At 43.8% G+C, this 117,060-nt stretch overlaps 2 protein-coding genes across 2 annotated transcripts; both read left to right on the top strand.

Moving 5' to 3' along the window:
- Positions 1 to 21,985: 21,985 nt before the first annotated feature.
- LOC121007954 (serine protease 33-like) lies at positions 21,986 to 100,665 on the top strand. The gene is made up of 7 exons (XM_040440221.1): positions 21,986 to 22,457; positions 57,573 to 57,777; positions 93,727 to 93,904; positions 95,515 to 95,684; positions 98,175 to 98,289; positions 98,954 to 99,170; positions 100,556 to 100,665. The coding sequence occupies exons 1-7, from the start codon at positions 21,986 to 21,988 to the stop codon at positions 100,663 to 100,665; spliced, it is 1,467 nt and encodes a 488-aa protein (XP_040296155.1).
- Positions 100,666 to 101,466: 801 nt separating this feature from the next.
- LOC121007953 (serine protease 27-like) lies at positions 101,467 to 104,742 on the top strand. The gene is made up of 4 exons (XM_040440220.1): positions 101,467 to 101,648; positions 101,747 to 102,018; positions 103,152 to 103,321; positions 104,008 to 104,742. The coding sequence occupies exons 1-4, from the start codon at positions 101,500 to 101,502 to the stop codon at positions 104,740 to 104,742; spliced, it is 1,326 nt and encodes a 441-aa protein (XP_040296154.1). The 5' UTR covers positions 101,467 to 101,499.
- The last annotated feature ends 12,318 nt before the right edge of the window (positions 104,743 to 117,060 follow it).

Genomic DNA, 117,060 nt, shown 5'->3' with positions numbered 1-117,060 from the left:
TCGGTTCCTTTCTTCCAGGGATATTACTTATATATTTAGCATATTGGAGACTGGATTTATTAAAAAAAAAGGGAAAAAATTCCCAATATGTCGAATGGTTGACTTGGCTTGGGGAAAAATAAAAGGAATATTAGGAATCTTGAACACTGCACATTTTTCACCTCTGTGGTGCAACAGTAATATTAGAGAATTTCAATCAATCACAGAACACAAACACTGGGAAAAATACGGCATTATTTACGTATCACAGTTAATTAAGAATGGGAAATAAGATCACTATTAGAACTATGCCCTGGAACGAATTTAGATTTAATGAGTCGGTATCGATATCACCAACTGAAACACACATTTGAAGCTACACAAAATAGGGAATATTTTATTACCACAAAACATGAATTCACAGATTTTTGTTATCAACACATGACTACTAGGGTTTTCCACGTGTTAAGTGCAGAGTCCTTAATATCCCTTCCATATAAACCGGAAGTTGCCGTTCTAGGTAATATGCCAATACTGATTAGAGATAAAAAGAAAAAAAGAGTTTGGTTAAGAGGCCTTATGGTGGCAAGAGTGATTATTGCGAGAGAGTGGGGTTCAAAAAGAGCACCCAACATTATGGAGTGGAAAAACGTACTGGCAAGGATTGAGAGGTTTGAGGAATATTTAGCTGGCAGTGGATGAGTGTCGTCGTTGCCTGGGGGGGTTAGCGGGGGGGGGGGGGGAGAGAGATGAGAGCAACCGTCATTAGCAGCGTGCACCGAGAGGACCACCAAGGGGAGGGGATGTATGTCAATTCAGGTGACAAATAATCTGGATCAATTATGATACGAAATTGAAATAGAACAGACTATTTACTTGTTCTGTATTGTCTTTGTCTATTGTATTTTATCATATTGACTGTCTCAGCAGATTGTGTATTAAGGAATCCGGATTTTTGTCTTGCCAAATTATCTTTTCTTTTGCATTGTGTATTAAAGAAAAAAAAAAGAATATAGGGAAGGGTTTTTTACAGTCAGATCAGTCACACTATGGAGTGCCTAACCCTAGGAGGTAGTAATGGTGCTGAGGGGTATAAATGGCTTAGCACTGGATGATGGACTTCATGAGTCTCAACTGAAGTAACTATGTCATTCTTTGTAGCATTCGGTTACAGCTAAGCAATACAACCTTGATTTCTAAAATCTGAAACTTTGCCAACAAAGAGATCTAAGAAGAACATGTTACAATGGAGAAACTTCAGTGACCACCACTTTGTTAGGTCCATCTTTCTAATAGGAGGTGAGACTACTTTAACTATCAGAGACACTTGATTTCTTCAGGTCATAGTTTCTACCAGGTCTTGGGAAAACATTCTGGTCCATATTGATAGGATAAAATCATGAAGATGATGCAAGTTCAGCTCTATACTCATGCTTTATGGTTCCATAAAGATTCTGTACCAAATTGAGATGTTTGTGGGCAGCCATGGGTCACGTTTATGGAACCAGCAGTGGTGTGTGCTTTGTGACATGGAGCATTACAATACTGGAAATGGGCAATAGACAATGGGTGGACTGCTCCATAAAATGGACATCCATGATGGCCAGCAGAAAGTTGGGGCATAATATAGTGTGAAGGAATACCAAAGTATCCCTGCTTGTGCTATTACATTACCACCAGCACCAAACCATAGAGTACATGCTAGATGAATCCGGAGTTGTGGGGTCTACGTCATAGTCTCTTCTTTATACATTGAGACTAGTGTTGATCGAGCACCAAAGTGCTCGGATGCTCGGGTGCACTGGCCGAACACATTGGGTTGCTCGGGTGCTCTATGGAGCATCCGAGTATAATGGAAGTCAATTGGAGAACCCGAGCATTAAACCAGGCACCCCCTGCTCTGAAGAAGGGAGGGTGTCTGATTCACAGGAAAAGGTCAGAAATTGATGGAAACACAACCTAAATGATTCGGTAGCAGCATGGGGAGGATGTCTGGATCCATCTTGGGCTCCCAGGTCGCTGCTGGGAACTATGTTGTCCGAGTAGTACGCCACTTTTACAGACTGACAATAATACGTACAAAACCGAAGAGAAAATAGATTTTAGAGGAAATTTTTTTAGGAAACATTCCTTCCTGTATATTTACTTGTATATAAAGTGCAAGTGCTGCCAACCATTTTGTTGGTTCTCAGAACTGGGGCCATGATTAAGAGGGATGGCAAGGGGCATCTGTATTGCGCCGCTAGAGGTGAAATTCTTGGACCAGCGCAAGACGAACCACAGCAAATTTATTTGCCAAGAATGTTTTCATTAATCAAGAACAAAAGTCGCAGGTTCGAAGATGATCAGATACCGTCCTAGTTACGACCGTAAACGATGCCGACCGGCGATCCGGCGGCGTTATTTCCATGACCTGCCGAGCAGCTTCCGGGAAACCAAAGTCTTTTGGTTCCGGGGGGAGTATGGTTGCAAAACTGAAACTTAAGGGAATTGACAGACAAGGGGTGGAGCCTGTGGCTTAATTTGACTCAACACGGGAAACCTCACCCGGCCCGGACACGGAAAGGATTGACAGATTGATAGCTCTTTCTCAATTCTGTGGGTGGTGGTGAATGGCCGTTCTTAATTGGTGGAGCGATTTTGTCTAATTCCGATAACGAACAAGACTCCTCTGTGCTAATTAGTTACGTGACCCCCGGTGGTGAGGATTGTGTTGACCAGACTCTTGGATAGTGAGGCTGGACTTGTAGGTGAGGGCCTGCTGGTGAGCTGACCATGTTAAAGATTGTAGGTGAGGGCCTGCTGATGAGCTGACCCTCTAAAAAATTATATGCGAGGGCCTGCAGGTGAGCTGACCCTGTAAAACATTATATGCGAGGGCCTGCAGGTGAGCTGACCATCAAAAACATTATGGGCGAGGTCTGCTGCCACTTTGTTGACTCTAGATAACTTCTGGCTGATCGCACGTTCCTGTGACGTCGATGATCCATTTGGATGTCTGCCCTATCAACTTTCGATGTTAACTTTCTGTGCCTACCATGGTGAGCACGGGGAATCAGGGTTTGATTCCGGAGAGGGAGCTAGAGAAACGGCTACCACATCCAAGGAAAGCAGCAGGCGTGCCAATTACTGTCACGGAACCATGAACCAGACGTACAACAAGAGATAAGTGAAAATAAGAAGGCTTTATTGAAAATAAAGCTGTAAAGCAAAAGTCCAAACGGATGGTGAAACCGAGCAGAGTCTTTGCGAAGCCAGAGGTCAGGAACCAGAAGGGTAGTCAGACGAAGCCAGGATCAGGAACCAGCAGGGTAGTCAGACGAAGCCAGGATCAGGAACCAGCAGGGTAGTCAGACGAAGCCAGGATCAGGAACCAGAAGCAGCAGCAGTCTTAGAAGCATGTGAACACAAGAGGACCAAGCAAGGAACTGAAGCCACAGACCTCCTATATATATGAGCTAGGCATCCAGCTCCTCCCAGTGGGAAGGAGGAGCCACAGGGTGGAAGGCTACAAGAAACCCAGAAACCAAGATGGCCGCCAGCACATGTCAAACGAAGGAGAACAGCAAGAAGGTAAGACCATGACAGTACCTCCCCCTCAAGGGCCCCTCCTCCGCGGAGCACAAAACGGTTTCTGAGGGAAGCGTGCGTGGAAGGCTCGGAGCAAGGCAGGAGCATGGACATCTGCGGAGGGAACCCAGGAACGCTCCTCTGGACCATAACCACGCCAATGGACCAAAAACTGCAACCGACCGCGGACCAGGCGTGAGTCCAGGATATTGCTCACCTCATATTCCTCACGATTGCCCACTTGGACCGGACGAGGCCGAGGAACCGAGGAAGTGAAACGATTACACACCAGTGGCTTCAACAGGGAGACATGAAACACGTTGGAGATCCGCATGCCAGGAGGAAGCGCAAGGGCATAGGCTACCGGGTTTACCCTGCGAAGCACTCGGAAGGGACCAACAAAGCGAGGCGCCAGCTTGGGAGTGGGCACTCGAAGGTTGAGGTTGCGGGTGGACAACCATACACGGTCTCCGACCTGGTAGGAAGGAGCAGGCGCTCGTCTGCGATCAGCCTGGAGTCTCTGGCGCTGTGCAGAGACCTCAAGGGACTTCTGGATCTGTACCCAAGAAGCACGTAGGACGGAAAGGTGATCCTCCACAGCCGGAATATCCTGGGGAGAGAATACCTCCGGTAACACGGCAGGTTGGAACCCATAATTGGCCATGAAGGGAGACGTCCCAGAGGAAGAGTTCACTGCCGTGTTCCTGGCAAACTCAGCCCAAGGCAGGAGGTCAACCCAATTGTCTTGGTGATCGGAGACATAGCAACGAAGGAATTGCTCCAAGGCCTGATTGGATCGTTCTGCGGCCCCATTGGACTGAGGGTGGTAGGCCGAGGAGAAGGAGAGATGAATCCCCAACTGGGAGCAAAAGGCGCGCCAGAACCTGGACACAAACTGACTCCCCCGATCCGACACAATCTCCTTGGGCAAACCGTGCAACCGGAAGACCTCCCTGGCAAAAATCGTGGCCAACTCTTGTGCAGAGGGTAACTTCTTGAGAGGAACACAGTGGCACATTTTGGAAAACCGATCCACAATCATGAGAATGACCGTATGGCCTCGGGATGCAGGGAGGTCCACAATGAAATCCATCCCCAGGTGTGACCATGGGCGCTCCCCGGTGGCTATGGGTTGCAGAAGGCCCAACGGAAGGTGCAGAGGGGACTTACTCTGGGCACAAACGGAGCATGCCGCTACATATGCGGCGATGTCGGAACGTAGGGAAGGCCACCAGAACAGACGTGAAACAGCCCAGGACAGCTGATTCTTTCCAGGATGCCCCGCGATCTTGGAGTTATGGTAGGTTCGCAACAACCGAGTGCGCAACTCCTCAGGCACAAAACATCTGCCGTTGGGTCTCCCAGAGGGAGCACCAGATTGAGCCGCCAAAATCTGCTCACCCAGGGGAGAGGTCAGGCTGGTGCGAATGGCGGCCAGGATCTGATTCGGAGGTATGACCGAAGTCGGAATCGACTCCTCCCTGGACAGCTCGGAGTACTGCCGTGATAAGGCATCCGCCCTGATGTTCTTGGAACCGGGTAGGTAGGAGACCACGTAATTAAAAGGTGACAAGAACAGAGCCCATCTGGCCTGACGTGGTGTCAATCTCTTGGCCTCAGAAAGGTAGGTCAGATTCTTGTGGTCCGTCAGGATGAGAACCGGAACCACCGAACCCTCGAGCAAGTGCCTCCATTCTTTAAGGGCCTGCACGATGGCCAATAACTCCCTGTCACCAATCTGATAGTTGCACTCCGCAGAAGACAGTTTCCGGGAGTAAAACCCACAAGGAAGCAGAGGACCCTCTGGTGTTCTACGCTGAGACAGAAGGGCGCCTACTCCCGTCTCAGACGCGTCCACCTCGAGGACAAAGGGCAACCCAGGGTTGGGATGCGACAGAATCGGAGCCGACACAAAGGCGGACTTTAGGGCCTCAAAAGCTCGGATGGCCTCGAGCGGCCAGACCTGGGAATTACTGCCCTTCCTGGTCAGATCCGTGAGAGGCTTGGCCAGCATGGAAAAGTCCCTGATGAACTTCCGATAATAATTGGCGAAGCCCAAAAGCGCTGCAGGGAACGAAGACCACTGGGCTGGGGCCACTGTAAGACAGCCGAAACCTTCTCAGGATCCATGGAGAACCCCTCAGCGGAAATGATGTAACCTAAGAAGGTTACCTGGGATCGGTGAAATTCGCATTTCTCAAGCTTACCGAACAGCTTGTTCTCTCGTAACCGTTGCAACACTCGTCTGACATCCAGAATGTGGGCCTCCATGGATTCAGAATATACCAAGATGTCATCCAAATAGACCACCACACACTGCTGCAACAGGTCACGGAAAACATCGTTGATGAATTCCTGAAAGACTGCGGGCGCATTGCACAACCCAAAGGGCATAACCAAGGATTCGTAATGACCGGTCCTGGTGTTAAACGCGGTCTTCCACTCATCGCCCGCCTTGATCCTTACCAGGTTATATGCCGCCCTCAGGTCGAGTTTGGTAAAGACCGTGGCCCCTTTAAGGCGATCGAACAGCTCGGAAATCAAGGGTATCGGGTAAGCGTTCTTGATCGTGATGCGATTGAGACCCCTGTAATCGATGCAAGGCCTCAACTCACCGCCCTTCTTTTTCACAAAGAAAAATCCAGCCCCTGCCGGGGACGAAGATTTGCGAATGTGTCCGCGTGAAAGCGCCTCCCTCACGTACTCCTCCATGGCCTCATTCTCCGCTACCGACAGTGGATAGACTTTGCCACGAGGAGGAACGGCACCAGATTGTAACTCTATGGCACAATCGTATGGGCGGTGCGGAGGTAGGGCAACCGCGCGCACCTTATCAAATACATCCCGGTACTCCTCGTATTCAGGAGGCAACAGAGAGTCCGAGGAAGTACACAGCAACTTGACAGACCCATGGATGCAACTAGCCCCACACTGCGGTGACCACGAGAGGATCTCGACCGATCTCCAATCGAAAGTCGGATTATGCTTCTGGAGCCAGGGGTACCCCAAGACCACCGAGTAGTGTGGAGACGAAATAACCTGGAGGCAGACCGACTCTCTGTGAACGGCACCAATGGCTATCCCCACTGGAAGGGTCTCATGAGTCACGTGTGGCGGCAGAAGGGGTCTGCCGTCTATCGCCTCAAGAGCCAGTGGGGAACCTCGAGCCTGCAGAGGAATGGAATTGGCGGCAGCGAACACACTATCAATGAACAAACCACCAGCACCAGAGTCCACCAACGCCTGGGTCGTCACCGAGCCCCCGACCCAGGAGAGGACAACAGTGATCAGTGGTTTGTCAACACGGGAAACCGGGGACGAGGAGACTCCACCCAAGATCTGCCCCCGACAGGATCTCAGGTACGAGCGTTTTCCCGGACGGTTCGGACATGCCAACCGAAAATGCCCACCGAGACCACAGTACATGCATCGGCCCTCGCGTCTCCGGAGTGCCCTCTCCCCCTCGGACAGGCGAGCAAACCCCAGCTGCATGGGTTCACCCCCAGACAAGTCATCCCCAGGAGGCGTGGGAGGAGAGGGAGGCACGGGTGGGACAGCAAACGTAGGCACCAATCTGATAGAAGACCTCCGCAGGTTCTCCTTAAAGGAAGGTCTCTCCCTGAGTCTGGTGTCAATCAAAATCAGGAAAGAAATAAGAGACTCGAGCTCAACTGGTAGGTCCTTAGCTGCAACCTCATCCTTCAAGGCATCCGAGAGACCATGAGAGAAAGCAGCGACCAGAGCCTCATTATTCCAGCCCACCTCTGCTGCCAGGGTACGAAACTCAATGGCGTATTCAGCTACGGATCGTGAACCCTGTCTGATGGACATAAGGAGCTTCGCAGCAGAGGCAGCACGAGCCGGCACATCGAATACCTTCCGAAGAGAAGCAACAAAACCGGAAAACTCGGCAACCACCGGATTGTTGTTCTCCCATAAAGGGCTGGCCCAGGCCAAGGCCTTGTCCGAGAGCAGCGAGATCAAGAAGCCCACCTTTGATCTCTCAGTGGGAAAGGCATGTGGCAGCAACTCGAAATAAATGCCCACCTGGTTAAGGAAACCTCGGCACTGAGTTGGCTCTCCCCCAAAGCGCTGTGGAAGAGGGGCAGAACCGGTCATACCCCGAAACACCGCAGGCGCAACAACAGGTGTCGGGGTAGACTCTGGCGCAACAACCGGAGCGGCAGTAGGAGCGAGCCCAGGAGCGACAACCGACCCATCGGCAACGGGAGCGAAATGAGCCGTGCGTTCAAGCAGGGTTTGCAACGCCACAGCGAACCGATCCAACAGGTGATCCTGCTGATCAAGTCTGGCAACCAGCGTGGGTAGCGAGGATGGCCCTGTACCGTCAGAATTCATGGCTTGGTCCTAATGTCACGGAACCATGAACCAGACGTACAACAAGAGATAAGTGAAAATAGGAAGGCTTTATTGAAAATAAAGCTGTAAAGCAAAAGTCCAAACGGATGGTGAAACCGAGCAGAGTCTTTGCGAAGCCAGAGGTCAGGAACCAGAAGGGTAGTCAGACGAAGCCAGGATCAGGAACCAGCAGGGTAGTCAGACGAAGCCAGGATCAGGAACCAGCAGGGTAGTCAGACGAAGCCAGGATCAGGAACCAGAAGCAGCAGCAGTCTTAGAAGCATGTGAACACAAGAGGACCAAGCAAGGAACTGAAGCCACAGACCTCCTATATATATGAGCTAGGCATCCAGCTCCTCCCAGTGGGAAGGAGGAGCCGCAGGGTGGAAGGCTACAAGAAACCCAGAAACCAAGATGGCCGCCAGCACATGTCAAACGAAGGAGAACAGCAAGAAGGTAAGACCATGACAATTACCCACTCCCGACTCGGGGAGGTAGTGACGATAAATAACAATACAGGAATCTTAAGAGCCCATGTTATTGAAATAAGTACCCTATTAAAGGGTTTCTATCACTTTGTATGACATAATTAGCTGTCAGACACTAGCGATCTGCTAGTGTCTGCTCTGGCCAACCATCCTACTATAATCGCTTGTGGGGCAGCGGTTTTGCTAAAAAACAAACTTTTATAAATATGCTAATGAGCCTCTAGGTGCTATGTGGGCGTCATTAGCACCTAGAGGCTCCGTCTACCTTCATAAACAGTCGCCGCCCAGCGCGTCCCTCCAGCCTGCCCATGTCCTGCTGAATGCGATCCTCCGTGTGACGCAGCGGACAAATTCTCGCGCATGCGTCGTGCGCGGCTGTATTCGGCCCATTTGAGATGTCTGAGCTAGCGGACGAATTCTCGCGCATGCGCCGTGCGCGGCTGTATTCGGCGCATTTGAGACGTCTGAGCTGGGAGCAGACATTCAATGCGCATGCGCCGAATACAGCCGCGCACGGCGCATGCGCGAGAATTCGTCCGCTGCGTCACACGGAGGATCGCATTCAGCAGGACATGGGCGGGCTGGAGGGACGCGCTGGGCGGTGGCTGTGTATGAAGGTAGACGGAGCCTCTAGGTGCTAATGACGCCCACATAGCACCTAGAGGCTCATTAGCATATTTATAAAAGTTCGTTTTTTAGCAAAACCGCTGCCCCACAAGCGATTATAGTAGGATGGTTGGCCAGAGCAGACACTAGCAGATCGCTAGTGTCTGACAGCTAAATATGTGATACAAAGTGATAGAAACCCTTTAAATCCTTTAACTGCGCTGGTCAGGGCACGTGTGATGTTATGGGACAGATGTTGGTGTAAGGCAGGCACAAGTTACACTGGAGATGTGGCACTGGTAATGTCACTGTCAATAGGGGACACCGTCTATTTCTGCAGCGGACACCGTCTACGAAAAAAGTACACTAGATGTCACTGATATTTTTTAGATGCGCACAATTTACACTGGAGATTTGGCACAGCTAATGTAATTTTCTTTAGCGGACATAGTCTACGTAAAAAGTAAACTGGATGTCACTGATATTTTAGGGATGCGCACACTTTAAACAGGAGATGTGGCGCAGAAATTTTAACTGTCCACAGCGGCCTATTACACGGTATTTAGCGCAGGATGCGCTAAAAATTTACTGTATATTGCTGCTGTCACACACAATAGTCCTTACAAGGACTTTTTGGTCTCTGAAAAGTTTTTTTTATAAAATCTTCCTATTACACTCCCTACACTGTCTGTCCCTTCCTATGCACAGCTCTCCCCAACACTGAGCAATTTAGTGCAGGTTGCGCTACAAACATATATTGCTGCTGTCACACACAATAGTCCTTACAAGGACTTTTGGGTCTCTGAAATGTTTTTGTACAAAAAAAAATATTCAATTACACTCCCTACACTGTCTGTCCCTTCCTATGCTCAGCTCTCCCTCACTACGAATGAGCCGAACATGTTTTATTGGGTGCTATATAGGTGCTCGGCCGAGCATGCTCAATCATCACTAATTGAGACTCATCATCTTTAGTCTTCAAACCAATTCTGGAATTATTTGCTCCGCACATTCTCACTTTTTGGTTATCGGTTCACAAGGGTTGAACCCAACATAGTCTTCTGCTGCCACAACACCTGCTGTGTTAGAAGGTCAGAGCTGCTCCTCTGTTAGCTATAGGGGGTATTGTCACCTCCTGCTTAGCTTCAACCAGTCCCACCATTCTCTCACCTCTCTTGATAGTAAGTCAACTTTTGCAGAGTAAAAATACAGTGAAACTGTAGATTTCATATTATAACAACTTAGTTTGTCGTCTTTAAATCCTCCCTCTGCTGTGTGTCACCAAATACGTCCAGTCCAATCAATCCTAGTGTTCTCAGTAGAGATTAGTGAATCTATTCACCGATTCTAAAATTTGTTTTGAATTTCCGATTTTTAGGCACCGAAACAAACCAGAATTTTTTCTGGTTTTATTTAGATGAATCCAGTAAAACAGCACTCAGCGCCATTTTCCTGAGGTTTTGACAGTGGGCAAAAGCACCAGGTAGGAAGAAGAAGCCCTGTCCCATGACGCAGACAAGAACTGGGGGGAGGGCTTGCCCTGATTGGCTCACAAGCATCCTCTATGAGCCAATCAGTGTGGACTACAGATGTGAGGAGCCTGTAAACAGCTACAGGATTTTCCTTGTGTGGTTAGTCTTTTAAGCAGTGAGGACCATCTCTGCAGGAGGACAACTAACAATCATTTATGGAGCCATTATCTAGTGCTGGGGGATAGATTAGGGAGAGTTTAGGGCTAGTAGTGGTAAGGAGAAGCATTGGGTAGTGGGTATTTTAGCAGGGAGGGAAAGCTCAGGAATAACTAAGGAGACAAGGGATAACTTAGGGACAGGAGCTGCCTAGCTGGGCGGTGAAGAAGTGGGGCTGACTGGCCCTTGTAGTGCATCCCATAGTAGTCACAGTTTATATAAGTGAGTGCACGTTTGCGGAAAAAGTAGAAAGTTACACCTGACGCTGTATTGGACCTTTTTTTTTTTTAATTACCAAAGTTTGACAGTTATTTGGGGGGTGGATGCAGCCAGTCAGTTAATTATAACTAAGTGAGTGCAGTAAGTACCACAGATATGCCTGGAGTAAATAATCCATACATTTCAATTGTTGGGGAAATTATTTTGACGTCTGGTTGAACAATTTTTTTTTGCAGTTGTGTTTTTTTCTGATTCTTTGTATTTGAATGCAGATATAAGTCAGATTAGACGAAAATCTGTAACAGGTGCCAAGTTCCAACTTCATTCACCAAGTAAATTCTCAAAAGCATTGTCTTCTTAAGTGTATTCTGTAGAAAGGGATTAGAACTTTTTTTTAACTCTTTGTAGTTTAGTAGAAAGGGATTAGAACAATAAAAAATAAAAAAACACTTTGTTTTTTAGTTGCATAGAATCCAAACAGTTCCATAGGTTGTCTGACTGTTTGTGTACAGTAAGCCGCCCACCACCACAACTTAGAATTGTTTGGAAGCGGAAGGGTCCCACTTCCAAACATAAGACCCAGACCTTATCCTCCAAAAGTAAGAATGTGGCTAGTAGCAGTGGCGCAGGTCATGTAGGCGGTACCAGTAGTAGTAGTAGTAGTAGTAGTAGTAAGCCACAGTTCTCCCTGGCTCCTGAAAGGAACAACATTATCCTAGAGGAGAAAGTGTCTTCTGAGTCTGACACTGTACATTGGAGCCGGGGGTTAGAGCGGCCCTCCTGCTCCTCATCCTTTCTGACCCAACAAAGCCTTTCATTTGGGTTTTCTGTGTCTACACTGCACCCTCCTAGTTGTGCGCCTTCTTTTATTTACCTAAGAAGAGCTACTGAACCCCACCGCACAATCAGGCAGATAGTCTTGAGAGTTTCCCTGTTGACTTTTTAGAGAGAAGTCAGCTTTTGGAAGTGGAGGCGAAGGATCCCATGGGCAGCTGTGCTGGTGGTAGTATTAGTAGCTAGGGTGGAGGTAGTGGCAGTGGTGGCCCATTCAGAGCGGGGAATCTAGAGGTGGGCCAAGGAGCTGAACATGAGCTATCACAGTCTGATAAAAGTAACAGGGAGGTTGAGAAGTCCGGTAATGATGATTGTGTGTTAGACAGGACTTGGGAGCCGGATTGGGATGGTGAGTGGAACCCAGGTGTACATATGTATGTGGTATGTTGCGGTCTAAAATATATCTTTATGTGTGTCACAGTGCTCCTACCTGGATACGGCTGGACCCCAGGCTTTGGCGCCATAGCAATAAATAGGGGGAATAATTGAGGGATTGTAAAGAACTTGAGACCAGACCTTGAGGTGAAGTTCAAGAGCAGCTTTACTTTGAATAAACGTTTCTTCCCACAGTTACAGGCTTTGTCTTGGTCCCAGCAGGCTTTAGCATTAAACTGCTAGGCAAACTCAACTCTGCTATATCTGTTCCTCTCCGACTCTGCTGTACTGACAGGCTGCCTGTATAACTCAGCTTCTTCTGTAGGCTGCACTTCTTCTCTGTAGTCTGACTCTAGGTTATGCCAGGGAACTTTTCTCCTGGCTCCTGAGGCTTTAAGCTTAAGGTGCTCTGGCTGGCATGGGCACGTCCAGAAAAGATGCGCCCCTGCACACCCTTCCCCAGTCTAGGGAAAACTTAAACTGGAACTAACTGGTCCCCACCCTTCCTGCAGGAAGTAGGACTAGCCCACTTCTCTCCAGAGTGGGGTTAGAATGGAATGGAAAGTTCCACTCTATCTTAATACAGCTCTGCCATGTTTGCTGCCACCTGCTGGTGAACCAGGCACATTACATATGAACAGTTGCATAACAAGATTAGGAATGCAGATTGTGGAGGACCTGGACAAAAATACATAAGAAGACATTGTGTTAGCCCATTAAAGACAGTAGCAGGGTGCAGGAGTGGTAACACCACTCTGGGGTGTTACACAAGCAGCCCGCCTTCGTAGAGGAACCGTCCTTACAGCAGGGGTAACTAAAGTGCTGAGTTCAAGTTCCCAGGGGGACAAAGAAACCAATTATACCCTACAGGAAGTAAAAGCAGCAGCCATCTTGGAGAAGGGAAAATCCAGTTCCAGCTTCACTGGACCTGAAGAATCAATGTCCAGAAGGTCTGAGTGAGCACTGCTGAGGAAACTAACCTTGCTAGAGACTGTCTGGGGCCATCCTTACAAAGCACCATATTCCCCTATATTGGGCAGCTGCTGCAACTCTTAAAGAGGACACGCGCCTATTATTTTGCCATTGCCCATAGCAACATGCTCCCAAATTGATATATTACCTTCCGCGGACTTAACTATTTGGGAGGAGCCTCAGCAATATGGCGGAAAAGCTGGCCTTACAGGCTTTCATTGTATAGTGACGGGATTACTGAGTAATGACACCCCCACACTTCCAGTGGTACTGAGGCTTGGTATACACAAAAGGAAGTTCATCATTGTATAGTGGCCGGATTACTGAGTAGTTACACTCCCACGCTTTCTGTGGTACTAGAGCTTGGTATACACAAAGAGAGTTAAGAATGATCGCCTTGTGCAGTTGTTGTCCTCTGGGTTCACCGAGAGGGAAATGGTGCCATAGACACCCTACTCAGCAAAGCAGAGAGGTACCTAATATGTGTAGGGAGCCATCGCTATTACAGCTTATATGTATTGTCAATGTAGTGTGAGGGTTGCAGCATCTGAACATGGGATGGTAACAGTAAGTAGTATAAAGCAGCACTTAAGGGGAACCCTTGCACTTAACCCTAAGTACAAGCCGAGAACGGCTTGGTTTTAAATACGGGAATGTGTAGTACCCCAGATGGGGCACTACCATTCCTACACCCTGCTACTGTCTCTAATGTCTAACAAATAATGTAATCTGTGTATTTGATTCCAAGTCCTTTGATACTGTTCCTCTATAATATTGCTATGTAACTTATGTATTGTATTTTATGCACTGTGCCAGGTTGTCTAGCAGGTGGAAGTGGATCTGGCGGAGGGAGCTCTTAGAACAAACCATTCCATTCTCCCACCCTTTTGGGCAGAAGTGGGCTAGTCCTGATTTCTACTAAGGGAGGGGGTTTCAGAAAGCTAGATTTGAGTTTGGAGTTGAAAGGAGAGCAGACATGGTGCAGTGAGGGGAGCTCCCTCCTCCTGCAGCAGGAGTCCTCCAGGGGAAGCAGCTCATAGAGCACCAAAACTCCAGGAAGGTCATAGACTGAGTATTACGAGGGGGTCAACAACCAAAGGCACCCCTCTCAAAGGTACCAGAGCTGCTAGAAAGTCCAGTAACCAGACTGAAGCCAGAGATTAGTGCAGCAGAGAAAGATAAAGCACCTGCCGGTTTACCCTTAGCCTGCTGGAGCCAATAGAAAGATCAAGTATTGTTAGATGCAAGTTTATTCAAGCAAAACCATGGAACTTTACCAAGTCTGGACTTGACTTATTCTACCAACTCCCTTTGACTGCTGTGGAGTCTAGCCCTGGGGAGTGACAGTACCCAGGTAGAAGCACTGTGATACAAAGATATCAGGCCTCAGCATACCACTCGGCATTCCTAAAAACTGGGACCACAATCGTACCATATAACAGCTGCTGTTGTTTTTGCCACCCACCACCAACACCACCACCATCGTAGCTACCACTCTGTACTTCTGATCCCCTACTGCCAGCACTATTAACACTTTGCATCCACCTCTACTACTACTACTACTACCACCCATAAACAGCTGATCTACTGCAACGCCAGGTTGCGACCACTGCTACTAATTTTGCACCCTCATGCCACTAATACCATACCCAGCCTTAACCCTTTCACTACCAGTGCCATACATGTACGGTACTTGAGCAATGTGTAAACAGCAGAGGCCCGCAGGTAATGACTGCGACCGGCAATGATGCCAATCCAGGTTATTAAAGCTGCTGTTAGATGCTGTTATCAAGTGTGAAAAACCCAGAAGCATATTAGACCCCCATATTAGAGCTGCAATTTTTATGTTGTCCAGCAGGTGGCAGGCCAACATAAGAAATGAGCAATTCACATATTACCATGCTCCTGTATGCATGAGTGTGATAATATTGGATAAACAAAAAAAAAATACTGAATGTTGTAGCCTCCTAAACTGGCTACAAAAACAGAAAAATATATAAAAAATAAAATAAAAAATAAAAATTTTTAATCACCCTCCTTTCTGTAGAATAAAAAAATAATACAGAAAAAATAAAAATATCATATTTTTGTTAAGCAGGTTGGGGGCGGATCTGGTGCTATGGCGGAGATATATTGACGATGTCCTGTTCATATGGAAGGGTACAAGGGAGTCCCTAGATTAATTTCTGGCGGAAATTAACAACAATTTAGAGAAACCTGACATTTACCCCGAAGATTAGTGATAAGGAAGTGGAATTTCTGGAGATCAACATAGAGATAGAAGGATGTATGATCAAGTGTAGCACTTTTGTCAAGGAGGTAGCTAGGAATAGCTTTATACGTTTTTCAAGTTGCCATTTGCCAAGATGGCTATTAAATATACCGGTCAGCCAATTTAGGCGACTGAAACGTAATTGTACCGACCAACGACAATTCTAAGAAGAAGAAGCTGTGTCTTTAAGTCAACAGTTTGTGGATAGAGAATATCCAGTACAGACTGTTGAGAAAGCCCTAGAAAAAGTCAGGGATATGAATAGGGAGGAGTTTTTTACCCCGAAATGTAAACCCCCACAGGAGGAGGTGATAAGGATGATTTTACCTTATCATTCACAATATCGACAGGTAGAAAAAATCATCAGGAAATATTGGTATCTCCTTCTTGATGACAAGATTATAGGGTCCTCCCTTACTAAAGACCCTAGGATTACCTATACAAGAGCAGTGAATCTGGCGGCAAAAGTAGCACCCACCTTGAAAGTGGATAGGAAGAGTTTATCCAAAGGTCAAAATTGGTTAGCGACTGGAGGTTTCCATAGATGTGGACGGTGTGGCAACTGCAAAGTTACTAACTTTGCAAGGAAAATAACTAGTGTCACCTCCACTCAGAATGCGTTCAGGTTAGACATTAATGAATGTCTGACCTGTGATTCAACTGACGTTATCTATCTACTACAATGTGGATGTCAAAAACAATATATAGGGAGGACAAAAAGGACGCTAAAGAAGAGGGTGGCAGAGCACATGGGTAATATCAGGAAGGGCTATGTGCTACACTCTCTTTCTAGGCATTTTAAAGATGTACATAGCTGTGATCCTTCCTCCCTGACATTCATTGCATTAGAGAGGGTGAAGAAACCTTGGAGAGGTGGGAACCATATAGCCTCTATGTCCAGACAGGAGTCCCGTCGCATCTTCGAGTTTGAGTCCCTGATTCCTAGGGGCCTCAATGGGAACTATTTGGATTTCTTTGAGGGATGGGGGGTGAGCCGGGTGGTGACGCAGGTCCAGAGTCTGGCTGTTTATCAGCACTCTGCTCCTTCCTCCCTGTCCGGCTCTCCTCCCTTTCACACTCTCAATGAAGCCCTGTGTAGAATTATGATGGGGCAGAATCCCTCTATTTGATGTCAAGACCTCCCAGGTGTGGTCTGCAGTATTACTGTGAAAAACGCATTGAAAACGCGGTGAAAACGCACCAAACCGCATATGCATTTTTTGTGCGTTTTTGCATTTATATATGTTCTTATATGTTTTGATATTAGAGTGATGCGCCTGTTATGTAAGAGCCGTATATTTTATGTATATTTTATATATATTTTATGGAGGTTTTATAAAGTGTCTTTTATATTATATACTGTAGTATATTTGTTGTGATGGTTAGTTAGGGAGTGATATAGAACCCCTTTTTTATAAGACCATCTGATGTAAGTATTAGAGGTGGATCAATAATATGTGGGGTATTAGTCTGGCTCTCATGGAATTAAAAATGGGAATAGGACTCCAGATCGGACGTTTCGAATGTTCTAATTAGACCAGTCCCACCCAAAGTTTACCTTTGGAGAGGTATAAAAGGTTGTGAAGTGTTCACTGTCACCACCACTGAGGAAGGGGTGTATACCCTGAAACGCGTCTGGGTCTGTTGGGACAGTGAGCCGTTCCCCGTTAAACTAGGATCTGAGGAAGGATACAGTCGCGAGGATTCTCTTATATGAACTATTCATATTGTCTCGAATAAGAGGCAGGATCGTAAGGAGTATCCGATACTATACAGCTGCCAAGCCGAGGAGTCACGTGAGACGTCACGTTTAAGACTCCATACCACGTGGGACGCCGCGTAGGGTAAGATCGGCAGAAAACTTTGAGTGAAAGATCGAGCTGTTGACGATATATGGTAAGAGATATCCTTCACGATTATTATATCTGACGATCCGATTAAGCTAGCGGGACAGTATCTGGACAGTGCGTGGTTGTTTCTGCCTTGATATTTAACGCTCCCTATGCGAGTCAGTTGGAGCCTCCATTAGGTTGGAGACAAGAACTTATGCTCTAGGATTGCAAACATCTCCTGCGACTATTTATAAGTGGAGTCGCCTAACGGACACTTTTGGCGATTGTTGGAAAATATATCTTATGAACATTTGCGATTGCCCTGCGATATTTGAGGTCCTTATTTATTGTATACATTGTTTTATTCTATGGATGTTTTTATTTTATGTATTGGCTCTGTATATTAAATATGTGTGATTATTGACATACGCACGAGTACTTGCTGCTTTGTTTTCCCAAATTGGAGTGCCCCTCATTTTTCATTGTTTAATTATTTTGTCCAGACGGTTTGGGTGGACCGAGAGATGTGCACCCTGATTCATTCGGTTGAGAGGTAGAGCCGCTGTGTTCAATTTTTTGCTAATTTCAGGAGTAAAGAACCTCATCTGGTTTTTCTGGTTCATCTGGACCACATTGCAGGTTTCTATGTGTTCAGGGAAGTCATGTAAGAAGAGAAATGACAATGAAGGAAGGGGGGGTGGTGGTCATGGAAGAATGGTGATGAGAGGTCACTGCAACAACAAAGTCTTCACACAATGCAGCAGAACCGCTTCACAGTCTTCACCAGGAAAGGCGCCCTTCTTCTTGAGTGCAGATTCAGGTGCAGTTTCACATGGCTCGGATGGGTGGTAGATGAGGCTATGGTCACTCTCCCTCCAGATTTGGTTCATTATGTGATCATATTTTCTCCCTTAGCCCTGGGTCTACACACAGTCTCTACGGTCAGGTTTTCCTCTGCTCTCAGCCTCCTGCACCAGGGGGCACAATTTTCAGTAGTCTACAGCACTATATATTGATTTATGTTGCAGATCACACGCTGCACCACAATGCAGGTCAAATGACACACGGCTGAAGATCACTGCATCGGGACATGACTGTCCATCACAACCTACTAAAAAGTGAATAGGGTCGCTTTGCGACTCGCAATTTGTTTCATGTGCAAACTGACAGTTGTAAGAAATCGTGAAGGTTTATTTTCTTGAGACTGAGGGGTCTCAGCACCGCAGTCCTGTCTGCTGTCATTATGCTCCAGTGTGCAGTCACATCCCGATGCTGAGATCTTTGGTCATACAATACATGCTGGGGCCCGAGTCACTGGTGGCCCCAGCCTTACACAGAGTACTTGCTCCCTTCTATACTCTGCTCCAGTTGGTTAGACGTGTAGCCCCATTTAAAGGGGTTCTCCGAGAATGGTTTAAAGTGGCCGCCAGCAACCTGTCATAGAATGTGAGCAGGACTGATTGCCTCCACATAGACCTTATAGAGCTCACTACCAGTGATGGCCAGTTCACATTGTTCGCCCGCGAACATATGCGGGCTGCCATCTTTTTTCACAAGTCCGGTGAGGCACAGGTAAGCCCTTACCTGTACCTGTGCGCGAGCCGGTCTGAAAACAAGTGCGATCACCGGGAGCAGGCAGTTCCGAGAACAGCCCGATGAAGGCCCCCGGTGGCTGTTTTCGGAACTGCCTTCTCCCGCTGATCGCACTTGTTTTCAGACCGGCTCGCGCACAGGCAAAGGTAAGGACTTACCTGTGCCTCGCCGGACTTGTGAAAAAAGATGGCAGCCTTCATATGTTCGCGGGCGAGCAATGCAAACTGGCCATCACTGCTCCCTACACACTACGCTCTTGCACATACCTCCCAACCGTCCCAGATCCAGTGGGACAGTACTGGTTTTTGTTGGCTGTCCCATGGTCCTGGGATAGCTGCGGTATGTTTCATAGGTCGCAGACACAGCCGTCCGCTCCCCACATTTAACTCAGCTGCCGACGCACCCCAGTATAACTGCAAGAAAAAGGGGGTCAGTCAGCACATCCCAATGCGCAGGTGCACGCCGCAATGGCTAAAAACACGAAGAAAAACAACACAATGCAGCAGCACTCTGCAAACACATAAAGTACAATAATACGGCCATAGTTATAGAAGATATTTTGGTGCTAATGCTGCGCTTATTTTATAAATTTCTGATTCTCGGCAAATACATTTTGTCCAAAAATCTTTGTGCCCAACTGCCAGCGTCAAGGTGATCTCTATAGGACATGAACCTGACACTAATCAATACCTGTTATGTGCCATAATAGACTCCATTGAATACAGGGAACGCAGGTACCAACATGTATGCTGAGCCCACTCTATACCTCTCCTGGTGCCAGACAGCTTCCAATGAGTTATATAACTATGGCATTATTGTACTTTGTGTGTTTGCAGAGTGCTGCTGCATTGTGTTTTTTTCTTCGTGTTTCTAGCCATGGTGGCGTGCACCTGCGCATTGGGATGTGCTGACTGACCCCCTTTTTCTTGCAGTTGTACTGCGCTGGAGGTGCGGCTGAACCCTGGAGGTGTGGCTGACTCCAGGAGGTGTGGCTGACTACTGGAGACGTGGCTGACTCCAGGAGGTGTGGCTGACTCTAGGAGGTGTGGCTGACTCTAGGAGGTGTGGCTGACTCCTGGAGGTGTGGCTGACTCCAGGAGGTGTGGCTGACTCATGGAGGTGCGGCTGACTCCAGGAGGTGTGGCTGACTCATGGAGGTGCGCTGACTCCAGGAGGTGTGGCTCACTCCAGTTTTATAGAGATCACCTTGACGCCGGCAGTCGGGCACAAAGATTTTTGGACAAAATGTATTTGCCAAGAATCTCAAATTTACAAAATAAGCGCAGCATTAGCACCAGAATATTTTCTATGACTGTGGCATTATTGTACGTTGTGTGTTTGCAGAGTGCTGCTGCATTGTGTTTTTTTTCTTTGTGACGCACCCCAGTAGGCACAATCACACATCACGATAGCAGAGTGTGCCGGCCCATGAATTAGCGCGTGAGTCTCCTACACAGACCAGCAGATGTGTGACCGCACCGTGCAGCATTCCACTACGTGATCGTGGGCACCTAAAACTAGTTTGATTGTGTTTTATTGTCATATCTTATGCCTGTATGCTGTACTTCATCTCATGTCATATTCTCCCATGTCACTATGTGATTCTATGTGTAAGATCCTTTACACAGGCCTAGTCAGGGTGCACTACACCAGTTTCTCCACAAGATGGTGCAGTGTTACAGTGTATATATAGCTTAGCTCAGGCCTAGTTAGGGCAGTCTTTCCCTGACGTTTAGTCAGAGAGCAGCCATGATGTAGCTGCTTGCTGGAGAGAGGCCTCCTGCCTCTCTGCACTCTCCCTGTTGGCTCCACAGTCCAGGGTTAAAGCCTACAAGATTCAGCCTAGAGGTGAGAAATCTACCTCTACAGCTTGCTCCTCCAGGGTGACCAGTGATAAGCTACAAACAGCAAGTATTCAAGGGGATTAGTATATTTTATTCAAGTCAAAGGAAAGCACACGGCCATACTTAAAGGCTTCCCAGGCACCTTTGCAATTAGGTGTAGGACACAGTTACGGCATCCACACCTCCAGTTTAAACCCTGAGGACAGTTAGGCCAACTGTCAGAAAACCACTGGAAACAGAGGTTCAAGGATTCTGAAAACCACCTTCAATACAGGTTAGAGTAAGGCGAGAGTTAATACCAGCCTAAGACTTTTATACTTCAAAAGCCTAGTCTGAAGCAGTAGCTTTCATATATATAAAAGACAAAGAGCCTGTTTTATCTGAGGACTTACAATATCCTACCCCCGTATGCATGAGAGACTGTATTTCATATCTGGATGTACTAGAGACTGTACTATACTTGGATGTTACTGTTACCAGGAGCAACATTTAGTAAAAGTTATAAGTTGGATTGCACCATCCTTGTCTCAGTCTCCAATTCCTCAGTTAACACTACAGTAAATGGTTGTACCACCATAAAAGGTACTGGCATCATGACTATAAGGGACCTTGCCATCGGCACATTAATACAGACCATCAAGGGCACCTCGAACCACCATCTGGCCTGTGTCCCTAACACCAGAGTGTGCCCCAGAGAATCCTTGTGCCGTTCTCCTCATCACTTATGCAAGCCTGCCCAGGGACGACATAACCGGCCCACCTATTGCTCACACCGTGACCTCACATATAATTCCCCTGTCGGTCTGGCTCACTGCATCAAATAAATCTTGGCGTCACGAACAGGATTAATTTCCTTTGTGCCTTTAATGAACTGTGTGAACAGGATCTGCAACCCCTGCGCCCATATAGCCTGCCTATTGTGAATGAGCCCCAACTGTTTGATAGCTTTTATTGGTCCAAAGGATTGTTTGGGCTGATTAGAGACTGTCTGCATGTATTGCGCTACACTTCTACTACAAAACCACATTTTTAAAACTGCAAAATTGTGGATTTTTCAAAAGTTAATAGCGCTGCTTGCTTTATTTGAATGGCCTGCTTTGCACTTAAAATGGCCACCTAAAGGACTTGTAATTGTTTGCTGCGCCATCACAGAGCAGCCAGGCGGGAAAAACTAAGTTACACCCCCTCTCAAAGTGGGAAAATATTGGCGCCACTGTGTTGAGAAGCGGGAATCGTATTTCTGCCACGCCATAAACCTCATTTGCATGGACAATATATGTGCTGCATCCCCTATACTGGAGTACCTAGGGGGCGTGCAAGAGATGACAAGTTGAAGGAAACTGCGTAACCAAAGATGACAGAGAGCGGAGCAACCAGAGAGACTCCAGCATCCAGAGAGCCAAAGTCCGGGACAGGACAAGAAATGGGTGAGCCACCTGCATACTTTCCGGGATCGAGGATGCCGCCCTACCCCTGCCGGCAGCCATGTGACATCTTTCCCAGGCCGAGTCCTTTGTGGCCTGCTCTGATGGAAGAGATACGCACCACTGAGGTGCGCAAAATGACTCAAACTAAAATTTACTTTGAAGAAGTTGCAAAAGCCATCCATGAAAACCCTAGAGACTGTCAGCCCCGCCTGGAACGGAGGTCGGGCACTGTCATTACTTTTGACAAGGACCGGGGTTTTGGATTCATAAAAGACCTCACTACTGGCCGGGACCTATATGTGAACAGAAGGTCCGTCAAGCGGAGTTACTTACCCGGGTACATGCATAACCTCCGGGAGGGGGAACAAGTGGAATTCACCCTTGCTGAGGGCCTGAGGGGTCAGTATGCCACAGGGATGACTCGCCCGTGGCCTAATGCAGCGTACTCAAGTTATGTTTAGAAATGTTCCTGGGTGTTGTAGTGCAATAGTCACTAACCTGGTACGGCTGACTCTCTGCAAGGGCAGATGATGATGAGAAATGTTCGTGACGCCAGTGCCAATTAAACGGTGGCACGCCGTTGCTGATAGCAGGGATAACTGAGGGACCACGTGATGTTAAAGCAGAACTTAAACTTTAGTAGGTATCATATAGGGACATTAACGGAAGCGCAGTTCCTTTGCATACAGTCGATTTTTCAATACAGTTGATGCAGGCAATGTATATGTAAATAGCAAGGTGACTTCAGAGTGTTAAACACAGGACTTGCAGTACAGGCGGCTTGCACTCTATTCCTGTCTGATCCTGGAACATAGAAAATCTTCTCCAAGGCCCAATGCCCTAGCTCTGGCGTATATCCTTGGTTTTATCTTTATAAAGTACCTTCTCTGTTGTCTTGAGTACCTCTTGCTTTTCTTGGCTTGCCTCTGTCTCTCTCAGCTTCCTCAGGCTCTAGAAACTTCTGAACTCCCAGGCTGTTTAACAGTGGTCTTCCTGCTTCTGCATATATAAATTCAGGAGGGGAACCTTCTCCTTGGATTTGGAACCCGGTTACAGGGACCGCAATACCCTATCCTGGTCCGCAGGCTTCAGGCCTGGACTTGTCTCTGACATAGTCTAAACTCCAACTGCTGTAGACTGACTTTAGACTAGACTTCCTTCCTTACCCTGACTGGGCCTTATATAAACTAGGGCTCCCTAGCTCCCTCTAATGACTAAGAGCTGGAATGACACCCCTAGCAGGCCTGTACATGCAAGTTTCACAGTAACAGGGAAATACATAGCATCACATTCAATTACAAGTTATAACCAACCTCCCCATAAATAAGGGGACACGACAGCACACAAAGTGACCCTTTTGTAGTGGCGGGCATTACCGTCCCCGTACACTACACTAAGCCAGAAAATTGTGAGGACTCAGATGATATTTCTCTCCCAGAAACTGAGCCAGAGGTCCAACTTGAGCCTACCCGGACCACTTACCATGAGAGAGCTGCATTCATCAAGCTTAACATCTTCTAGCAACCCACAGTATTGGAGAAGCCAGCCAGCCTGTATCCATCGCCAGAGCTTGACATCCTATATTATGTTTAAGTAACAGCTAATCCACAGCAAATCTAGTTACTAGCACTGCTCCTCTTACGCCTTGTAGATCTAGAAGCACGTCTGATAAGGCGATAGAGGTGTGATTCAGAGACTTAGCCAAGTCACATGCAATAGAATTTATAGTACGAGTATTATATATAGCCAGTCCATGCACTCCAAATATAGAGGCACCCAAAGTTGTATATTCTGCACGGCTGAGAAGGGGTAAAGTAGTCACAGTTTTCTGATAAAGTCTTGGTAACAGATCTGTAAGCTCTCCTGATAGGGGGTTGACTGGGAAGGGCCAAAGTCAGCCTGGATAAAGCACAGGGACCTCCAATAACATTAGCAGGAATGTAATTGTAAGTGCTGTTACCACAAGACAAAAACCATCCCTTAGGGAGAATTATATTATAGATAAAACTGGGAGTCACAATGGTCTTATTACAACTCATGGAATTATTCAGGGAGCTAACCAGCCTACTATTCTTTTTACAGGTGTCATCAATATAATCATATACACTATTCTTAGGTAATCCACTTTTTATGTCTCTACTATCACAATATAAAGTCATATCCTGGGAAAAGGTAAAACAAGTCTCTGCTGCAGTCACATTAATAGTAATTATTCTAATATTATCCCTGCTATTTCCTAATTTCTGACACCCCCACAAAAGTCATACAAGGGAATAAAAGATTGTGTATTGTTAGCCATCGACCAGACTTCAAGGAGGGATTCATCGGGTGTAGGCTCAGCAATAACACATGTTTGTATAAGATCCCGTGGGCTCTGTAAGTCTTTAAGGCACAATGAACTAACATTTAGGGCATTTGCCATCCTGACTATACTATTCTGTTCAGAATAAAAGGGGACGGGAGCCAAGGGATCTTGCTCCTGAGCTCTTTTATATACTGACTGATTATTTGGTGCACCGCAGAAGAAACTCATCTCCTCTGGGTGATAAATACATGTAGTAATAAGCCAGACTGGTAAGATCACACAAAGATTAATCATTATCAGCAGACAAACAAATCTCCCAGAATATTGTGGGGTCATCATCTTCAGCCTGTGGCAAGGCACTTTTCAGGGAAACTTCTTCTGAGCTCCCCTCTTTGTTCAGGGATTTCACACCTGCTTCACCCTCTTTGTCTTTGTCTGTCACCGGAGAAGAAACCTCAGGGACCCTTTTCACTCTGCTAGCGTGAATCCAGATTGGAGCCTCTTCTGTGAGAATCGTTGTTCTGTTGACTGCTGCCACTCGGGTGGGTGGTCCAAACGGGAACTCAGTCTGTTTCCGTCCTTTTGCCAGGCGCTGGACTATTACCACGTCTCCTGGTTGGAAAGGATGCGTAGGTTCCTGTGGAGAGAAAGGAGAGGCACGAGCAATATCTCGTTCAATTTGATCTAAAGTTTCTACAAGTTTCCTCACATATTCTGCCTGTACTACTTCTAGATCCCCTTTTTCTATCACAGGGGCCTTTGGACCCCAAGGGGTGGGGAAGGGTCTTCCCATTAGGACCTCAAATGGTGAGTAACCAGTATTCTTATTAGGCTGCATCATAATTTCTGCTAGGGCTATAGGTAAGAACTTTTTCCAATTAGTGAACGGCACTCAAGTAATTTTCCTTATTTTTTCTTTAATTGTTCTATTCATCCTTTCTACTACCCCGGAACTCTGTGGGTGATAAGGGAGGTGGAACTTCCAGTCAATCCTTACATACCCTGGACGCAAAAGCTGGGCCATTATCTGAGTTAATTTGAACAGGATACCCCCATCTGGGGATGATCTCTTGTAACAAAATTTTTACCACAATTTGTGTGGTTTCATTGGTAGTAGGAAAAACCTCCGGCCATCTAGAGAACATATCCACAATTACAATTGCATACTCCTGCTTTCTTCCTGTCTTTGGGATATGGGTGAAGTCAATTTGTAAGTGAGTGAATGGCGAAGTCGGGTAATTCAGATGCTGGTGTTGGGCCTTCTTTGAATTATTTGGGTTGTTTCTGAGACATATAATACACCGTGAAACATAAGATTGTACCTTTGATCTAAGACTTGGTATAAAAAAATCTGAATGAGGTCAGTAGTTGCCTGTGCTCCCCTATGGCCAAGACCATGATACTGTGCAATTAAAATCAGGGCGCTTGCAACTGGAATACATGGTTTCCCCTCTTTGCAGATAAGACCCGTATCAGGGTCTTGTACTGCACCTACCGACTGCGATTCTATTTTGTCACTACTGGTAGCCAAATCCTGGAGGCTTAGCAATAGATTGTCAGTAAGGGTAATGTCTGGAACTAGGGAGGGCATTTGAACTGTTGCTGCTGTTCTAATAGCAGCCTCTTTTGCTGCCTGATCAGCTAGGGCATTCCCTTTAGCTATGTGCGTTTGGAGACCAGTATGTGCCTTACAATGGATAATAGCAACTTTTCTTTGTAATTGGATGGCGGCCAGGAGATCATGTACTAGGGTGGAATGTGAGATTTGCTTCCCATCAGCAGCTATGAAGCTTCTCTTCTGCCAGATTACCCCATGATCATGTACAACCCCAAAGGCATACTTGGAATCGGTGTATACATTTACATCTCTCCCCTCAAAAAGACAACAAGCTCTAGTGAGGGCAATCAGTTCAGCCGCTTGGGCTGACTGAAAAGGTATAGGATTCGATTCTAGAATAACATCAGGGAGTTGAACCACAGCATATCCTGCATGATAAGTGTTGTCATTAGGGCGGGAACAGGATCCATCCACAAAAATATCAGGTGCTCCTTCAATGGGTGAGTCCAGTCAGGCCTAGGTGAGGTATGTTCATGTATAAGTTCAGTACATGCATGGGAAGGAGGCAAATCATCCTGCACTCCCTTGTAGCCAAGTAGGGCATTCAGTATAGCCATTGGACCAAATGTGGGTGCTGAGTATTTGATATGAAGTTGAGGATTAGATAGCAACAAAACTTCATATCCACTCAGTCTTTGTGCTGACATATGTTGTGTATGTATGTTCTTCAATAGGGCCTGAACATTGTGTGAGGTATGCAGAGTGGTGGGATGACCTAGGGTGATAGGCGTGGCCATCTCAGCGACCATATCACAGGCTGCCAAACTCCTGAGACATGCAGGCATGCCCTGAACCTATACGGGAACCAGTTTTGAGAAAAAAGCAACAGCGCAGATTTTGCCTCCATGATCTTGCACCAGGACTCCCGCCATGTTTTACAATTGTCCCTGGCAAATAAGTGAAACATCACGCCATAGTCGGGTAGGCCCAAACCAGGACTTGAAACCATTGCACATTTCAAATGACTAAAAGCTTGTAACATTTCATCAGACCGTTTAATGAAGTCAGGCATATCAGTATTAGTGGCTTGTCTCAGAATATTATCATAGTAGGAGCAATCAGCAATCCATTGGCGGCAGTAACCAATCATGCCAAGAAAGGTTAACATGTCTTTCTTGGTTTGTGGGCGGGGCAGACCCAGTATGGCGGTAATTCTGGCATGGCTGATTTTTCTCTCACCTTTACCGAGAACAAAGCCCAAATACTCAACACTTTCCATACACCATTGTAATTTCTTCCTAGAAACTTTGTGACCACATTCACATAGCCACCGTAATAATCTAACACAGTCTGCCTGGCAGGCCTCCCGAGTAGAACTACATATGAGGAGATCGTCCACATATTGTAGAAGGACAGAACCATGAGGGGCAGTCCAAGGGTGCAGTGTAGCTTGGAGGACAATGGAGTAGACTACTGGGGAGTCTACATAACCCTGACGCATTCTACACCAAGTATACTGGAGGAATTTAAATGTGAAGGCAAAGAGTGGCCGTGTCTCTTTGTCCACTGAGACAGAAAAAAATGCATTCTTTAAATCAATAACAGAGAAAAACTCTGCATGGGCAGAAATAGCTGATAGCAGAGATGGTACGTCTGGAACCACAGGGGCTATGGGTATGATCTGTGCATTTACCGCTCTAAGATCCTGGACAAACCTAAAGGTATTATCAGCCTTTCTCACTAGGTTGATAGGTGTATTATAGGGGGAAATAAGTTCCTCAATAACCCCTGCCTCTAGGAATTCCGTCAACATAGACTCAATCCCCTTTTTTTTTTCTGGGGAAAGGGGGTATTGTTTATTATAAACAGGTGCAGCGCCGGGCTTAAGCATTGCCTTATATGGTGTACAAGAGATAAGGCCAACATCTTGGTCAGTATTTGCCCAAACCTCAGGAGGAACCGGATCAAGTAGCGGATCCTGAGGTTGGCATTCCAAATATAAAAATCAATTACCCTTTGGTACATGAATGGGCATAACTGAGAATGTGACATGTAGGTGTCCCGTCTTGCTAATCCCCAACTGCAACCTTAACAGAACAAACAAATCTCTCCCTAATAAATTCACAGGACAATTTGGAATGATCCTAAAACTGTGTGTGAACATTGACTGGTGCTTGTATGGAAGTTGGATCGAGAGGGGAGGAGTTTTATAAGATCTGGTCAGTATCCCATTAATTCCCACAGAGGGCTCAGCATTCTCTCTTGGACCACTATAATAATCCTCACATATAGTAGTACTACTAGTAGCACCAGAATCCACAAGAAAAGGGAGAGGACGTCCCTCTATGGTTAACACAATCTGTGGTGATTCCTTATAGTGGTTTGTGATGAGAGTGAATGCTGGGATACTGTCCCCCGGGCATCCTCATTGAGATGTCTGCTGCCCCCAGGCTACGGGAAAACGAGGGGTATTATTCTGGGGCTGGGGAAGGGGGGGGGGGGGGAAGATCTCGGATCTGAGCTTGTGGATATGGTTGGGTGCCTTGAGCTTGGGTATCATTTAGGGCATGTTGCCTGAGTGGGTAAGGGCATCGACTGATCCAGTGGTCAGTCTTACCACAAATAAAGCAACCTGCAGGACGATTTCTATTATTCTCCCCTCTCCCAGAGCATGGCCCTCTACCCCTTCTTCTGCCACTTCCCCTATTGGGCTGATTCGAGGGACAATTGCTATCCTGAGTTTGGTAATGGGCCTCTTTAGGTCTTACCATTTCAAAACAACCCGCCGCATCTTTCTCCATTAACTTATTTTGGAATTGATCTTTATTAAGACTAGGCCATTCGGAGATCATTTGTTTAACAGTAACCTGGAGATGTGGCTGTAGATTGATAAGGAAAGTCTGAATGAGCATAGAATGCATATTATCCTGAATACTCATTCCTGCCTCCAGAGTCCAAACTTCATTAAACCTCTTCCTAAAGTCTATAACAGACTCTCCTGATTTTTGTTTACAGGCTACAGCAGTCGGCAATGAGGACCTAGTCTGAAAACAGCTCTCCATTTCACACTTAATTTCTTCCCACATGGTGTCTATGCCTGCCTCAGTATTTAATTTATAATTTCCAGCCGGCGTATTCGGGGGCTCTACAGTGCTTATAGAGGGGACCTTACTCCAATCCCAGGGGGAATTGTGTCCAACTATCCCATCTATTATTAGGCGCATATCCTCCTGAGTCAGACATCTCCCTTTACAAACTCTCTTCAAATAATGAAATGTCCCAGATGAAGATTAAGAGGGTTTAGGGCAGTGTTTAACAATCTTATGAATATCATCTACTTCAATAGGTTTCTTTAACAAGGTGTCCCCTACAGTCATAAAAGGGAACTGTTCCTCAAGGTTACTGTCCTCATCAGGATGAGGTATATGTTCAGGTTTGGGAAAATACTTTTGTGATCTAAGGCACATGGGAGGTATGACATCTCCATCACCAACAGCACCAGCCGCTGGATCCTGACCACTCTGATCAGGCATAGGTTGGGGAAACTGCGGAGGTGGCTGTGGGAGCTGGGGAGCTGTAGGTGGTTGGATGTTGGTAGCAGTATATCCAGCCAGTAAATCTAAGTCACCTTTTGAAACGGATGGTTATATCTGTGAGATATTTCATAAATAGGGAGGAGGGGGCTTCTGAAGCGAACCCCTTGTCAATTCTTTTTCTAACTCATGTTTCTTTTTATATGCCTCCTGGTTCTCTGCCTTCTGTTTCTTAACCTTTTTATTTGGTCTGTCATACCAATATGGTGCATAAGTAAGCCAATTTTCCGCTCCATATACTGCATGTCCCACTGGGGGTCTGGACCATAATATGGGTAAGCTTCAGTGTCACCCAAACATAACCTTTTTACCATGTCCATATAGAAGGTGTCGTTACCCCCTTCCCGAGGGAACGAATTTATACTCTTCATCCCCTCTGTCCATCCTGCCATATTATCCACCCAGGGAGTAACTAAATAATAATCAGTCCCACAGACCTGGGCTACATAATCCTTACATGTTTCTCCTACATACGGAGGGGGTGGAGAGACCTTTCCTTGCTTAGCACCCATTTCTTATAACTTAATTGAGACGGAGGCAGAGCAGAACTCTCCCTAGGACTGGCTGTACTGAACCGTAAAGGCTCCGACAATTCCTGTCAACTGGGTAGAGAGGACTTATGTCTATGCTCAACTTCCTTCTCAACTGTCTGTTAGTATTATCCCTTAAAACCATCACTTGCATTCATCAGTTTCTGGGTTAGCGGGTTTCCCCTCGCCAGAGTGGTGGGGCGTCTTACTGTTCTCCAGGACACACACAATAAAGTTAGTACAGTTTTCACAGTATCATTTGCTGCTTACCTTCAGCATAAAATAAAATTACTTAATGCTTCATAACATCATAACATAACAGAAAGCATAAGAAAGCGACAGATAAGAAGCAATAGAAATTGGCTGACAAGAGAAACCAGGGTGCAGACAATATTTGAATTCTTCCCAAAAGAATTGCTCTTTTAAATCCTTCCCTAAAGAATTTATCTTTTAGACTTGGCCAGTAGTCTATTTAAAGTCTATCTTGCCTAAAGATAGATACTGTTCCTTTCAGTGTGTCTGAAGTGGATTCAAGATAGAAACCACAGAGAGTTTTCGGAAAGCACCGGAATCTTCCCAGTCCTAAAGGCAGGGAGTTTCCGTACTTACCAAATTCCTGTGTGTTCTATCCCGGACGAGCCCCCAGCTGAAGGGGTTCTTCTTCAGTATGCACCCTGATTCCGCCTTCATCCCCAATGACAGGCGCCTGGAGAGCTGTCAATGACACACACACAGTATGGTCCTAGAAACAGCTCTGATTTTATCTTGAGAATACAGCTTCTTTATACATACATCCATACAGGAAACAGATGTGGTTCACATATACAATTGTGCTGAATAGAAACAATTCCTTATATGGAAATAAGGCTAATGTAAATACATTCACCCTCTAGTATGATGTCACCCAACACCCTGTCATTCATACAGATTATATAGCTTATTCTATTTAACCCTTCAACAGCTGTGACCCAGACTCAACCAATGAGCCGCAACAGAAAAAGACACAGACCTATCCACTAACTCTGCTGCATCAGAGCCTACTACTACTACTCTCATGGTTCCAGTATCTACCATCGCTGTTCCCAAGATTGCTGCATCTGTGAAGGGTCTTTCATATGCCGCCTGCCGGGTCCGTGCACATAAAATATCTGCACCAAAACCTGTAGAGCCAGCACAATGGGTGGGTCCCTTTCCAGTTTATTTACCTGCAAGTACAGTTGTGTGGGTTAATCCCATATATGACCCAAACTACTGGCCTCAGTTAAAAGCAGAGCCTGGATTCACCATCCATGATGACCAGGGTGGAATGGACACCTACTTGTTAGTGGGCCTGCTAGGCCAACACCTGCACCTGTGTATCTTAATAACTGTTCCCGTAGAGGCGTTCCTTTGTTGCAACAATGTGAGCTGCTGCCAGTTCCCCACGGCCCAGTGGCAGTTCCTTAAGTCACTCTGGATACCAATGCCCGCATTGTGCCTTTTTCAGGATTCCCTGTCGGACAATATTTTCTTTATCGCATTTGTGCCTGTTTTTGCACATGTTTTCCCTTTAACTCATTTTTCAGGTTAATTTGGGATTTTGCTATGGACTTGTTTTATAATGTTTTAAGCCATATGCCCAGAAGGACATTTTCTGTGATCATTGCACTGACTTATCTCTTAAAAGTTTTATATGCTAAAATATATTATATTTGCACTTTGATATATGCCAATACTTATTGGGACTCTTTATTACTTGCCATGGACATTTTTGCCCTTACTTATGATCGTCGCCCATGTTTCCCCGTCAAGCACCGAAAATTGTCAACGCCCATTATTTACCCAGACCAGTGTATATATATTATATGTGACGCATTTGCCTACAATGTCTTTATGGTACATTGCAAAGTCCACATTTAAATTTGCTCTTTTTGGAGGTGATTGTATATGGCGTATGTTTTGGTGTCTTGCAGGTGACCAGATTCCTGTCCTGGATGTGTCAGGGGCGACACATGTTATACAAGAGGGTATGCAGTGTCCCACTACGTGATCGTGGGCACTGCAAACTAGTTTAATTGTGTTTTACTGTCATATATTATGCCTGTATGCTGTACTTCATCTCATGTCATATTCTCCCATGTCACTATATGATTCTATGTGTAAGATCCTTTACACAGGCCTAGTTAGGGTGCAGTACACTAGTTTCTCCACAAGATAGGGCAGTGTAACAGTGTATATACAGGGAGTGCAGAATTATTAGACAAGTTGTATTTTTGAGGATTAATTTTATTATTGAACAACAACCATGTTCTCAATGAACCCAAAAAACTCATTAATATCAAAGCTGAATATTTTTGGAAGTAGTTTTTAGTTTGTTTTTAGTTTTAGCTATTTTAGGGGGAAATCTGTGTGTGCAGGTGACTATTACTGTGCATAATTATTAGGCAACTTAACAAAAAACAAATATATACCCATTTCAATTATTTATTTTTACCAGTGAAACCAATATAACATCTAAACATTCACAAATATACATTTCTGACATTCAAAAACAAAACAAAAACAAATCAGTGACCAATATAGCCAAATTTCTTTGCAAGGACACTCAAAAGCCTGCCATCCATGGATTCTGTCAGTGTTTTGATCTGTTCACCATCAACATTGCGTGCAGCAGCAACCACAGCCTCCCAGACATTGTTCAGAGAGGTGTACTGTTTTCCCTCCTTGTAAATCTCACATTTGATGATGGACCACAGGTTCTCAAAGGGGTTCAGATCAGGTGAACAAGGAGGCCATGTCATTAGATTTTCTTCTTTTATACCCTTTCTTGCCAGCCACGCTGTGGAGTACTTGGACGCGTGTGATGGAGCATTGTCCTGCATGAAAATCATGTTTTTCTTGAAGGATGCAGACTTCTTCCTGTACCACTGCTTGAAGAAGGTGTCTTCCAGAAACTGGCAGTAGGACTGGGAGTTGAGCTTGACTCCATCCTCAACCCGAAAAGGCCCCACAAGCTCATCTTTGATGATACCAGCCCAAACCAGTACTCCACCTCCACCTTGCTGGCGTCTGAGTCGGACTGGAGCTCTCTGCCCTTTACCAATCCAGCCACGGGCCCATCCATCTGGCCCATCAAGACTCACTCTCATTTCATCAGTCCATAAAACCTTAGAAAAATCAGTCTTGAGATATTTCTTGGCCCAGTCTTGACGTTTCAGCTTGTGTGTCTTGTTCAGTGGTGGTCGTCTTTCAGCCTTTCTTACCTTGGCCATGTCTCTGAGTATTGCACACCTTGTGCTTTTGGGCACTCCAGTGATGTTGCAGCTCTGAAATATGGCCAAACTGGTGGCAAGTGGCATCTTGGCAGCTGCACGCTTGACTTTTCTCAGTTCATGGGCAGTTATTTTGCGCCTTGGTTTTTCCACACGCTTCTTGCGACCCTGTTGACTATTTTGAATGAAACGCTTGATTGTTCGATGATCACGCTTCAGAAGCTTTGCAATTTTAAGAGTGCTGCATCCCTCTGCAAGATATCTCACTATTTTTGACTTTTCTGAGCCTGTCAAGTCCTTCTTTTGACCCATTTTGCCAAAGGAAAGGAAGTTGCCTAATAATTATGCACACCTAATATAGGGTGTTGATGTCATTAGACCACACCCCTTCTCATTACAGAGATGCACATCACCTAATATGCTTAATTGGTAGTAGGCTTTCGAGCCTATACAGCTTGGAGTAAGACAACATGCATAAAGAGGATGATGTGGTCAAAATACTCCTTTGCCTAAAAATTCTGCACTCCCTGTATAGCTTAGCTCAGGCCCAGTTAGGCCAGTCTGGACTAGTTTAGTCAGTGAGCAGCCATGATGTAGCTGCCTGCTGGAGGGAGGCCTCCTGCCTCTCTGCTCTCTCCCTGTTGGCTCCACAGTCCAGGGTTAAAGCCTACAAGATTCCGCCCAGAGGTGAGAAATCTACCTCTACAGCTCGCTCGACCGGGGTGACCAGTGATAAGCTACAAACAGCAAGTATTCAAGGGGATTAGTATATTTTATTCAAGTCAAAGGATTACAAACGGCCATACTTAAGGGCTTCCCAGGCACCTTTGCAATTAGGTGTAGGACACAGCTTCCGGCATCCACACCTCCAGTTTAAACCGTGAGGACAGTTAGGCCAACTGTCAGAAAAGCACTGGAAACAGAGGTTCAAGGATTCTGAAAACCACCTTCAATACAGGTTAGAATAAGGCGAGAGTTAATACCAGCCTAAGACTTTTATAAGCATAGTCTGAAGCAGTAGCTTTCATATATATATAAAAGACAAAGAGCCTGTTTTGCCTGAGGACTTACAATATCCTACCCCCGTTTGCATGAGAGACTGTATTTCATATCTGGATGCACTAAAGACTGTATTTCATATCTGGATGCACTAAAGACTGTTTTCATATCTGAATGTACTAGAGACTGTTCAATACTTGGATGTAACCGTTACCAGGAGCAACGTTCAGTAAAAGTTATAAGCTGGATTGCACCATCCCTGTCTCAGTCTCCAATTCCTCAGTTAACACTACAGTAAATGGTTGTACCACCATAAAAGGTACTGGCGTCACGACTACAAGGGACCTTGCCATAGGCACATTAATACAGACCATCAAGGGCACCTCGAACCACCATCTGGCCTGTGTCCCTTACACCGGTGTGTGCCCCAGAGAATTCCTGTGCCGTTCTCCTCATCACTTGTGCGAGCCGCCCAGGGATGACATAACCGTGAGTAACCAGAACTGTATTACCCTCGGCCCACCTACTGCTCACACCGTGACCTCACATATAATTCCCCTGTCGGTCTGGCTCACTGCACACCGTACCTGCACTCAGGATGTGATCTGATCACTGGGGGAACAGATAAGTGACTATTTAATGATTTTTATTATTATCAGAGGTGGCCCTAATAAAAGGTTGCACAATGTGGGCAAAACTACTTAAAGGAGGGCACAATGTGGTCATTACTCCTGTGAGTGGGCGCAATCTGGGCATAACTTCTGTGAGGGGGCACTAAAGGGATCAGGTGTGTAAAGATATGCATTAGGCAGAGTCAGACGCATGGCTTAGTATTATAAAATTTGCTGCAGCGTGCATAACCGCTGCTGTTATCCCTTCTTGTCATTTCCAAAAGTTGGAAGGTATGCTTACATATACTGCGTATTGACGAGGGTTCCTGTCGGGCTGCTCAGCCATGAAGCCATATGATAGGCAGGACCGTATCATTACCATCCATTGTACCTTTGCTTGCACTGCCCCATCACCATCCAACTTGGGCACATAGCGAATCACAGCTATTTCCAGAGAGCCTCCATCACAGGTGCAATAAGAATATGAACAGCATCTTGCTTGCCTAATGCTCACAACCTGGGGCGAGCTGTCGTAGTCCAACAGCATAAAACTGCAGGAACAATGGAGGAAATGATGATAACCCCGAATTCCAGCAGAAGCATGCTCCACCATCTTACAGCCTCCAGGCTATTATGTGTCGTCTTAATACAGGAAGCACTCACTCACCAGGAATGCAGGTGCAGGAATCCGGGAGGGTGGTGCCTGCTTCTCTGTAACAGGGCCTGGATTTTACTGTTTTACTTATCATTTTAGTTTTTTTTTGCAATTTTGACAGAGGGCTGCAGCTAAAATGTCTGTTTGCATGTGAGGAAACACTATGACCAGGCCACTCAACAACACAGTAGAATGCCCCTGTAGTGCCCTCATACAGTAGTTATGCCCTGTTAATGCCCCCACACAGTAGTTATGTCTTGTTAGTTCCCCCCGCACAGTAGTTATGTCTTGTTAGTGCCCCCGCACAGTAGTTATGTCTTGTTAGTGCCCCCGCACAGTAGTTATGTCTTGTTAGTGCCCCCCGCACAGTAGTTATGACTTGTTAGTGCCCCCACATAGTAGTTATGCCTCGTAAGTGCTCCCACACACTACTTATACCCACTTAATGCCCAGCACAGTAGTTATGCCCCTTAGGCCCTAGACACTAGATCTCGGTGTCCTGACAGAATGAGTATAATCCCACTCAGAGATCCCGGCCCACATCCTTCTGCACATGAATCAGTTCCTCTATGAGGGGCGTAACTAGAAAAGGTCGGGCTCCAAAGCAAAAATGTCCCCTACCCCGCAAGCAACTTCCCCATAACCCTCCTCCCATGGCTAATCAAGACCGCCCACACTTGCCTACGCCCCCCGCCCGCTCAGTAGTTATGCCTTTTCAGTGCCCCCTTACTCCATCCTCAAAGTTGTGCTCCCTGCAACATAAGTGAAGGCCCCCAGTGGTGTAAATAACTAAAAAAATCTGTAAAACTCACCTAGCCCTGTTCTCCCAGTGATCGAAGCACATCCTGCTCTTCCCAGCAGGTGCCATGCAGTGAGGTAATGAGGACAGGTCGGAGGATGATCCTCGGCCTGTGGGCTCTTCTACTCAGTCCAGTAGGAATGTTTCTGCATCCCTGGAGAATGAGGCCCGGACCGTACTGGATGACAGACACCTGTTATGGCCTGGGCCTCGCCTGGGCGTACACCATACCTCTCAACCGTTCGGGACCCAGCGGGACAGTCCCGGATTACAGTGGCTGTCCCGATACGGGGGAGGTATATCTCACTTTCTGGCAGCTGTCCCTGCATCCATAGGAAGCACAGACAGTTGCCATAATAAAGCAGAGAGCCGTCGCCGGCATCAGCTCCCTGCTTCATCATCCTTCCCCCCTGCCGGCTCTCCACTCCTCTGGTCTGTGCGGGGGGCAGGGCCGGGTGGCAGTCAGCCTCGGCTCCGCCTCCCGCACAGACTAGAGCAGCCGATGTCCTGCTGCTGCTAGGAAGAAGGTAAGTATGTTGTTGTTGTTTTTTTTTTCTGAGGGGCTCAATGTGGGCATATTACTGGGGGGCACAGCTGGGCATATTACTGGGGGGCACAATGTGGGCATGTTACTGGGGGCACAATGTGGGCATATTACTGGGGGGACAATGTGGGCATTAGAGGTGGCCTTGCAGTTAGTTTTGCGGCGAAATTTGCTCGTTCGTGATTCGCCGTACATGTGAACATATGGCGATATTCGCGCCCGCCATATTCTTTTACATTGTGAAGAACTTTGACCCATGACACATCCATCAGGTGGTACAGGACAGCCAATGGAGACGTTTCAGCACATGGACACACCCCCTACCTTATAAATAAACCTGATCTGGCGGCCATTTTACATTCAGTGTTTTGCCAGTGTAGAGAGAGGTTGCTGTGTGGAGCAGGGACAGACTGTTAGGGACACCAAACGCTGGCTAATAGGGCCACAAAAGTCCTTCTAAGGACTGGTATAGGTGTGCTATCGATAGGTGTGATACACAGAGGGGTGCGATATACTTATAATATACTTTCTATATAAAGTAAAAGCAAAAAAAGGAGGAGACCACTGTGGTACTCAGCAGAAGTGGCCCAAATCATTAAAAATAAAAAGCTAGCATTTTGTAATTATAAAAAAACCCAGAGCAATGAAGATAAGGAAATCTACAAGATTAGGCAGAGAGAGGCCAAGCAAGTTATAAGAACTTCTAAAGCGCAGGCAGAAGAAAAACTAGCTCAGTCTATGAAAAAAGGGGATAAGACATTCTTCAGATATATAAATGAAAAAAGGAAATTAAAACAAGGAATAACTAAATTAAAAACAAAGGACGGAAGGTATGTAGAAGAGAATAAAGGGCTAGCCGACTGCCTTAATGAATACTTCTGTTCAGTTTTTACAAAAGAAAAAGGAGAAGGACCTCCACTAGAAAGAATGACTAATAAATCGTTTGATGCATGTATCTTTACAGAGGAAGATGTTCTAAGTTTGCTGTCTAAGGTGAAGACAAATAAGTCACAGGGGCCTGATGAGATACACCCAAAATTATTAAAAGAGCTTAGTGGTGAGCTGGCAAAACCGCTAACAGATTTATTTAACCAATCATTAGTAACAGGAGTCGTCCCGGAAGATTGGAAATTGGCAAATGTCGTGCCCATTCACAAGAAAGGTAGTAGGGAGGAATCGAGCAACTATAGACCAGTGAGTCTGACATCAATAGTGGGGAAATTAATGGAAACCCTATTAAAGGATAGGATTGTGGAACATCTAAAATCCCATGGATTGCAAGATGAAAAACAACATGGGTTTACTTCAGGGAGATCATGTCAAACAAATCTTATAGATTTTTTTGACTGGGTGAATAAAATAATAGACGGTGGAGGTGCAGTAGACATCGCATATCTAGATTTTAGTAAGGCTTTTGACACTGTCCCACATAAAAGACTTATCAATAAACTGCAGTCATTGAGCATGGACTCCCATATTGTTGAGTGGATTAGGCAGTGGCTGAGTGACAGACAACAGAGGGTTGTAGTCAATGGAGAACATTCAAAACAAGGTCATGTTACCAGTGGGGTTCCACAGGGATCTGTACTGGGACCGATTTTGTTTAATATCTTCATAAGTGATATTGCAAAAGGCCTCGCTGGTAAGGTTTGTCTTTTTGCTGATGACACAAAGATATGTAACAGGGTTGATGTTCCTGGAGGGAAACGCCAAATGGAAAAGGATTTAGGAAAACTAGAAGAATGGTCAGAACTCTGGAAACTGAAATTTAATGTGGATAAGTGCAAGATAATGCACCTGGGGCGTAAAAACCCAAGGGCAGAATATAGAATATTTGACACAGTCCTGACCTCAGTATCTGAGGAAAGGGATTTAGGAGTAATTATTTCAGAAGACTTAAAGGTGGGAAGACAATGTAATAGAGCAGCACGAAATGCCAGCAGAATGCTTGGATGTATAGGGAGAGGTATAAGCAGTAGAAAGAGTGAAGTGCTTATGCCGCTGTACAGAACACTGGTGAGACCTCACTTGGAGTATTGTGCGCAGTACTGGAGGCCATATCTCCAGAAGGATATAGATACTCTAGAGAGAGTTCAGAGAAGAGCTACTAAACTAGTACATGGATTGCAGGATAAAACTTACCAGGAAAGGTTAAAGGACCTTAATATGTATAGCTTGGAAGAAAGAAGAGACAGAGGGGATATGATAGAAACTTTTAAATACATAAAGGGAATCAACTCGGTAAAGGAGGAGAGCATATTTAAAAGAAGAAAAACTACCACAAGAGGACACAGTTTTAAATTAGAGGGGCAAAGGTTTAAAAGTAATATAAGGAAGTTTTACTTTACTGAGAGAGTAGTGGATGCATGGAATAGCCTTCCTGCAGAAGTGGTAGCTGCAAATACAGTGAAGGGGTTTAAGCATGCATGGGATAGGCATAAGGCCATCCTTCATATAAGATAGGGCCGGGGGCTATCCATAGTATTCAGTATATTGGGCAGACTAGATGGGCCAAATGGTTCTTATCTGCCGACACATTCTATGTTTCTATGTATATGGTGCATTTGTATTGTGCAGCAGTTGTGTGCGGTTCTGCTGAGATACCGCATCTATACAGAGGGACAAACACTATTGGAACAAATAATTTCTACTGGTCTGATTTACCAGTTGCCCCCCAAAAAACTGATTGAAGCAGGGGTATTATATAACTATAATATACTTTCTATATAGAGCATTTAGGTAGTGCAGCATTTGTTTGCGGTTTAGCTGCGTTACCCCCGCTACAGATAGTGACAAACGCTATTGGAACAAATAATTTCTATTGGAACAAATAATTTCTACTAGTGTGAAATACCAGTTGCCTCCCCAAAAAATTGATTGAAGCAGGGGTGTTATTTACGCTAAAATCATTTGCAGTCATTTCTTGTGAAAGAGCATAGGGCGGTATTTCAGTAATACACAAAACATTTAAACGCACTGCACGGTTGCATTCATTTCTGGTGAAAGAGTGGCTTATTTCATAAAAAAAATAAAAATACATCCGCACTGCTGGTGAAAGCGTATAGTGGCCTATTTCAGTCCAACAAGAAATCTATATTCTCAGGTCACTTCTGCAGTTATTTCTGGTGAAAGCGTATAGGGGCTATACAAAAAATATATATTCTCAGTTCACTGTTGCAGTTATATCTGGGAAAGCCTTTACTGGTGTATTGCAGTATAAACAGAAATATACATTCGCCATTCGCTGCTGCACTTATATCTTGAAAAAATTTATTGATGTATATCGTAGAAAAATATATATATTCAGCGTTCACTGTTGCAGTTATATGAGGTAAAGCCTTTAGTGGCGTATTTCTGTAAAAAAATCAAGATATATTCAGCTTTCAGCGCTGCAGTTATATGTGGGAAAGTCCTTTTTGCAGTATGGAACGAATTACGTTGTGTTAAAATTTTGTATTTACGTTTCACACACTGCGCACTTACGTGATGACGTCCATAAGAGCGGCGCACCAATACAGGTGAATACACTATGCACTAACCCTGCACAAAAATGCGAAATAATTAACACCATGGTATTGCTTACTGGACACTATTGGGACTTTTGTGCAGCACAGAAACCGCACGAGTTCTGCGATTCGCTCTTCCAGCGCGGACCTACTTCCTCCGCTACGTCCTGTTCACTTCAGAAAAAATCTTGTATTCAGCGTTAAGTGCTGCACTGATATGCGCTAAAATTTCTTTTGGAATATTTGGGTGAAAAAAAAAATTGTATTCAACATTAAGCGCTGCACTGATATGCGCTAAAATCTTTTGTGAATTATTTTGGTGGAAATAAAAATTTCCACCTCCTCCATTAACTTCCTCATCTCTTCATTAACATCGGACACACTAACTTTACACCCCCTGTCTGTGTAGCAGCTGTAAGGCCTGTATGTTCCCATCAGAATTGGCTTATGATTTGGTGGCCAAAAGCAGGAGTGGGTACAAAACACGGAAGACATGGACATATTCCATTCACGTGTCATCTCTGTTTTGGATTCACTCCTGTTTTTATTAGCAATACTGATGGATTACTGACCAAATGCTGACTGAGTGAAGGCGAGGCGGAACAGACAGGATCTGTTTTTTGGGCGTTATTGTTCTGACGGATCAGAGGAAGGGCAAAATAATCAGTGACGTCAACACAAACTTACTGCTGACCCCCTCTCCACTCTGTCGGGGGCTCTACTTGTATAAACATTTATCCTCTTTAGGACACATGACGTACCGGTACGTCATGTGTATTTCCGATCACTGCCGCCCGGCGGGCGGGCGGTGATCGGAACAAGTTGCCTGCTCAAATCGTTGAGCAGGCACCTTGGCTAAATGCGCGGAGGGGGTCCTGTGACCCCCCCGTGTCGGCGATCGCTGCAAACCGCAGGTCAATTCAGACCTGCGGTTTGCGGCTTTTTATGTTGCGGGCGGCAGTGGTGCCATCGGGTCCCCATGGGGCTGTAGGGGGGACCCGATGGCATGGAAGGCAGCGCGATGCCTTCCTGAGGCATCGCCGCTGCCTTCCGGTGACAAGCCTGTGAGATCCAGCCCCCTGGTTCCCACAGGCGGGAAGCTGTATGAGTAATACTCACTGTATTACTCATACAGTCAATGCATTCCAATACAGAAGTATTGGAATGCATTGTAAAGGATTAGACCCCCAAAAGTTGAAGTCCCAAAGTGGTACAAAAAATAAAGTTGAAAAAATAAAGTTTTCCCCCCAAAAAATTAAAAGTTTCAAGTAAAAATAAACAAAAACGTAATTTTTCCCAAATAATGTAAAAAACAATTGGTAAAAAATAGGGAAAAAAACAACGTTGACATATTAGGTATCGCCGCTTCCGTATCGACCGGCTCTATAAACATATCACATGACCTAACCCTTCAGATGAACACCGTAAAAAAAAAAAAAAAAAAAACTGTGCTAAATAAACAATTTTTTTGTCACCTTAAATAACAAAAAGTAAAACAGCAAGTGATCAAAAAGGCGTATGCCCACCAAAATAGTACCAATCTAACTGTAACTTCATCCCTCAAAAAATTAGCCCCTACCAGAGACAATCGCCCAAAAAATAAAAAAACTTTAAAAAAAGCTGTTATTGTGTAAAACTTAAATAATTAAAAAAAGTATACATATTAGGTATCGCCGCGTCCGTATCGACCGGCTCTATAAAAATATCACATGACCTAACCCCTCATATGAACACCGTAAAAAATAAAAAATAAAAACTGTGCTAAATAAACAATTTTTTGTCACCTTACATCACAAAAAGTGTAATAGCAAGCGATCAAAAAGTCATATGCACCTCAAAATAGTGCCAATCAAACCGTCATCTCATCCCACAAAAATCATACCCTACCCAAGATAATCGCCCAAAAACTGAAAAAACTATGGCTCTCAGACAATGGAAACACTAAAACATGATTTTTTTTTGTTTCAAAAATGAAATCATTGTGTAAAACTTACATAAATAAAAAAAAGTATACATATTAGGTATCGTCGCATCCGAAATAACTTGCTCTATAAAAATATCACATGACCTGACCCCTCAAAAATCCATTTTTTGTCACCTTACATCACAAAAAGTGTAATAGCAAGCGATCAAAAAGTCACACGCACCCCAAAATAGTGGCAATCAAACCGTCATCTCATGACACAAAAATCATACCCTACCTAAGATAATCGCCCAAAAACTGTCGCCGCGTCCGTGACAACCTGTTATATAAAAATACCACATGATATAACCTGTCAGATGAATGTTGTAAATAACAAAAAAAAAATGCTATTTCTTGTTACCTTGCCTCACAAAAAGTGTAATATAGAGCAACCAAAAACCATATGTACCCTAAAATAGTACCAACAAAACTTCCACCCTATCCCATAATTTATAAAATGGAGTTTCTACTCTAGGGGTGCATCAGGGGGGCTTCAAATGGGACATGGTGTCAAAAAACCAGTCCAGCAAAATCTGCCTTCCAGAAACCGTACGGCATTCCTTTCCTTCTGCGCCCTGCCGTGTGCCCGTACAGCGGTTTACGACCACATATGGGGTGTTTCTGTAAACTACAGAATCAGAGCCATAAATATTGAGTTTTGTTTGGCTGTTAACCCTTGCTTTGTAACTGGAAAAAAATTATTAAAATGGAAAATCTGCCAAAAAAGTGAAATTTTTAAATTGTATCTCTATATTCCATTAATTCTTGCGGAACACCTAAAGGGTTAACAAAGCTTATAAAATCTGTTTTGAATACCTTGAGGGGTGTAGTTTCTAGAATGGGGTCACTTTTTTGGAGTTTCTACTCTAGGGGTGCATCAGGGGGGCTTCAAATGAGACATGGTGTCAATAAAATAGTCCAGCAAAACCTGCCTTCCAAAAACCGTATGGCATTCCTTTTCTTCTGCGCCCTGCCGTGTGCCCGTACAGCGGTTTACGACCACATATGGGGTGTTTCTGTAAACTACAGAATCAGAGCCATAAATATTGAGTTTTGTTTGGCTGTTAACCCTTGCTTTGTAACTGGAAAAAAAAAATTAAAATGGAAAATCTGCCAAAATAGTGAAATTTTGAAATTGTATCTCTATTTACCATTAATTCTTGTGGAACACCTAAATGGTTAACAAAGTTTGTAAAATCAGTTTTAAATACCTTGAGGGGTGTAGTTTCTAGAATGGGGTCATTTTTGGGTGGTTTCTATTAAGTAAACCTTACATAGTGACTTCAGACCTGAACTGATCCTTGAAAAGTGGGTTTTTGAAAATTTCTGAAAAATTTCAAGATTTGCTTCTAAACTTCTAAGCCTTGTAACATCCCCAAAAAATTAAATATCATTCCCAAAATTATCCAAACATGAAGTAGACATATGGGGAATGTAAATTAATAACTATTTTTGTAGGTATTACTATGTATTATAGAAGTAGAGAAATTGAAACTTGGAAATTTGCAATTTTTTACAAATATTCTGTAAATTTGGTATTTTTTTATAAATAAAAATGTTTTTTTTTTTACTTCATTTTACCAGTGTCATGAAGTACAATATGTGACGAAAAATCAATCTCAGAATGGCCTGGATAAGTCAAAGCGTTTTAAAGTTATCACCACTTAAAGTGACACTGGTCAGATTTGCAAAAAATGGCCTGGTCCTTAAAGGGAAAATGAGCCCGGTCCCTAAGGGGTTAATAGAACAGGTTCTGTAGACATCTATGTGGAATCAGCTGACAACGGTGTAAGAGGAGTGCGATTCTTCTTGACACTAACATCGACCAGTAAGGCTGAGTTAAGTTATTAGGCCAGTTTTGGCAAATTTAAATATACTTTCTTATAATTTTAATCAAGTTTTGGTTTAATAAAATGAATGTTAAAATATTTAATACATTTAATAATAAAAATTAAATGTTGCGTAAGACAGGAGAGAATCGGACAGTCTTCTGTTTATTCAACGACGTGGTGTTGAGATGGAGAAAGCATTCCCAAAAAAAATTACTCTACACCTGGAGCCGAATCCTGTCAAGATTGATGCAAGTGCGGTATTGGCTGCTCATCCAGCAAGATACTTCTGGGGGAACCTGCCTGCCATGCTTAGGCCTCTACTAGCGACAGACAATGAGAAGAATACAAAGCTTCAAGATTGCTTGGAGCCCGGAAGAGTTGCGAATTTAATCACGATTTAAACCAACCAGACTCCAGTCTCTTCGTCAGGGGTTCCCAGTCATCATGGAATGGAAAGGAGGGCATCCTTATTATATTTAATAAATTTAAAGGTTAACTGTCGTATTTTTATTTTTTTTGGAGTATTGGATTGTGGTGATTAATTATACCTTGTTGGCCCTATTTCAACTTTTCACTGTGTATTCAATTACCCCTTAAATCCACAGTTTTGTTCCCTGTACTGTATATAAAGTGAATGGGCACTCTGATAGATGGAGTCACATATAGAATCAATACCAAATTGGACCAATTTATTAACACAATATAAAACACTATAAGTATAAAAATCCTAGCATGGATTACCATATGGCATAAAATAAAAAATTAAAATATTATAATATTATAATATTGGCACTGTATGATACAGTAATACAATAATTAATATTGACTGATGTTAATCCGACAATGTCACAATTGTTCAATAGGCTATAAAATGTTCATGTAGAAAAAAAGGAAGAAAAAAAGAGAGTCCAAAGTTCCTCAACGTGAATATAAATTGTTGTGCAGACTCACATTAATCTGGCAGAAAATGATGATGGTAGTAGTTGATATTGTTATTCTCAATATACGATGGTATATGTTGGTGATGCCGCACACAGACGGTTTCTATATTAAATCTTACCAAGAGTAAATTTTTGATAGATAACAGCAAGCAGTGATTGCACAGATTTTACTCAGCTCTCGGTAGCTATTACTCACAGTTAGCAGCTTCGATTCGTGGCGTCCCACGAGCTGTCCTTATGTAGTGAGGTTGCTTCTTTGTTAAAGATTTTTCGTACGGTTGGTATACCGAATCTTTGATCTTTCTGTTAGAACACGGCTGTGTGGAGCTGTAACACACGCGGTCCCAATATTCGAGCTGATTTCTTTTGGCGTTCCACGTGTCTCCAAATGTGCGGAGCTTCAGTGTTTGTTGAAATACCTGCTTTGAACCGGTTATTTGCAGGCTGTGGATTCCGCCGGTGGATTTCTTTAGTGAAGCGCTTCACTTATGGGCCATCTAGTCGATGTTATCCAACATATGCCCGGCTGTTTAAGTCTGATGACCGAAGGTTACCGCCAGACGCGTTTCGGGGACTATACTCGTCTCCTTCCTCAGTGGCTGTGTTCGGTCTCTGTATGTTGCCGGATTTTATACGTTTCCTCTCTGGATTGTCTGGAAAAAGTGGACTAAAAATCCATGGTGAGTCAATGTTAGAATATCTTTATAATTGGCTCGCCCTGTCAATGCGGTATATGTGCGTCTTTCTGTGATTTCAGAGGAGTCTGCGTCTCTTATTTCTCCAGTTTCTGTGAGTTATTTGCAATCAATGTATGACATTTATACAGCTCATTAAAATAGTAGAGTGTTCGAACAATATTCGACATTATAAGAAGTTGCCAATTCGTGTAAAATACAGTCTAGGATAGGTATCGATATAAAATCAATATAAAAAGTGCGATAAATATCTGAGATCATTACAATATATATTTATAAAATGTTTATACACAGTAATTCTCAAAGTTTTTAAGCAATATTTCCAAAAGATACATCATGCACGTCTTAGTTCATAAACGGTTTTGAATTATATGTTAATTGTCTATTATTCCATTTGGTTCTTTTTCAATTGGGGGCGAACTGCATGGACATTGTGAACATGTCATTTTCCCATATAGTACAATCTGTTTATCTGGTAATCTCCTATTTCCTCCTAGATTCCTACCGCTGCGATTGTCTTGCGGTATGTATGCGTTTTAAATACATAAACCTTTATCCAAAATCATTCTTTGTTTCTCCGAGCTGGAATTGCTAGATATTATCTAGCGCTACATATATCGTATAGGATATCTATTTAATCTGGATGTTTTTCAGTGACTAATTTAATACAAAATTAAGCACAGGTTTAGTAATACTCTAACAATTCTTGGCAATATAGATCTATTTCTGATAAGTATTTTTAGTGCATCAATTCTATACCTATTGTAGTGAGCCTCCAATATTCCTTTTAATCAAGATTCTAACACATTTGTGTCGTATAATCCAAGTGTATAGTTTTTGAAAGAGGTATCAGTTAGTGCATGTGTAGGGAATAAGAGAGAGATATTCTTTTATATATTTGATTACATTCCATTACATTATGTGACAACTCGTAGTATGGTCGTGATACTACATATTAATGCATGCAATAATTACATTGTGTCTATTTATGTTTTTATGTCCCAGTGGGAATGCGAGACCATTGAGCCTAGGCTGGGGACGGATCTGGTGCTTTGGAGCAGATATATAGATGATGTCGTGTTTATCTGGCAAAAGGGAGAGCCCGAATTAAATATCTTCCTGGAAGAAATCAACAATAATTCTTATAATCTCATCTTTTCCTCCAATATTAATAAAGAAAATACAGAATTTCTAGATTTACAAATTACAAAAGATAAAGATAAATATGTGTGCAATACCTATAACAAGCCAGTAGCAATAAATAGTTTTATACCCTACTCTAGCTGCCATTTGCCAACATGGTTGCTAAATATACCGTACGGACAGTTCCGAAGAATCAAAAGGAATTGTACTGATAGGGATAAATTTGAAGAAGAAGCCATTAAGATGAGGTCAGAATTCCAACTTAAAAATTATCCTGAAAAACTGTTGGATGACGCATTAAACAAAGCAAGAAATTTAGACAGGAACACATTCTTTTCTCCCGATCCAGGAAAAATAAAAAATAAACGAGATGAAGATACACTTCGTATAATACTCCCTTATAATGCCCAACATAAATCCATTGAGAAAATTATAAGGAAACATTGGCACCATATTAAGAAAGATAAGGTGATAGGTGTTCTCATCCCTATGGCCCCTGAGATAGTTTATACCAAAGCTCCAAATTTAGGACTCAAAATAGCTCCCTCAATCAAACATCATAAAAAAGAAAATCAATCGATTAATACATGGCTGAACATGAGTGGCTTCCATAGATGTGGAAGCTGCATCAACTGCAAAAATACATTGTTTCCTAGAAAAACTACCAAAGTGCAATCAACGCAAAACTCATTTGTATGGGAAATAAAAAACTTTATGACATGTAGTACTTCCAATGTGATTTATCTAATACAATGCACTTGCTCCAAACAATACATTGGAAGAACAAAAAGACCATTGAAAGTCAGAATAGCCGAACACATCAATAACATAAAAAAAGGCTATGAGAAACATACATTATCTAAGCACTTTAAATTGGTGCACAATCAAGATCCCAAACATCTGAGTTTTGTGGCATTGGAACAAATAACATGCCATTGGAGAGGAGGAGACCATGTAGCAAGAATGTCGAGAGCAGAGTCCAGAAGGATTTTTGACTTTGGCAGCCTGGTGCCAGACGGTTTAAACGCCGAACTAGAGATATTCGGCTTCCTATGAAGAGATGGATGCCCTGGTGTGACGGGGGATCACAGTCAGGCTGCTTTTATCCCAGCACTGTGACCCTCTCTCGGACCCGGGCCCCATCACATAATTATCACTATTATTATCATAAATGCATGACTAATTGTAAAAGAATAAAAATACATCTATTTAGGATCTTATATATATACACCTAACAATTGTATAGTAATATAGTCACCTATAGAGACTCACATAATTTTTAGGATCTTATAAATATATATATATACACCTAACAATTGTATAGTAATATAGTCACCTATAGAGATTCACATAATTTTTGGGACACTTTGTCAATAGATAATTCACAGGTATTCACCAAATAATAAAAATAATAAAATTAAAATAAAAATAAATTTATAAAAACATAAAAACATAAATAGACACAATGTAATTATTGCATGCATTAATATGTAGTATCACGACCATACTACGAGTTGTCACATAATGTAATGGAATGTAATCAAATATATAAAAGAATATCTCTCTCTTATTCCCTACACATGCACTAACTGATACCTCTTTCAAAAACTATACACTTGGATTATACGACACAAATGTGTTAGAATCTTGATTAAAAGGAATATTGGAGGCTCACTACAATAGGTATAGAATTGATGCACTAAAAATACTTATCAGAAATAGATCTATATTGCCAAGAATTGTTAGAGTATTACTAAACCTGTGCTTAATTTTGTATTAAATTAGTCACTGAAAAACATCCAGATTAAATAGATATCCTATACGATATATGTAGCGCTAGATAATATCTAGCAATTCCAGCTCGGAGAAACAAAGAATGATTTTGGATAAAGGTTTATGTATTTAAAACGCATACATACCGCAAGACAATCGCAGCGGTAGGAATCTAGGAGGAAATAGGAGATTACCAGATAAACAGATTGTACTATATGGGAAAATGACATGTTCACAATGTCCATGCAGTTCGCCCCCAATTGAAAAAGAACCAAATGGAATAATAGACAATTAACATATAATTCAAAACCGTTTATGAACTAAGACGTGCATGATGTATCTTTTGGAAATATTGCTTAAAAACTTTGAGAATTACTGTGTATAAACATTTTATAAATATATATTGTAATGATCTCAGATATTTATCGCACTTTTTATATTGATTTTATATCGATACCTATCCTAGACTGTATTTTACACGAATTGGCAACTTCTTATAATGTCGAATATTGTTCGAACACTCTACTATTTTAATGAGCTGTATAAATGTCATACATTGATTGCAAATAACTCACAGAAACTGGAGAAATAAGAGACGCAGACTCCTCTGAAATCACAGAAAGACGCACATATACCGCATTGACAGGGCGAGCCAATTATAAAGATATTCTAACATTGACTCACCATGGATTTTTAGTCCACTTTTTCCAGACAATCCAGAGAGGAAACGTATAAAATCCGGCAACATACAGAGACCGAACACAGCCACTGAGGAAGGAGACGAGTATAGTCCCCGAAACGCGTCTGGCGGTAACCTTCGGTCATCAGACTTAAACAGCCGGGCATATGTTGGATAACATCGACTAGATGGCCCATAAGTGAAGCGCTTCACTAAAGAAATCCACCGGCGGAATCCACAGCCTGCAAATAACCGGTTCAAAGCAGGTATTTCAACAAACACTGAAGCTCCGCACATTTGGAGACACGTGGAACGCCAAAAGAAATCAGCTCGAATATTGGGACCGCGTGTGTTACAGCTCCACACAGCCGTGTTCTAACAGAAAGATCAAAGATTCGGTATACCAACCGTACGAAAAATCTTTAACAAAGAAGCAACCTCACTACATAAGGACAGCTCGTGGGACGCCACGAATCGAAGCTGCTAACTGTGAGTAATAGCTACCGAGAGCTGAGTAAAATCTGTGCAATCACTGCTTGCTGTTATCTATCAAAAATTTACTCTTGGTAAGATTTAATATAGAAACCGTCTGTGTGCGGCATCACCAACATATACCATCGTATATTGAGAATAACAATATCAACTACTACCATCATCATTTTCTGCCAGATTAATGTGAGTCTGCACAACAATTTATATTCACGTTGAGGAACTTTGGACTCTCTTTTTTTCTTCCTTTTTTTCTACATGAACATTTTATAGCCTATTGAACAATTGTGACATTGTCGGATTAACATCAGTCAATATTAATTATTGTATTACTGTATCATACAGTGCCAATATTATAATATTATAATATTTTAAATTTTTTATTTTATGCCATATGGTAATCCATGCTAGGATTTTTATACTTATAGTGTTTTATATTGTGTTAATAAATTGGTCCAATTTGGTATTGATTCTATATGTGACTCCATCTATCAGAGTGCCCATTCACTTTATATACATTTGTCTAACCTGGTGAGTAGGGTGTCGCACTAGTTTGGAGCACCTATACATCACCAACACAGGGGTGAGCCGTCCTATACCTTTTTGTTCCCTGTACTGCCTACTTTTACCTGTGCTTTAAATAGGGTTGCTAGGCATGGTCCGTCCTTCAAAGAAGGACGGAGGCTGCGTGCAAGGTCACATTACTGACAGCCAGGGACTGTAAGTAAATGATTAAAGCCAGGTCCTCCCCAGCAGCTGATAACAGTGCCTGGGCTGTGTGCACTTCTCCCTGTCCCTGCGCTTGGCAGACGCTCCCTCACTCAGCAGAGCTGGAGAATGCAGAGTCGAAGCAGCGCAGACCAGGGAAGGGAGATCTGCCGTCTGCTCAGTGTATAAATGAAAGCAACATGTGGTAAGAGGACCCCTTTGTGCTGCAGGAGATTAACCTTTTAGGGGGGAGGGCTCTGGTTACTGACACTTTTGGGGGGCTATTGTTACTGGCTAGTGAGGGCAGGCGGGATTAGCCTCAGGGTGAGGGCAGTGGCGGCCATCTTAACTGAATAGTGAAATTGCAGTTTTATGCAGACTGGTTGCTAAGGGCTGAATCTTATTAAATATGGGGTAAGTCAGTCTAAGGCCTCTTTCACACGACAGTATGGCTTTTTCAGTGTTTTGCGGTCCGTTTTAAATGGATCCGTTGTTCCGTTTTTTGTTTCCGTTGTGTTTCCGTTTCCGTTCCGTTTTTCCGTTCCGTTTTTCCGTATGGCAAATACAGTATACAGTAATTTCATAGAAAAAATTGGGCTGGGCATAACATTTTCAATAGATGGTTCCGCAAAAAACGGAACGGATACGGAAGACATACGGATGCATTTCCGTATGCATTCCGTTTTTTTGCGGACCCATAGACTTTAATGGAGCCACGGAACGTGATTTGCGGCCAAATATAGGACATGTTCTATCTTTCAACGGAAAAACGGAAATACGGAAACGGAATGCACACGGAGTACATTCCGTTTTTTTTGCGGAACCATTGAAATCAATGGTTCCGTATACAGACCGCAAAAAACGGCCCGTAAACGGGGGGGAAAAAACGGTCGTGTGAAAGAGGCCTAATAGTAACTGATTCTGGAATATCATGTTATTAGTAACTACATATATGAAAATTGAAATGAGGGTCTAAGTGTGACAGTTTTCCTTTAATAATAAAATTTTTAATACATTTTATAATAAATATTAAATTTTTCCTAACACAGGAGGAGGAGGACATCCTGTGGTGCACGGAGATGGAGATGGGGCTTCTGATTCCCACACAGACGTCTCAGAAATGAACCTCGGCTTCCAAAAGCAGCTCCTGGGAGGATCATGGAGCGTCCCGATCATCCATCATCTATTCGCCCCACTTTATTTTGGAAGTGTGTAGAGCCCAACGCTGCAGATTGATCATGGAGACACCGAATTTTATAATATATATGGAATTAATTTCATAATATAATGTTTAATAAATTTAATAATAACATAAAAAAAAAATCTTAGGAGAGAATCGGCCAGTCTTCAGTTTATTCAACGACGTAGAGGGTGTTGCGATGGAGAAAGCATTCCAAAAAAAATACAAAAAAACTTCTGTCACCCCACAAAAAAAAAAAAACTGTTTAGTGGGGTGACAGAAGCCCTTTAACCACCTCAGCCCCCCTAGCTTAAACCCCCTTAATGACCAGACCACTTTTTACACTTCTGACCTACACTACTTTCACCGTTTATTGCTCGGTCATGCAACTTACCACCCAAATTAATTTTACCTCCTTTTCTTCTCACTAATAGAGCTTTCATTTGGTGGTATTTCACTGCTGCTGACATTTTTACTTTTTTTGTTATTAATCGAAATTTACTGAAATTTTTGCAGTTGTAACATTTTTAAAAAAAAAATACATTTCTATATAAAATTTTCTCTAAATTTATTGTTCTACATGTCTTTGATAAAAAAAAATGTTTGGGTAAAAAAAAAATGGTTTGGGTAAAAGTTATAGCGTTTACAAACTATGGTACAAAAATGTGAATTTCCGCTTTTTGAAGCAGCTCTGACTTTCTGAGCACCTGTCATGTTTCCTGAGGTTCTACAATGTCCAGACAGTAGAAAAAACCCACAAATGACCCCATTTCGGAAAGTAGAAACCCTAAGGTATTCGCTGATGGGCATAGTGAGTTCATAGAACTTTTTATTTTTTGTCACAAGTTAGCGGAAAATTATGATTTTTTTTTTCCTTACAAAGTCTCATATTCCACTAACTTGTGACAAAAAATAAAAACTTCCATGAACTCACTATGCCCATCACGAAATACCTTGGGGTGTCTTCTTTCCAAAATGGGGTCACTTGTGGGGTAGTTATACTGCCCTGGCATTCTAGGGGCCCAAATGTGTGGTAAGTAGTTTGAAATCAAAATGTGTAAAAAATGGCCGGTGAAATCCGAAAGGTGCTATTTGGAATGTGGGCCCCTTTGCCCACCTAGGCTGCAAAAAAGTGTCACACATCTGGTATCTCCGTACTCAGGAGAAGTTGGGAAATGTGTTTTGGGGTGTCATTTTACATATACCCATGCTGGGTGAGAGAAATATCTTGGCAAAAGACAACTTTTCCCATTTTTTTATACAAAGTTGGCATTTGACCAAGATATTTATCTCACCCAGCATGGGTATATGTAAAATGACACCCCAAAACACATTGCCCAACTTCTCCTGAGTATGGAGATACCACATGTGTGACACTTTTTTGCAGCCTAGGTGGGCAAAGGGGCCCACATTCCAAAGAGCACCTTTAGGATTTCACCGGCCATTTTTTACACATTTTGATTTCAAACTCCTTACCACACATTTGGGCCCCTAGAATGCCAGGGCAGTATAACTACCCCACAAGTGACCCCATTTTGGAAAGAAGACACCCCAAGGTATTCGCTGATGGGCATAGTGAGTTCATAGAAGTTTTTATTTTTTGTCACAAGTTAGTGGAATATGAGACTTTGTAAGGAAAAAAAAAGAAAAAAATCATCATTTTCCACTAACTTGTGACAAAAAATAAAAAGTTCAATGAACTCACTATGCCCATCAGCGAATACCTTAGGGTGTCTACTTTCCGAAATGGGGTCATTTGTGGGGTTTTTCTACTGTCTGGCCATTGTAGAACCTCAGGAAACATGACAGGTGCTCAGAAAGTCAGAGCTGCTTCAAAAAGCGGAAATTCACATTTTTGTACTATAGTTTGTAAACGCTATAACTTTTACCCAAACCATTTTTTTTTTACCCAAACATTTTTTTTTTATCAAAGACATGTAGAACAATAAATTTAGAGAAAAATTTATATATGGATGTCGTTTTTTTTTGCAAAATTTTACAACTGAAAGTGAAAAATGTCATTTTTTTGCAAAAAAATCATTAAATTTCGATTAATAACAAAAAAAGTAAAAATGTCAGCAGCAATGAAATACCACCAAATGAAAGCTCTATTAGTGAGAAGAAAAAGAGGTAAAATTCATTTGGGTGGTAAGTTGCATGACCGAGCAATAAACGGTGAAAGTAGTGTAGGTAAGAAGTGTAAAAAGTGGCCTGGTCATTAAGGGGGTTTAAGCACTGGGGGCTGAGGTGGTTAACACATAACACGAGACAGATTCCTGATGGAAATCACCCACTCTTAAATGGATGTCATTTGCCACCTGCGACAGGCACCTTTGGGTAAGAGGTGCAGAACCAATTGCAAAGACAGAAATGCTTCTCTCTAGTGCACTAGTAGTAAACCCATAAATACGAACAAACTGTCAATCAATCAGGTTAATCCCTGCCCCACTGTCGATAAATACCTTGATTTCCACAGTTTTGGACTCTAGCGCCACCTCGCCAGACAGGATAAATCGGGTACTACCAATAAATGACAAAAGTAAGTTTTCTTGCTGACCACCCACACCACCAATAGTAATTTGGGGATTAAGCGTTTTTTTTTTTTTTTGTTTACACCTTGACGCTGAATGTACGGACAAATATTCACGAAATGTCCCTTCTTTCCACAACAAAAACAGACTCCCTTCATATGACCAGAGCTCTTACCAGCAGTCCCAGGAGTAGCTCCCCCCAACTGCATAGGCTCCTAACAAGGTGTAACCACAAGTGTCTCTTTACCATAAGTGTAAAAGGAAGCCGCCGCCTTATTTGACACTACGTCCTGAAGATGAGGACCCTTAGATCTCCCCTTAAGGTACAGCAAGGGACATGGCTGCTTCCAATGACTCAGGTTTTTCATGAAAAGCCAACATGTCCTGTAGCCTCTCAGATAGACCGTGACAGAACTGGCTACAGAGAGCAGTATCATTCCACTCTGTATCCATAGCCCATCTCCTAAATTCAGAGCAATAGATGTGGTGCGTTCTCCCTGCCGTAAACCACGTTACTTGGTCTCAGCCTAAGAGATCCGATCTGGGTCATCATAAATAAGACCCAAGGCTCTAAAACATTCATCTATCGACTGGAGGAACAGTCATCTGGAAGGCAGAGAAAAAGCCCAAGACTGTGCATCATCTTTAAGCAAAGAAATTATCACGCCCACACGTTGACACTCATCTCCAGAAGAGTATGGACGGAGCTTAAAGTACAATTTACACGATTCCCTGAACAGAATGAAATTGTCACTACCCCCCGAAAATCTGCCCAGGAGGGCAACCTTAGATTCAGGGCAGGCCTGGTAACCACCCTCGGAACCAGCCGCCTGTGGTCTCTGAATCCGTAAGATTGTCGCGCGGAGGTCAGCTACCTCCAAAGACAGTCCCTGCAGCTGTTCGACCAGTACAGACATAAGATCCATAGCTGCACTGACCTGAACGAAATGGCGGTTTTTGTGGCGGTTGATAATGTCACGATCAGTGTGGGGGGGGGGGGGAAACTCCACACTGAACACAGGAGGGAAGGGGAACAGTAACTGGGCCTGGAAACTAGGGAAGGAACAGGTCACCTCCTAGACAACCCTAATCTGGGCCCTGACTACCTATCAATATGAATAGACCTTGTAGGAAGGAATATTCATAAGCAGGATACCTAGGCCATGATTTCCCTATAAGGCTCTGGAATAAGTATAGGACCAGAGACAACCCATTCTTCCCCAGATGGACGAATGGAAATCTCTGTCTCAGGCCGAGATAAAAACAACAGGGAATATAACAAATACAAACAAACGTGATACTTAACTTCTGTAGAGATGGAAGAACAGGAACACCAGAGAGGATCTCACACCAGCTCAGCCAAACCCAAATTAAGCTATCAACCACATAGTCAGAAGTGATGACCACTGAGCAACAGCTAGGAAAAGGGAAGTGGTCATTAACCCTATCAACACTGAATCAAGAGAAATCAAGGAGGCTGTTAGATTCCTCCACGCTCAGCCAATCTCCTTGATTTCCTGACATCAGTCACCTGAGGGACCGTGACACTCACATTCCCAGGCTTCTTACTTGCACTTTGTAACATGTGCAGCCAGCATTTTAGGAAAAACTGATTTGTTACTATAAATCATGAAGAAATTCGGATTTGTTGCGAATCAAAGTTTTCCTAAATTTGGGGTAGAGATTTCCAGCAGTTTTTATTGAGGTTGAATTTATTTGGACCTGAATCGAATTTTCAGATGTTCGCTCATTTCTACTTTTAAGATACATATTAACCTCTTCACATAAAGTTCAGCAATTCATCTTGTGCAGTACAAGGAGTTTGGTTACGGAAGAAAAGTTCACCTAGATCCAGAACTGGTTGGAATTTCCCCAGAAGATCAAGACAAAGCAGCAGAATTGAGAAAACTTCAGCCAAAAAAACACAAAGACTGGAGTGAAAAAACAAACACACAATCACCTGACACGCAGTAAAATATGTACAGGGTTCACAGACCATCTCAGCTAAGATATAAGAGAATGCTCAGCTCAGGCTCACCTTATATCATATTAACTTTTGATTTATCGATTGCATTTTACTTCTTTTTTTGAGCATAACAAAAACAAAAGTCCAATTTTTTTAAAATGTTTTTCTCGAGAAAGAACTTTATTCTAGGGTTAAAAACACATTTGGTGATACCAATAGCATTTACTTTTTTTTTTGCGTTGACGCATTTCGAGGATATAACTTTTTTTTTACATAGCTGTTTTTATTGGTATTATTTAGGGTATATATAATTTATTGAATAATTATTGCATTTTTGGGGTTGGGGGTACAATTGCAAAGAAACTATGCAATTCTGCCCTTGTTTTTAGTAAACTGCAAAAAACAAAAACTATTGAGAGTCATTTAACAAGAGTATACAAAAGTACAGGAAACAAGTGGATTTATGTCAGATCTACAACCAAGGTTGTAAGAAGCACAGGTAGAGAACATCAATTAGATGTGCCCTGCAGATGCCACTGTGTGGGGTCAGATGTCCTCTCCAGTTAGTTAGCATTTTCCTTTACCAGATCCCCATAAACTTCTGCATTTGGGGCGAATTCCCCATCAGACTCCATGCCCAGCTACACCTTTACACCGTTATAATAATCTATTTTCATAGTCTGGGTGAGAAGTTGTCTAACAGGACTAACATGTGATGTATGTCACCTGTAAATGCAAATAAATCCAGTCTAGTTGCTGAACTGGAAGGAGTGGTCATAGAAATATACATATATATGCAGCACATGGCCATGGACTTGATTTCTTAGGAGGTTCTCAGCCTACACCAAGGACACGAGCTCCTTATTGTAGAGCCAAGCCATGGGAATGTTACTCGCGTTACTGGTAATGTTGTTTGTCGGTGAGTGACTTCTTCTTGGTTGTTGTCTTTGAATTTTTTTTTGACTTTCTTGTATTTGTTCTTGGTGTCTTTAAGGGGGTTTCATCTAGGTTCTTTTAAAATATTTTCCTGTACACAATGACCCACTTCATAGAAACTGGAACGTTACCCCTCAATATTGAGAGATCTTTTTGTTAAAATTCACACCAAAGCATTGAACACACTCCATGGACCAGTTTTGGCCATCTGTCTATGGAGTTATTTTTTATATATATTTTTTTTAGAATATGGACATTTATATCAGTAGCAAAAAAAGAAATAATGAAGTGGAACACTAAACATGATTTTTTTGTTTCCTTCCACAGTTTACCCTTCAGCTTCCACTACCACAACCTCATCCCCGCCGGTGTGCGGCTCTCCAGTATTATCCAGCAGGATAGTCGGGGGCACAGACGCTCTGGATGGAAGATGGCCCTGGCAGGTCAGCGTGCAGTATTATGGCGACAATATATGTGGAGGGAGCCTGATCTCCCGCCAGTGGGTGATGTCCGCAGCACACTGCTTTCCATAGTAGGTACAGTAGATGATTATCTTGTGATCGTCTTGATAACTTGTGTAGGAAGCTATTGTGAATGTAATTAACACGTGAGAGTGAATCTAGATCGCACATCCTCAATGCTATGCTTTTGATATGACAACTGTTTTTCAGCATAATAAAACAAGGCTTCTCAGCACAATTTATAATAAATATACCCTTATGCTATGCACTAAAAGGAGGCATTAGAATACACTCCACCAGCACAGCACAAAAGCAGCAATGGCCACCGCTCAGCACCGCATAATGTGAACAGGTGCAAAAAGCTAACCTGTTCACAGACTCTTAGGAACTCCAACTGAGAGGTTGTAGGAATTTATAGACCCTACCACCTCTCAGTTGGAGTTCCTGAGAGTCTGTGAACAGGTTAGCTTTTTGCACCTGTTCACATTATGCGGTGCTGAGCGGTGGCCATTGCTGCTTTTGTGCTGTGCTGGTGAAGTGATGGGGCCCAGGGCCAGGCTGGCTTTGCCACACAGTGGGGGCGCTGTGTGGCTACTGGGTCCCGTCGCCTGCTGGTGCGATGAGGGGGCACCGGTGGACACCGTGCAGTGCCGCGCCAAAGTTAGAGTAGGCCCCCACTTGAAAAGGGCAACCTTGTCGTGGTAAGTGGACCTATGCTCTTTGATCAAACTGTATACTAATGCCTCCTTTTAGTGCATAGCATAGGGTTATATTTATTATAAGGCCCCTTTCACACGGGCAAGTATTCCGCGCGGATGCGATGCGTGAGTTGAACGCATTGCACCCGTACTGAATCCCAACCCATTCATTTCTATGGGGCTGTTCACATGAGCGGTGATTTTCACGCATCACTTGTGCGTTGTGTGAAAATCGCAGAATGCTCTATATTCTGTGTTTTTCACGTAACGCAGGCCCCATAGAAGTGAATGGGGTTGCGTGAAAATCGCAAGCATCCGCAAGCAAGTTCGGATGCGGTGCGATTTTCACGCACGGTTGCTAGGAGACGATCGGGAGGGAGACCCGATCATTATTATTTTCCCTTATAACATGGTTATAAGGGAAAATAATAGCATTCTGAATACAGAATGCATAGTACAATAGCGCTGGAGGGGTTAAAAAAAATAAATAATATTTTAACTCACCTTAATCCACTTGTTCGCGAAGCCGGCATCTCTTCTGTCTTCTTCTGAGCTTTGTGCAGTAACAGGACCTGTGGTGACGTCACTCCAGTCATCACATGGTGCATCACATGATCCATCACCATTGTAATGGATCATGTGATGCACCATTTGATGACTGGAGTGACGTCACCACAGGTCCTGTTACTGCACAAAGCTCAGATGAAGACAGAAGAGATGCCGGCTTCGCGAACAAGTGGATTAAGGTGAGTTAAAATATATTTATTTTTTTTTAACCCCTCCAGCGCTATTTTACTTTGCATTCTGTATTCAGAATGCTATTATTTTCCCTTATAACCATGTTATAAGGGGAAATAATACAATCTACAGAACAACGATCCCAAGCCCGAACTTCTGTGAAGAAGTTCGGATTTGGGTACCAAACATGCACGATTTTTCTCCCGCGAGTGCAAAACGCATTACAATGTTTTGCACTGACGTGGAAAAATCGTCCGTGTTCCCGCAACGCACCCGCACATTTTCCCGCAACGCCCGTCTGAAAGAGGCCTAAATTGTGCTGAGAAGCCATGTTTTATTATGCTGAATAACTGTTGTTATATCAAAAACATAGCATTGAGGATGTGCGATCTAGACTCACTCTCATATGTTAAATACTATTGTGAATGTGATTTTCTTGGCTCTAGTGAGTATTATAAATGTCAGCCATTATTTATCTTCTGTTTGTCAGAGTATCTCCATGTAACCTGTAGGCTTTTATACAAATATAGCTGCAGGGAAAGAAATAATGCTCATGGAGATCCAAAGTTAATTGAGGTGTAGCCCAGACTCATTGGTCTTCCGTAATATTCCTTTCCCACTGAGGTTCAGTCCTACAGTGGAACAAAAAGGGTATTTTCAAAAAGTTACTTTCCAAATTCAGAAGCGATCTGAGGAAGGCATCTGTAATGAAACCTTCTGTACATTCTCCACCTCTGTTAAGACGTCCATGATGACCACAGACAGCGGCATCGACAACACAGATAGACTGAGTTCAAAATACAAAATATATCTTCAGTTCATCCCGATTTTCTCATTGTGTTTTCACCTGTGATAAGGATTAGCTGGATTTTTTGGGCTTTCTCTCAGTGACTGCACCTCCCTGCTTATGATGTACCCCTCTTTTTAATAGTTCAGTGGCTGCCAATAGTGTTGAGCGTGAATATTCGAAAAGCGAATATTAATGGCGAATATCGGCACTTCGAGATTTTGCGATAATTTAGAATATAGTGCTATATGTTTGTAAAATCGAATATTCCTTTTTTTTTTTTTACACAGTACACATCAGGTGATCATCCCTCCCTTCTTTTAGCTTGTGGGCCAATGAGAAGGCTTTGTCACAGCTTAGCAACATCCCTAGCAACCAATAGAAAAGTTGCCGACCCCTTACTATATAAGAACCTCCCCAGCAGCTATTTTCTAAAGTTTATTGCAGTTATGAAAGAGAAAGCAGTGACATTTCTGTGCTCTGTGCTATTACATTAGACAGTTAACTTATATATAAAATTCAGATAGTTAGGGGGAGATAGTCAGTGTAGGTTAGATAGTGATGTACTGTGGCAAATATTGCCACAAATTTGCAAGCGCGAACATATTGGAGCACTCAATCTGCATATAAAGCTATTCTAATGTTCTGCCGTGCCGACCATTTTCTCCAGTCTCAGGAAACTTCTAGCAGCTTAAAAAAAGTAGCATAAGTGAACCACGCCTGTATTTTGCGCACATTACGCGAATATTACATTGCCGATTTTCGCATTCAAGAATATAATCTCAAATTCTCGAATATATGACGAATATTCTACAAAGTATTCACGAAATATTGCAAATTTGAATATTGCCCCTGCCGCTAATCACTAGCAGCCAACAAATTTTGTTGAAATCTGTAGAATAAAGACATTCAAACCTCATAAGGACCATTGAATATTCCAAATCAGAAAGGAGAAACATGAACGGAAATACAAAACATAAAAAGACATTAGACCAAAAATAAATTAGAATAAACGTATAATATACAGGAACTCTAGAAGAACCCCTTCTCTTCTAAAGCAAAGTGCAGCTCAAAGGGTAAAAAAAATAAAGAAAAAAACACACATTCTTCTTCTAGTTTTAGTCTGGGTTCACACGAGCAGAAGTAAATGCTATTGGCTGGGTGGATTTGTTAGAGGAGCAGAGCAATGAAAATAGCAGAAGTGGCGTATTCGGCACAACACGGAAACCGACAGAGCTGAACAGACCCCACTCACTAGAGTCAGACCTTTGATTTCTGGTTGAGACTCCACTTTTTATCAATGAAAAGTCCTACATGCAGAACATTTTCGTTTGCTCTTTGACAGATTCTGTGACAGAGCCCGAATGGAGCGTCCGATGCAGATGTGGACGTGTCCTTACCTGCCCCTCATTCTTCTGTTTTATTTTTAGCGTTTTTTTAAAATAAAATAAATAGTTGGATGGGGAGAGTACAGGAGACGCTACGTCTCTTTGACAGTTTTTGATATTTCTGATCTGCTAAATTCGCTCCGATCACCTGTAAGTGCTATTATTGTGAAATAAAAATGTCTAGGAGTAAGAGCAGTGCAGCCACAATGAAGCCTAAAAATGATCTGTCCTCTGTGGTATCACTTAGTGTACAGCTCCAAACTGCCTCTGGAAGGGGCACCAGCACAAGAACTATGCATCGGGAGCTACATGTAATGGGTTTTAATGCTTAAGCTGCCGCATAAAAGCAAAGGTTTGCATGCACAATGCCAAGCATCTGCCGAAGTTGTGTAAAGCACATTGTGAATAGACTTTGGAGCAGCTCCATGAAATCCTAGGATAACCATGCACAATGGCCGATGTTGGTCGGAACTGCCTAAAGCACATGGGCCCTGGTGCCCACATGATCTGGATTGTTACTCTGCTATGGAGCTTAGAGAATCTTCATCGTCTATGCTGATCTCATGAGCAGTATGTATACATTATGAACAGACAAGAAAGCCCTCAGGATAGGCAAGGAAGTGCAGATTGTGATCAGCACAGCAAATCTGTACAATTGTAGCTGTAAATGCTGTAAAAAATGATGGGCATTGCTAAAGATGTCTTCAAGGGCCCAGTGGGCCCCACAAACCCACCTTAATTACTTAATTGGCCACTTTCTGGCTACTTGTGCCTAACAGTTCCAGCCCCGTCCACAGCACCACTCCCGTCCTGGTCTGCAGAGTGACGTCTCTCTGTCCACTGACCAGACAAGAGATCTGGTAAGGGATGTGATGTCAGTGGCGCAAGGATTTTCACAAGAGAAGCATCATGTGACCAGGTTCCTGATCAGCCGATCTTTGCAACTTCATGACTGTAAGTTTATTAGAAACTTTCTTCACAGGCAAGATATGATTATGGTGGGCTTGTGGGGCCCAGAGAGGCTTGGAGGCCACTTCAACGTGCTGCAGTTAGGCTGTGGGGGTAGACTAATCAAACATAACAGTCATCTCACATGTCAATAATGTTTTCAATGTGGATATGACTCCATTACTAAGGACATGGTTCTCATTCTCATTAACCGAGGAGCCAGTTATTCTGGAAAAATGGAAGTAAATCCATGTATGACAGTGTTACTAGTTAAAGGGGTTCAGAGCTGAAGCCGAACATACTCATATTTTCACCCAGGCAGCCCCCCTGATGTTAGCATCGGATCATGTCATGCTCCAATGCTCTCCCTTGCCCTGAGCTGGATCGTGCAAGACAAGGGCTTTTTTATTTACAATAACACACTGGAAGGTGGAGGCTTCGCCCAGCAGTGTGTTCAGTGACGTCACCGGCTCTGATGTGCCTTCTTTAGCGCTGCCCTAACTGTTTTACAGGCCAGGGCAGCGCTAAAGCCCGACCATCAGTGCCTGTGACGTCACCGGGCTCACTGCTGGGTGGAAGCCTCTGACTGGCAGCCCTAAGGAGAGCCCGATACGTCACCGGAACTCCTGAAAATGCCTTTGCCTTCAGCATTTCATTGCAGGGCAAAGGAAAGCACCACAGCATTAACTGTCAGGGGGGCTGCCTGGGTGAAAATATGGATATGTCTGGGTTCAGCTCTGAACCCTGACAACCCCCCCATTATGGACAGTGCTTTCTGAGTGGCCATATTGGCTGATAAATACAATAAATGTATGTTATAATCCTGTTCACCGTACAGGAAACCACAAAGAGCTGTCAAGGCACTGCAGCAGCATCATCCATCTGGTAATAGAAGTGTCCTCTATTAATCCCAGTAATACTGCAGACTGCCACAAGGGACTTTGATATAGATATGAATTCTTCTCTAAGGTTGAACTGGGCATTTCACATGGTTTGTTATTACAGTACATGTCATCAAAATGTTGTTGGGTTTATTATGTACATGACATTCTGGTCTCTGGTAGCGCCCCCTGCTGTTTCTGCTATAGTCCACCTTCTCCTGCATTCAGCGGTGGAGCAACATGCTCAGTAGTGTCTCTCCTGTCAATGCCGGCGTACTAATCTCATGGTAAGGCCTCTTTCACACGACCGTTTTTTTCCCCCCGTTTACGGGCCGTTTTTTGCGGTCCGTATACGGAACCATTGATTTCAATGGTTCCGCAAAAAAAACGGAATGTACTCCGTGTGCATTCTGTGCCGGCATACATACATAATTCCTCTGGGTAGCCATTTTGTATGCTTCTGGCCTATGTAAAAGAACAGTGAACTCTCATCTTCCTGAAGCCTGGGTCACCTATGATATAGATGGACACTTTTATTACCACTACTCTGTGAGGCCGGCTATAAAAGGTCATAAAGGCTATACCAGGCCCAGCTCATCTTGTCCTATAAGATAAAGATCAGCTCGCTGTCAAGCCTGGCTGGAGCGTGACGTCATTCATTTCCAGGTCTGGTTTGAGGAGAGCTAATAGCCCTTAATTAGCTCTGGGCATAAAACCAGTCCACTTTCATATTTCAGTTATGAATCAACTTATGCCCTTTCTGACACCAGATCCAGGCTCTACAGAGTATTGTGATTAATTGGGTATCAAATATGACCAGAGGATGTGATTCTGTAGCTCACCTATGGGTGGTAGAAGAACTACAGGTCCCAGCATTACCGTGTGTGGTCTCATTCTGTATGTAAATAAATAAGGATCGCAAATATGTATTCTGTATAAAAATATGCCGATGTATCAGGGAGATACAGGCTTAAGTATAATCCTCATTGTAGGAACTGAACTTTGATGGGGGTCATAAAACCCTTGGAGGCCAATCCCTAGGCTTCACAGTCACTCTGCTGCCATTGGCTGACAGGAGTAAGTCTCCTGCCCATGGCAGAGTTCATAAAAACCTGTGCACAAGGACAGAGGAGAGAGACCCATGGAACATCACCAGACACTTAATTGGACATTGACAGCATATCCCTGTATCAGAAGAACTTTGAGGGTCTCCCCTGATACATACTGAACGGGGTTTGCAAGGATTCAAAAAGGACATATGAATGACCATCTGAAACCCTCCAGAGAAACTAAGTATTCCTTCATCTTTTTCCCTTTCATTTGAACTGTCGTGATTATTTATATGGTTATTATTATTCTGTAGATTTATAGTCATTTTCATTAGATTTGTATGCACTGCTTTTTACCTCTTATTAAAGATTAGAAAATCTAAGTGGCCAAGTCTTCCATATTCTAAGCCGCTGAACAACGTACCTTGCCTTTGAAGAGACGTTACCAGGTAGTTAGTTAAATTGCATTTAGGAATTGTAGCTGGGGGTGATTGACTGCGGTTGGTCAGTAAGTGATATCCGGTTCATCCACTGATCTGTGTGATAGTGAATGACCCGGATAGTCGGCTCGTGGACCAGGAACCCACGTGGTGGCAGTTACCGAAGTGTAGTGTGGGGGTGTTAGCCGAATGGTAATACCCCGGTCACGTGAGGTCTCTGTGTGTGCGCAGACTCCGTCACAGACCACTACGTCAGAGCTGTGGGATCCGGAGCGATCGGATCCATAGTTCGTGACATTTTCTGGTGGCAGCTTACGGGATTCTGTATGCTTAGAATATTAGTGCATGAAGTTATGTCCATAACTCTGTACTAAAGGATTGAAAAATTCTGGAAGACGAAGCACAGTGCATTAGTTTTGATAGAATAATAATTCACGACAGTACCCTCCCCTCTCTCTTGTTTTCTGTCCTATCTTTTATTTGGCAATAATGTCCGAATCCGTGAATTATGACGCCATGAGCGTGTCTGATATCACAGCTCTGTGTGAGCACAAAGGCATCCAAGTATATGGGAAAAATAAGACTGTCCTTATCCAGGAGTTATGTGCACGGAGGAGTCAAGAGTCATCCCTGCAGGAGAATGGAGGACACTCAGGGGCCCCTGAGCCAGGTGACCCCTTCCAGAATGAGGATGATGAACTGGGAGGAGGACAGCCTGCTGGGGCTTGCAGTCCTCTAGCTGGACTTAACTCTGTCTCTATGCCATCCCAAAATGGTCTGGACCAACTAATGCTCAGTAACCCGGACTTATATTTTCGGCTGCTGGAGGCACGTCGGGCAGAGCGCCAGGCTGAGCGCGAGGCTGCAGAACGGGAAGCTGTCCGCAGGCATGAACTGGACATGGCCCGAGTACAGCTTCAGGGGTCCGACCGGCATGCTACATCCACAGGCCCATCCCTGATGGTCAAGCCAAAACTGCCTGTGATGGAGTCTGAGAACTGTGACATTGATCTTTTCCTGCATGCTTTTGAAACCTCATGCCAGCAGTACCAGGTACCAGAGCCGCAGTGGGCGGGACATCTAATGTCCGCACTGAAGGGCAAAGCTATGGAGGCCCTGGTCGGACTACCATTAGCAGAGCGTACCAGTTACACGGTCATCAAAAAGGCTATTCTGGTCAAGTACCAGCTGACTCCAGAGACTTACCGTTTACGGTTCCGGTCCCTGCGGAGAGGGCCCGGAGATACTTTTACGGACCATCTGGGCAAGTTGCAGACCACCTTCCAACAGTGGTCTGATCCCCTCACAGAGGACACCAAGCAGTCCCTGGCGGATCTGATGGTCCGAGAACAGTTTGTCTCCAATTGCCCCACAGATGTGCAAAAATATGTATGTGAGCACAAGCCGAAGAGTGCGCGAGAGGCGGCCGAGCTAGCCGATGAATACGTCGCCATGCCCAGCACTCGGGCATTCAAAGACACTCTGTCCCGCCTGGGAGGAACCTCTTCATCTGCTTCTTCCTCCCGGCCAGCTTTGTCGGTTCCTGTCCAGCGACCCTTTCACAGGCCTGCACAAAGACCCGAAGGAGTCAAGCCAGCACCGACAGACGTGCGCAAGTGCTATGCGTGTGGCAAGCCAGGACACCTCAGCCACTCGTGCCCGGAGAAGAAGACAGCACCCCCTGGCAAGCTTGCCCGCAACCCATCATCTGTGCTGTTGGTGAATGGAGCTGCAAGACACACCGCAGACAACCTACAGTCGGTTACTGTGGGCAACCGGTGCACCACAGGCTTCCGCGATACAGGAGCCGAAGTCACACTAGTTCGGCCTGAACTAGTGGATGACGCAGACCTTATTCCCGGCAAAAGCCTCACCATCACAGGAGTTGGGGGGGTGAGCCCTAATGTTCCCCTAGCTCGTGTTTTCCTTGATTGGGGGGCTGGGAGTGGAGTAAGGGAGGTGGGAGTCTCTGCGGAGATCCCCACAAATGTTTTATTAGGCACTGACCTAGGACGATTGGTCTCGTGCTACGTGCCCCCTGGAAGCACACAGGACTCACCCGTCCCTATGGAGGTCCCTGGACATACCGAGGTACTGTGCAAGGATGTTTGCGTAACATCAGATAACCTTGGGGATGGACCGTGGGAGGTGGGAGGTGGGGTGTGTGGGAGCAGTTCTCCTACGACAGGAGATGTAGAGGGGATGGCGGGTGTATGTACACAGGTAGCTGACATGTGTTTAACTGATTCAAGTTGTGCAAATGTTAAATGTGATGACATTATTGTGCCTGTGTTGCCCGTCACTCGCAGGGCTGCAAAAGCCGCAGCGGAACGCTCCATTGGGGAAGAGCAAGTGGAAGTGTCCCCTTCCACTGGTTCGGACCCCGTGGACTTAACCGCGTCAGAGCCTCACCCACTGTCCCTGTTCGCCACAGGACAGCTGGCTGGGACTTGTAGTGCCGCCTTTGAGCAGGCCCTGCGAGATGACCCTACCTTGGAGCAGCTAAGAGGGTTAGCTGCCAGCCCTCCCACTGAGGGAGACAAATACCGAGTGTGTTGGGACAATGGGAAACTGTATAAGGAGGACATCTCCCACAGTGACAGTAGGGTGGGGCCACTCAAGAGGCAGCTTATTGTACCTGTGCAGTTCAGGGAACAATTACTGCAAGTGGCTCATGAGATCCCCTTAGCTGGTCACCTGGGAGTAACCAAAACAAAGTCCCGGGTGATGCAGAATTTTTTCTGGCCTGGCCTCGGTGCAGATGTCGCCAAGTACTGCAGGTCCTGCGACACCTGTCAGCGAGTTGGCAAAGCAGGAGACCGTCACCGAGCTCCATTGAATCCCTTACCGATAATTGATGAACCCTTCAGGAGGGTGGCCGTGGACATCATTGGTCCACTGGCCATCCCCAGCAGTTCGGGTAAACGGTTCATATTAACCCTGGTGGATTACGCAACGCGCTACCCAGAAGCAGTGGCGTTATCCTCCATTAGGGCGGACAAGGTTGCGGATGCCCTGCTGGGGATCTTCACGAGAGTGGGGTTCCCAGCTGAGCTTCTCAGCGACCAAGGACCTCAGTTTATGTCTGAACTAATGCAGGGGCTCTGTAGGAAAATACAGGTGAACCATATCGTAGCCAGCCCGTACCACCCACAAACAAACGGCCTCTGTGAGCGCTTCAACGGGACGTTGAAGCAGATGCTGAAGACGTTCGTGGAGGCGCAAGGGACGGACTGGGAACGATATCTACCTCACCTGCTATTTGCCTACAGAGAGGTTCCCCAGGAGTCAACCGGGTTTTCGCCCTTTGAACTCCTGTATGGGCGACGAGTAAGAGGTCCCCTAGACCTAATCAGAGAGTCTTGGGAAGGCAAGGTTGCCGGAACGGAAGTCTCTGTAGTGGACTATGTCCTCAGGTTCCGAGACAAAATGGAGTCGCTTGTAGGTCTGGTACAGGAGAATATGGTGCAGGCCCAAAGCAAACAGAAGCAGTGGTATAACCGCACTGCCCGAGAGAGAATCTACCAGGAGGGGCAGAAGGTCTATGTCCTGCTGCCGATGCGGCAAAACAAACTGCAAGCTGCATGGGAAGGGCCGTACCCCATTGTCAAACGTCTGAGTAAGGTAAATTATGTGGTGGGCCTTGGAGAGAAAGGTAGGAGACAGAAGACGTTTCACGTCAACATGCTCAAGGAGCATCACGAGAGAACGCCACATGTTATGCCGGTTTGCAGCCTGCCCGAAAGGGAGGAGGCCGACCCCCTACTAGATCTGCTAGCTGACACTCGAGAGTTGGAGGTGGACTTAACCCTCAACCCTCAACTCTCGTCCCAGCAGAGATCTCAGCTCTTAGAAGTGTTGACGGCTCACCGTGACACTTTTACAAGGAAACCCGGGAGAACACACCTTGCAGTCCATCATGTGGACACAGGTACACATGCTCCCACAAAGCAGTCCGCCTACCGCGTCTCAATGGAGGTCCAGGCAGACCTCAGGAGGGAGATAGAGGAGATGAAGCAGCTCGGGGTCATTCAGAAATCCCACAGCGCTTGGGCCTCACCGGTGGTTCTGGTCCCGAAGAAAGATCAGACAACCAGGTTCTGTGTGGATTATCGGAAACTGAATGCCATCACAACCTCGGATGCTTACCCCATGCCCAGGATTGATGAACTGTTAGATAAGTTGGCAGGAGCCAGCTACCTGACAATCATGGACCTGAGCAGGGGGTATTGGCAGATTCCCCTGACCTCGGAGGCTCAGGAGAAGTCGGCCTTCATCACCCCATTCGGCTTATACGAATTTACTGTAATGCCGTTTGGGATGAAGAATGCGCCAGCCACCTTTCAAAGGCTTGTGAATGACTTGCTGGAAGGACTAGAAGAATGTGCTGTCGCCTATTTAGACGACATTGCCGTGTATAGCGCCACGTGGAAGGAGCACCTGGTGCACCTGTCGCAAGTACTGGACAAACTTGCTGAAGCTGGACTAACTGTTAAGCCTAGCAAGTGCCAGCTGGGCATGAATGAGGTCACTTACTTAGGCCACAGAGTAGGAGGAGGCACACTGAGGCCTGAAATAGAGAAGGTGGAAGCCATTACGAGATGGCCAACACCCCTCACCAAGAAACAGGTCATGTCTTTCTTGGGAACGGCCGGGTACTATAGGAAGTTCATCCCGAACTATAGCACCCTGGCCAAGCCTCTGACAGACTTGACCAAGAAGAAGCTGCCCAGGATGGTGTCATGGACGCCGGAATGCGAGCAAGGCTTTCAGGCCCTGAAGGATGCACTAGCCAGTTCTCCTGTGCTTCAGGCCCCAGATTTCACTCGGAAGTTTGTGGTCCACACGGATGCTTCCGCCTTTGGTCTGGGTGCAGTCCTGGGTCAGGTGAACCAGGCCGGGGAGGAGCATCCTGTACTATACCTGAGCCGTAAGTTACTGGCCAGGGAGACCAGCTACTCCACAATAGAGAAGGAGTGTTTAGCTATTGTGTGGTCCCTGCAAAAGCTACAACACTACCTGTATGGACGAAATTTCACAGTGATCACCGATCACAATCCCCTCAGCTGGTTGGCACGTCTCGCAGGAGACAATGCGAAACTGCTGAGATGGAGCCTGATTTTGCAGCAGTACAACTTCACCGTGCAGCACAGAAAAGGTAGTTTACATGGAAATGCCGACGGGTTGTCGCGGCAGGGAGAATCGGCCGGAGACGGCTGGGTTGCTGAAGAATAGGCTTGTGGCCATTTCCCCAGGCAACCTTTTAAAAGAGGGAGGTGTGCCGGCATACATACATAATTCCTCTGGGTAGCCATTTTGTATGCTTCTGGCCTATGTAAAAGAACAGTGAACTCTCATCTTCCTGAAGCCTGGGTCACCTATGATATAGATGGACACTTTTATTACCACTACTCTGTGAGGCCGGCTATAAAAGGTCATAAAGGCTATACCAGGCCCAGCTCATCTTGTCCTATAAGATAAAGATCAGCTCGCTGTCAAGCCTGGCTGGAGCGTGACGTCATTAATTTCCAGGTCTGGTTTGAGGAGAGCTAATAGCCCTTAATTAGCTCTGGGCATAAAACCAGTCCACTTTCATATTTCAGTTATGAATCAACTTATGCCCTTTCTGACACCAGATCCAGGCTCTACAGAGTATTGTGATTAATTGGGTATCAAATATGACCAGAGGATGTGATTCTGTAGCTCACCTATGGGTGGTAGAAGAACTACAGGTCCCAGCATTACCGTGTGTGGTCTCATTCTGTATGTAAATAAATAAGGATCGCAAATATGTATTCTGTATAAAAATATGCCGATGTATCAGGGAGATACAGGCTTAAGTATAATCCTCATTGTAGGAACTGAACTTTGATGGGGGTCATAAAACCCTTGGAGGCCAATCCCTAGGCTTCACAGTCACTCTGCTGCCATTGGCTGACAGGAGTAAGTCTCCTGCCCATGGCAGAGTTCATAAAAACCTGTGCACAAGGACAGAGGAGAGAGACCCATGGAACATCACCAGACACTTAATTGGACATTGACAGCATATCCCTGTATCAGAAGAACTTTGAGGGTCTCCCCTGATACATACTGAACGGGGTTTGCAAGGATTCAAAAAGGACATATGAATGACCATCTGAAACCCTCCAGAGAAACTAAGTATTCCTTCATCTTTTTCCCTTTCATTTGAACTGTCGTGATTATTTATATGGTTATTATTATTCTGTAGATTTATAGTCATTTTCATTAGATTTGTATGCACTGCTTTTTACCTCTTATTAAAGATTAGAAAATCTAAGTGGCCAAGTCTTCCATATTCTAAGCCGCTGAACAACGTACCTTGCCTTTGAAGAGACGTTACCAGGTAGTTAGTTAAATTGCATTTAGGAATTGTAGCTGGGGGTGATTGACTGCGGTTGGTCAGTAAGTGATATCCGGTTCATCCACTGATCTGTGTGATAGTGAATGACCCGGATAGGCGGCTCGTGGACCGGGAACCCACGTGGTGGCAGTTACCGAAGTGTAGTGTGGGGGTGTTAGCCGAATGGTAATACCCCGGTCACGTGAGGTCTCTGTGTGTGCGCAGACTCCGTCACAGACCACTACGTCAGAGCTGTGGGATCCGGAGCGATCGGATCCATAGTTCGTGACACATTCCGTTTCCGTATTTCCGTTTTTCCGTTCCGTTGAAAGATAGAACATGTCCTATATTTGGCCGCAAATCACGGTCCGTGGCTCCATTAAAGTCTATGGGTCCGCAAAAAACGGAATGCATACGGAAATGCATCCGTATGTCTTCCGTATCCGTTCCGTTATTTGCGGAACCATCTATTGAAAATGTTATGCCCAGCCCAATTTTTTCTATGAAATTACTGTATACTGTATTTGCCATACGGAAAAACGGAACGGAAAAACGGAACGGAAACACAACGGAAACAAAAAACAGAACAACTGATCCGTTTAAAACGGATCGCAAAACACTGAAAAAGCCATACTGTCGTGTGAAAGAGGCCTAAGGCAGGTGACGCACTCCAGACATCTGTCAATCATTCACACTTCTGAGTTCACAGGAGTATAATGCTATATCTCTCTGGACAGTGGAGAAGGAAATTATTACATACCATAGAGCTATTCATTAGAGGAATCGCTGTGTTTGAGAGACTCTTTTCTATGCAAGGGAGGAAATGGTTAATAAGAGAGGACATAAACTTGACAGTTACACACAAAAAGCTTGAGGCACGAGGCCTGGTGGTCATCAATAGCAATTGCAGAATAGTCTCTATATGCAGTTTGCAGTGTAAATGTATAGGGGGCTGACAACAGTACAGAACAGTGTGTGTAATGCCGCAGATGGTTACCATCAGTACAGAGCAGTGTGTGTAATGTCGCAGATGGTTACCATCAGTACAGAACAGTGTGTGTAATGCCGCAGATGGTTACCATCAGTACAGAACAGTGTGTGTAATGCCGCAGATGGTTACCATCAGTACAGAACAGTGTGTGTAATGCCGCAGATGGTTACCATCAGTACAGAGCAGTGTGTGTAATGCCGCAGATGGTTACCATCAGTACAGAACAGTGTGTGTAATGCCGCAGATGGTTACCATCAGTACAGAACAGTGTGTGTAATGCCGCAGATGGTTACCATCAGTACAGAACAGTGTGTGTAATGCCGCAGATGGTTACCATCAGTACAGAACAGTGTGTGTAATGCCGCAGATGGTTACCATCAGTACAGAGCAGTGTGTGTAATGTCGCAGATGGTTACCATCAGTACAGAACAGTGTGTGTAATGCCGCAGATGGTTACCATCAGTACAGAACAGTGTGTGTAATGCCGCAGATGGTTACCATCAGTACAGAACAGTGTGTGTAATGCCGCAGATGGTTACCATCAGTACAGAGCAGTGTGTGTAATGCCGCAGATGGTTACCATCAGTACAGAACAGTGTGTGTAATGCCGCAGATGGTTACCATCAGTACAGAGCAGTGTGTGTAATGCCGCAGATGGTTACCATCAGTACAGAACAGTCTCCATGATGCCACAGATGGTTACCATCAGTACAGAGCAGTGTGTGTAATGCCGCAGATGGTTACCATCAGTACAGAGCAGTGTGTGTAATGCCGCAGATGGTTACCATCAGTACAGAACAGTGTGTGTAATGCTGCAGATGGTTACCATCAGTACAGAGCAGTGTGTGTAATGCCGCAGATGGTTACCATCAGTACAGAGCAGTGTGTGTAATGCCGCAGATGGTTACCATCAGTACAGAGCAGTGTGTGTAATGCTGCAGATGGTTACCATCAGTACAGAGCAGTGTGTGTAATGCCGCAGATGGTTACCATCAGTACAGAACAGTGTGTGTAATGCCGCAGATGGTTACCATCAGTACAGAGCAGTGTGTGTAATGCCGCAGATGGTTACCATCAGTACAGAACAGTGTGTGTAATGCCGCAGATGGTTACCATCAGTACAGAACAGTGTGTGTAATGTCGGAGATGGTTACCATTAATACAGAACAGTGTGTGTAATGCCGCAGATGGTTACCATCAGTACAGTACAGTGTGTGTAATGCCGCAGATGGTTACCATCAGTACAGAACAGTGTGTGTAATGCCGCAGATGGTTACCATCAGTACAGAACAGTCTCCATGATGCCACAGATGGTTACCATCAGTACAGAGCAGTGTGTGTAATGCCGCAGATGGTTACCATCAGTACAGAACAGTGTGTGTAATGCCGCAGATGGTTACCATCAGTACAGAGCAGTGTGTGTAATGCCGCAGATGGTTACCATCAGTACAGAACAGTGTGTGTAATGCCGCAGATGGTTACCATCAGTACAGAACAGTGTGTGTAATGCCGCAGATGGTTACCATCAGTACAGAACAGTGTGTGTAATGCCGCAGATGGTTACCATCAGTACAGAGCAGTGTGTGTAATGCCGCAGATGGTTACCATCAGTACAGAACAGTGTGTGTAATGCCGCAGATGGTTACCATCAGTACAGAACAGTGTGTGTAATGCCGCAGATGGTTACCATCAGTACAGAACAGTGTGTGTAATGCCGCAGATGGTTACCATCAGTACAGTACAGTATGTGTAATGCCGCAGATGGTTACCATCAGTACAGAACAGTGTGTGTAATGCCGCAGATGGTTACCATCAGTACAGAACAGTCTCCATGATGCCACAGATGGTTACCATCAGTACAGAGCAGTGTGTGTAATGCCGCAGATGGTTACCATCAGTACAGAACAGTGTGTGTAATGCCGCAGATGGTTACCATCAGTACAGTACAGTGTGTGTAATGCCGCAGATGGTTACCATCAGTACAGAACAGTGTGTGTAATGCCGCAGATGGTTACCATCAGTACAGAACAGTGTGTGTAATGCCGCAGATGGTTACCATCAGTACAGAGCAGTGTGTGTAATGCCGCAGATGGTTACCATCAGTACAGAACAGTGTGTGTAATGCCGCAGATGGTTACCATCAGTACAGAACAGTCTCCATGATGCCACAGATGGTTACCATCAGTACAGAACAGTGTGTGTAATGCCGCAGATGGTTACCATCAGTACAGAACAGTGTGTGTAATGCCGCAGATGGTTACCATCAGTACAGAGCAGTGTGTGTAATGCCGCAGATGGTTACCATCAGTACAGAACAGTGTGTGTAATGCCGCAGATGGTTACCATCAGTACAGAGCAGTGTGTGTAATGCCGCAGATGGTTACCATCAGTACAGAACAGTGTGTGTAATGTCGCAGATGGTTACCATCAGTACAGAACAGTGTGTGTAAGGCTGCAGATGGTTACCATCAGTACAGAGCAGTGTGTGTAATGCCGCAGATGGTTACCATCAGTACAGAACAGTGTGTGTAATGCCGCAGATGGTTACCATCAGTACAGAGCAGTGTGTGTAATGTCGGAGATGGTTACCATTAATACAGAACAGTGTGTGTAATGCCGCAGATGGTTACCATCAGTACAGAGCAGTGTGTGTAATGCCGCAGATGGTTACCATCAGTACAGAACAGTGTGTGTAAGGCTGCAGATGGTTACCATCAGTACAGAACAGTGTGTGTAATGTCGCAGATGGTTACCATCAGTACAGAGCAGTGTGTGTAATGCCGCAGATGGTTACCATCAGTACAGAACAGTGTGTGCAATGTCGCAGATGGTTACCATCAGTACAGAGCAGTGTGTGTAATGCCGCAGATGGTTACCATCAGTACAGAACAGTATGTGTAATGCCGCAGATGGTTACCATCAGTACAGAACAGTGTGTGTAATGCCGCAGATGGTTACCATCAGTACAGAACAGTGTGTGTAATGCCGCAGATGGTTACCATCAGTACAGAGCAGTGTGTGTAATGCCGCAGATGGTTACCATCAGTACAGAGCAGTGTGTGTAATGCCGCAGATGGTTACCATCAGTACAGAACAGTGTGTGTAATGCCGCAGATGGTTACCATCAGTACAGAACAGTGTGTGTAATGCCGCAGATGGTTACCATCAGTACAGAACAGTGTGTGTAATGCCGCAGATGGTTATCATCAGTACAGAACTGTCTCCATGATGCCGCAGATGGTTACCATCAGTACAGAACAGTGTGTGTAATGCCGCAGATGGTTACCATTAGTACAGAACAGTCTCCATGATGCCGCAGATGGTTACCATTAGTACAGAACAGTCTCCATGATGCCGCAGATGGTTACCATCAGTACAGAGCAGTCTCCATGATGCCGCAGATGGTTACCATCAGTACAGAGCAGTCTCCATGATGCCGCAGATGGTTACCACTATCTGTCTTACAGTGTAATTCTAACAGCGTGTAACAAGTGATTACCCCCTGAACAGAACAGGGCAGTCTCTATTAGCAGGACAATGATATGTATTTCTCAGTACACATGGTGGGCTGTCACATGGCTCTGGAGGAGGATGGGTCGATCACCGACTGAATCATGGGTATCTGGCTTGAACCTCAGAGGCTGCTGATGGCCACTTTCCACAGACCCATCGTTAGACGAGTGGACTTCTGGGCTGTTGTATAGATTGTTCAGACAGATCCAGCTGCCTCTGCCTAGTGCCAAGACCCTGTTCACCGAGCTCTCAGGAGTGCTAGCTCCATCTTCCACGCTTCTCACCAAAGTGACACTTTTTCTGATCTACTCCACTTGTCTGTACCCAGACAAATACTGCTGACCTCACATAGATGCCACAACCAGTGTGTCAACTCTCAGCCTCCTGTCATCAGAGCTATATGATATGTCGCTGACTCTTTTAGGGGGAGACAACCAATTATAACACATTCTTAGAGCAGCTCCGCCTCTTGGTGGCATTACTACTACACACTCTAGCCACTAGCAGTCCTCCTCCATTGGTCACTGACTACACTGAGTGACATGTGGAAAACCTTCTACACATGAGCACTATTTGACACTATAATAAAACACTGTTTAAAAATGGCCCATATTAACCCTTTCCCCCATGATTCCACCATAAAGAGGATAGAAAGTGCACAACATGTTAACTTTTTAACTCAAACATAGTCAGTTTCCATATTTTGTATGGAAAAAATACAGATCAAACAACCTTCAATGTCAGCAATACAATTTCTGGTGGGATGGGTACTCCCCCCCCCCCCCCATACATGGCCTAACATGGTAACATGGTGGAACATAACAGTCATCCCCTCATACTTCACTGAGGACTCGCTTGGTTAACTGCTCAGACAGTCCTCATGGGGCACAGTGAGGACTTTTAAATGACTTAGTCAATCACCTCCTCCCAGCAAACTAAAACCTTATATTGTGCATCTACAGTGATGTGACAGTCTCACATCTTAGGCTACTCCAGACCATGCTCCTGACCGTACTCCAGACCATGCTCCTGACCGTACTCCAGACCATGCTCCTGACCGTACTCCAGACCATGCTCCTGACCGTACTCCAGACCATGCTCCTGACCGTACTCCAGACCATGCTCCTGACCATACTCCAGACCATGCTCCTGACCGTACCCCAGACCATGCTCCTGACCGTACTCCAGACCATGCTTATGACCGTGCTCCTTACTGTGGTACAGACCGTGCTCCTGATAATTCTCCTGACCGTGCTCCTGACTGTGGTCCAGACAGTGCTCCTGATAATGCTCCTGACTGTGCTCCAGATCGTGATCCTGCCCTGGAAGTATGTGAAGAAAAAGGAGTAATTACAGCACTGCAATACCTTGTAATAGAGGGGCATGCAGGCAGCTTTAAATAAAGGCAATTTTGTGAGAGAAGAAAGGAATTATGGGGATTGTAAACACCGTTATCCTGCAGCAAGCCTTGGTGGCATGAAAACAACTAAACTGCACAGAGCCTGGTTAGATAATGAAAAATAATTACTTCTGATCAATAGAAGTATCTTCTGGTGCTAATCATACATATATACTGTAGGTCATTTTTTGTATTTTTTATCCCTTTAACCCCTTAATTACCTGACTATTTTGAGCCTTAAAGGGGTTATCCTATGACTAATGTAAAAAATTAAAATCAGACAACATATAGAACATGACAAGTTCTTTCTAAAAAAGCTAGAACCAGCCCTGTACCTCACATGGATCCAAAGATCTCCCCATTCTTTCTGCTAGATCAGGGATCAACCACCTTCGGCACTCCAGCTGCTGTGAAACTACAACTCCCAGCATGCAAACTTACTTGGTTGTTCTTGTAAATCCCACAGAAGTGAAGGGAGGATTATGGGAGTTGTAGTTTCAGGACACCTGGAACACCAGAGGTTGATGATCCCTGTGCTAGATTTATATGAAGCTGAAAGTTCAAGAGGAGTGTCCTTTCAGCTGCAGCTAAGGGGGCGTGTCTCTGCTCTCCCTATCACAACTCAGGAGGCAGTTGAAGGATTAAACTGAGCATGTGCGGCCATCCCAGTGACCAGGTCAAAGAAATAAAAAATAAAAACAGACAGCAGGTGGCGCTATACAGATACATACAGTCCTGATCAAAAGTTTAAGACCACTTGAAAAATGGCAAAAAATCCTATTTAGCATGGCTGGATCTTAACAAGGTTCCAAGTAGAGCTTCACCATGCAACAAGAAGAAATGGGAGTGAGAGAAAACATTTTTTAAGCATTCAATTTAAGGAAAACAACGAATAAACTGAAACAGGCTGTTTTTCAGCTGATCAAAAGTTTAGGACCACAACTCCAAAAAAAAACTAAACCCCCCCAAAACAGAAATCCAACTTCCAAACATGAACTCAGTAATGAGTAGCTCCGCCGTTATTGTTTATCACTTCAAAAATTTGTTTTGTCATGCTTGATGCAAGCGTTTCCATAGAAACATAGAATGTGTCGGCAGATAAGAACCATTTGGCCCATCCAGTCTGCCCGATATACTGATACTATGGATAGCCCCCGGCCCTATCTTATATGAAGGATGGCCTTATGCCTATCCCATGCATGCTTAAACTCCTTCACTGTATTTGCAGCTACCACTTCTGCAGGAAGGCTATTCCATGCATCCACTACTCTCTCAGTAAAGTAATACTTCCTGATATTACTTTTAAACCTTTGCCCCTCTAATTTAAAACTGTGTCCTCTTGTAGCAGTTTTTCTTCTTTTAAATATTCTCTCCTCTTTTACCTTGTTGATTCCGTTTATGTATTTAAAAGTTTCTATCATATCCCCTCTGTCTCCTCTTTCTTCCAAGCTATACATGTTAAGGTCCTTTAATCTTTCCTGGTAAGTTTTATCCTGCAATCCATGTACCAGTTTAGTAGCTCTTCTCTGAACTCTCTCCAAAGTATCAATATCCTTCTGGAGATATGGTCTCCAGTACTGAGCACAATACTCCAAATGAGGTCTCACTAGTGCTCTGTAGAGCGGCATGAGCACCTCCCTCTTTCTACTGGTAATTCCTCTCCCTATACACCCAAGCATTCTGCTAGCATTTCCTGCTGCTCTATGACATGGTCTGCCTACCTTTAAGTCTTCTGAAATAATGACCCCTAAATCCCTTTCCTCAGATACTGAGGTTAGGACTGTATCACTGATTTTATATTCTGCGTGGTGAGGTGAGTGGGAACATTTCTCAAAGTGGTGAAGACGGCCACACAAAGGCCATCTACTGTCTGGAACTGCTGTCCATTTTTGTAAACTTCCCTTGCCATCCATCCCCAAAAGTTCTCAATTGGATTTAGATCAGGGGAACACGCAGGATGGGCCAAAAGAGTGATGTTATTCTCCTGGAAGAAGTCCCTTGTCCTGCGGGCATTGTGTACTGTAGCATTGTTCTGTTGAAAAACCAAGTCGTTACCACACAGACGAGGGCCCTCAGTCATGAGGAATGCTCTCTGCAACATCTGGACACAGCCAGCGGCCGTTTGACGCCCCTGCACTTCCTGAAGCTCCATTGTTCCACTGAAGGAAAAAGCACCCCAGACCATTATGGCGCCCCCTCCACTGTGGCGCGTAGAAAACATCTCAGGTGGGATCTGCTTGTCATGCCAGTAACGTTGGAAACCATCAGGACCATCAAGGTTAAATTTTTTCTCATCAGAGAATAAAACTTTCTTCCACCTTTGAATGTCCCATGTTTGGTGCTCTCTTGCAAAGTCCAAACGAGCAGTTCTGTGGCGTTCAAGGAGACGAGGTCTTTGAAGACGTTTTTTTGTTTTTGAAGCCCTTCAGTCTCAGATGCCGTCTGTTGGTTATGGGGCTGCAGTCAGCACCAGTAAGGGCCTGTCCAGTGTCTTGACGGACAGCCAATTGGATCCTCCGGCTCAGTGCTGGTGAAATTTTTTTGGGTCTTCCACTTGACTTTTTTGTTCCATAACCCTCAGGATCATTTAAGAAATTCCAAATGACTGTCTTACTGCGTCCCACCTCAGCAGCGATGGCGGCTGTGAGAGACCCTGCTTATGCAGTTCAACAACCCGACCACGTTCAAAAAGGGAGAGTTTTTTTGCCTTTGCCATCACAACGTGTGACTACCTGACAGAAAACGACAATGAATCCACATCTTTGCACAGATTTGGCCTTTTAAAGGCATGTGCTCCTAAAATTTGGATCAGCTGAAAAACAGCCTGTTTCAGCTTAATCGTTATTTTCAATTAATTGAATGCTCAAAAAATGTTGTCTCCCTCCCATTTCTTCTTGTTGCATGTTGAAGCTCTACTTGGAACCTTGTTAAGATCCAACAATGTAAAATATGATTTTTTGCCATTTTTCAAGAGGTCTTAAACTTTTGATCAGGACTGTATTATTGAATAACTTAGTAGCTATGCTAAAATTTTAATTACATGCAATCACAAAATGATTCAGATCCAGGTGCTGGTTTGTAAACTGTTTAGTATTTTTTGTGGAGCAACCCCTTTAAAGATGAGGCAATTTATTCTATTCATTCATTCTTGCATTTCGAGACCTGTAACAGTTTTCCTAAAAGAAAAGGGTTTTGTGTCTTTTTAAAGCTGCAGTCCCAAATACTGGGAGTAGGTCCTGAGAAACGTGGAAAAAAATGACAATATAGTCATAAAACCGGCAAATAATAGCGGGGGGATAGTGGTATTCGATAGGGATAAATACTACATATAAGGTATTTAAAGGAAATCCAGTTGCTGAGTATAAGACAACTGAAAAAACTCCTAGACAGAGGACTAAAACAGGAAATTCTGAATAAAAAAGAATACAATTACTTAAATAATGCATCCCCAAATATACCTGTTATATATTATCTACCGAAAATCCACAAGGATCCCAAAAATCCCCATGGGAGACCAATAGTTTCTGGAATTGAATCTATCACTAGCAGGGTCTTGGAATAAGTAGACATATTTCTTCAAAAATACGTGCCCACCGTACCATCATATTTGATAGATACAGGACATGTCCTAAAGGTATTGAATGAACAATTTTTTTTTTACGGATGATATGTACCTAGTTATGGTAGATGTCACATCTCTCTACACAATCATTCCCAAAGCAATGGGTCTAAGAGCAGTAAAACATTTTATGACTGGGGATGACCTACTGGATGATAGCTGTATAGACTACTGTCTAGGTTCTAATTATTTCTGGTACGGTGAAAAGTATTATACTCAGATCACTGGCACAACGATGGGTGCGAAATTCGCACCAAGTTTTCCTAATATATTTATGGCTTATTAAGAGCATACGTATATTAACCCCTTATTGAGTGGAGAGGGAGGATAAAGTAATCTTGTTATGTGGAAGAGGTATATAGACGATTGCCTGTTTATCTGGCGGGGGAGGAGACCTCTTTGAAACAGTTTATCAATTATATTAACAGTAATACCTGGAACATCAAGTTCACGGAAAATATCAGCAAAAAGTCTGTGAATTTTTTAGACTTGGAAATTACAGTAGTAGAAGGTATAATCCAAACAAAAACTTTTTTCAAACCCATAGATAGTGATGAGCGGCAGGGGTCATATTCGAATTCGCGATATTTCGCGAATATTTTGTAGAATATTCGTCGAATATTCGCAAATTCAAATATTCGTTATATTCCACAACTAATGATCGTGTAATATGCAAATTTTAGGAATGCAAATTTTTATTGCAAATTTTTCCACTTACAACTTTTAGACAAAGAATATTATAGCACTATATTAGCTAAATTGCCCTATATTCGTTTTTTTCTTCCGAATATTCGCTATATTGCTATAACTTCATTTTTTCAAATATTCGTAATATTCTAAAACAAGAATATATAGCAATATAGCGAATATTCAAAAAAAAAACGAATATAGAGCAATTTAGCTAATATAGTGCTATAATCCTCTTTGTCTAATAGTTGTAATTTTTTTCTCATCTGAAGTTCAGATTGGAAAAAAATTGCAACTATTAAAAAAAAGATTATAGCACTATATTAGCTAAATTGCTCTATATTCTTTTTTTTTTCAAATATTCGCTATATTGCTCTAACTTTGTTTTTTCGAATATTCGTAATATTCTAAAACAAGAATATATAGCAATATAGAGCAATTTAGCTAATATAGTGCTATAATCTTTTTTTTTTTATAGTTGTAATTTTTTCCAATCTGAACTTCAGATGAGAAAAAAATTACAACTATTAGACAAAGAGGATTATAGCACTATATTAGCTAAATTGCTCTATATTCGTTTTTTTTCGAATATTCGCTATATTGCCATATATTCTTGTTTTAGAATATTATGAATATTCGAAAAAACGAAGTTATAGCAATATAGCAAATATATAAAATAAAAAAAAACGAATATAGGGCAATTTAGCTAATATAGTGCTATAATCTTCTTTGTCTAATAGTTGTAAGTTAATTTGCAATAAAAATTTGCATTACAAAAATTCACACTACACTACTCCTAAAGTCAAGTATATTGCAGCCTTCTTATTGGCCCACAAGCTAGAAGCAGGGAGGGATCATGTGTACTGATTTAAAAAAAAATGGAATATTCGAAATTACGAATATATATCACTATATTCAAAATATTCGCGAAATTTTCGAAGTACCTATATTCGCGATAAAAATTTGAAATTCGAATATTCGTGATCAACACTAGCCATAGATAGAAATAGGTATATAGATGTAAAGAGCGCATGGATAAAGAATATACCAAGGGGTCAATTTCAAAGAATAAAGAGAAACTGTTCTCAAGTAAAAGATTATGATGAGCAAAGCGAAATTGTTCTGATTAGGTTAAAAAAAAAGGGTATAAGGAAGAGATGCTGTCGACACATAGGGAGCAAATACAACAGGGAAAGCTGAGGGTAAAAAATAAAACAAAGGAAGATGAAAATATATACAAGTTTGGTTTTTCCACTACATATTCTACAGTATGTCCCCAAATTAAACATGTGATTCAGAAAAACTGCAGAATATAAAAAAATGATGAAGTAATAGGCTCCCTAATTCCAGATAAGGCCCCCTTTATTTTTAAGAAGGCATACACAGTTAGAAATAAGGTTGTCCACAGCTGTTTAAAGAAAGTAGAAGACCAGACAGGAAAGAGCTCATTCACATGGTGCGGTTTTTGTATTGGATGTGGAAATAGGTCTGCGGAGGAAAAAAAGAACAGGACCAGAAATATGGTAGTGGCGACAGCAAACCAAAGAGATTTAAAAGTAAAAGGAAATATATTGTGTGAGAGCACAGGGGTGATATATGTTTTGGAGTGCCCCTATAAACTTCAGTACGTGGGTAGAACACTTAGAAAACTAAAGGTAAGGCTAGGCGAACATATTAGGAATATCAAAAAAGGGTTACAGACTTATAGCGTATTCGTGCATTTTAAGAAAGCACACCAAAAAAATCCATCTGGTCTGAAGTTTACAGGAGTAGAACTAGTACATAAAAAATTGAGGTGAGGGGACCCGGTGAAACAGATTAACAAAAAATAAGCACAATGGATATATAGTATAACATGAATACATTACAGCCTATCGCCTTGAATATTAAGTGGGACATTAAATCTGTCTACATGATATGATATCAGAATGTTGCAGAGCGTATTCTATGAGAAATGAACGCATTTCCCTTGGGTCTGTAGAAATATATCAAAGATAGTATAATAAATTATGTGTAAAGAAGATATAATTCTAGATACGGCTACAACAGTATGATTAGATCTACATCTGAGCTACATATGCAATGGCCAGGATACGGGTTGTTAATGTTCTGAATTTGTTGTGACGCCAATTGCAACGTTTGCAGGGTACTATCCCAGGGCCCTTCCAAGGTGTTATAACGCACGTCCAAGATTAGGCATGCCAGAGTGGTGTAATGGCCAATAATGTCTCTGTAGGGTGGTGATAATTGTGTCACAGTGTCTCCTACCTGGGTATGGCTGGACTCCTGGCTCACTTGCAATAAATTTGAGTGTAGTGATAGTAGGAGTAATAGAGGAATTTTGCAGAAGGAATGCTGTCCAGACCTTTAGATGAAGTTCAAACGTTGCTTTACTTGAAATAACTTTTCATCCAAGCAGTATACAGCTTTGGTCTCTTGGTCCCACCAGGTTTTGGCAATATTTGGCAGGAATGAATTATTTTGCTTTAAATGTGACCTCTGCTGTGTGTGGGACAGGCTAGCTGAGGAGTTAATAGCTTCTACTACGTCTCTGGACTTATCTCTCAGATGGATTCTCAGGGGATGCTCTCTTCCTGGAACTCTGGAGTTTGTAGTTTTCTGCTTTCCTCTTCCAGCTGAGCTGAAGGTGCTCAGACTGGGAATATGGCCAAGTCTCAGCCAAGACTAGGTCCTTGCTGTCTTCCCTATTCAGGAGTTCTCCTGAATTCTATCACACAGCCTTCCTCTAGCAGGGGGGAGGCTACACTAACTCTGACTTCCTTCTCCACCCATGCTGCCAGGATGTGGGAACAGCCCACTCTCTCATAGAGGGGAAGCTATGCTGCAATAATCCATTCCAGCCTAGATTCACTAAACACTAAGCTGTACTTGCCAATGTGTTGCTGCCACCTACTGGTAACCAGGAAAATTACAGGAACAATTACATTTAACATGGTTTTGTATGCACATTTGGGGAGGACATGAGCAAAATCATATCTGATAACAGTAAAAAGGCTCTTAGAAGATAGTAGCAGGGTAGAGGTGTGTAGTAACACAAGTCTGGGGTGTTACATTCCCCCTTACTTTGAGTCAAGCCGCCCTCGGCTTGTGCTTAGGGTAGGAGGATTAAGCTCTGGGGTACCCAATTAAATACAAAGTGCTACATGAAGTGCACATAAAGACATACAAAGACAAACATATAATGGCTACCCTAAGGTTCCTGCCTGCATGAGTAGGGTGATTTATTAACGGTTTTCCTCTCGGTTTACCCAGTGAACCAAAGGTCTGCACTAAGCAATCATTACTGACTTACTTTTGAGCTCTAGTACAAAGAAAGCATGAGGGTGTCTTTACTCTGTAGTCTCACCATTGTGTAATGAAATGCCCGCAAATGGAAGGGTGGATTTATCCTGTATTCCTTTCTTTGCACCAAAGTCTGAAATTAAGGCTTATAGCACGATCACTATGGTGACTAAGGGTAGCAAAATGCCTCTAAGGCGGTGGCACCATACCTTAGGCAAAGGCACAGAAGGGGAGGTATATGCTTCTCCAAATGCTTCTGGCGGTCACAGGAGGAGGGTATAATAATCCCATGAAACTCCTGGAAGACAACCCAGGATGGGGGTTTAGTAGTCCCATTACCAATCCTGGCACATATAACAAACAGGAAGGAGGGGTATATTACTCCCCTAGCCATTCCCGACGCAGCGGGGTTACCTTTGTAGTTGCTGGACCTGCCTGGGAATTACCACTTGTTCCTACCCTGGGTATACGGGTTATGACACCAGGAGTAGGCCATTAGTATTAAACGTCCAAAGAGGCAGTCCGTATAAAGAGAAAAGAGCTGTAAAGCAAAGTGACCCAAAAGTGCAAAAGTTAAGTGCAATTTCACAAAAAGTGCATAGATTCACATTGCAGCACCTGGAAAAGAATACACACAAAGGGCATAAGTGCTTTAACGTTGCTCAATCTGTAAACTTGAGTGCAAAAACATAGTGCAAAAATATCACAATGGAGATCACAAAGAGCTCAGGTACATGTTTGAGTCCTTTCTTTGTGTGCTGGCTTGTAACATTGCTCAATCTGTAAACATGTTGGGGGAAAAACTGTGCAAATATATTATGCAAACATCAGTGCAATCAATATTATCATAATACACTCAAATATGACTTGAGTCCTTTTTTCTTGAAGTGCTTTAAAGTTGGAATCCTCTGGAAACAAACAAAAGTCACTTGTAATCCAATAGTAGGTATATTTGTAATCTAAGGAAGAGTACAAAATGTTATATAAAAACACATGAAATAGCAGCAAAAGTAAGAACCATAGTCCTATGAGGCTCTCAAATAACCTTAGAAAGGGGATAAAACAATACGCAACCCTGGGTGAAAACAATTGTTGAAGATGGGGGAAGTCCTGACAAATGTGGCCATCCATCTGAGGCTGTAACTAACGGCAATGGAGTAAAAAAAAAACTGGCCAACAGTCTCTCAGTTTTCAGGACCAGTCCACACTGTGGCTCCCAGTAGTTTTTATATTAAGGATAAGGAGGCATTTAGAGAAGGACTTGTAGGTCCTCCTCACTGCTGGAGCTGCTGAAGGTCATTAGAGGGCGCTCCTGCCTTTGATAACTTAGCTTTGGGACTGTAATGGTGCGCCACTGCCCTCTAGTGGTGTCTTTTCATAATGGATGAGCAGTCAGCCTGGTGAATGCTGTGGTTACTTGCTGCAAGCCGGAATCCCTTGCCGGTGCAGAAGTACAGTACAGACCAAAAGTTTGGACACACCTTCTCATTCAAAGAGTTTTCTTTATTTTCATGACTATCAAGGCATCAAAACTATGAATTAACACATGTGGAATTATATATATATAACAAACAAGTGTGAAACAACTGAAAATATGTCATATTCTAGGTTCTTCAAAGTAGCCACCTTTTGCTTTGATTACTGCTTTGCACACTCTTGGCATTCTCTTGATGAGCTTCAAGAGGTAGTCACCTGAAATGGTCTTCCAACAGTCTTGAAGGAGTTCCCAGAGATGCTTAGCACTTGTTGGCCCTTTTGCCTTCACTCTGCGATCCAGCTCACCCCAAACCATCTCGATTGGGTTCAGGTCCGTTGACTGTCGAGGCCAGGTCATCTGGCGCAGCACCCCATCACTCTTCTTCATAGTCAAATAGCCCTTACTTTCAAAGTTTTCCCAATTTTTCGGCTGACTGACTGACCTTCATTGCTTAAAGTAATGATGGCCACTCGTTTTTCTTTACTTAGCTTCTTTTTTCTTGCCATAATACAAATTCTAACAGTCTATTCAGTAGGACTATCAGCTGTGTATCCACCTGACTTCTCCTCAACGCAACTGATGGTCCCAACCCCATTTATAAGGCAAGAAATCCCACTTATTAAACCTGACAGGGCACACCTGTGAAGTGAAAACCATTTCAGGGGACTACCTCTTGAAGCTCATCAAGAGAATGCCAAGAGTGTGCAAAGCAGTAATCAAAGCAAAAGGTGGCTACTTTGAAGAACCTAGAATATGACATATTTTCTGTTGTTTCACACTTGTTTGTTATGTATATAATTCCACATGTGTTAATTCATAGTTTTGATGCCTTCAGTGTGAATCTACAATTTTCATAGTCATGAAAATAAAGAAAACTCTTTGAATGAGAAGGTGTGTCCAAACTTTTGGTCTGTACTGTAGGTAAAACCTCTGGCTTAAGTAGTTCTGGAAGTTCAACCAGGTGAGACTGTGAAAGCTTCCACGGTAGAACATAGGGTTGCACTCTGGGATTAAAAGTTAGCACTGAAATGTTGATCTGGCCCACCCGTAATGTTGGGGTGCTGCCAGGTCAGGGATGAGGGGCTCTGGGTTAGGTTGTACTCGTTCCCTGAAACGTAGTTGGCCATCCGGGGCTTCTTGTAAACACAGACTCTCCCAGCAGAGCCTGTGTCTTCCTGCCGGGTCTCTGGGGTAGTAGCAGGGGTTAGCGGTTTGGCCAGAAAGGTCACTCCAGCTGCAAATAAGCCCTGTACAGACCGCATCGGGTATATTCTACTTGATCTCCGGCATTGTGGCGGGCCTGAGGCAGGTCTGTCCGCTTAACAGAGCGGCGGCCCGCAAATAATTCTGCTCCAGTGTAATTGTCTTGGAGAAATCCCACTCCTCTCTCTACGGAAAACCATAACACTGTTAGAGCGCACCAGGCGAGTTTAGGATTGCCGGGCCAGGGGTCATCCAAGACTTGCTTGACCCACTCTTCAACCACCGTTTTATATTCCCATTGACTTTGGGCATGGCGAGTGATCTCGAGAGGGACCTCAGTTTTGAGGTGACTTGGTTTGGGGGTGTCCGTTCTGGGTGGCGGAGTGGAAACTCCAGCCGCCTCCACCGCGCCAGTGGGCGTGTGAAGCGGGGCCTCTCCAGGCCTAACAGATGTCGGGTACCACGGGGCGCGGTGCAGGGGCAGCTACGGGTTGGACTGGGGTCTCAGGTAGTGAGGTGGCTACTACCTGATTTCGTGGCCTAGGGCCATTTCCGGTGCCTTCTGCTGGTTATTGTTGGTGGTCGCAGCTATCTGCAGAAGGGCGGTCAACTCCTCCAAAGACGCAGCTGGTTCCTGGGCCGGGACGTCGGTCGCTGGCGATGACGATTAAGCGCTTGATGGTGTAGGTGCTTCCAGTGCCTGGAAAACTTGACAGGTGGGATCTTCCACGGGATCAGGCTTGGCTGTGGGTTCAGTAGCCGCGGAGGAATCCACGGCCTCCGGGATCTGGACTGCTGGTCTGACATCAGCTTCCGCAGGAGCAGGTTTGAGAACGGCAGCCATTTTTAAGTCAGCGGTGGCGGCTGTCTCGCCATCCGATGAGGATTCTTCAGCCTCTGGGATCACGGCAAACACCAACGGGACTTTCTTGCAGATGAGTTAGGAGACCCGGATCTCCGGTGGGTATTTTTCGTACCCCGATTCGCCTTTTACGGTCATTTGGTCCCACTTTGGCTTTGGGAGTGCCATCTTCCTCTGCTCCTCAGTCAGGCTGGATGCAGAAAGTGAAGAGGAGGAGTCTTCACTCACTTGGCATGGTTTAGCGCTGTCTGGCACCGCAATAAAAGCAATAAAGTAAATTTTCGGGATTTTAACACAGTTCCTAGGCCTTGTTGTAGTGTTCGGCACACAATCCGATCCTGTTAGGCACACAATTCGATGCTGTTAGGCACACAATTCGATCCTGTTCATGACGCCAAAAATTGCAATGGCCAGGATTCGGGTTGTTAATGTTCTGTATTTGTTGTGACGCCAATTGCATCATGCACAGGGTACTATCCCAGGGCCCTTTCAAGGTGTTATAACGCACGTCCCAGATTAGGAATGCCAGAGTGGTGTAATGGCCTATAATGTCTCTGCGGGGTGGTGATAATTGTGTCACAGTGTCTCCTACCTGGGTACGGCTTGACTCCTGGCTCACTTGCAATAAATTTGAGTGTAGTGATAGTAGGAGTAATAGAGGAATTTTGCAGAAGGAATGATGTCCAGACCTTTAGATGAAGTTCAAACGTTGCTTTACTTGAAAGAACTTTCATCCAAGCAGTATACAGCTTTGGTCTCTTGGTCCCATCAGGTTTTGGCAATGATTGGCAGGAATGAGTACTTCTGCTTTAATTGTCACCTCTGCTGTGTGGGGTACAGACTAGCTGAGGAGGGAATAGCTTCTCCTAGGTCTCTGGACTTATCTCTCAGATGGATTCTCAGGGGATGCTTTCTTCCTGGAATTCTGGAGGTTGTTTGTAGTTTTCTGCTTTCCTCATCCAGCTGAGCTGAAGGTGCTCAGACTGGGAATATGGCCAAGTCTCAGCTGAGACTAGATCCTTGCTGGCTTCCCTATGCAGGGGTTATTCTGAATGTTATCACACAGCCTTCCCCGAGCAGGGGGGAGGCTACACTAACTCTAACATCCTTCTCCACCCATGCTGCCAGGATGTGGGAACAGCCCACTCTCTCATAGAGGGGGAGCTAAGCTGGAATAATCCATTCCTGCCTAGATTCACTAAACACTAAGCTGTACTTGCCAATGTGTTGCTGCCACCTACTGGTAACCAGGCAAAATACAGGAACAATTACATTTAACATGGATTTATATGCACATTTGTGGAGGACATGAGCAAAATCACATCTGATAGTATAAAGGCTCTTAAAAGAGAGTTGCGGGGTAGAGACGTGTGATAACACAAGTCTGGGTTGTTACACATAGGAGAACAGCCTTGCCAGTTTCAAGGTTATATAAAGTTCAACGTGACAGGCGGTGTTTCTCTATGAAAACACAAAAGGCGCACCATAGGGTAGTACAGTCCAGTTAAGTAAATAAACAAAAAATACTCCAGATTGTAGGCTCACCTTTATGCGTTGTGCAATCAATAGGCACAACACTACTGAAGGCTTGAAGGGGGTTGTAGAAGGCCCCCAATGCAGATGGTCATGCAGCCAGGGATGTACGCACTTCCACGTAGGGATGCCTGGAGTCCCCAAGAAGGCGGATAGATCCAAGTAAAGAGAAGAAATAATAATAATAATAATAAAAATAAAAAATAAAAATAAACAAATTGATCATCCGGGTGATCAATTTGTTTATAGAAATATTTTTCTGTCCCTTAGCTTCAATCCTAGTTTGGAGGTCACTGATTACTGATTATATATTTTTATTTAATATCAATTAATTTTATATGTATGTTATCCTTATAGACCTGTTCTTTCTGCTGCCAATAGAGCTAAGAAATGACCCCCATTTCTTAGCTCTATTGTTTGTATATATAACGGTGTGCAGCCATTTTGTTTTTTGTTGCTGCCAATCCGGGTAATTAATTTTATTATATAGATTATTTTAGTTGTATTCCAATTGTTGAGGTCAATTATTATCCATTTTTTTTTAAATTATTATTAATTTTAATATCAATTAATATCATGCGATGCAATAGTATAAATTTATGCTTATTTATTATTATTATTATTATTATTATTATCACTTTTATTAATCATTATCGTTACTATCATATTATTTCATCTGTTTATATTAATATTTATTCATATTTATTGTCATTTATTTCCTTTCATATGGCTGGCGTTCTTATCACTAAACGCTTGTCCTGGCAGTCTTGTCTCTTGTCCCTTCCCCCCCTCGATCTCCCATTATACTACAGGGGTGTATCCCTGATCTTCTCATCCTAATCCCCCCACCTCCATGAGCAGTATCGGAGTTACTAGCAGCGCCTGCTCGCTCCGATGCGCTCCTCCTCCCGCCCGCCCATACATTCTAAACTGGGCAGGAGAAGTAGCGTCTGGTTGCCAGGCGATGGAACGGTCATGTGATCGCTGCTGCCATCACATGACCGCACCCAGCAGAGCGATGTGTTCCGGCTCTCTCATGCAGCCGGACGCCGCTCTATTATCTCCAAATAAGTTCAACTGTCTATATTTTAAATTTTTTCTTTTATTCTACACTGACCACCAATGTTTTATTCACTTATGAGCCCTATTTTAAGATGGGACTAATTTGTATGCTAGATTGTATATTCTATACTTGACATGTGGAGGGGTCAGGACCTCCTCCTCCACTCCCCTTTCTATGCCATTTTGGCGTTTTTTTAAATGTATTTAAGTGTGCTTTGTAGTTATGTTCATTGTATGAGCAGTTTGTACCTGATGAAGGGGTGTCTTCTGCCCCGAAACGCGTTGTACCACCTGCCGAATTATTAAATCAAGTTTATATCGTCAAAGACTGGTTTTTGCGCCGTGGGAATTTCTTCTCTTTACTCAGAGTGATATAAGGCAGGCAGAATAGTATATTAGGAGATAGAAGGTGTTTTGTAGGAGACAAAGATTTTAGGTATACAGGTCTTCCCGCAAGGTGTTGTAGTAAATGGGAGAACTGATTTTAGCTGGTACTTACCTTGGGGCATCTCTCAGTCCCTTTGTGCTGAATATATATCAAATAAGAGATCTCCTATCAGAGGAAATACGGTATGTCTTTATGAAGTGATTTTTACTTCAAGGACCCTTTGGACTCAGGAAATAAATATTTCAATTATAATAGCCTAAGGCTAATAGGTTCCCATTTTTGGTCTGATTTAAAACGTAACATTTATTTTATTTTTATTAAATAAATAAAACGGGAAGAAAAAAAGAGAGAAAAATGGTTAAAAATGAAGTGCTGGCTGAGCTCCGCGGCTAGGGATAATGTAACTTCTTACATTATCCCTAGCCGCAGAGCTCAGCCAGCACTTCCTTTTTAACCATTTTTCTTTATTTTTTTCTTCCCGTTTTATTTCTTTTTTAATAAAAATAAAATAAATGTTACGTTTTAAATCAGACCAGAAACGGGAACCTATTATCTTTATGAAGTGAGCCCCCATTAGAAAGAATATGGCAAACCTCAGTAATTAAGCGCTACCCTTTTAATGAAATGATAAATAGAAATATGGAGAGGAAAAAGAATACATTATTTTTATGTAGAAGATTTTAATGGTGTCTTATGGATCGATAGCGAAGAAACCAATGATGTTGATACATACGTTTCAGAGAAACAGGATGTAGGTTTTGTGATGTTTTATATTTATTCATGATTTAAATCTATGTGTATTTTGTTGGTATTAATGTAGGATACATAAGGTAGTTTTAAAAATGTGAATGTACAGAAGTCCAACTCCGGAGTTAGAAGGGTGTGGATAACTAAAGCGGAACATGGGTTTAGGGGGTGGGGTAATAAATACCTCCCCAATGACGGTAAAATCATGGCGCCCCAGACGAAGCTGGTAGCGAAACCCGGGTCGGGCAGAGATACTAATTTTATATGCCATGTTGCAAGTAATGATCTTGTAAGTACAATAAAATACAGAGAAGTTTTATACTTGCGGGTCTGCACTATATCTGTTTCCTTTTTTGAAGGGACAAAAAAAAGGTTTCTGTTGCCGGTCGATTCAGTGACTGAAGAGGTCGGAAGCCAGGGATTAAAAATGAATGGCCTCTGGAAAAGTAACTGCTTGTGAACAGTGATGGCCAGTTCGCAGTTTTCGCCCATGCGGGCTGCCATCTTAATTCACAAGTCCGGCGATGCACAGGTAAGTCCGAGCCGGTCTGAAACAAATGCGGTCTCCGGGAGCAGGCAGTTCCGAGAACAGCCGCCGGGGTTCTCGGAACTGCCTGCTCCCAGTGACGGCATTTGTTTCAGACCGGCTCAGTCACAAGTAAGGACTTACCTGTGCATCGCCGGACTTGTGAGTTAAGATGGCAGCTCGCATGTGTTCGCGGGCAAACTGGCCATCACTGCTTGTGAACAATCCTCTGCCTAAGAGACATTTAGCGCGGACCCCTACTTTTTATGTGTACTGTAACAGTTTGCCATCTACATAACTGCACAAGAGCTTGTTTTTGCCCGATGACTTGTGTTTTGGACTATGTATGCTTTATTCCTTAACTTGTATCATACATTTTTTTTAGGAGGGAGGGGGACAGATTGCTAAAAGGTCTGCAATTCCTTAGTCCAATTTTTGGGTATTGTTTTTATGAGTTTCTTTTTGATTATGCGGTAGAAATGACCTTATTGGTCAGTACGATTATGGTGATGTATGATTTATACACTGCCTTCAACAATAAAATTCTCTCTTCAAAGACAAAATAAATAAAGAAAACTGCGGCTATATTCAGAGAGAATCGCTTTTCTTATGTTTCCATCAATACGGCTGTGCTGGTTTTGTGCAGGGACATTTACTGTTTCCATATTTTGCAGTACTTGTAGGTTTATTGCTCCTTTTGGGAAGAGTAGTGACCAAAACAACAGAAATTCTGACAGTTTTTTCCTGTGTGTAAACTATCAGTTATAGGGAAAAATAAGATGCCCCCCCACCTAGTGTGGGAAAATTAAAATAGCAGCATACATAGCAATAATGAAAGCTACGTGTAATAGCGACACAGACCAGAAAACCCACATTATAGCAAAAAGCCACCATATTGTTGTACCCTAGAAGAAAGTACAATGTTCTTGCACCTGATTTGAATACTATGTAAAAACAATATGGCAGCCATTTGGACACTGTATAGTGGTCTTATGTGAACAATGTATAACAGTCTTGTATGGACATTGTATGTCATTCTTATGTGAACACTATATGACTGTCTTATGTGGACTCTGTATGTCCTTCTTATGTGAACACTGTATGACGGTCTTATGTGGACTCTGTATGGCGATCTTATGTGGACACTGTATGGCCAGTCTTATGTGAACACTGTATGACGGTCTTATGTGAACACTGTATGACGGTCTTATGTGAACACTGTATGACGGTCTTATGTGAACACTGTATGACGGTCTTATGTGAACACTGTATGACGGTCTTATGTGGACTCTGGCGGTCTTATGTGGACAATGTATTGCAGTCATATGAAATTCATGCTTGTTGCTCGGGGCCGGTCCTATATCTCAGTGTATATTATATTGTTATCAGTTTACCTTCTGTTCTCTCCTTTCGTTCTCAGTTACACCATTGAAGCGGCCTACACCTTGTACTTTGGGCTCTTCAGGTTATCAGAGGCGTATAACCACACTCAGAGCTCTTCTGTCTCTAACATCTATATACACCCTAACTATACGGGGACTGGAAGTCCAGGAGACATCGCTCTGGTGAAGCTCTCCAGCCCGGTCAACTACACCAGTTACAGTCATGTGAAAAAATTAGGACACCCTTTGAAAGCATGTGGTTTTTTGTAACATTTTTAATAAATGGTTATTTCATCTCCGTTTCAACAATACAGAGAGATTAAAGTAATCCAACTAAACAAAGAAAACTGAAGAAAAGTCTTTTCAAGATCTTCTGTAAATGTCATTCTACAAAAATGCCTATTCTAACTGAGGAAAAAGATAGGACACCCTTGCCCCTAATAGCGAGTGTTACCTCCTTTGGCTGAAATAACTGCAGTGAGACGGTTCTTGTAGCCATCTACCAGTCTTCGACATCGGTCTGAGGAAATTTTACCCCACTCCTCAATGCAGAACTTTTTCAGCTGTGAGATGTTTGAGGGGTTTCTTGCACGTACAGCCCTTTTCAAGTCACCCCACAGCATCTCAATGGGATTCAAATCTGGACTTTGACTTGGCCATTCCAGGACTCTCCATTTCTTCTTTTTCAGCCAATCTTTGGTTGATTTACTAGTATGTTTTGGGTCATTGTCATATTGCATGGTCCAGTTCCGCTTCAGCTTTAATTTTCTAACTGATGGTCTCACATGTTCTTCAAGCACCTTCTGATACACAGTAGAATTCATCGTGGATTCTATGATGGTGAGCTGACCAGGTCCTGCTGCAGCAAAGCAGCCCCAAACCATGACACTTCCACCTCCATGCTTCACAGTTGGTATGAGGTTCTTTTCTTGGAATGCTGTGTTTGGTTTACGCCAAACATGTCCTCTGCTGTTGTGTCCAAATAATTCAATTTTGGACTCATCTGTCCAAAGAACATTATTCCAGAAGTCCTGGTCTTTGTCAACTTTATCTCTGGCAAATGTCAGTCTGGCCTCGATGTTTCTCTTGGAAAGCAAAGGTTTCCTCCTTGCACACCTCCCATGCAAGTTAAACTTGTACAGTCTCTTTCTGATTGTAGAGGCATGTACTTCTACATCAACAGTAGCCAGAGCCTGCTGTAGTTCTCGAGATGACACTTTAGGGTTTTTGGAGACCTCTTTTAGCATCTTGCGGTCTGCTCTTGGGGTGAACTTGCTGGGGCGACCAGTCCTGGGCATGTTGGCAGTTGTTTTGAAAGCCCTCCACTTGTAGACTATCTTCCGGACAGTGGAATGGCTGATTTCAAAATCTTTTGAGATCTTTTTAAATCCCTTCCCAGACTCATAGGCTGCTACAATCTTTTTTCTGAAGTCCTCTGACAGCTCTTTTGCTCTCACCATGGTGCTCACTCTCACTTCAACAGTCAGGAGCACACCAAACTAAATGTCTGAGGTTTAAATAGGGCAAGCCTCATTCAACATGCAGAGTAACGATCTACTAATTATGTGCACCTGGTGTGAGATCTGAGCCAATTTAAGAGGGAATACATGTGAGGGTGTCCTATCTTTTTCCTCAGTTAGAATAGGCATTTTTGTAGAATGACATTTACAGAAGATCTTGAAAAGACTTTTCTTCAGTTTTCTTTGTTTAGTTGGATTACTTTAATCTCTCTGTATTGTTGAAACGGAGATGAAATAACCATTTATTAAAAATGTTACAAAAAACCACATGCTTTCAAAGGGTGTCCTAATTTTTTCACATGACTGTACATCATGCCCATCTGTCTGCCCACCGCCTCCGTCATCTTCCCCGAAGGCTTGGAGTGCTGGGTAACCGGTTGGGGCTCAGGTGAGGATGGACCCATGAATTGTTCTCGGTCTTACATAAAAATGATTGTGTCCGGGCAGAACGTACGACTTGTAGAGCTGAGCCTTACGTCTGCTTCTGGGTCATCTCATATCTAATGCTTCACACATCCAAAGCTGCAAACCTCTGGCTGGAACCGGTTCTACCAAAAGCAGCATTGGTTGGTGCAGGCTGTAAAGGGGGCAACCATGGCTGGTGAAGACTAGAGAGATGAAATTAGAGGGAGACACCTGAGACTGGTGCACTCAGAACCTCTACGTGAAGGGCACGCTCCCATGAAAAGGGATTACCACAAAAACCTTTCATGGTACCGTAATGTCCTTTCCATCTGTCATTCTGGAAGGATGGGCCCACTCAGAGGTCATAATTGGAGATGAGCTAATTTCACAAATCCCTTTCAGATCCAGTTCGAATGATTTGATATGAGTACAAATAAATCCCCCCGAATAGAAAGTGCTCCAATAGCCCTGAAAATTGGGATATAACACCCTCTAGTCTCCTAGGAATGTTTTCCCTCCCCAAGCTTTGAAATGCAATGACACAATAGTAAATGATGTCTGAGTGACACTGACATACATGGCTGTGGGGAAACACACGTATGATGGCGGTATCATATAGCGTATTTAATATCACACCGAGCCGGCACATGTGTTCTGCTTCTTCATATTTTACAGCTTCCAAATATTGTCCCTTATCGGGGGAAGATGGTGTTATGGCTTGTTCTGAGCATCCAAAGCACTTTGGGAGCAGCAGTGCAGTATGGAACCTGACAGCAGATGTGCCACAGGGGTAGTACTAGTGGCAGCAGGAGGGGTGGCAGTGCAATACTACAGCGGTAGTACTAGTGGCATCAGAAGGAGTGGCAGTGCAGTACCACAGGGGTAGTACTAGTGGCAGCAGGAGGGGTGGCAGTGCAATACTACAGCGGTAGTACTAGTGGCAGCAGGAGGAGTGGCAGTGCAGCACTACAGGGGTAGTACTAGTGGCAGCAGAAGGAGTGGCAGTGCAGTTCTACAGTTGTAGTACTAGTGGCAGCAGGAGGAGTGGCAGTGCAGTACTACAGGGGTAGTACCAGAGGCAGCAGGAGGAGTGGCAGTGCAGTACTACAGGGGGAGTACTAGTGGCAGCAGAAGGAGTATCAGTGCAGTACTACAGGGGTAATATTAGTGCCACTCCTTCTGCTGCCACTAATAATACATGGGTAGTATTAGTGGCAGCAGGAGGAGTGGCAGTGCAGTACTACAGGGGTAAAAATAGTGGCAGCAGGAGGAGTATCAGTGCAGTACTACAGGGGTAGTACTAGTGGCAGCAGGAGGAGTGGCAGTGCAGTACTACAGGGGTAGTACTAGTGGCAGCAGGAGGAGTGGCAGTGCAGTACCACAGGGGTAGTACTAGTGGCAGCAGGAGGAGTGGCAGTGCAGTACAGAACATGATGGAGAAGCAATAAAATACGCTTACTGTGCAGTTATTAACTGCAGAAAATTTCCAACAGTTTTTTTGGGAAAAAGACACAATTGCACAGTGTCCGGTGCAACTATGATTCTTAAAATATCACCAACCAGTAGATTTAAAAATAAAATATGAGTTAGGCTGCTACCTGGCTCCTGCACATAAAAAAGAGTACTATGTCTTTAAAAATGGATGTGCAGTGCAGCAGAGTGTGTATGCATGTGAACAGCTCCAGCCCTATAAGACACCCAGTACATTAACTGTCCCCATCCTGTCCCTAATGATAAAAGCTGACTTTCTACCTAGTAGTCCATAGTATCCATACACTGTCCCTGCAGGACCCTATAACGACTGGCTTGTGTGTATGATTGGTGTCTGTCGGAGATATAAAAGACACATCCTACCGAATCAGTGCCTGAGCTCAGGGGTGGACCGACCACATACCTTACAGGGAACTGTCCTGGTGGGATGCTGGCCAGGGGGCTGCCTGAGCCCTCCTCACAGACACTGGTACAAAATGATCTGATGCTCCAAGCCAGGGCTCAGCAACCTTTGGCATGCCAGCTGCTGTGAAACTACAACTCCCAGCATGCAAACATGCTTGGCTGTTCTGCTAACTCCTATAAAAGTGAATGGAGCATTCTGGGAGTTGTAGTCTCAAAAGACCTGGAGTGCAGGAGGTTGCTGATCCCTGCTCTAGGCAATAACTAATGTCGGAGCATCAGGTACTGATACACGTGGCCAACGGCCGCAGGGGCCCTCCTGAATTCAACTGTATGGTGATAGGGCAGTATTTGCACTGTAGTATTTGGTTTTGCTGAAGCGGTATATTCTTCTGTAGTACGGTACTGCAGGCCCTGCCCACTTCTGTTGTCTCTGCCTACTTCAGTTTGGACTTTTCTACAATTTGGGACACATAGGTTTTTTCCACCCCCGCCTGAGCTCACAATATCATCTGAGCTAGCAGGGAGCCTAATAGACCGGCCAGTATCCTGCCTCCTGATTGGCTGTCAGGTTGCCTGAAGAGCATTGTGGGTGAGTCCACCAGCTGTGATCCTCCATCTTTATCTTCCATGCCCTGGAATTTGTAACAAACTCCGATCATTGACAGAGCGACATGTGACCAGCTCTACCATATGTTCTCCGACATCAGCAGCAGCCAGACCATCATCCTAGATGACATGATATGTTCTGGTTACATAGATGGAGGCAAGGATTCCTGCCAGGTAAGTACGAGTGGTGCAGAGATGGGCGAGGCTGCTGTCTTCCATTGGACCCACCTGTAGGTGCACGGCGATCGATAGCCAGGACCACATACATCTGCCCATGCTCAGGATTTCCACTTTATCTTCCACAGTTACATGGAGATCTGTGACATTCACACTTGCAGAATTTGTACAGTAAATTATGACGGGTGCTCCGCCCGCTGCCCTGTGCCCTCCAGCAAATGGAGGACAACAAAACTAAGACAATTGGTGTTTGTAGATGGGGGTAACTGAGGGCTGAAGGGCCAGGATGGAAAAGCCCCCAGCTTGGGCCCCCAGCACAACTTCTCCTCCTGATTGCCTGCAACAGCTTTTCTTAAGTGAGCCATAGATGCAGCATTGGTGCCAGTGATTGCAGCGCACTTACATCCGCTCTGATTGGCGCCCTCCACTTCTTAAACATCGGCTGCAGCATCCTAGGTGTTTGACAGAGGGAGGGGGCGCCACACCACATTGCATTCTTTTCAGTTCTATGCATGCACCTGCTCTCTGGTGTCAGACCTTCAGAATATTCACCTTCCTTGGATCCACCCACCAGACTAGGATGATTCCATAGGATGACATTTTTCATAAATTATAAACAAATGTCCTTTCTCTGGAAATTGATGCAATTTTTGTCTTCCAGGGAGACTCCGGGGGACCTCTGGTGTGTAAAGTAAACAGTGTCTGGTATGAAGCGGGCATCGTAAGTTGGGGAATAGGATGTGTTTTACCTTACCTCCCTGGGGTGTACACCTTAGTACCGGCCTATGCAGCATGGATCCAGAGCTATGTTCCCGATGCGACCTTCATTGACCTTGTAGACATACCAGTGCCTACACCTGCGGATTCTACACCAGAAGGTAAGACGTGGACACCACTACTCAGGCACAATCCATGGAAAGTCATTACAAGAGTCTTGGGCCAGACACCTTGTGCATCCACCGTGCAGGCTCCACACTTCTCTTCTAAACATGTTGGGGGTCATTTATTTAAGGGGTTGTGTCATTTCAGAAGGTGGTATGTAATGTAGAGATCGGCGCCTCTTTATAACAGCCCCAGCTAAAGGGCTTATTAAGACCAGCGTCTAAAACACTGGTCTTAAAGGGTTTGTCTCACTTCAGCAAGTGGCATGTATCATGTCAAGTTTAAGTTCAGGTCTGAAGTCCCTTTGTGAGGCTTACATAATAGAAACCACCCAAAAATGACCCCATTTTAGAAACTACACCCCTCAAGGTATTCAAAACTGATTTTAGAAACTTTGTTAACCCTTTAGGTGTTCCACAAGAATTAATGGAAAATGGAGATGAAATTTCAGAATTTCAATTTTTTGGCAGATTTTTCCACTAACAAAGCAAGGGTAAACAGCCAAACAAAACTCAATATTTATTACTCTGATTCTGTAGTTTACAGAAACACCCCATATGTGGTTGTAAACTGCTGTACGGGCACACAACAGGGAGCAGAAGGAAAGGAACGCCATATGGTTTTTGGAGGGCAGATTTTACTGGGATAATTTTAAGCGTAGAGTAGAAACTCCAAAAAAAGACCCCATTTTGTAAACTATGGGATAAGGTGGCAGTTTTGTTGGTACTATTTTAGGCAGCATATGATTTTTTGTTGCTCTATATTACACTTTTTGCGAGGCAAGGTAACAGAAAAATAGCTGTTTTAGTAAGTAACAGCCGGATCTCTGCCGCTGATCGCGGCACCACACATGGGGGAACGGCAGGATGAGAATGCTTGTCCTGGGGCGCAAAGTACCAGCCCTTTAGGACGAGCATTCTAGTCCAAGGTCCTGGAGGGGTTAATACAATACATTTACTAATGTATTGTTATTGTCCATTTTGCTTACTTTGTTGGCTTGATTCATTTTTCCATCACATTATACACTTCTTTTTTCCATGGTTACGACCACCCTGTAATCCAGCAGTGGTGATAGTGCTTGCACACTATGGGAAAAAGCGCCGGTCTCTCTTGTGGACCATGAGAGTGTGCATAGACTGGCACTTATTTCTACAGTGTGCAAGCACGACCACCACTTCTGGATTACAGGGTGGTCGTAACCATGGAAAAAAGAAGTGTATGATGCGTAAGGCAAGTTCCAAGTTCCAGCCCACTCCACGTCCACTATTTTTGACAAAACGTGAGTGGGAAAAAGTCGCAGATTGCAGCACAATCTGTGTCAGAAATACGCCTACTGGTTAGTATTTCTGGTTAGTATATGACCCTCTTAATCTTATGGAAGGATTACAAAAGAAACTGAAAAAAAAACATTTACTTGAACACAGTTTCTCCAATAAATTGCAAATGTGGAATAGAACAAAAAGTTTTTGTAAAGTGGACGAAGAAGATTGAGGAGATTGAGATGAGAAGGAGATTGATATTGTCCATAGAGCCCACAGCAAAGTGGTGCCTACCTCCTAGTCAGTATCACTGTCCTCACGGAAACCCCCTGAACTCCGGAGAGACAGATTCCCAGTTGAGCTATTACGGTAATTCAGGGAGGTTGCAGAAGTGCGTAGCATGTAAAAAGTGCAAGTGGCTCTATTGGGGACCCAGGTCACTCTTGAGCTGGCCATAGATATTAAATGTACATTAGTGGGATCAGCAACCATCTAATGTGATCTCCAAACCCTCTCCTGATGGCAAAACCCTCCTCTGTTACTAATGAGAACACATGCATGCTCAACTGAGCCGATCGTCCATGTGCATGTCAAGATAAGGAGAGATAGCTGTTGGTTGAACAAGTGTTTGGCCAGCAGCTATTTCATGTCTATGGCCAGTCATAGTCCACCCTAAGGTCTTGCTTTTGCTTCCTCTGGAATTACATAGGCTGATGGGTGGTTTGTTACCCATTTATAACTATAACATTGATTGCATGTAGATGGAGATGTGACCAAACATTTTAGTGGATGTTCTGTAATGGTGATATTGGCCATAATATGGTGATGCATATTTCAGCCTTCATCGCCTTGTAATGACCTATATATCTCCATAGGAAATTCACCTTCAGCGTTTTTATAGACAGGAAGTTTGCTCACCTCTACGCAGTTGTTCATTATCATCTTTGTTGTAATAATTTCATGTCTGTATTATGTTATTCCAGTGACGACTTCTCCGCCCCAGACCACTCAGTTGAAGCTCAGTTATACCTCAACCTCACCCAGTAATTATGTTTGCGGCTCTCCGATGTTCAGTGACCGAATTGTAGGGGGCATGGATGCTGTGGATGGAGAATGGCCCTGGCAGATCAGCCTGCGGTACATGGGATCTCATATCTGTGGTGGGTCCTTGATCTCTAACCAGTGGGTCCTGACTGCTGCTCATTGCTTTGGATAGTAAGTTTTACTCGTGACCATGTGTATTATTTCCCTCGAGACACAGAATACTGGACCCAAAGTGTCTATTCTTAATATGTTTCCTATGTTCTTCACAGCTCCATCAACCCATATAATTATTTTATCGTGGCGGGGGAATACCAGCTGTCCATCACCGGTTACCATGAATATTATGCCTCTGTAGAGCAAATTATAACTTACCCCACATTTGCTGGGGCAGGGAGCAGTGGAGACATTGCCCTTATCAAGCTGACTAACCCTGTTCCCTACACCAACTACATCCTGCCTATCTGTTTACCATCTTTGTCTGTCATCTTCCCGACTGGTTTGCCATGCTGGGTAACTGGCTGGGGGAACACTGGATCTGGTGGTGAGTCTCCATTTATTACTTGTTCCTCAACTGCTGTGGTTTTTAGCTAGAATTTCCTAAATACTATTTCAGTCCATATATATCTCAATGGCAGTGCTCACAGTGATGAGTACAAAGCTCCTCCGAGTCTTCTCTGCTTCAAATGAAACCAGTGGTCTGATGGCAAACGCAAAATTGAGCAAAGTTTATGGTGGACGGTAGTGTTGATCACGAATATTCAAATTGCGAATTTTAATCGCGAATATCGGCACTTCGAGAATTCACAAATATTTAGAATATCCCAAAATATATTCGTAATCGCGAATATTAAATTTTTTTCAAAATACCAGTCCATGCGAGTTTTATGCGGATTTTCGCAATCAAGAAAATAATGCCTGGAGATCACGAATTCTCGAATTCTCGAATATATGGCGAATATTCGCCTAAATATTCGCGAAATATCGCAAATTCGAATATTGCCCCTGCCGCTCATCACTAGTGGACGGTCTTCCCATGAGTCAAGACAATGTGGCTGAAATATCTTTCTAGGTTATACACCCGGAATTAATATTTGCTCTTGTAGCTCCATCTTCTGGATAGTGTAAATTTCAAATCTGCAAATTTATAAGGCAGACAAATTGTAAGGCAGACCACAGTAAACTCCAGTCATGGTTATAGAAGGTGAAATTTGTCTGTGTTGACAAATTATATTTTTAAGAAAGTCCCCTTGACAATAAGCAGCTCACAAAGTGTCTCCTTGCTGAGTCCCCACCAATCAGTTGTAATATGAAGAGGAATCTGCCGGTAAGTGATCCGTTTCCCTACAGCACTATCATAGGAGATCTGGCACAGATCCTCCAGAGAGCTGGATGTTATTTGAAACCATTTTCTGCTCTGACCAAGAAATGAGGATCCAGAACACAGGACCCTACACTTAGTCAGATCTTGGAAACTGGGTTTTCTAAACTACTGTACACCAAACCTTTAAAAATGTAGAAGAACCACGAGAGGAGAGGTCGGTCCTTTCATCAATACTAGAGGGGGAAATATCAATGTTTTGAACTCAATTCTACAAAGAATGGTTGCACTTGTACAATGTTATAGCCATGTGTAGATAGATGAGAAGCCTCACAATGTCTTATGTAACACCACAGTGAATCTACCGTATCCTATGACTCTTCAAGAAGTGATGACCCCACTGATTGACTACAAAACGTGTGATGCTATGTACCATGTTTTCTCTAATGTGAATGCGAACACCAGCATTATCAAGGATGATATGATATGCGCCGGGTACACAAATGGAATGAAGGATTCATGCCAGGTACACAGATTTATATCTTATAGTGAATTAATAATAAATAGGCTGGCACACACTATCCAGTACTGTACGGATAAATGCAAAAAAAACAAACAAAAAAAATCGCAGTGCGCATGCCCCAGCCAAGCAATGGATAGCGCAGGCGCGGGATCTCGCTGCAGAGAAGGAGGATGCAAAGGAAGAGCGGGGCGGGCAGAGGAAGAGGCTGGGGCGGGGATATGACGAAAAGAGGCAGAACAGCCTGGGCTCCAACGAGGTGAACGCCGCCCTGGGCACTTGCGAGCCCTAATTTACATATGAATAAAAGTCAGTTTTTGCCTTGGGGGAACTTCACAAGCAAACATCAAAGGTACCATTAGAATCATAGACTGCTATGCTAGAGCGCTATGTAAGCGGTCTATTAAGTCAAAATCTGGTGACAGACTCCCTTTAACAGCTTTCATAGCTGATGGGCGTCTATGGAGAGGAGAATTGTTTATGATACAGCCAGAAATTAGGTCATAAGTGGAATATCTAGCTTGTCTTTCCTTCTAGACAATATTCTCCATATGTGTTCTGATGACATCTCAGTGTTTTGGTTGTTTAGTGCTGTGGACAATGCTGGTCAATGACTTACACCTAACAATTACTCAAGACAAGATGTCCTCTCAGCAGGCAAAATGGTCACCAATTCTGTCTTTTTCCCTCAGGGAGACTCTGGGGGACCTCTGGTGTGTAAAGTAAATGGTGCATGGTACCAGGCTGGAATTGTCAGTTGGGGCGAGGGATGCGCTGAACCTTATCGCCCTGGAGTCTACACTCTCACTACTTTCTACCAGCAATGGATACAAAGTTACATCCCAGAACTTAACTTCATAAACCCGGGTCCAACTGTAGCTTCAACTCAAGTTGGTCCAACTGTAGCTTCAACTCAAGTTGGTCCAACTGTAGCTTCAACTCAAGTTGGTCCAACTGTAGCTTCAACTCAAGTTGGTCCAACTGTAGCTTCAACTCAAGTTGGTCCAACTGTAGCTTCAACTCAAGTTGGTCCAACTGTAGCTTCAACTCAAGTTGGTCCAACTGTAGCTTCAACTCAAGTTGGTCCAACTGTAGCTTCAACTCAAGTTGGTCCAACTGTAGCTTCAACTCAAGTTGGTCCAACTGTAGCTTCAACTCAAGTTGGTCCAACTGTAGCTTCAACTCAAGTTGGTCCAACTGTAGCTTCAACTCAAGTTGGTCCAACTGTAGCTTCAACTCAAGTTGGTCCAACTGTAGCTTCAACTCAAGTTGGTCCAACTGTAGCTTCAACTCAAGTTGGTCCAACTGTAGCTTCAACTCAAGTTGGTCCAACTAAAGCTCCAAATAAAGGCTCGAAGCCGCTGGGTCAAGAGATGACGACTGTGATTCTTCTTGCCTTAAGTTTAATGTTTTTTCATTACGTTTAAAAGAAATGTGTCACCAGAAAATGACCTATTATTAAAATCACATTTTTATGTTTAAAATATTTTGTAAAATTGTTTGATGTTATTTTTAATTTTCCATGTCCATATCTATATTTAACCACTTAAGGACCACAGGTTTATACCCCCCTAGTGACCAGGCCCTTTTTTACAAATCGGCACTTCACAACTTTAACGGTTTATTGCTCGGTCATGCAACTTGGCACCCAAATGAATTTTACCTCCTTTTCTTCGCACAAATACAGCTTTCTTTTGGTGGTATTTGATTGCTGCTGAGATTTTTAGTTTTTATGATATTAATCAAAATAGACCGCAATTTTCTCAAAAAAAGTGTATTTTTAACTTTCTCTGGTTAAATTGTTCAAATATAATTACATTTCTATACAAGTTTGTGTCAGAATTTATTGTGCTACATGTCTTTGATAAAAAAAATCCAATAAGTGTATATTTATTAGTTTGCGCAAAAGTTATAGCGTTTACAAACTATGGTACAAAAATGTGAATTTCTGCATTTTGAAGCAGCTCTGACTTTCTGAGCACCTGTCATGTTTCTTGAGGTGCTAGAATGCCAGGATAGTATAAATACCCCCCAAATGACCCCATTTTAGAAAGAAGACACCCCAAAGTATTCGCGGAGGGGCATGGTGAGTTTATGTATGATTTAATTTTTTTTCACACTTTCTGAGAAAAAAAAAATATATTAAAAGTTTCCATTTCTGCTAACTTCTGGCAAAAAAATATAAAATCTCCCACGGACTCAATATGTCCCTCAGTGAATACCTTGGGGTGTCTACTTTCCAAAATGGGGTCATTTGTGGGGTGTGTTTACTGTTCTGGCATTTTGGGCGGGGCTAAATTGTGAGCAACCCTGTAAAGCCTAAAGGTACTCGTTGGACTTTTGGCCCGTTTGCCCACCTAGGCTGCAAAAAAGTGTCACACATGTGTTATCGCCATACTCAGAAGAAGTAGGGCAATGTGTTTTGGGGTATATTTTTACATATACCCATGCTGGGTGAGAGAAATATCTCTGTAAATTGACAACTTTGTAAAAAAAATTTTAAAAAGTTGCAATTTACAGAGATATTTCTCACACCCAGCATGGGTATATGTAAAAATACAACCCAAAACACATTGCCCTACTTCTTCTGAGTACGGCGATACCACATGTGTGACACTTTTTTGCAGCCTAGGTGCACAAAGGGGCCCAAATTCCAATGAGTATCTTTAGGATTTCACAGGGCATTTTTTACGCATTTGGATTCCAAACTACTTCTCACGCTTTAGGGCCCCTAAAATGCCAGGGCAGTATAACTACCCCACAAGTGACCCCATTTTGGAAAGAAGACACCCCAAGGTATTCCGTGAGGGGCATGGCAAGTTCATAGAATTTTTTTTTTTGGCACAAGTTAGCGGAAAATGATTATTTTTTTTTTATAACAAAGTCTCATATTCCACTAACTTGTGCCAAAAAATAAAATTTTACATGAACTCGCCATGCCCCTCACGAAATACCTTGGTATAAGTGGTACCCCTTGTGGAGTAAGGGTGACACCAAGTCCCAGACAATCTTGCCACTGCTCCCCAGGTAGTCAGGGCATCCAACCGTCTCCAGTTGTGAGTCTATTCCCTCATAGACCGTAAAACGATATGTATAGCCTGTGGCCCTTTCACAGAGCTTATACAGTTTGACCCCATACCGGGCGCGCTTGCTGGGGATGTACTGTTTGATGCCAAGGCGCCCGGTAAAATGTACAAGGGACTCGTCTATGCAGATGTTCTGATTGGGGGTATACACATCTGCAAACCTGGATGACAAATGGTCTATGAGGGGCCAAATTTTGTGGAGCCGGTCATAAGCAGGGTGGCCTCTTGGATGACAGGTTTTATTGTCGGCGAAATGCATAAAGCGCATGATGACCTCAAAACTTGCCCTGGACATTGCAGCAGAGAACATGGGCATGTAATGTATTGGGTTTTTAGACCAATAGGACCGCAATACATTTTTTTTTAGTTAGACCCATGCTGAGGATAAGGCCCAAAAAATTTTTTCATTCGGAAACTGTGAATGGTTTCCACTGGTACGGCTGGGCATAGAAGCTTTCCGGATTGGCGGTTATATACTGTGTGGCGTAGAGGTTGGTTTCTTCCACAACTAAGTCATAGAGATCCGCGGTGAAGAACAGCTCAAAAAACTCAAGGGCCGATCCTAAATGAGCCGTCTCCACGCGAACTCCAGACTGGGCGGTGAAAGGGGGCAATACGGGTGCGGCGGAAGCAGGGGAGTGCCAATTAGGGTTTGCCAGCACCTCTGGGAGACTAAGTGTTCTACGGGCCTGTGAACGTGGTGGCTGCGACGGGTGAGTTACTGCACGTGCCACCGTACCAGCTGGAACTGCCCTTCTGGTGCTCGCCACTTCACCAGGGAATACGGCAGTGCTGGTAGAAGGTCCAGGATGTGCTGCTGGTGTATGCCGCACCATAAACAAGATCAGCGCTAGCACCACTCTGCTGCAAATGAGGCTCATCATGCGGGGTATGCAGAACTCTGACATGGGGTCGGGTACGCCTGACCGTAGCAGGGACCTTAACCTCGTCATCCTCACTAGCGGTTAGAGTGCCACTGCTGTCTACAGGTTCATATTCTGAACCACTGGATTCAGCGGATGAGGCGTCCCCATCGCTTTCATCCATCACGGCCAGAATCCTGTAGGCCTCTTCAGCGGAATACCCCTTGTTTGACATTTTGGGTTCACTAAATTTCGGGGGTATTCCTCTGAGACTACCCAGGAAAAAGAGCAAACCTACCTAGCAAAAAGGAGTGCTTGCGAAGTAAAGCTGCGATCGCTAATAAAGATCTAGAAAGCTCAAAAGTGATCTTTATAGCGCCGCAGCGATTTTACGGTGGGGCGGACTGAACGCAAGATCAGGCCTGATCGGGCGAACACTGTTTTTTGTAGAGCCTAAGGTGACCCTAATGTACTTATATAGATCTGAATGCGATCAGTATTAATCACTTACAGATACTATATAGTACTAGTGCTGATTAGCGACAGCGATGACGCTAATCAGTGACTAATCAGTGACTGCGGTGGGCGCTAACTACCTAACAAGTAGCTAACTAACTGGCGGTGATAAGGGACCCTTACAGGGGGGTGATCAATGACAGGGGGGTGATCAGGGAGTATATGTGGGGTGATCAGGGGTTAATAAGTGACAGGAAGGGGGGTGTAGTGTAGTGTAGTGGTGCTTGGTGCTACTTACAGAGCTACCTGTGTCCTCTGGTGGTTGATCCAAGCAAAAGGGACCACCAGAGGACCAGGTAGCAGGTATATTAGACGCTATTTACAAAATACCCATTTCATTGGCTCTTTTAAAAATCTACAGCCTGCCAGCCAATGATCGCTGCCGGCAGGCTGTAGTTGAACTTCTGAACTGTGCGATCCTGTGAGCGCGCGTTCACAGGGAATCTCGGGTCTCACGAGATGACGCCTATTGGCGTCATCGAGACCTGAGAGTGCCGCCGTCCGTGTAACGGGAGGTGGTTAAACAGAACCCATGAAACCTTGCAGTTTCCGCACTGGCCACTAGGCCTAATAATAGGCTCCACTTGTTGGTCTGTACAGATCACTTTACTGCAGTTACCTGCTTATCTATGCACAGAGGTGATATCATTACAGGAAGGATTAGAATGACAGATAAGACAGGATAGGTGATTGTCAAACCTTATCTACTCCACCTCCCTGCACAATGACCTCTGCTCAGGTCACAGAGCCTAGAAAACTCTCCCATAGAAGTCAATGAGGTCCCCTCCTGACCATTGTGTCTATGGACCATGGGGCTGCCGTAAAGCAATTTTCTTAATGCTTTGTAAATGCTTTTTAGAACAGCTCAGGCAAGATGGCCGCCCCCATAATCATGTACAAGATGGCCGCCCCCATAATCATGTACAAGATGGCCCCCCCTATAATCATGTACAAGATGGCCGCCCCCATAATCATGTACAAGATGGCCGCCCCCATAATCATGTACAAGATGGCCGCTCCCATAATCATGTACAAGATGGCCGCCACCATAATCATGTACAAGATGGCCGCCACCATAATCATGTACAAGATGGTCGCCACCATAATCATGTACAAGATGGCTGCCCCCATAATCATGTACAAGATGGTCGCCACCATAATCATGTACAAGATGGCTGCCCCCATAATCATGTACAAGATGGCCGCCCCCATAATCATGTACAAGATGGCTGCCCCCATAATCATGTACAAGATGGCCGCCCCCATAATCATGGTTAAGGAAACAGAATTAAAAAAAAAAACGTAATTTGAAAATAAAAAGAGATTAGAAAAAAGTAGATGTGTTACTATCTGGTTTTAACTGTCAGGAAAATAATTTGGTGACTCATTTCCTTTACATTCCAGCTCCACTGAGCCGAGGATGGAATATGACGTGTAGGAGCTTTGTGGGTGCTGGGAGGTGGTGCACAGCAGAAGATGCTGCAGATATTCTGTGTCCTCTACCAGGAATACTTTGACATGTATTTGTATTATTATGCCATTACTTAACCTTCCAATACATTTCATACTCATAGAATAATATCTACTGTAAGAGGAACGTTTGATGTTCCTTTACTGAAAGCTGAAGGTTCAGATGAGAAGCAACCATTCAGATTCAGCAGAAGTAAATAAGATATGAATGTGGAGCCTTGAAGATCCTTCAGTGAACGCAACAAAGAACAGGCAGGAATGAACACAGTCCAAGAAACACACCTGGTGCAGTTGAGCGATGGTTTGGAGCAATACATTTCAGAGCCGTGAACATGCAGCGATGAAGCAGAGCCAAGACACACCTAGAATAGTTGAACCTGAGAATTGCAGAACACCATACATGCTGGCATCAGGACCAGACTTCGCTAAAAGTGGCAGAAAGCCAGACAGACTGCCATCATAAAGCAACAGGACAGACAGAACGGGCAGCCAGAGAGGCCACACGGACCAACTTGATAAAGAACAGACTTAAGCTCATGCACAGGTCAGCACTGATGGGGAAGTGCACTGACAGCTGACCTGGTGTGATCAGGGATGTGACTTGTCTGGACAATCAGGCTGACATCAGGAACGTACTTTACATAGAACCAATGTCATGGGCAGGCAGGCTGGCATCTCGAGAAGACTTCACCAGGAACCCATGAGCTTTGGATGGAGGTGGTAGACATCCAATCAGGCTGGCATCAGAAACAGGCTTTATCAGGATGCTACATAAGGCCTCATGCACACGCCCGTTGCCCGGCCGTTCCAAGCATTGGGGACCACAATTTACGGTCCCCAATGAATGGGCACCATCTGTGCGGCTTCCGCAGATGGATCCCGACCCAGTTGAATTGGTCTGTGATCCGTCCAAACTGGAAAAAAATAGAACATGTTTAATTTTTGTGTAGTTTAGAGGCACGGAGAGGAACCTCATGGAGGCACTCCTTAGTGCTTCCGTAGGGTTCAGTACCTCCGCTCCGCACCTTCTGGATTGCAGACCCATTCAAGTGCAGAGTGAGGTGAGGTTCAGTGAAGAATATCAGAACACATTCTCTCCAATGGACACATGCATACCCACAGGAATAAGGCATGTCCTACATATTGGAGTACTGGTACCAGTGGCGTAGCGTGGGTTGCCAGCAACCGGGGCAAGCAAAGTATTGCTCCTCCCCCAACCTGCGACCATGACCCTTTTTACAAATAATGCAGTAGATGTCACCTGCAGTCCTATGTAACACCACAGATAACACAGTAATAACTCTCTGAGCACAGATAATGTAGTAGATGTCACCTGCAGTCCTATGTAACACCACAGATAACACAGTGATAACTCTCTCAGTACAGATAATGTTGTAGATGTCACCTGCAGTCCTATGTAACGCCACAGATAACACAGGGATAACTCTCTGAGTACAGATAATGTAGTAGATGTCACCTGCAGTCCTATGTAACACCACAGATAGCACAGTGATAACTCTCTCAGTACAGATAATGTTGTAGATGTCACCTGCAGTCCTATGTAACACCACAGATAACACAGGGATAACTCTCTGAGTACAGATAATGTAATAGATGTCACCTGCAGTCCTATGTAACACCACAGATAACGCAGGGATAACTCTCTGAGTACAGATAATGTAATAGATGTCACCTGCAGTCCTATGTAACACCACAGATAACACAGTGATAACTCTCTGAGTACAGATAATGTAGTATATGTCACCTGCAGTCCTATGTAACACCACAGATAACACAGGGATAACTCTCTGAGTACAGATAATGTAGTAGATGTCACCTGCAGTCCTATGTAACACCACAGATAGCACAGTGATAACTCTCTCAGTACAGATAATGTTGTAGATGTCACCTGCAGTCCTATGTAACACCACAGATAACACAGGGATAACTCTCTGAGTACAGATAATGTAATAGATGTCACCTGCAGTCCTATGTAACACCACAGATAACGCAGGGATAACTCTCTGAGTACAGATAATGTAATAGATGTCACCTGCAGTCCTATGTAACACCACAGATAACACAGTGATAACTCCCTGAGTACAGATAATGTAGTAGATGTCACCTGCAGTCCTATGTAACACCACAGATAACATAGTGATAACTCTCTGAGTACAGATAATGTAGTAGATGATACCTGCAGTCCTATGTAACACCACAGATAACACAGTGATAACTCCCTGAGTACAGATAAAGTAGTAGATGATACCTGCAGTCCTATGTAACACCACAGATAACACAACGATAACTCTCTGAGTACAGTTAATGTAGTAGATGTCACCTGCAGTCCTATGTAACACCACAGATAACACAGGGATAACTCTCTGAGTACAGATAATGTAATAGATGTCACCTGCAGTCCTATGTAACACCAAGGATAACACAGTGATAACTCCCTGAGTACAGATAATGTAGTAGATGATACCTGCAGTCCTATGTAACACCACAGATAACACAGTGATAACTCCCTGAGTACAGATAATGTAGTAGATGATACCTGCAGTCCTATGTAACACCACAGATAACACAGTGATAACTCTCTGAGTATAGATAATGTAGTAGATGTCACCTGCAGTCCTATGCAACACCACAGATAACACAGTGATAACTCTCTGAGTACAGATAACGTAGTAGATGTCTCCTGCAGTCCTATGTAACACCACAGATAACACAGTGATAACTCCCTGAGTACAGATAATGTAGTAGATGTTACCTGCAGTCCTATGTAACACCACAGATAACACAGTGATAACTCTCTGAGCACAGATAATGTAGTAGATGTCACCTGCAGTCCTATGTAACACCACAGATAACACAGTGATAACACTATGAGTACAGAGAATGTAGTAGATGTCACCTGCAGTCCTATGTAACACCACAGATAACACAACGATAACTCTCTGAGTACAGATAATGTAGTAGATGTCACCTGCAGTCCTATGCAACACCACAGATAACACAGTGATAACTCTCTGAGTACAGATAATGTAGTAGATGTCACCTGCAGTCCTACGTAACACCACAGATAACACAGTGATAACTCTCTGAGTACAGATAATGTAGTAGATGTCACCTGCAGTCCTATGTAACACCACAGATAACACAGTGATAACTCTCTGAGTACAGATAATGTAGTAGATGTCTCCTGCAGTCCTATGCAACACCACAGATAACACAGTGATAACTCTCTGAGTACAGATAATGTAGTAGATGTCTCCTGCAGTCCTATGTAACACCACAGATAACACAGTGATAACTCTCTGAGTACAGATAATGTAGTAGATGTCACCTGCAGTCCTATGCAACACCACAGATAACACAGTGATAACTCTCTGAGTACAGATAATGTAGTAGATGTCTCCTGCAGTCCTATGTAACACCACAGATAACACAGTGATAACTCCCTGAGTACAGATAATGTAGTAGATGTTACCTGCAGTCCTATGTAACACCACAGATAACACAGTGATAACTCTCTGAGCACAGATAATGTAGTAGATGTCACCTGCAGTCCTATGTAACACCACAGATAACACAGTGATAACACTATGAGTACAGAGAATGTAGTAGATGTCACCTGCAGTCCTATGTAACACCACAGATAACACAACGATAACTCTCTGAGTACAGATAATGTAGTAGATGTCACCTGCAGTCCTATGCAACACCACAGATAACACAGTGATAACTCTCTGAGTACAGCTAATGTAGTAGTTGTCACCTGCAGTCCTACGTAACACCACAGATAACACAGTGATAACTCTCTGAGTACAGATAATGTAGTAGATGTCACCTGCAGTCCTATGTAACACCACTGATAACATAGTGATAACTCTCTGAGTACAGATAATGCAGTAGATGTCACCTGCAGTCCTATGTAACACCACAGATAACACAGTGATAACTCTCTGAGTACAGATAATGTAGTAGATGTCACCTGCAGTCCTATGTAACAGCACAGATAACACAGTGATAACTCTCTGTGTACAGATAATGTAGTAGATGTCACCTGCAGTCCTATGTAACACCACAGATAACACAGTCATAACTCTCTGAGTACAGATAATGTAGTAGATGTCACCTGCAGTCCTATGTAACACCACAGATAAAACAGTGATAACTCTCTGAGCACAGATAATGTAGTAGATCTCACCTGCAGTCCTATGTAACACCACAGATAACATAGTGATAACTCTCTGAGTACAGATAATGTAGTAGATGTCACCTGCAGTCCTATGTAACACCACAGATAACATAGTGATAACTCTCTGAGTACAGATAACGTAGTAGATGTCACCTGCAGTCCTATGTAACAGCACAGATAACACAGTGATAACTCTCTGAGTACAGATAATGTAGTAGATGTCACCTGCAGTCCTATGTAACAGCACAGATAACACAGTGATAACTCTCTGAGTACAGATAATGTAGTAGATGTCACCTGCAGTCCTATGTAACAGCACAGATAACACAGTGATAACTCTCTGAGTACAGATAATGTAGTAGATGTCACCTGCAGTCCTATGTAACACCACAGATAACACAGTGATAACTCTCTGAGCACAGATAATGTAGTAGATGTCACCTGCAGTCCTATGTAACACCACAGATAACACAGTGATAACACTATGAGTACAGAGAATGTAGTAGATGTCACCTGCAGTCCTATGTAACACCACAGATAACACAACGATAACTCTCTGAGTACAGATAATGTAGTAGATGTCACCTGCAGTCCTATGCAACACCACAGATAACACAGTGATAACTCTCTGAGTACAGATAATGTAGTAGATGTCACCTGCAGTCCTACGTAACACCACAGATAACACAGTGATAACTCTCTGAGTACAGATAATGTAGTAGATGTCACCTGCAGTCCTATGTAACACCACAGATAACACAGTTATAACTCTCTGAGTACAGATAATGTAGTAGATGTCACCTGCAGTCCTACGTAACACCACAGATAACACGGTCATAACTCTCTGAGTACAGATGATAGAGTAGATGTCACCTGCAGTCCTATGTAACACCACTGATAACATAGTGATAACTCTCTAAATACAGATAATGCAGTAGATGTCACCTGCAGTCCTATGTAACAGCACAGATAACACAGTGATAACTCTCTGTGTACAGATAATGTAGTAGATGTCACCTGCAGTCCTATGTAACACCACAGATAACACAGTCATAACTCTCTGAGTACAGATAATGTAGTAGATGTCACCTGCAGTCCTATGTAACACCACAGATAAAACAGTGATAACTCTCTGAGCACAGATAATGTAGTAGATGTCACCTGCAGTCCTATGTAACACCACAGATAACACAGTGATAACTCTCTGAGTACAGATAATGTAGTAGATGTCACCTGCAGTCCTATGTAACACCACAGATAACATAGTGATAACTCTCTGAGTACAGATTACGTAGTAGATGTCACCTGCAGTCCTATGTAACAGCACAGATAACACAGTGATAGCTCTCTGAGTACAGATAATGTAGTAGATGTCACCTGCAGTCCTATGTAACACCACAGATAACATAGTGATAACTCTCTGAGTACAGATAACGTAGTAGATGTCACCTGCAGTCCTATGTAACACCACAGATAACACAGTGATAACTCTCTGAGTACAGATAATGTAGTAGATGTCACCTGCAGTCCTATGTAACACCACAGATAACACAGTGATAACTCTCTGAGCACAGATAATGTAGTAGATGTCACCTGCAGTCCTATGTAACACCACAGATAACACAGTGATAACACTATGAGTACAGAGAATGTAGTAGATGTCACCTGCAGTCCTATGTAACACCACAGATAACACAACGATAACTCTCTGAGTACAGATAATGTAGTAGATGTCACCTGCAGTCCTATGCAACACCACAGATAACACAGTGATAACTCTCTGAGTACAGATAATGTAGTAGATGTCACCTGCAGTCCTATGTAACACCACAGATAACACAGTGATAACTCTCTGAGTACAGATAATGTAGTAGATGTCACCTGCAGTCCTATGTAACACCACAGATAACACAACGATAACTCTCTGAGTACAGATAATGTAGTAGATGTCACCTGCAGTCCTATGCAACACCACAGATAACACAGTGATAACTCTCTGAGTACAGATAATGTAGTAGATGTCACCTGCAGTCCTACGTAACACCACAGATAACACAGTGATAACTCTCTGAGTACAGATAATGTAGTAGATGTCACCTGCAGTCCTATGTAACACCACAGATAACACAGTGATAACTCTCTGAGTACAGATAATGTAGTAGATGTCACCTGCAGTCCTACGTAACACCACAGATAACACGGTCATAACTCTCTGAGTACAGATGATAGAGTAGATGTCATCTGCAGTCCTATGTAACACCACTGATAACATAGTCATAACTCTCTGAGTACAGATAATGCAGTAGATGTCACCTGCAGTCCTATGTAACAGCACAGATAACACAGTGATAACTCTCTGTGTACAGATAATGTAGTAGATGTCACCTGCAGTCCTATGTAACAGCACAGATAACACAGTGATAACTCTCTGAGTACAGATAATGTAGTAGATGTCACCTGCAGTCCTATGTAACACCACAGATAACACAGTCATAACTCTCTGAGTACAGATAATGTAGTAGATGTCACCTGCAGTCCTATGTAACACCACAGATAAAACAGTGATAACTCTCTGAGCACAGATAATGTAGTAGATGTCACCTGCAGTCCTATGTAACACCACAGATAACACAGTGATAACTCTCTGAGTACAGATAATGTAGTAGATGTCACTTGCAGTCCTACGTAACACCACAGATAACACGGTCATAACTCTCTGAGTACAGATGATAGAGTAGATGTCACCTGCAGTCCTATGTAACACCACAGATAACACAGTGATAACTCTCTGAGTACAGATAATGTAGTAGATGTCACCTGCAGTCCTATGTAACACCACAGATAACACAGTGATAACTCTCTGAGTACAGATAATGTAGTAGATGTCACCTGCAGTCCTATGTAACACCACAGATAACACAGTGATAACTCTCTGAGTACAGATAATGTAGTAGATGTCACCTGCAGTCCTATGTAACACCACAGATAACACAGTGATAACTCTCTGAGCACAGATAATGTAGTAGATGTCACCTGCAGTCCTATGTAACACCACAGATAACACAGTGATAACTCCCTGAGTACAGATAATGTAGTAGATGTTACCTGCAGTCCTATGTAACACCACAGATAACACAGTCATAACTCTCTGAGTACAGATAATGTAGTAGATGTCACCTGCAGTCCTATGTAACACCACAGATAACATAGTGATAACTCTCTGAGTACAGATAATGTAGTAGATGTCACCTGCAGTCCTATGTAACACCACAGATAACATAGTGATAACTCTCTGAGTACAGATAACATAGTAGATGTCACCTGCAGTCCTATGTAACAGCACAGATAACACAGTGATAACTCTCTGAGTACAGATAATGTAGTAGATGTCACCTGCAGTCCTATGTAACAGCACAGATAACACAGTGATAACTCTCTTAGTACAGATAATGTAGTAGATGTCACCTGCAGTCCTATGTAACAGCACAGATAACACAGTGATAACTCTCTGAGTACAGATACTGTAGTAGATGTCACCTGCAGTCCTATGTAACAGCACAGATAACACAGTGATAACTCTCTGAGTACAGATAACGTAGTAGATGT

Source organism: Bufo bufo, chromosome 7 (assembly GCF_905171765.1).
Source record: "Bufo bufo chromosome 7, aBufBuf1.1, whole genome shotgun sequence".
Classification (NCBI taxonomy): Eukaryota; Metazoa; Chordata; class Amphibia; order Anura; family Bufonidae; genus Bufo; species Bufo bufo.
This window is presented reverse-complemented; position numbering and strand designations above follow the sequence as displayed.

What these genes read in the sequence shown, in the direction of transcription:
- LOC121007954 (XM_040440221.1), top strand. Translation starts at nt 21,986, where the DNA reads ATGACAGAGAGCGGAGCAACCAGAGAGACTCCAGCATCCAGAGAGCCA. An exon ending in GCCCGGTCAACTACACCAGT is followed by an intron (nt 93,905 to 95,514) that starts TACAGTCATGTG and finishes TTCACATGACTG; the next exon opens with TACATCATGCCCATCTGTCT. An exon ending in GAGGCAAGGATTCCTGCCAG is followed by an intron (nt 98,290 to 98,953) that starts GTAAGTACGAGT and finishes TTTGTCTTCCAG; the next exon opens with GGAGACTCCGGGGGACCTCT.
- LOC121007953 (XM_040440220.1), top strand. Translation starts at nt 101,500, where the DNA reads ATGTTCAGTGACCGAATTGTAGGGGGCATGGATGCTGTGGATGGAGAA. An exon ending in GCTGCTCATTGCTTTGGATA is followed by an intron (nt 101,649 to 101,746) that starts GTAAGTTTTACT and finishes TGTTCTTCACAG; the next exon opens with CTCCATCAACCCATATAATT. An exon ending in GGGGAACACTGGATCTGGTG is followed by an intron (nt 102,019 to 103,151) that starts GTGAGTCTCCAT and finishes GTAACACCACAG; the next exon opens with TGAATCTACCGTATCCTATG.